The sequence below is a fragment of the Zingiber officinale genome, chromosome 7A, assembly GCF_018446385.1.
Source record: "Zingiber officinale cultivar Zhangliang chromosome 7A, Zo_v1.1, whole genome shotgun sequence".
Taxonomy (NCBI): Eukaryota; Viridiplantae; Streptophyta; class Magnoliopsida; order Zingiberales; family Zingiberaceae; genus Zingiber; species Zingiber officinale.
Window position 1 is genome coordinate 133,354,190 of NC_055998.1, and position 144,179 is coordinate 133,498,368.

Below are 144,179 nucleotides of genomic sequence, written 5' to 3' on the forward strand. Positions count from 1 at the left end.
CTTTCCAATATATTCCTTTTATTTTATGCAGCAAGCAATTTATTAGTTGTAATTCTACCTTTTAGTTGTAACTATCTCGTGTATGTTGTTTCATAGTCTAGTTTATTAACTCTAGATTTAGTTTCATCTAGTTCACATATTTAAGGAACTCTTTTGAGATAGAGAGAAGTGAAAGATACCAATGTAGCTAATAAAACTAGAGATAGAATGCTAAAGCTTCATCATTAACAAAGAATACCATCACATTTAGCATCTTATAATGCATATAAGTTGACACTATAATTTATTTTCCGTCACATACTATGAGAACAAATTATGAGGGATACCTGAGGTTTTGCTACAATATAATTATAATGCAACATAAAGGCATGGTTCAATTCCTGACAAGTGCAAATACTCTCGTGCCTCTTGTTTAGGAAGGTCTCTCGACTAAGGTTAAATAAGTCTCCATGATTTATTCCCTTCTAAAGTATATGAGTCCGTCCTGAAAAAACCGCTAAGATGATCACTTCACATAATTATAATGCAAATCATTTGAAGTTATTATGCAAATTGTGAAAAAAAAAAATTCCACAAACTACATCTGCATTGCTTATATAAATATGCCTCCAACTAATAGTTTTCTTTAACAAGTTTAGTTGACTAAAACACTACACCACGTAGCTAGAATTTGCAAACTATCACTGAGTTCCAATAGTTGACGGTTCAGTCTACTCAACCAAGTCATTAGCCTACTAAACTTCTTTTTAACATTAAGTTCTTGAGCAAAAAGATTCTAGTTTGACTCTAAACAGTCAACGTAACTTAAAAGTTCTAGTCGAGTGGATAACTATCAGTTGACACAATCTGCTTGAGAATCCCAAATTTGCTCAACTTATGCCTTGTAAGCTCACACAAAGCTTCATGATCAGCATAGACTATAAGTTAAGCATGTCATATGAAACATTAGGGTGTGTTTGGTTTGCAGATTTTTCATTTTCATTTTTTAAAAAATACGTATTTCTGAAAAATAATGTTTAGTTTGCATTTTTCATGTATGTTTTCTAAAAAAATAGATAGCATTTTTTGGAAAAATAGAGAATGACGAAAAGTCATTTTCTATTTTCTAGAAAACACGCGTTTTCTAGAAAATGAAAATGGAACATGCGTAAATCAAACACACCCTTAACTTTCTTAAAAATTTTAAAATAGAACATGGAGAAACATGTACATAAGTTAAGCATGTCATATGAAACAACATCAATCAAGTTGACTCAAACATCTCAAAAAATAGATTAACTTGTTCTTAATGTCCAAGAACACAAAGTTCTAATTTTAGCTATTCAAAATTTTATGTTTTTTTAAATATGCAATTTGGCCCTCTACTAGGAAAATATGAAACCATGAAAAATGCTAATTTTGGATGCGCTTTGATACAAAATTGAGAAGTGTTGAAATTTTTAATATATATATCAAGCATCTTCTCATCTCATAATTAATCCTTATTTTCTCCAAAATGATTCATAAGATCAAGAATAAGTTCTAAGTGATGCCATATGATTAAATTAGACCTCTTACTTACACTTAATGTTTAGAGATAGTACCATTAGGTGCCAAGAATTATATATGATGTGCTCCAATTGTATCTAATGATATATATTATCATGATATTTCACAATGTAATTAGGCATCCAAGACATAAATTAGTCATATGGGGTTTATACCTAGTGTCATGATTATGCAAGACTTATGATTTCACAATATCGTTGTGTACCGATTAATCATGATGACACAAAGCTTGATTAATTGGGTCTCTAATCTCCCTGATCTTCTAGGTGAGGAAGATCAATGACACAAAATTCAATTTTTTTTAGTTTATTTGGTCTTTAGCAGTTTGAAGGCACTATACACTCCCCTTTCACTCACTGTTCCACTGCTTGTTTGTTTGAGCTTCCTACAGTGGATTCAAAGTTCATGCTGCTGCAGCACTTTGTTTGTCAGAGTACTTTTATCAGCTGCAGATAGATAGATCCTGCTCAATTATGCTGCAGCAAGCAATGATCTACTGATCTCCTCCATGTCTAAATGTATTTATATTACCACAACTAAACAAATTTTACAGGATGGATATAAACTCAATTGATGGTTTCTGGAAACAAGGTGATCATCAGTATCAGAAAGAAGACTGTAAGGTTGACAGTAACCAGCTTAATAATTGTCATTCCTACCAAATCCAACTCTTCATGCAGGCCCAGCAGCAAACATTTCTGCTGCAAGGACAATTAAATAATGCTGACTATCTGACCCCTCAACCCTGACAAAAGCATGCATCCATTTAGCAAATGCCATGAGAACCTTAACCCAATTAAACCTTGAATGAATAGATTTCTGAAGCCTGGAAATTAAATGCAGCAGTTCTTTTCTTTTTACTATAAGGAAATTGGCACCACTGCCATTAGGACCAACAGTGGAGCCATAATACACATGCATGCATGCCATTTGCCTCCCTAAAACTCAATAAAGCTGCTGACAGAATCATTCCATTGGCCAGCACCACCTTTCTTTCTTAGAGTGAACCCTACTTTGCTGAAGTGACTGAGAAAAGGGATGCCCTAACCACCATGTGGCATGCTCGAGATAAATATTTCAGAATTAAAAACACTGAGAAGGCCAGGGAGGATACTGAAATTTGCATGATGAGTTTGGTGGAGTGGCAATGAGCTGTCAGATATGGAGATACATGAAATCGAGTGAGTGATTAAATAAAGTTTTCGATAGGGTTTTAAATGACTGATCTGATCTGATATACCACATTAATACCTGTTGATGTCAGAAATGGTGGATGGAAAGATCTGAAACTTTTTTGACTGCTTAAAAGTTGATTAAGATTCACAGGTATACTGCAAACCAGACGAAGCTCTTATGAACTCCAAGATGCACCTTAGCTTGAGTCTCACTGTTGTACTGTTCCAGTAGTTGATTTGTAATTTTTTTTAAAGGAGAAATAGTAGAAGGTATATAGAGAAATAAATGTTTGAAATACAAAAAAAATTAAAATAAAAGTCTTATGAATTGTATAAGTTTTGTTTTTTTTCCTCTAATTGTGCTTCTTACTAAATCCTACATTGTTATTTCTTTTAACAGTTAAAAATAATCAGTTTATCCAAATTAAATTAGTGCCGTTAAAATTGTGAGAGAGAGGGTATATTGGGAAATATTTTTTAAAAATTGAAATTAGTTGCTTTAGGCATAATAATGAACCCTTTTCTTTAAAATAAAATGAGAGGGAAAATTTTATTATTTTTAACAAATAAAATTTGGGTACATTTTGGCCAAACTCTTGAATGTCTTAAAATAACATATATACTAGGAATAATGATTTGATTCTGTAAAAATTTTTTATTCATCCGTTTGTCGAAATTGAGACTTGATTTTTAGATGTTTAACAAATTAAAAAGACAATATGTCACTACATCATTATCTCAGGAGCTAAAACAATCTACTTGAATAATAATAGTAGTATCATCAATAGTAGTAATGACTTCTTATGCATCTAAGGATATTGAGTCTCATCTTCGGTGAAAAAAAAAATGACAGTCCGGTGCATGAAGCTCCTATTATGTGAGGTCCCGGGGAAGAATTTATTGTACATAGTTTTACCTTTCTTTTTTACAAAAAATTGTTTATAGGATTCAAACTCATGACCTATTGGTCACAAAGCAACAACTTTATCGTTGTGTCAAGGCTCCCCTTCCTCTCATCTTTAGTAAATTAACAGATAAAATTTTCTTAATAGGTCGTTGACCAAAGAATGCTGGGCTGATGGACTATCTATTAGTGGTTGATAGAAAACTTTCGTCGAATCGAGTCAGTTACATTCAAGATTAATCGGTGTAAACTGAATATCTGATATCAATAAAAAAATAATAATAACAATGTTATCAAATCTATAGTCATTTCATAGGGTTGATCTTCCTTCCAAATGGGATGAAAAGAAGTTTAAGGCCACACAAGATCTATAACACTTGATTAACCCCTTCTTAAATATTGATTAGAACTGTAACGATAAATCTATGTGTTATATTATAATAAATCCATATTTAGAGAAATAAATTCCAACAATAAAAACATGTATAGTCTAAAATAAGGGAAAATTTACATGTAGTCCCAAACACAAACAAAATTTTACATATAGTTCTCATTGTCAAAAAAATCTTTGTTTTCATTCCCTAATCAAATATAATAGATATCATTTTACCTAATCGCCCCTTATATTTTTAGGTATAAAAATTTTAAAATGAATATAATTCTTCTTAAATTCAGCACATTAAATTAGAAACTAGTATATTTTCTATCAAATTGAGCATGACTCTTTTTCCACCTCAATTGGATAAAAAATATACTAGATTCTTTTTAAATAATGCTCAATTGGATGGAAAATATATTAGATACTCTTTAAATGATGCTGAATTTAGGAGGAATTATATTAAGTGAAAAAAAAATCATGCTCAATTTTTCTCTCCCTAGCCAACATAATATATATATATACCAATTTACCTAATTACCTCTCATATTTTTTAGGTATAAAAGGTCAAAAATAAGTATAATTTCTTTTAAATTCAGCACATTAAACTAGAATCTAGTATATTTTATATCAAATTGAGCACAACTTTTTTTCCACTTCAATTTGATGAAAATATACTAGATTCTTTTTAAATAATACTAAATTGAATGAAAAATATACTAGATTCTCTTTAAATAGTAAAGAATTTAGGAGGAATTATATTAAGAGAAAAAAAATTGTGCTCAATTTAATAGCAAATATACTCGATTCTAGTTTAAAATGTTGAATTTAAGAGGAATTATGCTCATTTTTAGACTTTTAAATTTTTTTATACTAAAAAATATGAGGAATAATTAGGTAACAATGTTTGTATAAGGAAATTGATGTAACTAAAATTTTACAAAAAATGAAAATAAAGTTTTTTTAAAGATGGAAACTACATATGAAGTTAAAGTTTTGATTTAGAGATTTTTCTTTAATTTAACCCTAAAATAATGCATTTTAGTAAAAGTATATTGTTTTCTTGAAAGTCTCAATATGTTTAAGGTTTCTTATTGACATGAAAAAAAATTATGTAAACATCTTAAAGTCTTATTTTAGTTTTATATTTTTAAGATAACAAAATCATTTTGATTTTAAATAATCAGGAACTAACATTTTAATATGTTTAAGGTTTCTTATTGACATGAAAAAAAAATTATGTAAACATCTTAAAGTCTTATTTTAGTTTTATATTTTTAAGATAACAAAATCATTTTGATTTTAAATAATCAGGAACTAACATTTTAATTAAAAAAGCATTTCAGATTTAACTAGCATGATTTAAAGGTACTTTATGTATCCAAAATAATTTATTTTTTCCTCAAAAATTTATAAATAAAATTTTTAAAAAATACCTATCTTTGAGTTTTATCCTCCTTGATGACTCAAAAAATTTAGGCCCCAAAAAATGATTAAGGAATCTCAATAATAACATTCTAGGCTAATTAAAACTCTTTCTTATGGCAGCTTTGGAGGCTTAGGACTCAAGAACTGCATACATGTGACCTATATATTGTGATTGTGTTATGTATGTTACAAATTAATTTTATTTCTTAGTAAAAGGCCCACATGTTAGAAATAATTTTATTTCTTATTAATTAAATGATTCACATTATTTTTATTAAATGTCCTACATTATTTAAATCTTTATCGTTTATTTCTCATTAAATGGCCAACCTTGTTTGACTTTATTATCATTTATTTTCTTATTCAAAAGCCATATTATTTAATTTTATTATAATTAATTACTTTATTAATATTGATTAGAGACCGTTTTAACCAAATAACACTAATCATGATGGATTGGTCCGTCCCATCAAAATTGTCTACTTATCAAGGTAAATAAATTTTGAGTGACCGATTCTACTCATCACAGTTTTTTATTAATTATCAAGATAAATAAAAAAATATTCACAATAGACAACCTAGAAATTGAACACCTCGTGATTACGTGCCCTATTTGAAAAAAATATTTACAAATATATTATAATTAGAGATCGAAACATAAATATCTAAATGATTACTTATATTCTTTACAGGGATAACAATTCTAGTATTCATATAAGGTGAAAATAAAAAATTTTAATTGAAATTAACGAGTAATGAAATATTAAAAAATTGATTTCCCTCTACCCGTTAAATAAATCTTTTTCTACATGAAAATTGTTAAATAATAATAGAAGTAAAGAGGGAGAAACATAAATTTCAAGTATATTTACATATTCATGATGATATATTTAACAATGTAATTTTGGACTTAAAATATAAGATGTTGTGATTGGCAAGGTATAAGTTTGAGTACATATGAGTTGATCATTAAAATTTCACAATGTTATTGGGCAAAAAGGTAAAACACTTCCTTCCAGCGTCCCTATCAATCGACAGATGGAATCCTCTAATGCACAATTTGTGGATCATAATTTATGGACCAGAGGATGATCCACTTATCATGATTAGTAGATTATAATGAATCTCATGTGTTTAAGTGATGGGATCCATCAAAATGGACCAATCCATAAAGTGGACCGTCCTCTAGTCCGCAAATTGCGGACCAGAGGATCCGTAGAACCTAGATCTCTTGGTCAATAAAAAAGTGGATTAAGGGATAGACCACTTATAATTACAGTCGGATCGTGACTGCGATTCGACTGCAATCGGTTGCGATCCCTCCTTAGGTTCAATGTTCCCCCAAGTTATAGTTGGGATCGGGATGAGTGACCGGAGGCTATCTGGAGGCAGCCCTTGCTCGGCGTCAGGCTGCCTGACCACTTGCCCACTATTGGTAGCTTCTGGACGGCCTCTAGCCACTTACCTTGACCCAAACTATAATCAAGGAATAGTGAATCTAGAGAGGGATCATAACCAATTACGGTCGAATCACAACCACAATCCAGCAGTAATTACAAGTGATCTATCCCCTGATCTTTTTTTTTTGGACTAGAGAACCTGTCCTTTGTTAACTGGTCTCATGATCAATACGGAGAAGATAAATCAAGAAACTATAAATAATGAATGTATGAGAGGGTCTTTTTAACCCTCAACATTTTTACCGAGGATCGACCCAGCTCTATTGTGAAACTCCCATACATTAATCACTAAGCCATGTCTAGGAAACAAAATCTCGCAATGTTAGCATGTTCCAAAGAGTGTTAATCGACCTACTTTAGTTCTAGACATCACAATGACTTACAGCATGTTATAAGTAGAGTAAGGAGACTACTAAACAATTTGAGTCGATTGGAGAAGATCAGTTGACAATCAATGGTTTATAGTCAATTGGATATAAGGTTTAGGCATTTCATGTTGGGTGTTACAGGAGACGAAGGAAAATGGAGTCCTTTCGTCTCTCTCGTTGCTGCAAACGCCAAGGAGACGAAGGGATGTCTTTTCCCCTTCATCTTCCTTAATCTTCTTATAAAGGTGCGTCCAAGCCTTTGAGAAGAGGACGAGGGTGCAGAGGTTTTGAAAGGTGATCAAAGAGGAGCGCAGCGAAGTGTGAGGTGATCAGCGAGCAAAGGTGAGCATTTAGAGGCTGGGATTTGGCTCATGAACTTTTAAGTGTTTTCCGGTTGCCCCGTGATCGTGCTTCCGACAACGACAGCCTCTTCGTCGACCGACGTCTTCAGTTGTGATTTCTTCGGAAGATCACTGTGAGTGGTTACCGCTTTCGTTTTGTTTTATTTCATGCTCTCAAAAAGATACAACAATGGTATCAGAGCATAGTTTTGAATGCATGAAAATCGACGCGGAGATCACTCTCGCGTTTTTTCTTCTTCTGTCGCGAAGAAGAAGATGAACAGTGAATAATGTTCATCAATTGAATCGATTATTCAATCGATTCAAAATCGCACAGAGTTCTTCGATCGATTCATGGATCGATTGAAGAGAAATAAAAAACGTGAACAACGCCGTTTTTTTTTGACGAAGCACAGTGCTGAATCGATTCATGAATCGATCGGAAAAGAAAAAAAAATGAAGATGCACAGCCTTAATCGATTCATGAATCAATTGAAGAAAGAAGATGCACAGTATTTTTGACGAAGCACAATAACGAAGAAAAAAAACATGTAAATAAAATGCATGCATGTTTTATTTTTTTTTTCTTCACGTGCATGAACAGTACTTAAAATTTAATTAAATATATTAATTAATTAATTAAATATAAAAGGAAATGTATTTATTAATTAATAAATAAATATTTAATTAAGTTATAGTTCAATTTACTAAAAATGGAATCATACCAACTTGTCCAATCAAACCCAAGTATGGTTTAAATTATTAATTGATTTAAGCTGACCAGTTTTATTCAATGATACCTAAAGCTGGTTCAAATTATTTGTTAGTTTAACCAGCTCGGTTTATTATTGAATTAATTAGGGTGATCTTGATTACAGAAGTTGGGTTGATCAAATATGACTCGATTAGTTCTGTTGTGTCAGATTTGATCATAAAAAATTAGATTTATTCTAATGGGTCAGACTTGGATGAATCAAACGGACCTAAGTTTGATCAATAAGTCTGAGATTGACTCAAATGAGCTTAAACAATAGCAGAACATATGTCAGAAATCTCTGTCCAATTAGATTAGTTCTAAGAAGGACAATAAACTAAGCTTAAGATTCGGACTCCTGATTGACCAGTCCAATGGGTCAGTCGACTTAAACTCTTGAAAATCAAGAAGATTTATTTTTCTTGATTTATAATGATGGTATTATGCCTGTATAAATTGAATTAAACTGGTTTTGTACTGGTTAGTCTGTTTTGTACTAACTTGTTTAAATTTAATTTTTCAGATGACACGGACTATTACCATATTGACTTGTCGCGAAGTGCGGCGAAACCAACTCTGAGAGGAGATTCAGGAGATAGAGTATAAGTCTACTTATGGAGTCGACGGACATATTAGACGGCTTGATATACTATTTTGGAAACTTTATAAGGGTGAGAAATTATATCATGACAACTAAAAACATCATAGTTGAACTCAATAAGGGTGAGAAATTATATGGGGATAACTACAAAATCTGGCACCTCAAGATACAATATGTTCTTGAGGAACAAGAAGTTCTAGAGGCTGTAAATCAAATCATGGAAGAACCGGTTGATGGTTCTACAACACATCACAAACGTGACCTTGATGCCTATAAGGCATGAAAAAGGAAGGACTCCATTGCTAAGGGTATATTGATTAGTTCAATGGTGGATGACCTGATATTTGAGTATGAGCCATTACCATCTGCTCATGTTGTCTAGGCAACCCTTAGAGAGAAGTACAGTGGAGTAAGTCTGAGTAAGCTCCGTCAGCTAACTATCAAGTTTGATAGCTGTAAAAAGAGCTCGAATGTTACCATGGCCCAACATCTCAGGGAGATGGATAACATGATTCGAGAGCTTAAGACTGCTGGTTATGCGTTGACCGATGAACAACAGGTTCAGACAGTTATCCGTTCCCTTCCTGATTATTGGGAAATGATGAAACAGAATCTGACCCATAGTGAGAGTATCAAGACTTTCACCGATGTCTCACGGCATGTTGAACTTGAGGCGGAGAGGATTGAATCCGCAAGGATTTCTGGTCAAGCTTTTGTAGTTGAAGGTTTTGGTTCCAAGAATAAGAAAAGATGGTTTAAGAAAGGAAAGGGAAAAGGAAAGGAGGCTAGTGCTGTTGCTGTTAAAAATCAAATCAAGAGGAAAGAAAAGAGATATGGACAAAGACCTATGAGCAAGTTGACTTGCTTCAACTGTGGCAAGAAGGGTCATTTTGTTCGGGAGTGTGCTGACCCTAAAAAGGTAGATCCAACTTTGTCTTCTTTCCACAAGCAATATGTTGCAAGTACAGTGTTATTAGCTGATTTGTATCCTTTGTGGATTGTAGATTCAGGAGCAATGAACCACGTAGCACGTGATCAAGCTACATATGTGGAGTACCGTCGAGTACCAGCTGGCAACAAATGGATATATGTAGGAAATAATGCAAGAATTGAAGTCAAAGGAATTGACACTTGCAAGCTCAACCTACGTGGTGGAGGCACCTTATTTCTACATGATGTCCTGTATGCTCCTGAGATTCGACGAAATCTAGTTTCTGTCATTTGTCTTCTTGATTTAGGTTATAATGTAATTTTTTATAGCCGTTGTGTGGAATTTCGAATTAACTCTGTGTTAATTGGGTATGGTTATGTAACAAATAGTTTTATGGTTCTTGATGTAGAACCAAATAATAATGATGGTTGTTTTTCAAACATTACTCTTACTAGTAATGCTGCTGTTAATGACTAAATTTGGCATGCTAGGCTAGGACATATAGGACAAGAACGAATGAATAGATCATCTAAGGAGGGCCTTTTAGGCACTCATGCTAAGATTAATTTGTCTATATGTGAGCATTATTTTGCTGGAAAGACGACTAGAAAACCATTTGGTAAGGCTATTAGAGCTGAATCACCATTGCAATTAATTCATTCGGATATTTGTGGTCTGATGAATATGAAAACTAGAAATGGGAGTTCTTATTTTATTACATTTATTGATGACTTCACGCGTTTTGGTCATGTGTATTTGATTTCTCACAAATCTGAAGCATTTGATTGCTTTATTCGTTACTTGAACGAAGTTGAGAATCAATTGGAACGTAAGGTTAAAACCTTACGTACTGACCGTGGAGGTGAATATTTGTCTGATCAGTTCAAGACAATGTGTAATGAGAAAGGGATTATTAGGCAACTAACTATCCCTGCAACTCCACAGCAAAATGGGGTTGTTGAAAGAAGAAATAGGACTCTTCTTGAAATGATTAGGTATATGATGACGCAGGCTAATTTGCTAATCTCCTATTGGGGAGATGTATTATTAGTTGTAGCCTATATACTTAACAAAGTGTCTTCAAAGTCAGTTCCATCTACCCCACATGAACGTTGGACAGGCAGAAAGCAGGATTTAAGTAATCTGAGACCTTGGGGGTCAACTACCTACGTTCATGATAAGACTCACGAATATGGAAAATTAGGATCCAGAGTTAAGAAGTGTATCTTTATAAGGTACTCTGAGACTTCTAAGGGTTATGTTCTTATTGGTGAGCGACAAGATGGAACTATCTCTGAAATAGAATCAAGAGATGCTACTTTTCTTGAAATTGAGTTCCCAACATGAGGTAAACTTGATAAAACAATTCCTCTATATGAGATAGAGGAGAAGGATAATGTTCCTTTATCAACAGATCAGGAGATGCCTGAATCTAGTCAATCGAGTGGGAGTAATTTGCCACTGAATGAGTCAGTTTCTCAACAGTCTAACCTTCAAAGAAGTAGTCGTCAGATTATTTCTCGGAGAATGTTTGATATTGAGAATGAGGCATTGATGGTTCTCCCAGTTGATGACGAGGAACCTCGAACAGTTGAGGAAGCTTTGAGAAGCTCTGTTAGAAAAGAATGGAAAATTACAATGGATGAAGAAATGGAGTCAATGAGAAAGAATCAAGTTTGAGATTTAGTCGATCTACCTCCAGGCCGAAGGGCTATTGGGAATAAGTGGATTTTCAAAGTAAAGAGGAAAGCAGATGGATCGATTAATCGATACAAAACTCGATTAATTGCAAAAGGATATACCCAAATAGAGGGTATTGACTTTAAAGAAACATTCTCTCCAATTGTGAAGTTTGTGTCAATACATGTCATCCTAGTTATAGTAGCACAATATGACATGGAATTACATCAGATGGATGTAAAAACAGCTTTCCTTAATGGTAATTTTGATGAAGAAATCTATATGGTACAACCAGAAGGTTATGTTGCTGAAGGCCAAGAGAAAAGAGTGTGTAGACTTCGGAAGTCTATATATGGGCTAAAGCAAGTATCAAGACAATAGAACATAAGATTCAATGAAGTAATATTGTCTTATGATTTTAAAATGGTCAATGAGGATCATTGTATTTACCTAAGAAAGGAGAAAGGAAAGTTTGTCATTTTATCATTATATGTTGATGATATGCTAATAGCTGGAAGCGACATAAAGTGTGTGATAGAGGTCAAAAGTTGGCTTTCATCACAATTTGACATAATAGATATGGGAGAAGCAGAGTACATCTTAGGAGTGAAGATCGTTAGAGACCAATCAAAAAGGCTTTTGAGTTTGTCTCAAGAAGCTTATATCACTAAGATGCTACAACACTTCAATATATCAGATTGCAATATTGAATAAACGCTTATAGCGAAAGGTACTATTTTGAGCAAAAGTATGTATCCCAAGACTCCTGAGGAAATAGCCGAAATGAAGAAGAAACCATATGTCAGTGCTATTGGTAGTTTGATGTACACTATGTTGTGTACTCGTCCTGATATAAGCTATGTTGTTGGCTTAGTTAGTCATTTCTAGTCAAATCCAGGATCGAGACACTGGAAAGCAGTGAAGAGGATATTCAGATATCTCAAAGGAACAATGGATTATTGCCTCTGCTTCTAAGGATCAAAAATGAGCCTAAGTGGCTACACATATGCAGATTGGGCAGGAGACCTTGATGGCAGAAAATCCACATCTGGCTATGTCTTCTTGCTGAATGGTGGCGCCATCTCATGGAACAACAAGAAGCAGGCTTGTGTAGCCTTGTCAACAATGGAAGCTGAGTATGTGGTTTGTGCAGCGGCTATGCAAGAGGCTGTCTGGCTAAGAAGGTTCTTGAAGCATCTGAAGATTGTTGAGGATAGTGGGAGTCCTGTTACAGTGTACTGTGACAGTCAAGATGCAATAGTTTTTTCCAATGAACCCAAATATCACAGCAAAGGCAATCATATAGAAATTAAGTATAATTTTGTAAGAGATATTGTTGACAAGAAAAAGATAATTCTTGAGTACAATCCTATACGGAATATGTTTTCTAATCCTTTTACTAAGCCATTGACTAAAGAGTCATTTCATAGACATGTGAAGTCTTTGGGACTTCGAAGAATGTAACTAATTGTAAAGACATTTTGATAAATAAAAGATGTCATGATCTATTCAGTGTATATGTCTTTTTTACATTTGAATAAAAGTCTCGATAAGCATGTTGGCAGATTGGGATTGGTCCACTCACATGGACAATCATCTTTATTTGTTAAGTACAAATAGAGGTAAGACCGTTGCTTATGGGATAGCTTATGTAGCTGTGAATAGAGATATACCCATAAGTTAAGGCCGCCTTGATAATTGTGTTAAGATGAGATCATTTGTGTAATGATTGGAGTAAATGCACCCACCATTTACTGAATCTGCTTAAAGGCCAGATTAGAATTCATATGTTGAATTCAGGATTAGACATTAGGTATGTCTAGATCGAAATCTGTACAATGTTAAATTTGGGAAAAACATGTGCTCTTTTTAGTAAAGAGGATAACATCGTAGCATGTGATTCATACAATATGTGTTATGGCGACAAGAAGGGTAGTAGAAGAATGGATCCCAGTTTCTTTACTGTGTGAGACCTTTGAGATTATAAGTTAATCTCAATCTTACCCTAAGTGACTATTTAGCTGTTTACTTGAAGTTTTGATCAGTGTCTGCTACTTTAGCATGTTTCCTATTGGCTATGGATGATTCGGTCTATGGAGCATAATTAGGAAAGCGACTGATCATAATGAATAGATTCTAGCTAAAAAGGAAGATTAAGATTGATTTACATCTGTAACATTTATTCACTGGTACCAGTTACATTTTTAGTTCAGTACATAAAATATAATTGTGCATAATTTGTTTGATTGGAGATGTTGAACATGCTCTTGACATATAGTCAATATGAGGGATTAGAGATGTTCATAATGATGTAAATAATTTAATCTGGGATAAAGACAAGTCATTTATGTCTATGATTCGTTCTATGGACATTTATGTCTCTGATTCGTTCTATGGAGCAGCTAAGTAAGGTGTGACAATCTTCTTAGCAGTTGAATGCTCAGTGTGCTTGCTATCGCATGACCTATTTTCCCTAATGTATGGAATGGATGTTCTTATTTGGTCTTTGTGACTAATTAATTTTGCTCTGGTCTTCGTGACATGATCACCTTGTAGTCTATGTGACTGACATGGTCTATGTGACCATATAACCTTATGGATTGACTTGGATGAGTGAGAGATGTTGGACGTTACAGGAGACGAAGGGAAACGAAGTCCTTTCGTCTCTCTCGTTGCTGCAAACTGCTGCAAACGCCAAGGAGACGAAGGGGCGTCCTTTCCCCTTCGTCTTCCTTAGTCCTCTTATAAAGGTGCGTCCAAGCCTTTGATAAGAGGGCGAGGGTGCAAAGGTTTTGAAAGGTGATCAAAGAGGAGCGCAGCGAAGTGTGAGGTGATCAGCGAGCAAAGGTGAACGTCTAGAGGTTGGGATTTGGCTCGTGAACTTTGAAGTAGTGCTTTTCGGTTGCCCCGTGATCGTGCTTCCGACAGCGACAGCCTTTTTGTCGGCCGGTGTCTTCAGTTGCAATTTCTTCAAGAGATCATTGTGAATGATTACCACTTTTGTTTCGTTTTATTTCATGCTCTCAAAAAGATACAACATTTCAATAGTTTGGTTTCAGCAATAGCCAACTAAAGAGTTTTTATTCAACTAGAGTCGAGTGACAGTTTTTTCCAACCATTAGTCTTAAATGCCCATATTTGTGTTATCCAGTCAATTAGAGTAGGGTTTCCAATTGATCAGAGGTCTAGTCATTTCAAATGTGCACGTTAACATTGGGCCATATATATATTATTAGGTTGATGGTTGTAAATAAAATTTTATATTTTGAATATATCAAAAGATGATGTACTTAACAAAAAGATATTTTCATTGATATAAAATTTTTTAATAAAATTTTAAAATAAAATCATTAGGATTTAGGTTATCTTTATGGAAATATTTAAATTATTTTTATTCTAATAATTAGCATAGAACTCGGACTACTAGAATGATTAACTGTCGACTACACATAAGAGAGACGACCAAACACCAGACAGAGAAGTCCTAGTTACAATTATAGGCAAAGAGTCCTAGTAGGTCAGTTGAGGGGTAGGAAAATTCTGGTAGGTCAAGGATTAAATGACATCAAGCGGGTAGGCTTAAGTGGACGACCTTTTGTTTGAGGAGGGATTGTTGGGTTGCAATGGTTGTAAATAAAGTCTCACGTTAAAAATATATGAAAAAGATCATGAATTTATAAGAGAAAGATATCTCTATTAGTATGAGACATTTTTAGTAGAGTCTAAAAATAAAATCACAAAAGATTAAACTTAAAGTGAATAATATCGTATAATTATCGAGATATCTATATCTATTTTGATCCTAACATATATAAGCTCTTTGTATTTGTTGTACTCAAGTTGATTGAGTGTCCAAAGTAATCTAAGATCTTTCTCTTAGTAATATCCCTTGGACAAGGTTAGAAGGCTTTTAAGGAGAGGTAAGAGTTGTTGTATTGAGAAAAATCACACTTAGGTTAAATCTTGCTAATTGTTTGTGGAAATTCCATTAGGTTAAGGTAGCTTGCGACTCGTAGAGGTTTGCCCTACTGCATCTTGTGAAGGGGTGTATTAGTGGAATCCTCGCAAGCAGTGATGCATCACATTCATCCTAGGCAAGAGAGTAAGTAGATGAGTGAATCTAAGACGAGAAGTTCAAAGCGGATAAATGGGCAAAGGTAATCTTAAAGTGTGGATTTAATTTCTAAAGGAGGAATTGAGCAAGGTTAGGGACTTCATGGATCCAATGGATCTTTGGAATAAGCCGTGAATCTTCATGACAAACCTTTGCAATAATAAGTTGAAGTTGTTAAAGTTGATGAACCCAAAGAATTACAAGTTGAGTTAGAGAAATTGAAGACCAATGCTCAATCGTGAGCTTATAGAATAATAAAAATTAGAGACCATCCTCCCCTTTGATTTATTGTACAGTGAAGACTTCTTCACGTAATTTAGGGATAGAATAATCATCTTTGCTATAATTGTACACATGAAGAAAAAAGATGCCTTCAACCTCTACAACATTAAATTGTGTAAAAAGATCTAAGAAAAATGTGACAAGTTTTGCTAGTAAGAAGAATGGACACCAAGAACAAATTCAAACCTCAAGAAGGGCAAAAAAAGAAATCAACAATGAAAAATATCGTCATGGAAAGGGAAGAATATGGAGAAATGAAGAAAATGAAAGTAAACGAATAAAGAGAAAACGAAAAGGAATCCACATAGACCACCACTAGTTATTCACCAGATGACGACTAACTATGCCTCTCCATGAGCAAGAAATACATGAAAAAATAATGAGTTTATTAGTATGAGATCATTTAAGTAGAGTTTAAAAATAAATTCATAAGAATTTATATCAAAAATGAATAATATCATATCAGTATGGAGATATACGAATTCTTTTGTCCCAATTGTGCAGGACCGGACAAAAAAATAAAATACATCCATTTATTGATGTTTATAATAAATAAAAAAAACTTGGCTCTTGTGTCATAATAGAGAAAAATAAAGATAAAATAATAATAATAATAATAATAATAATAATAATAATAATAATAATAATAATCTTACTCTACTATTTAATTAAGAATAGAGATCCTTTAAAAATTAATTTTAGTGAAGGCCAAAATTAAATAACGTTAATGTCTTTTTTTTCATACTGAAATAAATTTTAATATTTATTAGTAATTTTCCCTAATTATTTTTTATAAAAATATGTAATGTCATGATTCTTTTTAGTCTCATATCTTAGGATGGACAACATGAAAGAGAAGATTCTATAAATATCTTAGGCCGGTGACATTAGAAAGCATATATTTTTTAGTCTTTTGGTTGAGATCAAATGCAGTATATGTTATTATCAGTATAATATATTCTAAGGGAGAGTTCGTTACAATGACTTGCTATTGGAGTTCTCAAACGTCACCCTTACGTTACACTACTGCATGAGCATGATGCACCTTTACCAAGTTTAATATAACACATTGAAACGTGTGCGCACGATGACTAATAATAAAAAGAGAAGGGAGAAGTTTATTTCAATGATAAACAAATGAAATGGCATTTAGAGTATTGATAAAATTAAAGGACTACATAAGTAATATTACACTATATTTTGATAGATTGGTGGATTATGATAGACCTTATCTTATTACGGATCAGAGGATTATCCATTGATCGTAATTAGTGGACTATGATGGACCCCATCTATTTAAGTGATGGGGTAAAATGGATCAATCTATAAAGTGGATCATCCTTTGGTTCGTAAATTACAGACCAGAAGATTCGTACTCAAATTTATTGTCAAATAGATTTCTGATAGGTATAAATACTATTTTAAATTATCCTTTGTCCCCTATTTAGGAAGGTCGTTTGACTAAAGTTAAATAAGTTTCGGTAATTTATTTTCTTTCTGCGTGTTAGGAGTCGCTCTGAAAAAACGCTAAGACGACGACATCACCAGCAAGAGAACTAGGGTTGTAAATGAATCAAGCGCTTGTGAACAAGCTTGGTGTTCGGTTTGATAAGAGCTTGTTTATGTTCGTTCAATATACATAAGATTAATTAAACAAACAAGCTTGAACAGCTCGTTAAGCTAAACAAACAAGCTTGAACACATATGCGTTCAGCTTGTTAACGTTCGTGAACAACATTCGTGAACAATATTCGTGAACAACGTTCATGAACAATGTTCACGAACTATATTCATTAATAAAACTCTTTTCAATATGCTAAATAAACAATAAAATAAAATAAATAAATAAATTTAAATTATCAAGCTCAATAACCAATCAAACAACTAAAAGTTTTAAATAATCAAACAAGTTTGAATTGAGAGCTTGATAACATCTAAATGAATCAAGCTTGAACCAAGTTCAAGCTAAGCTTGAATCAAGCTTAAGCCAAACTTGAATTGAGAGTTTGATAACATCTAAATGAACAAACTTCAAACTAAGTTTCAAACAAGCTCAAGCTCATAAAAACTAAGCCAAGTTTGAACACTAATTTCAAAAGTTTGATTCATTTTAAGTTCGGCTGGGATCGATTTGATTATCTTATAAATAAGTTTGAATATCTTAAAATTCAACTCGGCTCGACTTATTTACGGTCCTAGGGAGAACAAGATGTAAGCCGTAGATTAGATAGATAAATTTAAACGTTTATATACGATCAAAAAATTAAAGTCCTTTTCTGACGGTAATATAAGAGAAAGAGATATTCATTCTTTGACGACTCTATTTAAAGTAACTTGGTTTTAATTTTCGTCTAAATATAAATGCCCCAGGTGAAAAAAAAAAGACGTTTTTTCTTCTTCTTTATGTAGCAAATCTATCTCATCCCCGTTCAGGAACAGTTCGTGGGATTAGCAGGCCACATCGCTGTCCTCTGCTGCCGAATTAACGTCTTTGAAATGCATGAGCTTTCTATTTTGGAACAGCAGAACAGGCAAAAGTATAGAGCGGACAGGAAGAGGAACTACAGGTTGCGGCAGCTCAGCTGGAGGAGCCCAGAAAGAGGAATTAGGAGAGGGCGGGAATAATGCTGCCGGTTCCGTTTTGAAAGCGTCCAGAAAAACCGTGCCATCCTTGTAAACCGCGCAGATAAAGCTGAAAAGTGTGCCCAAGGAGGCGACTTTCCTCTCCTGTTCACATGCGTAGGCAGCCTCAGGAAGAAGGTGGTAGTTTGTAGGTTTATTGATAGATTGGGTGGCTTTTCCAACCTTGGCATGCGAAAAAGATGAGAATTTTGCGAGGAAACCGGAGTGACAACGACAAACTCACGCCGATTTCGTGTCCTCTCGCATTCCGTCCATTTGGTGTGAATGATGACGGCTTTTTCAGCGGCGTCCTTGGAGTGACGCGAAGAAGTACTTGATCCGAGTTGCGCTTTCCTTTCTGTTTCTTTTTGGGGGGATGTTGCATCTTGATGTTAGTAGTCGGAAAAGATGGAACTGAGGGGGAAAAAGTGGAGTTTTATATGACCGTAAGCTTCTCTTCGACTTTGCTTTCTGGATCTTGTGATGAAATTTTCATTTGGTTTCAGTTGCCTTCTCTTGTCTTTTATTCCGATCTTTGATCGGCGCTCTTTTTTTCGTAGGCATTTCGTGTGCTGGCCAAGTGTGAATTTTTTGGGCTTTAGACTTCGGCGGAAAAAGGGAGGTGGAGTCGGAAAATTGCTGCTGCTTCATTTGATGATTGACATCTCAAGATGGACCGCCGGAGTTGGTTGTGGAGGCGCAAGTCATCAGAGAAGAGCCCCGGTGAGACAGAGAGTTCGGGATCGGTATCCTCTCAGTCCGAAAGATACTCAGATGACCAGGTTAGTACTTTACTCATTTTGGTTTTATGCCAACTCTTTTTTTTTTCTTCTTCTTGTTTTGGATTTTGGAAGCGATCGAGTTTTGCAGCACGGTACTTTCATGGTGAATCTATGGAATGTGCAAGGCTCAGTAAAAAGTTTGAAATTGTTCTTATTTATGTGGGTATTGAGTTGTTCATCTCTGGTGGCTATTGGCTGGCTATCATGTTGCATCAGGAGTTTCCTTTGTCTGAGCTGCAATTTCGATGGGCCATTTTTCATTATTTCTGATGATATCACAAGTTTGAGTAATTAGAGTTTGTAGATCTTTCGCTGAGATTAAATTAAGATTAACATTTAGAGAGTACTTCATGCGAGACATTTTTCCTACACTGCATTTCACATAATGTCTTTTCATCATGAGATCTCTGCTATGCCCCTGAAGTTTCAATAATGGTAAATTAGAAGTATCTAAAACATATTAACAAACAACCTGTGCAACTGTGATCCGATGGTCTGATGTTGGAGGAGTTGTCGTTACTTCAAGTTTGTTTATTGTTGAGTGTTTGCTCTTGATTTTCTAGTCAGAACAAGAACCAAGAGCTGATTTTTGTTCCTGGCCCTTCTCATACAGTCATTCTATTTAGTTGCATAAAAGTAATTGATTGGATCTATAACTTACTTGCATGCTCAGTGAAACAAATTGCTATAGGGCACACCAATATCTCAAGAGTGGCACTTGTTAATTGAAATCTATGATATAGATAACAAGACAGCTCTCTTGAGGGATTCAAATATTTTCCTTTCTCTAAATTCCTCATCCACTTCTGTATTCTTACTGAGGAAATACACCCTTACTTCAATGTGATCATTTTTGTTGTTTGCTCAAAAATAGGTTACAAATAAACAATATTTCTTTAGAACCTTGAAATATCAAAGTCACAAAATCAAAGTATGGGTATGGCTTCTTTTAGCTTCCATTGTTAGGAGACAAGTCTCCTTGGATTTGTTATGAGAAGAAATATCAGATCTTCTTGAGAAAGTTGTTTAAGATAAACTTGATTTTGTAGTGCTGTAAATTTATTACATTTATATAAAATTTAACAGTGATTTTTAACTAATTTAAAATTAGATCTGCAAGATTCATTAGTTGGACTACTAATAAAATAAATCCATTCAAGTGGGTTGTTTTTTTGGTCTTTTTAGCTTTCAGATGGAGTGTTGGAAGCATAGATGCTTCTTCTATCTTACTGTATTAAAGACTTATGATCTTCTTTGATTATCCGGATCACTAATATGTATGGACCTCATATGAGTCATGAGAGGAGAAATTCACTAATGGCCATTTTATCAGTGGACTTGGGGATAGATTATGGCTAGTGGGGAAATTTCAACTGCACTTCAAATCCTAATGACTGGTTGAATTCACTGACAATAGAGTGTCATCTTATTTATTTAATAGATGAATAAATTGATATGCCTTTAATTGGGCATGCCTCACTTGGAGTTGCTTTTATGAGGGTTGCCTATGTTTTGCTACAATCCATTGCATTTGTCTAAATGCAGTGGAAGTTGTTGTTTTCCATGGAAGTAGGGTTGTGGGTCTCATGGTGACTCTTCCTGATCATATTCCCTTAATCTTCAATGTTGGCAGTTTATGTACTTTTAGGCAGAAGGAGGCAAATTTGAAAGTTGTTGGATCCGTTGGTAGGATTTTTATGCCAAGCTCTGTTCTTGTTGATTAAAGTTAGGCAAGGCACTAGCTCCACGAGCTATGACACTAGCTGAAGGGATGGGTAAGTAGGGTCTGTGTCCATCAGAAGATATTTCTAAGATATGAACAGGAAAACATTTATGATTACAGAGTTTCACCTACCTATTGAAGCTATTTTGGTGGTGAGGTGTCTTCCAAGTTGATGGACTTCTACTAGTAAAGGTTAGCATCGTGCTAAGGTACATTGAATTCAAGATAAAGATGAATAACTGTAAATACTTTCAATGTGTTGCTACCGAGAGCAAGTGTGGAAGCTCTATTGTTTTTTGATGCATCCACGTTTTGTGATTCCAGGAGAGTCCAAGTTTTATAAGGTTTCTGGGATCACTTTAGGTGTCATATGGGGGGCGCTCATAAAATTTTGTATGGCTTCGTTCCATATTGTTCCCTATTAGTTTGAGCTCTCCAAATGGGTTGGTTTCACCATCTTTTGGAACTTGGGACATAGTAAAATTAACTTCTCTTGAATTTTTATTGATTCTAGGAGGATTGAGCTCATTCAAATTCCTTGAACTACTTCTACTCTCCTCTCATTCTAAAGCTAGAGAGTTCTTGTATTGTTGGTGACTTCGGTAGATTGACCCCACTGGAGGGTGAAGGATGTTTGCATGGGAAGGCAACTATGTTTGGACCACAAGGTTGCAAAAATGAGTAAGGCAAGTCAGAGAGGTGAGGAATGAGAGTGTCAACAAGCAACGAGAATACAAACAACAACGATCAACGACAGATGAGATCACCAAAATACTGACATTAATTTTCTCAAGAATTTGAACCTTTTCAAGGCTATGCTCACCCTTAATTATCATCCAAAGAGAAAAGTAATCTTTTATTTGTGTCAAAATGTTTTACCCCACGAAAATAAATTTCTAGCTACCTCATTGGTAGAGGTCTTCAGTTGTCGATTTCCCTACAAAGGAAGGAAAAAGCTAGGGAATGAAAAAGATAGAGGAAATGCTCATAGGAAAAATAGTAAAATATTGTCCATTTGACTCTTGGAGGGAAAGAAAAAGGAAGGTAAACTTAAATTTCAAATCTTTATTGATTAAAATATAAATAATTAACAAAATAACTTTTTGAAGTTTGGATTCGGTTCCATTTCACATGAAAGTGGCAAATATTTCGCCCAAATCGCAATTTAGTGGAAAACTCTCTCATTTCTGCCAAAGGAAACAAAGGGAAAGTTAATGGTTGGGCTAGTGTGTGGTTTTCACGTGGGAAGGTTTGAGATAGGGAAATTCTATCTCTTTATCCTTTTTACTAATGTTCTTCATAGAATTCTCACGAAAGGATATTATTTTGGGGTTTCATTATGGAGTGGTAACGGACTTTATACTCCGGGGAATGTCATATAGAATTTTCAATTTGCCTTGCTTTTTGAGAAGGTGAAGGCCTTCAATATGTGCAATCTTTGCATCCTCATTTTATCTTCAATTGTCTTTTTTGGTCTTTTAATTAATTTTTTGAAGTCCTTTTCATATAGTGGTGCAAATTCCTACAATTTAAATGCGGTTTTTAGATATTTTCAATTTCTTACTTGGGGTCTCAACTTGGTGTTCTCGGCCTTTGAAAGAGGATTGAGAAAAAAACTCATTTCCAGCTCCTCATGGCACTTGTTCTCCATCAGCATTGAATGGTGAAATGCGTGAAATTTGTGACTCTTTCTCCATGCCTTTTTCTCCATCAAACATTCACTCCTACGAATGGTGAAATGCGCGACTTTTTCTTCATCAGCATTGATTAGTGTAGTAGTGTCCCCATAGCTTGGTTTTATTTACTTTCTCTCCAGGCCTTTCGAGCAGTCACGGGAACATGCGTTTAACAGTTGTGCCATTGCCAAGAGAGGGTGTAGGATGAATTTAGATGCTTTAATCTACAGTGGGCTGATTCTTCCTTGCCTGCAGCTTGAAGGACTGGGTTTGAAACTTTATACAAGAATCTGACTTATATCATAGCATAAACTTGTTTTTTTTTTTTCAATATGAATTCATAATGTTGTGTTTGAAGGTTGCCGCCAAAATGCTAGGACACATGGGTATGATTGGCTGCAGTTGTTATACTGTTGACACTCTTGTTTTGCAAAGGGTGCTATCCTCTTATATGGGACTATTCTACATCTTGTACGGTTTCTTGATGTCATTGGTTGAAGTTTGGAATTGTTTGGACTTGCCTTTTTTTAGAAATCTTAGATGTCTCTTGATGTCTTGGCCTTTGGAAGGGTCACTTTTGTCGAATGTTTGATCTTGTATCATGTAAGACATGGTTAGGATAACTATTACCCACGACAAACAGATTAGTAAAATCCATGGTTTGAAATCTCTGAGGCATGGTCGAAGCTACCAAAACTCGATACTTTTCAACACAAGCAATATCTCTCCAACAGCTATGATAATCATGTCAATGAGTATCATGGCATGCTGACGCTTACCTCTTGACATAGTACAACACACATCAAGATGAATTGGGTTAATGCTATTTTTTTTATAGCTTGTGTATATAAATATAATGTGAAAATTGTGTCTTTCTAGATTGAATATAAAGTTTGAACCTAAGTATTTGTTCTCTTATCTTCTTTTTCTTCTCCATTTCCTTCCTCTTAGCATCTCAAATTTGTCACTGACACCATAGATTGTAACGCTAGCACACTATCAAAACAATATTCTTCTAGTCAAAAATCAAAACTCTGGTTTGGCATGGCTCGAGATTTTGAACCTTGGTACAATCATATTAATCTGGTGACCTCTTCCTGTAACCAAAATATAATAACTTGTGATGTGTTATTATCTTTTAGATCCTGCAGTTTCTATGGATGGTTTGTTCACATCCTGTAGTTTTTACAGCCATGTTAATCATCAATAGTTGTTATGCTCTACATGTTTGTTTTCTTCACTGTTCTACACTAATTTAATTGTCGGGTTAGTTCATTAACATTTACATATCAACTTTCTTTAACAACAAGAAGCAACAATTTTCAATAACTGAGTCCCAACTGTTTGCATAATTCCAATAGTACAGGGAAAAACTTCACCATGACATGGCGGCCTAAGGAAATAATCCTTCAAGTGTTTGATATTCCTTCACCGACATGTTGCATCACATGCTGTACCCATATGTTTGATAACATTTTACCATAGTTTGTGTTCATAACATAAAAAGGGAAATGCATATTTTCTCATGTTGAATCTTTTCTTAACAAATTTTAATATCTTGTAGAGATGTCTCGTCTTTTGATCTTCCTACTTCAAGGCAAATAACTGAAGTTATATTCTAGACTGCTACTATAATTATGGATTTCAGGCAGATGATTCATTTTCATGTATCTCCGAATTTTGAAGTGATTTTCTTGTCGCAAGGAGAATCTGTTATTTCGTAATATAAATAAAATGTGAACTAGAAGGGAAACTCAACTAATACATAAGCTGTATTCAAGAACAATGCAACTTGATACTCAATACGTGATATGAGTATCCGTTAGTGGCTAAGATGAAATGTTTTGGCTGTGCTCACCTTTACCAGCGGGCACTTGAAAAAATGCTATATCGTAAGAATGATTATGGATGTTCTTTGTAAAACAGGAAGCGACGAAGGCTTCTCCAAATGATACTTCAACTAGCCATGCACAATCACCAGAGGTTGCATCCAACACTTGTGATTCTGAAGTTGATGAAACTGTGAAGAGATTGACCCAGAAACTATCGGCTGCTCTTCTCAACATCAGTGCCAAAGAGGAACTTGTCAAGCAGCATGCTAAAGTTGCAGAAGATGCTGTCTCAGGTAATCTGCCTCGGTTATGCGAATCACTATCTTAAACATTGCCTGCAGTTTCTTTGCTACTACTCATTTATTAATTTCTCACATCGCATTTTAATCTACTCTTAAATTTGATAGGCTGGGAACAGGCTGAAGCTGAGGTTGTAACACTCAAGCAGCAGCTTGAAACTGCTGTCGAAAAGAACACTTCCCTTGAAGATAGAATTAACCAACTTGAAAGGGCTCTCGAGGAACGTGTCAGCCAACGCCATCGATTCAGGGAGGACCAAGAGGGTAAAGTTCATGATTTGGCCACCGATAAGGGATGTAAGTGGGAATCTGAGAAGCACGAATTTGAAAAACAACTTGCGGAAACCAAACCACATCTTGATACTGCAAAAATTGAATTGAAAGCACTTGATCATGGACTTCAGGCACGACTAGAAACTGTTGAGAAAGAAAACACAGCTCTGAAGAGTGAAGTCCATTCACTGTTCAAAGATCTCCATGTTTTATTACTAGAGAGGGAGCTAAGTAACAAAGCAGCTGAGACGGCTAGTAAGCAACACTTGGAGAGCATAAAGAAGATCACCAAACTTGAAGCCGAATGTCGTTGGCTACACCATATAAATTATAAGCTATCATCCACCAGTGATCCCAAAGTAATTGGAAGCTCAATCTGTGTGGAATCTTTCACAGATAGTAAATCAGATAGCGGAGATAGGTTGACTTGTGTAGATATTGAACTTGGATGCTCAGATTCATGGGCATCTGCTTTAATTGCTGAGCTTGATCAGTTTAAGGGTGAGAAACCAACTTCAAAAAATATTGATGCTTCTGACGAGATTGAGCTTATGGATGATTTTCTTGAGATGGAGAGACTCGTTGCCTTGCCTGAGACAGATACTGGGATCATTCAGCTGGAAGACAACTCCTGCCAGGTTATTAACGACAATTTGCATATCAAAAATGAAATCAAGGACCATAAATTGATTAAGTTAGAAGAGAAGGTTGAGAAGCTTGAACATGAGAAAGAAGAAATGAGGATAGCTCTGGCAGAATCACATCGCCAGCTTGAGGTCTCTTGCAATCTGCTGATGGAAGCCGAAAATAAAATAGTTGAAATGCAGACAAAGATGGACTTGGCCAATGAATTGAAAGCGAGGACAGTTGTGGATTTGGAGGGTATGTGGAAGGAGCTCGAGACTCAGCTAGAGTTATCATACTCAGAAAATAGAAAGCTTTATGAGGAGGTATCTTTATTAGAAGAAAGGCTCAAGGCTGATCGAGTCATGTCTGCTGAATATCAAGCTGAATTAGAGATTGCTGTGGTTGCTCGACTGGAATTGGATTCCCAGCTGAAGTCAGCTCATCAAGAAGTTGGTACTCTCAATGAAAAAATTGGAGTCTTGGAATGCCACTTAAAGGAGGGAAGGGCACTGTCTTCAGAATTAGAAGCAAAAGTCAATGCTTTACAGGCAACAAATAAGGCATTGGAAACTCGGCTTGATCATGCAAATTCAGAAGTTGGGAAGATAAAGGAGAAGGTTAATTTCTGGGAATTGAAAGCTGACGAGGAGACAAAATTATCTGCAGAATATGCAATTAAACTAGAAGCTGCAGAGGCAGCAATTATGAAACTGGAACTTGATCTCGAGTCAGCGAAGGAATTTGCTAATAAAATAGAGGCTACAGAGGCAGCAAAACTGTCGGTGGAAATTCAGCTTGAATTAGCACATTTAGAAGTTCAGAAGCTGAGTGATAAGGCGAGTTTTCTAGAAAGGAGAGTAGACGAGGAGAGAGCACTGTCTGCAGAATATGCAGCTCAGTGTCATAAATTTGAAGGTGAGTTCTTAAGGATTAGCCGAGAAGCTGATCTTTATAGAACTTCAAGATCCAATCGAGAATTTAAGATTAAACAGGTGAACCTTCTTACTATCAATGATCTGCCTTCGCCATCAATCTGTCAAATCTTATGTTTCAGTGGCTTACTAATATTTTCCCTTGTACCATAATAGTTCAGTGCTTCAGAATGCTGTTTCTCATCTTCTAAATTTCTCATTAATAGGCATTCTACATTAGATGGAGTTTCAGTACCATACTTAGTCAAGTTCAACATGTTTGTTTTGTTTCAGGAAAGAGAACTTGTTGTGGCTGCTGGAAAATTGGAAGAATGTCAGAAGACGATAGCCTCTCTAAATCGACAGTTGAAATCGTTGACGACTTTGGATGGTGACATCCTTGAAGCTGAGATGCTAGAACACCGTGTTAGCATTCAAGATCACGATGGTAGCAATGCATTCAATGGTTTCCTTTGCAATAATCCATTGGAGGTAGTAGGAAGTTACAAATTTTCAAACGGCAGCGAGAGAGGTTCGGTAGAGTCTTCTTCAGCGTCTTTGCTTTCTTCTGCTTCTTCCCCTAATTCATCTGCAATTACTAGAACATTATTATCTCGTAGTAGGAGCACCACTTGTTAGAAACAATAGGAAATAGAAATTCACCTAAAACCACTTTGGTGGTTGATATATTGTGAATTTACATCCAGAGATTGACTGTTGGTTGCAACTCACCCTAAAGAGAAATGATGATGCAAAATTGTTCTTGGAATGATTTGTTTCTCGACAGGTTTTGCTGATAATATTTGAGTTAAAGTTGTGTTATGACTCGAAGAAAGCATCATTTGAACCAATATGAAGAGCTTTCTAAGAATTTTTTATGCTCAGGCTAAAGTAGAGGGAAGTCAAAATATTGTTAATATGCCAAGATGATCTAGTTTGTTTAATGAAATGTGGGTGTTCTCTAGCTTTTGTCAATTTCAATTAAATTTATATCAAAACCTATTCACTAAATGACCTATTTGTTTGGATAAATAAGCCCAAGGATGAATGGAAGAGTAGTTAGATGGATTTACATATTCATTCTTTTGAGTGTTCAGTTGGAAAGATAGATCGATAAAGAAGCATCTAAATTTGGTGAACCGAGGTAAAGATGAATCATATTATTTTTTAAAACTATTTTTGTCTTTAGAATGTTTTGTAGTGTACTTAACACCATTTGATTCCTATGCTTGTGCCTTCTTTTTAGTTTAATTAAGTTTTGCATTGTGTTTTCCTTGATAAGGTTTTAAATGAGTTAAGTTGAGTCAAACTTTGTGTTGTTCAAGTTTGTTGATAAGGTAATCGAGTCAAGTTTAAAATGAATTAAGCTGTTGAAATGGTTGTTCAAGTTTGACATGATTTCTTTTTTTTGAGCTTGAACTTGGTTAAAATTTGACTTGAGCTTAGTCTGTTTAGATGTAATTAAACTCTCAATTAGAGCTTGTTTGAAACTTTTTACATTTAAAAACTTATTTGGTTGGTTTAGGAGCTTAATATTACAAACTTGTTTGTTTGTCTATTTACCTGTTTAATAAGAGCTCTATTGATGAATATAATTTACAATTTTTGTTCATGAATATTATTCATAAATAATTCATAATTTTTCTTTATGAATATTAATAAGTCAAACGTATGTGTTTAAGTTTATTCATGTAGTTTAATAAGTTCAAGCTTATTCATTTAATTGATATTTTATATATTGAACGAATATAAATAAATTTTTACCAAGTAAAATATCAAACTTACTGACCAATGTTTGATTCACTTACAACCCTACTCTTTGTGCTTGCATACCCCATGTATTTTTCTTAGAAGGTCAAATAATAATGATTAACTCGTGTCTCTTCTTCTTGATTGATTGTAGGATCGAAAGTGCTAGAAGAGGAAGGGAGGAGAAAATAGCGCTCGTGGCTTTCACTTATATTTCGAAAATACGCAGCGGAATAGAAGTAAACGAAACAATCGTTAACACCAAGAGTTTTATTTGGTTCGGAGTATGTGGTGACTCTTACTCTAAGGTCCGTACGTAAGAGTGCTTTCAATGGACAATCACTAATCAATCCGGAATAAGTACAAGTACAATGATTGATTACAAGGAAAAAAACTTTAAAGAATACCAACAACTCGGAAATATTGATCTTCAGCGCGATGGTTATCGGAGCAGCTTTTGAGCATCTAGGAGGCGTTTTCTGAGTAGCTCGAAGAAGCGAAAGTCATTCGTTGTGTTGTATTGAAGCTTCTGGCCAAGACTACTTTTATAGGTTGTTACGAGCGCCCGGAATCCCTCGGGGCGCCTGGACCACGTTGCTCGACCACTCCGTGTGCGTCACATCAGCTTGTCGATAACTTTTGGGTTCCGGGCGCCTGGACTGGCTCGGGGTGCTCGGACCAACTCGGGGCGCTCGGACCAGTTCTGAGCGCTCGGGCCAACTTTTTCTATCTCTTATTTTCTATAAAACAAAGTTAGTCCAGACAAAAATAATATATATGTAATATGAAATTACGACAGCCTCTGACTGTCTGGTTCTGACTTTGGATTTCCTTCCGGAAACCCTAGGTCGAACCGATGCCTATTGTTCCTTCACCGGGGAATGCATCCTCACCTACTCCACTCGGGAGAGTTTACCTGTTGTCAGACCGGTCCTCCAAATCGACTAGACTTTTGCTCAGCGCCCGAGGCTCCAAGACTTTTTGCTGGACGTTCGCTCAACGACCCGTCCAGTCTTCCACCCGGTTCGCGGTATCAGGACTTTTCACCTAGAGTCTCCGACTCTAGGATTTTTGCCCGAAGCTCTCGACCCGCCAAGACTTTCCGCCTAGAGTTACCACCCTCTAGGACCTAGGGTTACCACTCCTATGGTTTTTCACTTGTCTAACCGCAGCTAGGACTTTTACCTAAGTACACTTAGGACTTTCATGCAAACTCATTCAAAGATGTTAGACCATAAATAACCTTAACTTTGGACCTTTTGTTATTATTAAAACTTAAGTTCGATCGTTGGATATTTTCTGTATCAACATTGATTACGCATGCCATGTCTGAATGCCTCTTCTTACAAATAATAATAATAATAAAATGAACAAGCATCTAGAGGGGATTGTTAAAGGAAAGTGAACATCCATAAACATCAACAAGAGAGGAAATTTACCTTGAAATAGGTGTGGACCTTAATTTATTTTCCACAAAATTATATATTCAGCTTAAGATTTAAGAAAGGGCTAAAGGAATACCCTTTGATATTTAACAAAAGGAGTACCCTTATTTTGATGTTCTGGAATTTAGGAGTGTCCATCTTCAATGCTAGCCAACCTCACAAGCCCTTGCACTCACAATCACTTCGCCGTAGCTTCCTGCCCTAATGTTATTTGTGAGCATTGACCTCAGTTGGTTGGGCTAGTTAGGGAGAGCATAACCAATACTTTAGAGGAGTTGGATTGGCCTACTGGGTTGGTTGAGTTGGGCAGGAAGGGCATGCCAGCTAAGCCAAACAATATAGTTGGTGAATGTTAAGGTGAAATAGCATAAATTGACTTTGCTCTAAATTTAAGTATAAAAGCATATGTGAGTTTGCGTGATCTTCAATAGTACATTGATAGCATGACACTTGTCTCCTTGAGATGGTCTAGTGGTTAGTGCATGAGTTATTGTCAACTTAAGATTGGATTCAAATCTTGGCATAGTCGAAGTAAATGTCTCCCTCATGCGTCAGCCACTATTCCAAGAGCTAGTAGTCATCTACCTCCTCTGTGTTAGTCCTGAGATGGATTGACGGGGATACTGAGGTGAGCGTAATCATCTTTTGCCAACTTGATAGCATGACACTTGTATTATGGCTTGTGATGGTCCATCAAGTAAAATATGCAAGATCCATATAAATAGTTGGTAATATGATCCTAAAACAACAAATTATCATATATATATATATATATATATATATACAATTTAAGAGTTAGTTGTTCGATGGTGCTCGTGTGCGCGTTTGATTGTTGTGTCTAGCTGTATGCATTCTAGTATTCTAACAATACAATGCAAACACAATAATTTAGTAGGGTTCATAGCTCCTTTCTCCTAATCCACCACCAATTGACTCATATAATGCATCAACTAGACCCCGTGGGTCATCCGAGATGGCATGGGACGGAAGTTGTTGCAATGAGGCCACCGGATTGAAACTCAGTGGCAACGGGGGAATAAATCCCCTATCCCTGTATCCCACCTGGTCCGTCCCATGTTAGCTCGGGTGTTGCGATTTACCTTCCTCACAATGACCGTGGGTCCGGTTGGTGGGGGCCCTGGGGGCGAGGGTTTCACCTTTTTGCTGCAATATAATGCATCAACTAGCTCCTAAGGCGTGGCTAAGTTGGTATTCAAGTGGTAGACTTACATCAATTGGCAAGGGTTCAAATCTGACAAATAATGCTCCCACTTAAGGAATCACTCAGTACCTGATTTACCACTCTTTATTTTATTGTGGGGTTGATGATGAGAAGAGCTTGGAGTGAGCGTTATCACATTTTGCATCAATCAAATGCATCAACCTAATGGATAATGAAACGTAAAGCTTAGATGACTAGGGATAACCAAGGATTTGCGTTAAAAGCATTCAAGTTTGATTAAAAACCCTTGAAGAGTTTAAGCATCTTGATCATTTGTTCACAAGAGAATTAAAGATGTTTTTGAGCAAATTTGTTGGCTTTAAACTCCCCAAGTGTTTATATAATAATAGCTCCAACAAACACATTTTGTTCACCTTTAGTCAACTAGAATAGTTCATTAAGTTGCCAAAACTATATTGACGATCGATTAGATTTCTATTCCACTCGATTGCTAAAGCCTCCAATTGACTAAGGCTCTGTTTGATTTATGGGATATGATTAATGGTGTAGGTGGAATAGAGATTAATGGTGTGATAAATAATCTCTTGGGAGAGCCAATGATTATTTATCACACCATTAATCCCTATACTATTAATCATATCCCACCTAGAGGCGTCAATTTGGGTTGGGCCCGTCGGGTTGACCCGTCCTGTCAAAAATTTAAGCGGGTTGGGTTGAAATTTTATCAACCCAAGTCCGCCGTGGGCCGACCCGCCTAGGCCCGCGACCCGCGCGAGTCGGCCCGCTCGGGCTTGGGTTGGCCCGCAGGTTGAAAAATACATGTAAGCTAAGTTTTAGGTCAATTTATTATCTTTCTTTGTTATAATTTTGAAATAAAAATAGTACTTTTCATCCAATATAAGTACTCATTTGTGTTCATTTATATTTAAAACACATTTATGTATATATTTAATTGTAGAATTTTTTTTTGAAGTAAAATGTTGAAGATATGAAATATTTTTAATTTTTTTTTTTAAATTTTTGATAGGCCCGCGGGTTGGCCCGTCAAACCCGTAATCCGTCTTAGAATGAGTTAGGTTGAAAATTTCCTAACCCGCCAAGTTGGCGGGTTGGCCCGCCCCGCCCCGCCCCACCCCACCAAATGATTAGCCCGTCACAGGTCGACCCGTCCTACCACGGATTGACTCGTCTGACAGCTCTAAACCCACCTACCAAACACTCTCTATTACATCAATAATTTCTAACACCATTAATCCTATCCTACGAACCAAACGGAGCCTAAAAGTCATCTTTTGCTTGAACAAAATGTTCTATTTAACAATTCCTTGCATTCAGTTGACCCTGAATTTCTCCATATGATTGAATTACTATTTTACAATTGAATTTAGTTGATGATCCCTTCACTTAACTTCCACACCTATAGGCCTATCTGATGTCCCAAGATAGAGGTAAGTCACACGCTACAACTTGAAACCAATACTTGCTTGAAGACCGTAAACAAAAAATGATTAATCGTATCGTTGAACCTGAGAAGGCCGGTCCGGTCCTATAAAAATTTTCTACCAATCGTCAAGATAAATCAAGAAGTGCTCATGCCACTAGATAACCTATCTCTATCTAGCTAAATGAAATGATATTGCCCAAAGCAATAGCTCAAGATTACAAATTACTTTCATAATTTGTCAAGCTTTCATGCCTCTGATTCTTAAACCTCATCGATACTCTATGCCCTTGAGTCCAAAATGGATTGGATTCATTACTCACGTGACTTGACTAGATTTGTCGATAGACTTGGAGAAGAGGAAGACATTTTCCCCTTCATATGCTAAACAAACATATTCAAACAAAAAAAAAAACAAACATATTCAAACAAAAAAAACACGATTTATTTTAATTAAATTTATCTTTCTTAAGTAATATTTTACATAAATTAATTCTTTCAGTTCTAACAAACAAGAGAATTTAAGTATAACCTTTTTATGTCTAACAAAGAGTTTTAAGCCAAACCTTTTTTTCTTCTCATTTCCTTTCACTAAATTGAATGCCACGAGACTTGGAAGTTTCAACTCTTTCATTATCTAGCAAGTGAACTTCATACTTAAGCATTATGAAACTCTTTTATAGTTTAGCAATTCATTCAAAATTTAGAAAGTGAATTTCCTAAGTAATCCGTTATTTCCATTTCAACTCAATTTGTGAAATGGAAAGATAGTATGAATTGGATGAGTTTAAATCAAATTGAAAATCGATTATCAAAAGAATTCCTAATCTAAACTTGCATTCAATCTAAAAACCCAAAACCCGAATAATCCGCACAACCTAATTTTTTTTTTATTATTTTTCTATATTTTTCCATTTTTATCTCAATATTTTATTATTATTATACTATATTATATTATTTATGTACATAAAACATCTTAATTTTTAAAATAAAAATTAATTTAATAAAAAAACCTCCAAATTTTAAATTTAAATCAACCCGAACTTGAAATTAAACCAATTCAAAAATCCCCAACTCCAACCCGAACATGATTTTTTTTTTAATAGACTCGAATTGAATTGGTAGGTCAAGTTTATTTTTGACACCCCTAATCTAGTGATAAGCTAGGGATGTTACTCCACAAATATATAGAAAATGTAGCCACATCAAAATTTTGTTACAATTTAAAGAACATCTTCCTTTGAAATTTACAGGAAATTAATATTGAAAGCATTCGGAAATAAACCCATGCGACAAGGATGAATGAATCGAGTTGGAACATGTTTACCCAAGTGGCAAAGCATTCAGATGTATTTCCCTCAACGGTTCAACTACTGTTGTGCAAAAATACATGAATCACACACACACCTAAGACATTCCTAATAGCTCATAGAAGCAACGAAGAGAATTAAGTACAGTAGTAACATGATAGAAGAATGCTGTAGAATCAGTAGAAGAAAAATAAATACTCATGGACACGCAAATAATTAAGGTATTCATAAGTACTTAAAAAAAACAGAACAAATGCGCTATTCGTAACCATCACTTGTAATTCTTTGGTCGCCAAATGATGGAGGAACAAACAAAATTCATGTGGCTGATATAGTAATAGATGGACTAAATACCATGTGGGGACTGCGGTGAATTGCATTCCAGCAATATGCTTCGACTGCAGTAGGATCTCGAAGTGCTTGATGAAGATTGAAGACATCTAGCATCTCCACTGAAAGCAATGATCTCATTCACCGGCTGCTTCTCAATGAATACTCTTCCACCACCATAACATCCTTCATCTTGCACAGCCTTTGCGAAGCCAATATATAAGGGATCCAACTGCTCATACAGCATCCTCAGAACTTGTTTGATTGACGGCCGTTCTCTGCTTTCCTTCTGAGTACACATATTTGCTATCTGTAGAACCACATGGAGCTGCTCCAGATTGACAGAATCTGCAATTGCTGGATCCGCCAATTCAGTTAGTCCAGTGTCGGCTAGATCTTGAAACCACTGGACAAGATTATTGTTATCAAATGCCTGCTTTCCTGACACAAGTTCTAGCAGCAGTACCCCAAAGCTGTATACATCACTCTTGTTAGTCATTTTCTGGGAAACCATATACTCTGGATCCAGATACCCTACACAACAATCCATAAAATTCTCCAGTGGTATAGGATATTATAGTAAAAAAGGAATCGTAATATCTGCTTAGCTGAATAATAACTTAAACATCCATCCACCATGAGATCAAAGCCATTTAATTGTCATATCTCCCAGAAGATGCTTGCTTTAAAGCTGTAAAGAATTGTCTGATATGATACATTCATTTCCTTTATATTATTACTGTGTAGTTCTTCACAAAATTGACACAGGTGTGACTATGGATCTTTATGCTTGTTTATTCAATTTCGCTGTTACACTTTCTATCAATTACACTTAGATGGTTATAGAATCATGGTCTATGGCATTCCTATTCCATGAGTATCTATTGGCATTCTTATGTAGAAAATACATAGAGCTACTATAGTAAGACTCTATCACGACTTGGATTAGACTTAAAGCTCACAAAGACTACTAAAGTTGGGTTCAACTCAAGTTAGGCCTGCGCATAGCCTGCTACTGCAGTCCAGACGCAGACAAATAGCATGGCCTTATACAATGGAGCTGTGCATGCATCCAATCAGCAGTGCATCGTGAACCAATTTTGAATTTCAAACTGTTTGAGTCCTAATCCCTCTTTAATTCAAGGTAACATAATACTTAGAACCTATTTAACCTAGGGATACATGCATCGGGCAGTGAGCTATGATGACATATTGGTACCCAGGCAATGATTATTGAAGATCAGTGATTAGAGAGAAGAGAATTTTCTTCATGAAGAGTGCCTCTGGGATCCTAAGTGTGTGAAAGGTGAGAGTTTGTTTATTTCTTTCTTCAGTGTTCAGAAAAGATTCTAACGGGATTGATTTGCAATATGATCTCCCATTTCACACATGCTTGAACTTTCTGTGTGGTTTAATGCTCAAGTCGAACCACAATAAAACATTTGTGCTATTTATTCTTGTGTGTTTCTGTTTGTTATCTTTTGGGTTGAAGGAGTTATTCTCATTAACACACAAACATTTTAGAGCATTATTTATATTATAAGAGAAAAATATTTTAGATGTATGATTTCATCATGACTTCCTCTTCTAAGAGCTTTGGTATTGATCTACGTGCCCCCGCTATGGTGTAGCGGTGGGGTATTTAGGACCCAGGCATCCACGGTTCGATCCCCAGCTATGACACATTTCCAGGAATTTTTCCTCCAAATGGGACGCGCAACTAAAGGATGTTGGGGTTCTTGGCTGCTCACTGTGAGTGCTTACCCTCATGGCCAGTGGAAAAATTCCATGGGGCCGGGCATGTCACCCCAGTGTTAGTCAATGAGACTAATTGGATTTATTTCTTTTTTTGGTATTGATCTACGAGCCCCGGGGCTGTATTTGCAGAGATGTTTCCTCCCAATGGGATTTGCAACTATGAGATGCTGGGCTTCTAGGCCGGCCGCCGCAAGTGCTTTTGATTTATCCTGGTGGCCGGTGGAAAACTTCCATGGGGTCGGACCAATCACCCCGGCTCGACATTACCCAGCTTGGTTAATTATTTTTTTTCTGGTATTGATCTATGAGCCCCTAGGGCTATGGTACAGCGACAGGACATCCAAATTGTCACCTAGGCACCCGCGGTTCGATCCCTAGCTATGGTGTATTTGCAGGAATTTTTCCTCCAAATGGGGCACGCAATCAAGGGATGCTGGGCCGCCCGCTAAGAGCGCTTTTCGATTTATCCTGGTGGCTGGTGGAAAAATTCCATGGGGTCGGGCTGGTCACCCCAAGACTAGCTGGGTTTATCTGGTATTAATTTACGAGCCCCCGAGGGCAGGGTGTCATGGTTAGGTCCTCGAGTGATAGATTAGGGATTTAGTGTTCGAGACTCAACTGCTGCATATTATTGAGAATTTTTCTCTTAAATAGGTAGCGGATTTGGCAATGCTAGCTATCAGGATGGATCTCCATGTATACTTCCCTAATTTATCCGGGCAGCCGGTGGAAAACTTTCGTGGAGCCGAATCGGTCATTCCAAGTTCGACGTCACATGACCTGATTAATCACTTTCTGGTATCGATCTACGATGGCAATTCGAGGTAGCAGGTCAAGGCATCTAGTTTGTTATGATTGATCCTGTTGGTCGTTTATCAATAGTGTTATTCCCAACAAGTGGTGGTAAAGTGATCTTCAAACACAAAATACAAATGATACCCTTAATTTTCAGTTAAAATTCAGTTCACAAGATGACAAATTAAAAGGACTAGGGGAAGTGAACATTTTTGGGCCAGTCAATAATAACCAGAGCATGGTATCAATGGCTAAGATTATGGTAGAAATTATGGATATCAATGATTAAGATTATGGTAGAAATTATGACTGATATTTCATGGCAGAAATTATGACTGATATTTCAAAATCTAATTTACCATAATCTGTATATTAGCAATATATATTCTTACCTAAAATAGATTAGCAGTAATTAATATAATTGTTGTAAATAATTTCTTGTCTAAAATAGGTTGTACTGTAATTCTTATTTAAAGAAGATATTGTCAAAGAAAGAGGCACGAAGGCATTTTATCAAATCTTATCATGATATCAGAACCAGGTTATGAAATTCATAACTGAATCTTCAAATTTCTGTCAGTTTCTTTTTGCTTTTGTGTTAACAGAGTTTTCTGGTTTGCTGTCATTTTTTTTTGGTTGATTAATTTCTGATCAACAACTTTGGCTTTGAGATTTTATTTTGTTTGGAAGAATGTCTGCTGAGAATTTTCTTGGAAGAATGTCTACATAGACTTTGGCTATCAAATTCACAGGAAAGAATTATGCAGCTTGGGAATTTCAGTTCAGAACGTTTCTGAAAGGGAAGGAGCTTTGGAATCACATTGACGGGTGTGCTCCTGCTTCTAAAGAAGGTACATAACTTAGTCAATGGGAGGCAAAGGATGCTCGAATCATCTCTTGGATTTTAGGTTCTATTGAACCTCATATGGTGAACAATTTACGTTCCTTCAGTACGGCTAAGAAGATGTGGGATTATCTACAACGCATATATCATCAAGATAACACTGCAAGACGATTTCAACTAGAACTTGAGATTGGTAACTTTAGTCAAGGTAATCTCCCTATTGAGCAGTATTATTCTGGATTTATTAATCTATGGAACGATTATTCTGGTCTTATCTATTCAAAGGTACGTAAAGAGACTTTAACCAGCCTTCAAGCAATTCATGAAGATAGTAGATGCCATCAGTTTTTGATGAAACTGAGGCCAGAATTTGAAGTTGCACAGGCTGGATTACTGAATAGAAATCCTGTCCCTTCCGTGGATATCTCTTGGAGAATTGTTGCGTGAAGAGCAAAGAATGGCTACACAAGCTGTTCTAAGTTCATCCAAGGAGATATCTGAGGTTGTTAATGTTGCTTATGTGGGTCAAGTGAAGAACCGAGAAAAGGGACAAATGCAGTGCTATAGTTGCAAAGAGTTCAGGTATATTACTCGTAATTGTGGTAAGAAATTTTGCAATTATTGTAAACAGAATGGACACATTATCAAGCAATGTCCTACACGCCTAGAAAATCGACAAGGCCAAGCTTTTCAAGTTGTTATCTCAGATTCTACCACTATCAGTTCTACAGCCACAATTGTTGGCACAAATCAATCTTTTGCTACTCCAGAAATGGTTCAATAGATGATCATCACGGCATTTTCTACTCTTGGACTTCATGGTCAAGGTAAGATTGTTTTTTCTCCTTGGTTTGTTGATTCTGGGGCATCAAATCATGATTATATCGCCTGATTGGCTGCATAATTTTCAGAAGTATACTGGTAAACAAAATATTCAGATTGCTAATGGTAGTAATCTTCCAATTACAGCCATTGGTGATATTGGACCTTCATTTCATCATGTATTTGTCTCTCTTGGATTGTCTACTATTTTAATTTCTATTGGGTAGTTGGTGGATAATAACTGTGATGTAAATTTCTCTCGTCGTGGTTGTCTTGTGCAGGATCAGAGGTCAGGGAAGGTGATCGCAAGGGGGCCTAAAGTAGACAGATTATTTCCATTACAATTTAGTATTCTTAGAACTTTGTCTTTGACTTCTATTATTGTTGAAAATAAGACTGACGTTTGGCATAAACGATTGGGACATCCAAATAATGTGATATTGTCTCATTTGATGAAGCATGGTTTTCTTGACAACAAAAATCAGTGTTCTTTTAATAATTTCTCTCTTAATTGCTCTGTTTGTAAACTAGGAAAGAGTAAAGTGTAATCTTTTCCTACTTATGGTACTCGTGCTAATACATGTTTTGAGATTATACATAGTGATGCTTGGGGTGCTCCTCCTATCATTTCACATGCGCAGTATAAATATTTCGTGACATTCATTGATGATTATAATCGTTTCACATGGATATATTTTTTGCGTACCAAAGTTGAAGTGTTAAATGTTTTTAAAATTTTTTACGCTTATATTGAGACTCAATTTTCCACCTCCATTAAGGTTTCTGATAATGGTTGTGAGTATATGCCACATGATTTCCAAGCTTTCCAACAACAGAAAGGCATTATATCTCAATGATCATGCCCTTACACCCCTCAACAGAATGGGGTGGCTGAACGGAAAAATCGTCATTTGTTGGATATGGTTCGCACTTTACTCTTAGAGACATCAGTTTCACCTAGATTTTAAGTGGAAGCTCTGTCGACTGCAGTTTATCTGATTAATCTGTTACCATCTCAACGATTAGATTTTGATTCTCCTTACTTTCGTCTTTTTGGTATACAACCTGATTATCATATGCTTCACAATTTTGGATGTGTTTGTTTTGTTCACTTACCTCCTCATGAACGCTAGAAGCTTACAGCTCAATCAGTAAGATGTGCATTTATGGGATATAACACTACTCAAAAAAGATTTTTGTGTTATGATGCTGCCACTAATCGACTGTGTATTTCTAGAAATGTGGTTTTCTTTAAACATGAGTACTATTTTCGGCAACAAGATCTCCCTTCAAATGGCGTTCTTCTTCCTAGCTTTGATGATATATCTCCCTCCATTGAGCGTTTTAAACATGGTTTTGTCTATCGGCGACGACAAACCCCATCATTGCAAATCCTTCCTGACCCTGATCCAGTGCCCACTTCAGTGGCTCCTTAAAGATCTAATCGTATCAGTCGTCCTCCTGATTGGTATGATTTTTTTGCTATTTTAGCTGATATTACACTTTCTACCTCTTATTCTCAGGCCACTAAACATGTATGTTGGGAGAAAGCTATACAAGAGGAACTTCAAGCTCTTCAAGAGAACCATACTTGGGATATTGTTCCCTGTCCTTCTGGTATTAAACCCATTGGTTGTAAATGGGTATATTCTATTAAACTAAGATCTGATGGCTCACTTGATCGATACAAAGCAAGGTTGGTGGCACTTGGAAATCAACAAGAGTATGGAGTTGATTATGATGAGACATTTGCACCAGTAGCAAAAATGACAACAGTGTGACTTGTTCTAGCTATTGCTGCTTCTATGAGTTGGTCATTACGACATATGGATGTTAAGAATGCCTTTTTACATGGGGATCTTAAGGAAGCAATTTATATGACTTCACCACCAGGATTATTTTCTACACCCTCTTCTGATGTTTGTAAACTAAAAAAGTCACTCTATGGTTTAAAACAGACTCCACGCTAGATCCGACCCCGGGCCGGGTCTGGCCCGGACCCGGCCCGTAATCAGGTCAACGAGCCAGTTGCCCGTTGACCCGGTTCGCCAGGTCGAACCGGAACCGGCCCGACAAGTTGTCGAGCCGGTTCCGGTTCATTTGCTGTACAACGGGCGAACCGGCGGTTCAACCCACCGGTTCAGCCGTAATTTTTTTTTTTTTGTAACGGCTTGAACCGCCGGTTAACCGGCGGTTCATAGCCGTTGGGGGGGTTTGGGTATTTTTTCAACGGTTAGGATCATTTGACCGTTTTTTGATCAATGACTATGATTTAGTGTCTGTTACTATCAAAACTCTATAAATAGAGAACTCATTTCATCATTTTCACACATATCTTCTCTGCTCTTACTCTTAATCTCAATTTCGTATTCTCTACACGCTTTCGTTTCCAATTTTCAATTACAATGGAAGGAGGTCGCGGAGGTGCATCATCTCGAGCTCGGAAGGGAAAGCAAATAATGAATCCGCGAGAGGAGGACCCCAACATTCAATCCACCGATGATGAGATCGAGCATCTTCCGAATCCGACACCCGAAACACAAGGAAGTACCGATGCAATTACTACTAAGGTTCGGGAACTTCCTCCTCTAAAGTCTTCTATTTTCAGTAAACATTTTGAGAAGGTCACTCTTCCGTCGAGAGAAATGCGTGCAAAATGTAAGCACTGCAATGCTTCCTACAAATTCCAAGCCGGCGGTGGCTATGGGTCGTTGAAACGACATGTAGAAATGAAGCACCCGACAGAATATGTACTCGACCGTTCTCAAACACAATTATCAAGATTTTCTTCAACTAGCAGTAGTACCGATTCCAGTTTATTTTTATATTCGGATAATAAATTAAGCGAATCATTAGCTAAATTTGTTTCCGTAGAACATTTTTCTTTTAGTTTTGGATCTAAATGCACATTTGAAGATTTTTGTAAAGAATCTCTTAATCCATGTGCTAAACATGTTCCTAGAACTACACTTACTCGTACAATTAAAAAATTAGTAAAACAAGGAAAAAAGAATTTAATTGATGAATTTAGTAAATTAGATAATAAAGTTTCTTTATGTTCCGATATTTGGAGTGATCATTGGCAAACACATTCGTATATGGGTGTGACTTGCCATTGGATCGATAACTCTTGGAACCTCCAAAAAAGATTATTAGCTTATAGAGTTTTTGATGAATCACATAATGCTCATAACATTGCACAATTATTATGTTTAATTTTAGAAGAATATGGCTTAACTCATAAAATATTTTCAATATCATTAGATAATGCTAGTTCCAATACCGCTTGTGTATGTCATGTTTTAAATTTATGTGTTCAAGATGGTTTAAAAATTTTAAAAAGTTATATTAAACCAATTAGAATTGTAATTTTTTATTTATGGTCTCATCCATCTATAATGAAACAATGGGGTAGATTTTGTAAAATTAATGGAATGAGACCTAAAAAATTTCCACGTGATGTACCAACACGTTGGAATTCAACATACCAATTATTACAAGATTCATTTCAATATAAAGAATTATTATGTTCATTTTTTGCACAAAATACTAATACTAATATATATTTATTTTCACAACAATGGAATATTTGTACTAGTATTTGTGAAATTTTAAAAGTATTTAATGATGCAACCGAACAACTTTCCGGTGTTTATTACCCCACTGCTCAATTAGTTTTACAAATTTTTTCTAATATAGTATTAGTTTTAAAAGAACATATTAATAATGAATCTTTATCTCCTTGCTGTTGGTGCGGGTAGCACTAACGGTCTAACCTAGGTTTTGATGATTGACAAATAGGTTAAGTTAGTTTTGTTGTTGTCTGACACTTTGATCGAGTGTGCAGGAGAAGTCCAGACAAGTCGACGGGCTGACCGGATGTCTGGCACGAAGTCCAGCTATGTCGACGGGCTGACTGGATAGCTGGCGAGAAGTCCAAGCGGGTCGACGGGCTGACCGGACGCTTGGCAAGAAGTCCAGCTAGGTCGACGGGCTGACCGGATAGCTGGCGAAAGGTCCAGACGGATCGAAAGGCTGACCGGACGTCTGGCAGGTAAGTGAGGTAAGTCACTTGAGGGGAGTGACTGCGAGGACGCGTTCCCGGGAAGGGAACATTAGGCGTCGATCCGGCTTAGATCCATTTCGGAAATCTAAGTCGAGATCGTGACTAGATTCCGGTCTCGGAAATACGGAATCTAAGTCATACTTTTTCTGTTAATTCATACTTTATAAATTGTGCTAACAATCTGTGTTGCAGGGTATATTTTGCCTCGGACTAACCTTGTTTTGTAGGAGAAGGAATCTCTGGAAAAAGGTGGTCCGGGCGCCCGGAGGGGATCCGGGCGCCCGGAGGCAACTTTTATCCTCTGCGTCGCCTCACTACGTGGAGCATCCTGACTGGACTTGCCACGTCGCACCAGGGCGCCCGGAAGGGATCCAAGTGCCCGGAGCAGCATATAAAAGAAGCCCCAGGGGTGGAGCTTCAAACAGAACTGAGAACTCTTCGACTGCTTGCTCTGCTGCTCTACGCTTCTACGACGCTAACAAAGCTCCGACAAAGTGCTCCTTCTTCTTTAGTTAATTTCCTTGTCGGTATCACTTTGTTTCATTAGCATTTCTTGTACGCTTTTTGTAATCATATTCGAATTGCTAGTGATTGCCCAACGAAAGTGGTCAAGGACCACGGGCCTTCGAGTAGGAGTCGTCACAGGCTCCGAACGAAGTAAAATCAACTGTGTTCATTTACTTTTCCCGAGTTTTCGAATCGATATTCACCCCCCCCTCTATCGAACGATCACGGTCCTACAAGTGGTATCAGAGCAGGTACCGCTCTGATTTGGTGCAACCACCAATCAGACAGGGGGTGAAAAATTAATTTTTTTCGGTTTTTAGTTTTACGATTTTTTTTTCGTTGCAATTAAATCAAAATTGGTGCAACACCAATTTAGATACTTCTATATTTTTCTTCTTCCGCACTACTAATCCAAGACCAAGTCTTGGGATCTTTTTTCTTTCTTCTGTGTGCAGGACTAAAATGTCTCAGACAGAAGGATTCAGCACAGTACTACCTCCACTCTTCAACGGGGATGATTTTCCGTACTGGAAGAAGCGCAAGGAGGTTTACCTCAAAACAGACTTCGACCAGTGGATGAGCGTCACGAGACCCTATAAAATTCCAACGGACAACTCCGAGAATATACTGGATCCTGGACTCGGACATGAAGAAAAAGGCGTCAACGGAAAATAAAGCGATCAACACTCTACAGTGCGGATTAACAAGAGAAGAACTGAATCGCCACACAAAAATGCTAAAGAGTTGTGGGACAAATTGATCGAGCACGAGGAACGAGCGACGCCAAGGTAACAAAACGAGACTTGCTTAATAAAATTTTAATATAAAACGCAGGAAGGTGAAACGGCGAATCAGCCCCACGCGAGGATCAAGGACATCCTCAACGGGCTTTATGATAGGCCACCAAATGGAAAATAGAGACTTAATAAGGTACATTAAATGCTTTTCCACGTAATAGTTTGTAGGCATCAATCGTAGATGCCACAAAATTTCTAAAAATCTTTCTAAGTTAAAATTAGACGAGCTTTTCCGTGAATTAGAATTACATGAACAAACTAATCTGGAGCCGAGAAAGGTATAGCTTTATTTGTTTCTCCAAAGAAAAGAAAAGCAAGCCTGAATTTGAAGAAGATTCCGACCAAGACTCAGAAGAAGAACACTGGTGAACTTGGTAAGAAAATGTTCACCAGAGAAAAGGAGCTTCAGAAAAGAACCTTTAAAAGATCGGTTCTCCTCGAACAAAGGAACGCGACTTGCTTCACCGCAATAAAAGGGACACTACAAGAACGAATGCCCAAAACTGAAGTTCGACAAACCAAGCCAACCAAAAGAAGGCACTCAAAGCAGGGGACGACTCCTCGGACGAATCGGAGGAGGAAGAGCAGAAACATCTCGCACTGATGGCCCACGAGCTGAAACAGAAGACAAGTCGGAAGATGAAGACGGGTGAACCCGAAACAAGTCACGAGTCCGTACTCGTTTCAGGCCGAATGAGGTATATTTTAATTTAAACAAAATTTTTTTAGAATTATTTCCTGTTTAAATAGTAAATTAATTAAAATAGAAAATGAAAACAAATCACTTCTTGAGGAAAATCAAAACCTCAAGGAACAAATCAAAAATTCAAATCCAACTCAAGATCTAACACTTGAGGAGGAGAATTTATCATTAAAAAATGAGATTAACAATTTAAAAGAAATGTTAGAAAAATTCACAACAAGATCAAAAAATCTAGACTTAATCCTAAATAATCAAAAAGCATGCTATAATAAAACCGGACTAGGATATAAGTCGAATTCAAATAAAACCTTCAAATCATTAATAACCCAATACAAATCAATCAATCTAGCTTGGGTTCCGAAAGCGTGCTTAACCACGCAAATAGGACTTAATCAATATTATATACCTAAAGAAAAAATACATTATATAAAATCGAATAAACCAAACCAAAATCCAAAATACAAACCTAAATCAAATTCAAAATCTAAACACTTTAAAAATCAACAAAATTATCACCAAGTTAACCATAACTATAAAAGGAATCGACACAAACCTAAAACCAAAATTTAAATCAATGACCAATAATTCAGGGGGAGGCTCCAGAATAGCTGGCACCTCTAAAACTAACTTACCCGACAGGTAACCTAAAACAAACTAACCCGGCAGGGTAATTAGGATTAGAGACCAAGTTTAACTTGAATCATGGTACTGGTGAAGTTTTTGGATGATAGTACGTTAGGGAAACTTTAGTTCTAGAAAGATATGGTTTCGATCCGTGCATTTGGCCGAACCGACCAAGCTACCCTTAATGAATCCTAACCGTTAGACCAAGATTTAGTACTAAGCTCATGGATAGACTATTCGGAAAACCTCGAAGGTTGGTTACTTCTAATGACGCCCATGTGACTCACCAAGCTTAAGTTTATCCGAAGATCGCTTATTGAAACCAAAGCTAAAGCTGAATCTAACACAAGTTAAACCAAAACTCCATAATTAACAATCCAATTTCATCTCACAAAATCATAGGATTCCCTGATTGATAATATAGATCGGGTGAGATGAATAAGGCTTAAATTTTAATTTCAAACTTAAAAATTAATTTCAAAATTTTAATTTTAAACTTAAAAATTAATTTCAAAATTTTAATGTTAAACTTAAAAATTAATTTCAAAATTTTAAATTTTAAACTTAAAAATTAATTTCAAACTTAAAAATTAATGTCAAAACTTTAATTTTTAAAACTTAAAATTAACTTAAATAATGCCGGCTAAAAAATAAAAAGACTAACTTTAAATCCTACTTACTGTAGGAAACCAAGTGGATTTTGGACAGTGGTTGCTCCAAACATATGACTGGAGATCACACCAAGTTCACTCAACTCATTTACAAAAGCTTAGGAACAGTTGCCTTTGGAAACAACGGCAAACTCAAGGTAATTGGTATAGGTAATATTGAATTAAAAATAGACTTTATAATTACAAATGTTTTACTTGTTGAAAATTTTAAATATAATCTTCTGAGTATAAGTCAATTATGTGATACTAGGTATAAGGTCAAATTTCTATCCACAGAGTGTTTAATAAAACATCTAGATAATCCTACCATAAGCCTAAAAGGTTTTAGAAAATACAACATCTATGCCATCAACTTAACCACTTCTTCCATTAAGTGTTATTTAACACAAAAAGAAGAAACATGGTTATGACATAGAAGAATGTCTCACACCAACTTTAGAAATATAAGCAAATTAAATGGAATAGTAAGAGGCTTACCAAAATTACCTAACATAGATTCAACCATATGTAATGCTTGTCAACAAGGTAAACAAACTAAATTCACTCACAAACCAATAAATCAGCCACAAACCAACTCAATATTAGAACTTCTACACTTAGATCTTTTTGACTCCCATGGAGTCAAATCTATAAATGGAAACTTATACTGTTTAGTCATAATAGATGATTATTCTAGGTTTACTTGGGTAAAATTCTTAAAACATAAAGACAAAACTTTTGAAATCTTTACAAACTTTTGCAAACAAATTGAAAATGAAAAAGGCCTTAAAATTAAAAGAATTAGGAGTGACAATGGGGGAGAATTTAAAAATCATAATTTTAACAAATTCTGTCTTGAAAATGGCTACCATCACGAATTCTCATGTCCTAAAACCCCCCAACAAAATGGAATTGTAGAAAGAAAAAATAGAATCCATTAGAATGTTACTAAGTTATGCAGCCCATAAGGGATTCAAACTATATCAAATGGATGTTAAGTCTGCCTTTCTTAATGGACTAATTAAAGAAGAAGTTTATGTAGGTCAGCCTCCTGGGTTTGAAAGTCTAGAACACCCTGATTATGTTTTTAAGTTAAAGAAAGCATTATATGGACTTAAACAAGCACCCAGGGCATGGTATGAAAGGCTAACATCTTACTTAACATCTAAAGGATTCAACCAAGGTCAAATTGACCCAACCTTGTTTATTAAATCATTAAATACAAACATATTTATTGCACAAATATATGTAGATGATATAATATTTGGTTCAACAAATTCAGATTTTTTAGAAGAATTTATTAATCTAATGGAAAAAGAATTTGAAATGAGCTTAGTAGGAAAATTAACTTTTTAAGATTACAAATCAAACAAACAAACGAAGGAAATTACATTTATCAACACAAATACACTAAAGAATTACTTAAAAATTGGAATGGAAAATACAAAAGAAATAAAACACCTATGGCAGAAACACAATTTTAGATAATGACCCAAATGGAAAACCAATTTAAAATATTATAGAATGCAATAGTAGCTCATCGTACTTAATCGCAGTTTCACGATATTTTATTCTAGCGTTAGTATGTGTTAGATACCAAACTTGTGCTAAGGAATCCCATTTGACACAAGTTAAAAGAATTTTAGATATCTTAAGGGAACAACAAATGTAGGAAATTGGTATCCTAGGATAAATAATTTTGAACTAATAGAGTATTCTGACTCAGATTATGCTGGATGTAAATTAGACCGCAAAAGCACAAGTGGTGGATGCCAATTATTAGGTTCATCACTTGTTAGCTGGTTTAGTAGAAAGCAATATTGTGTTGCTCTATCTACAACTGAGTCAGAATACATAGCTATAGGCGAATGTGTTGCACAATTATTATGGATGATGCATACTCTAAAAGATTTCAACTTAAATATCACAAATGTAAAAGTATTAATTGACAATATAAGTTCAATTAACTTAACCAAGAACCCTGTGCATCATTCAAGAACCAAACATATTGAAATTAGGCACCACTTTATCAGGGATCATGTTACTAAAGGTGATATTGAACTCAAATACATTGAGTCCAAATCAAATTTAGCTGACATTTTCACAAAACCACTCCCTGAAAGTGAATTTAGCAACTTACGTCGAAAATTAGGGATGTGCTTAATAGACTAGGATTTTTCAAAATTGTTTTCAAAAATAATTGTTTTCAAATTATAAGTTAAGCTTGTTTGTTTTCAAAACTTTCCATTTTTAGATTTTCAAAAACAGTTTTGGCCTTAGACTAGTTTTGAATCCTTAGAAAGCATGTACCCATAGGACTAGTTTTTGAGCATCTCACCAACACCTTAGGTTTACCTTGCTTGTGTTTGACAAACATAGAAAGGGATGAGATGCATAGGCCAACTGTCTGGACTTAAGATGCTTATTTCAGTGCATCGGCATAAGTCTGGACGTTAAATACAAATCAGACATTAATCAGATTAAGTTCATCAGTCAAGTCAAACACTGACTGCTTATAATCAACTTAATCTGACTAACCAAGTGAAAGCTACTATCTTCTGATAGTTAGTTAATACCTAATTGGTTAGACAGCTGTTTAATTTTAAGTGTCAAGTTCAGGGGGGGAAATTAATTAAAATTTTGTATATTTTTGTACATCTATTTTAAAACTAACTTATTTTTGAACACTAGTTTTCAAAAAGTTAAAATTAACTGAGTGTTTGAAAAATTAGAAGTTTAAAAATCCCACCAAAATTTTAAACTTGATTTTAAAGTTGAAAATCATTACAAACTTAAACTTATTCAGTTTTGTAACATATGCTTGAAAATTAAACTTTCCAAAACTTAGCTTTTATCAAATTAGCCTTAACAAATTTATTTTGGCTAAAACTTTACTTGTTTTTGAAAAATTAAAATTTTTTTTGCTTTGTTTTGAAAAATCAAATTTAAAAACTAGATTAACTTTAAACGTATACTTTTTTAATTCAACTTAAATCCCCCAAGTCAACTTGACTATCTTTTTAACTTGGTTTTAAAATTGTACTTTTATCAGTATCTTTGAATTTTGAATCAAACTTAAATATTTTCCAAAATTAGCTGTTTCTTAACAGTAACTCTACACTATGCTTGTTTACCCTTGTCTATTTTTGCTGAATGCCAAAGGGGGAGGGTTAGGTGGTTAAGTTAGCTAAACCACATTGGCTAAACCAAATTGAAAACACTAAAACTAACTTTAAAAACCATGTACCTGTTTTATTTATTTTTTGCGTCTTTTCACTAACTTAACCAGGTTATCATTCCATCAAAAAGGGGGAGATTGTTGGTGCGGGTAACACTAACGGTCTAACCTAGGTTTTGATGAATGACAAATAGGTTAAGTTAGGTTTGTTATTGTCTGACACTTTGATCGAGTGTGCAGGAGAAGTCCAGACAGGTCGACGGGCTGACCGGATGTCTGGCACGAAGTCCAGCTAGGTCGACGGGCTGACCGGATAGCTGGCGAGAAGTCCAAGCGGGTCGACGGGCTGAAGAAGTCCACCAGGTCGACGGCCGACCGGATGGTGGCGAAAGGTCCAGACGGTCCAAGGACGTCTGGCAGGTAAGTGAGGTAAGTCACTGGAGGGGAGTGACTGCGAGGACGCGTTCCCGGGAAGGGAACATTAGGTGTCGATCCGGCTTAGATCCATTTCGGAAATCTAAGTCGAGATCGTGACTAGATTCCGGTCTCGGAAAGACGGAATCTAAGTCATACTTTTTCTGTTAATTCATACTTTATAAATTGTGCTAACAATCTGTGTTGCAGGGTATATTTTGCCTCGGACTAACCTTGTTTTGCAGGAGAAGGAATCTTTGGAAAAAGGTGGTCCGGGCGCCCGGAAGCAACTTTTATCCTCTGCGTCGCCTCACTACGTGGAGCATCCTGACTGGACTTCCCACGTCGCACCAGGGCGCCCGGAGCAGCATATAAAAGAAGCCCCAGGGGTGGAGCTTCAAATATAACTGAGAACTCTTCGACTGCTTGCCCTGCTGCTCTACGCTCCTACGACGCTAACAAAGCTCCGACAAAGTGCTCCTTCTTCTTTGGTTAATTTCCTTGTCCGTATCACTTTGTTTCATTAGCATTTCTTGTACTCTTTTTGTAATCATATTCGAATTGCTAGTGATTGCCCAACGAAAGTGGTCAAGGACCATGGGCCTTCGAGTAGGAGTCGTCACAGGCTCCGAACGAAGTAAAATCAACTGTGTTCATTTATTTTTCCGTTGCGTACTTTTACACTCGAGTTTTCGAATCGATATTCACCCCCCTCTATCGAACGATCACGGTCCTACACTTGCATCTTAGCTATGAAAACTAAATGAGAAAAATATTTTTATTTAATTCCTGAAATTGATTTAATTCCATTCGCTTTAGATCCTAGATTTAAATTAGAAGTTTTACAAGAAATGTTAACTTTATATTATGACGCTTTAATTCCAATTAAAGATTCTTCTTCCCCTGATCCAGTTAATATTATATATAATGTTAGAATTTATTTATATGATATTTATAATCAATATTATGCAAAATATGGAACACAAACTAATATTTCTGAAATACAATAAGCTACTAGTAGTAATTTAAAACTTACAAAAGCACAACTCTTATTAAAAGAACGGACAAAACGTCCACGAGGATCCTCAAGTTCCACACAGAAACTTGAGAATTATTTTACGATTTCTTTTGATTTTAATGAAGCGGATAGCGAAAATTTTGATATCTTAAAGTGGTGGTCACAGAAAACTCAAAGTTTTCCCGTCCTCTCCGTGATCGCCAAAGAAATATTAGCTTGTCCAGTGTCAACTATTGCTGTTGAGCAGACGTTCAGTGCCGGCGGCAACATATTAGATGAACGACGATCAACTTTATCTCCCGACTCATTGGAAGCCCAAGCATTACTGGACGATTGGACCAGAGTAGAGAAAAGAATCCAAGGAATGCAACTTTCAGATGACGAAGTTGAAGATTTTGATACTGAAGGAACAAATACAACAGGAGGAAATGGAAGTGAGTGAAAATGTAAAAGGATAAAAATGTAAAAGAACTACGCAGGCTTTGATTCCCCTAAAGGGATATGTAGACAACTTAAATGAGTGCAAGCCCTTTTTTCCAATAAATTTTAATTTGTAATTTGTAATTTGTAATATTTAATTTTTAATTTTTAATTTTTTAACATAATAATCTTGAACCATGGCGAACCATGATGAACCGTGAACCGAACCGTGAATCGGCGGTTCCGAACCGTAAACCGTAACCGTCTTGAGCGATTAAGGTTAAGGGTCGATCTGTCTGGAACCGTCGAACCGGTAGTTCTGAACCGTCGGTTCCGAACCATGGTCAGGTCTACTCCACGCGCTTGGTTTGATAAGTTCCGATCCACGCTTGTTCGCTTCTCTTTTGTCCAGAGTCAATATGATTCATCTTTGTTTCTTTGCAAGACTGCTAAAGGAATTGTTTTGCTCCTAGTATATGTTGATGATATTATTATTATAGGGACTGATTCTGATTTGATTTCTCAATTTCAACAGCGCCTTCAAAGCTCTTTTCATATGAAGGACCTGGGTCCTTTACGTTATCTTTTAGGCCTTGAAGTAAACTGTACATCAGCTGGTATTTTCTTAAATCAGCATAAATACATTCAGGAGATAATTACATTGGCAGGTCTTCGAGATGGTTGATCTGTTGATACTCCCTTAGAAGTGAATGTTAAATATCGTCGTGATGAGGGTGATTTTCTTCATGATCCCTCCTTATATAGACGTTTAGTGGGGAGATTGAATTATCTAACTATTACTTGGCCTGACATTTCTTTTGTTGTCCAACAAGTTAGTCAATTTATGCAGGCCCCTCGGCACCTTCACTTGGTTGTTATTCATCGTATTATTCGCTATTTGCAAGGCACTTCTACAGAGGTCTTTTCTTTCCTATGGATTCTCCTATTCACTTGGTTGCATATAGTGATGCTGACTGGGCTGGTTGTTCTAATACTCGACGTTCCATTACTGGCTGGTGCATGTTTATTGGCAACTCTCTTGTCTCTTGGAAAAGCAAGAAACAAGATCGGGTGTCAATATCAATATCGTGCTATATCCTCTGCATGTTCTGAGATTGTTTGGCTTCGAGGGATGTTGGGTGAGCTTGGGTTTCCTCAAATGAAACCTATTCCGCTTCATGCGGATAATACTAGTGCTATCCAAATTACAGCTAACCCAGTGTTTCATGATCACACCAAGCACATAGAAGTAGATTGTCACTCTATTCGTGAAGCATATGATGCTTATGCCATTTCTCTACCTCATATCACCACTGTTCAACAGACTGTTGATATATTTACTAAGGCTCTCTCACGACAACAACATCATTTTCTAGTTACCAAATTGATGCTTTCTGATCATCCAACATCAATTTGAGGTGAGATATCGATGGCTAAGATTATGGAAGAAATTATGGATATCAATGGTTAAGATTATGACAGAAATTATGGCTGATATTTCAAGATCTAATTTACCATAATCTAAGTATATATTCTTATATAAAGTAGATTAGCGGTAATTAATGCAATTGCTGCAAATAATTTCTTGTTTAAAATAGGTTGTACTGTAATTCTTATTTAAAGAAGAGATTGTCAAAGAAAGAGGCAAGAAGCCATTTTATCAAATCTTGTCACATGGCATGCTGAGTTGCATTTATAAATCACTTAACTTGATTAACTGACCAATGAGTTCATGTTTCAAAAATGAGCTAAGCTACTCAACAATGAAATTAAGTTAAAGGTGTCATGTAGTGAAATTTCTATTAGCAAGTTATAACCTCGCTCATGGAAGATTGGTCAAAACCAAGTAACAAAATGTTCTCACAATCAATTTTCATAATTAGATTGTTGTGTTTATATCAGCTAACGAAATCTGACAAGTCAAAAAGGAAAATAGCAATTTTTCCATCATTTATTTAGCTTACTCCATAATCTTATTTTCAGGATGAGAAAACATATTGAACTTAAGGAAGTATGTACTTGCAATGTGTTGATCCTTAAAAAGATTCCCAGTATACTTTGCCACTATATTACTAGGACTCGAGTATATTCCACACGGATGTGGATCAAATGTGTGACACAGGCATTTCTAAAAACTTCTAAATGTAATCAATAAGAATGTATCAGTTTAGAGTGTCAGTGTCCAACATGGGTACAATGAGGATATATGAATTGTCCAAGTATGAAAACTTTGTAACACCAATCAGTAATAATCACAAAGTATAATTATTTACAGAATAAACTGAACCAAACACATCAAATGACAATTTCCCACAGTTTCAACTAGTGATTAAAATGTCTATCAAGCCAACATGAGGAATTTCAGGATAGCAGAGCAAACAATTGTTTTCAATTTTAATCAAATTAGTCAAGTAAAATTTGTTGAGGACTTTGTCTTTGCTTTACTCAATGTGGCTATGAGCACCGAGCAAAAATGCCACAAAACCTATGTCAGAAAGTGACAATACTTTTCCTACCTATTTGCGAAATGTTAACAAAAAATCAGTATAATACTAGAACAAGTGTCAGTTTTAAAAGAAACTAACCTGAAGCTCCCAAGGCATTCTCATTATGATCTAAGAATCTTTTAGCATTTGTTGTAGAATGTTCCAAACCAAAATATGCAACCTATATAAGGTCACTAATTATCAACCCTTAGAACAAATGCAAGCATTGATAAATTCACATTTGAGCACAATAAGAACCTTTGCTAAGAAGTTCTTATCCAAAAGGACATTGCTTGGCCTTAGGTCCCCATGACAAATAGGGGTATCACAATAAAAGTGAAGGTACTCCTGCATTATCAGTATAATGAATCTTAGATCTACCCATAAATGGAATTATTAGAAACATGAAGAATTACTTTGCAACTACTGGAGCAAAGAAGGATAAAGAAAATGTAAGGCGACTTTATTTTAAATGATAAATGACATAAAATGTCCTTTGATATAACTGGATATGCAGTCAGACAACTACTGGGAAAAATCACTATAACTGAACCAAATAGTTTGGTCAAGCTAGTGATGTCAACCTATATTGACATGCAATACATCTCAGCATGGATCAGATGAACCCAAGTTGCAAACCAAATTTTGAAGTCTCACTTCTATGATTTTTTTCCAGTTGCCTTACTTACCTCAAAAATAAGAAATATATCGATCTCATATTCACTTGAATCCAAATTATGTAGAAACAACTTTAGAAAGTTATTACTAAATATGAATATTCTATATTATACGTGTGAGATTGTTCTATTGAGAGAGAATAATCACATGATCTACTCAAGATTTGGAGTGGTATAATTGTATGTCATATTAAAAGTTCAACAAAAGTGTGCACACATTCATGAACCATTGAACGTTATTCCAGCTGACCCAAGATCAAATAATGTTAATCGTGAGTAGGTGGCATTCATTTGAACAAAGACTATCTTGATAAACAATGTCTCAGTAATTAGCTTGATTGGGAACTTACAATCTTGAATTCTACCCACTTAGCTACTGGTCTTCCTTATTGGTAGCGCCTATAACATCATAGGCACATATGAAAAACCAAGATAGATGAACTCATGTTGCAACTTAATGATGTCCGGTGCAGTTGTTGCCCGATACTACACTTGCCAAGACCCAACTAAAATAACCATGTGAGAAGATATAGTAAATAATAATGAATGGGTGGAAACATATTATCTGAATTTTAAACCAATAGCAATGTTGTCTTGCCATATTTGAGAACAGTTGCATAATATCTTGGCAGCATGTTGTCAACCATGACAGTCCTTTTTTCTTTCCCAAAAGCAAGCAGAGTGCTGAACTCCTCCACAAGGCCCTAAGTTGCTTCAAAATGACCTTCGTTCATTTTGGATGTGTTAAATTGTGAGAACCACACTCATATCACACAGAAGACATCTTCTTGCTCATTGTCATTGACATATATCAGCAATGATTGTTTTAATTATTCTGAAATATTCAACGCCGAAGATACAAATAGAACTTCTAATATCAACACTCAGAGCCCACTTGAAAGCTAGAATAAAATGAACAATTATTTTGGACAGAGAATGAAACGAATCATATATTTTCAGTGAACTCATCGCATTTTTAATACCTAATGGAGTTACTTTGTTAAACAAAAAAAAAAAAGAGTTTAGTGAGATGTTCCGCAGAAGCACAAAATAAACTGATCTAGCAGTGAGCAAAGCAATATCCTTAGTTATAGGATAACTGAACCTAGATGGTAGACTTGCAGGTAAACACTTGATGTATGATTTGATCACTTACAAACAGATGGATGAACATTATCGAGAGTGATTTACCCATTTGGGATGAGATGTTAGAATTAATTAGAGAATAGCATAATTACCTTCAAAGATTTTTTTAATTTAATTAGAATAACATGATGTTTACTATCATAGGCATTCCAAGACAAAGATAACAAGTTTGATGCACTTGATACTGAATTATAATAGCAGGTCCAGTCTCAAGATTACCAGAGCATTGGCAACATCAACAGCAATTTGAACTCTAGTTTTCCATGCTAATTGAGTTCTCCCAGATGAAGCTGTAGGCAAAAAGAAGAAATTACCAAAAATTAAACACATGAGACTAAAGTAAGAATCAAAATTGAGGTATAATAGAGCTTACAATGAAGTTGATGTTTTAGGCTTCCATTTTCCATAAATTCATAAACCATGAACCTGAAAGAAAAAGAAACTGAAGTACATATGCCTACATAGCAGTTGTGTCACTTTAGTATTGCACAATGATACAACTACCTTTCCTGCCTAGAATAACAAATCCCTTTTAGTGTCAAAATATGACGGTGATGCAATCTGCCAAGGAATTCCATTTCTTGAGAAAACTCTTGCTCACTTAGTTCTGAGAGATTATTATTCAGTTTCACAGCAGCAGGGAATCCATTATCAAATTGTGCCTTGTACAGCATTCCAAATCCATCTTGTCCTATAATTGTACTAAAATTTCCAGTCGCCTTCTTTATTTCTTTGTAACTGTACCTACAGCATATGGGTGACGTGCCTGTAAAAGATTCAGGTAAAATTGTGTTATCCTCAAGGGTTTGTTAACTTTGCAACAAAAAAAAAGGGGAGCAAAGGGACGGAGAAGGAAAAGTGGAAGAAAATATACTTTCTATGTTCACTTGGAAGGAAAAGTAGAGGATGACTTTATTTTTGAAAATTTACCTCCCAAATCGGGCAGAAAAGGGAGAAGGAAAAAAAAAAACTGAAATAAGCAGATTGGTAAGTGATTGGTTGGCAAATCCTGTCAATACTTATCTTCCCACTAATTGAAGACATATTTATAAACTTTCCCTCTTCTCAGAAAACACGAGGAAGGACATTTCCCATGTGGATCATCCAAAGTAAATGTATCTAAGGAAATTATACATAATGAATTTGAGGTCACAAAAGATTCAATGACATGCACAATCAGCAATATTTGAGTTACAAACTATTTCTTTCAACTCAAAAAACCATAAGTAATCATCAAACTTAGCATTCATGAATATTCAGAAGATAAAGGTAAGAGCATCATTATCATAAGTGGTGTAACAAAAATGACAGAATTTTGAACTGATTTACAATTTCTTAATAATAGCCATTTAACCCTTTTAAAGCAAACAAGATACACTCAGATAATGTAATCTACTTCCTCAATATTTTAAGATCAGACCTTGTCAAGTGGATGCATTTCCAATGGTGACATAATATGATTGCCAAATTATGCACAGTAGGACATGAAATTAATGTACCTTTCTTGTTCTTCCAGACATGTTGGGAAGAGGAGGCATACAATGTGCTTTGGTCTGGACTGTTGTCACCTTTTAACTGTCTATTTTTCCTTTGAATGAGTATTATAACGATAACGAGCAACAAAATTGCCACTCCAATAATTATAATACCAATTCCTGGAATTAAAGTGAGCTGGTATGCACGGTGATGTTCTTTAAATGGTGTAACAAAAAGGTCATGAACAGGAATTGGGGATGAAGCCGGTGAAGATGCTGGGGCAAGATACAAAAATGAAGACTCTGAAGAATTCACTGCAGCAACATTTGAGTTCATAAATAGTCATAACTAAGGCTAGAAAAACAAAACACAGAGAAGTATAGTGAGGTGTGAAGCAACATGAACTAGATTACAACTTGTTCAGTAACAAAAAGGGAAACATAGCAGTAAAATAGAATATAGTCAAACATAACAACTGAAGGCTTTAGAAGCAAGCCTAGATGATACTTACTGCTAATAGCCAATTCATGCAAATCAAAGTGGACCCTTCCTATGTAACAAGTAACACACAGTGTAACAAACTGTTGTGTTGGAGAAGAAACATACATCACATATATCATAGAACAGAAACAATGGTTAAGCAAAACAATGGTAACAACTTTATCAGTTGTTCTATAAGCCACAAAACTTTCAAAATTATTAATACAATAGCACAAACAGCAATTTCTCAATCACAAAAGTTGAGCATGAAAGTACAATGTGAAAATCAGAACTACTGAAGGATTGTATAAACTAAATGAAACCCTTAAGCAAACAATAATTGACCAAAACGATATTGGAGCGACTTTATGATGATCAAGCTAGAAAATTGAAACCAATCATTTTATCAATTTTATTACCATTTACTTATTTCTTTGATGCATGGGTAGTATAGCAGCAAATGACTACATTTACTCAAGGCAAATAGAAAGTATACACAGTATCATTCTATGCCAAAATTTTGATCTCTGATAGGAACAATAAAATTTGAGTACCGTGCTCTGCCAACACTCAGCACACTTCAAAGGGTGTCGTGTCCATACTAGGCACACTTTAAAACATGATGAGATCAGCTCCAATGAGTTTAATTCTATAATCTTCTTCTACTTAGCCAATATGCAATGTAACTCTATATCAATTTCAAAGTGGAATAAGTAAAAAAAATACAATAAGTATCTCAACTAATGACGATGGACTAATACCAAAATGTTTGTAGTGCATCAAATGAGAACATTACTTCTATGACACTTGTTTAAATTGATTTCTCCTCAATCATGACTATATCTCGGTCCATCACTGTGTACATGGACATTGGACTTGGATTCACTAAATTGGAATTGAAATGGACACAGAGAAACACAATATGGATAAATCTTGGTTTCTAGAACTTTAACATGTCTTTGTTGCCACTAGTGCTTTGCTAGGTGCTTCTCATCTTCCGCTCCCCTCTTTTATGATGTTTCATCTCCGCTCAGACAAAATTAAAGGATAAGTCAAGGGAAAAGAACCTTTATATTTCATTTCAACCACTATCAAATGGTACTAGCCTGAATAGGCCTGTTTCAGTCACCACCAACAAAACTTTGCTTGTGTTGATACAATATTGTTGTGAGAAGCAAGGGTAGATAGGTCTTTTTTATCTTTTGTTAATAAGTTGATTCTTAGGGTTGTATGGTTATATAGCTATATAAACATATGTAATCCGACTGGAATGTATGAATCTTAAAACTCTCTTTATTACAACATGGTATCAGAGCAGCGACCCTAACCCTAGTGCCGCCGCCGCATCTTCTTTCTCTCGAAGCCTGATTTCTCCCCGCCGAACAGCACCTCCACTTCTTCTTCTGCTCCCGGCGTTCCTTCGCCCCTTCTGCTGCTCACGATTTCTTCCAGCGGCGTCTAGGGCACAGCGGCGTTCCTTCGCCCCTTCTGCTGCTCGCGATTTCTTCCAGCGGCGTCTAGGGCACAGCGGCCCAATCTCTTCATCTCGCGACGCCCAATCTCTTCATCTCACGACGCTGTGATTTCCTCATCCCCTTCACCGCTGGTTATTTCTCCTCCCTCGCCAATCTCTGCTTCCTTCCCCGATGCCGCCACGTTCTTTCTCTTCCTTTTTTCCGTCATCGCCTGTGCGGTGCCGGCGGCTGTTCCTCTTCTGATCTCCCTGTGCGGCGCAGGTGGCTATCTCTCAACGCCGTGATTTCTCTAGCATTTTTTTGTGATTGTAATGGCGGACAACGCTAGCGAAACTTCGGGGATTTCTGCGAATCCTATGGCGTCTTCAGGACAGGTACAACCATTTTTCACAATGGCAGGCACTGGAGGATCCGGTCTTCAGATAGTATCAAAAAAATTGTCCGAGACAAATTATGCATCTTGGGCAGTTGCTATTGAACTTTATGTCGAAGGCCATGATAAACTTGATATTCTTCACGGCTCTAAAGTGAAACCAGATGAAAAGGATCCTAGCTTTCGCACTTGGCGGCGTGACAATATTCAATTAATGACTTGGATACTTAACTCTGTTAGTTCTGGCATCAAACAAGTCATTCTTCATAACAAAACAGCGTATGACATGTGGAAGACATTGGAGCAGATGTATGGACGTCGACATGATATGCTGCGTACTTATCAGCTCAGCAGTCAAATTTTCAAACTTGAACAAGGTTCTATGTCAGTCACCAATTATTTTGCTACTCTGAAGGGGTTGTGGGATGAGTTTGACTACTATCGGATGGAAAATTGGAGTTCCACTGATGATCATCAGAGATATTTAAAGCTTCTGGAAAAAGACAAAATTATTAAATTTTTGGATGGACTTAATGCAGAGTTTGAAAATTTAAAAGGGCAAATCCTTGGTCTTGATCCTACTCCCTCTCTAGAACAAGTTTACTACAAAATTCTAAGTGAAGAAGGTAGAAGAAGGACAATGAACAACAAGGGGATTTCCACTGTAAGCCCTCCGATTGGGGAGACCTCTGTCTTTATTGGTTCTGCAAACAAGTTTCGACCTGGGGGAACTAAAGGACGAGGGGATAGATTTTGTCGGCACTGCAAGAGGACTAATCATGATTCAGATTTCTGTTGGGAAAAATATCCAGAAAAGAAACCTGAAAATTTTAAACACAATGCTAAGAAGACTCCTAATAGTGGTAATATTGCTATCCAAAAGTTAGAAAATGAAGAGACTATTGGTTCCTCTGTGCCTTCTACCACTGGATTGTCTTCTACTGATATTGTTAACCTCCAGCATCTTCTCTCTCGGCTTCAGGCTTCATCTTCTGTCTCTACTCCAGTTCAAGCGCACACAGGTATTCGTGGCTTGGGATTAAGTGTTACTGGTCCCAACTTTTACAACCCCTGGGTCATTGATTCAGGAGCTAGAGATCACATGACAAATGCTGCTAACTCCTTTATTTCTTACTCTTTATCCTCTGGGCAGGAGAAAGTGATCATTGCAGATGGAACCAAAGCCACTGTTGCTGGCAAAGGTTCCATAAAACTTACAGATCATTTTTTCCTATCCTCTGCACTTCACGTTCCTTCCGTTTCTATTAATTTACTTTCTGTTAGTAGCATTACTAAACAACTACACTGCTCCGTAACCTTTTTCCCTGATCATTGTGTCTTCCAGGATCTCGAGGCCAAGCAGACGATTGGGACTGGCCGTGAAGTAGGGGGTCTTTATTATTATCAGCTTGAAACAACATCTGTTATGAAATCTACAGCCAAGTGTTTGGAAAATAAGCATCAAGAAATTCTTTTATGTCATTCTCGATTGGGACATTTGTCTTTTCAGTCTTTGAAAATTTTATTTCCTAGTCTCTTCTTTTCTATTTCTCTTCAGTCATTTCAATGTGAAATCTGTCAGTTATCCAAACATTGTAGAACCCATTTTTCTGAGTCTATAAAGAAGAGTTTGTCTCCATTTGATCTTGTTCATTCGGATGTGTGGGGGCCCTCTCCTGTGACTTCTTTGGATGGCTATCGATATTTTCTTTCTTTTATTGATGACTGCACCCACTGTACATGGCTCTATTTGATGAAACCAGGGAAGAAGTTCCTCGTCTCATTCAAAATTTTTATAGAATGGTTGAAAAACCCAATTTAGCTCAAAGGTGAAGATTCTTCGTTCTGACAATGCCCGTGAGTACTTTGCACAGTCTCTAAATACTTTTCTTGAGGATTCAGGAATTCTTCATGAGTCATCCTGTCCCTACACACCACAACAAAATGGAGTGGCCGAGAGAAAGAATCGTCATATTCTTGAAACTGACCATGTCGTGCCCTATTATTTCAACGTAACTTACCCAAATATTTCTGGGCTGATGCTGTCCTTGCAGCTGCTTATCTCATCAATCGATTGTCATCTAAAGGTCTCGGGAACCGGTGTCCTCTCACTATTCTTCATCCTGGCGTAGAGTTGTTCTCCCTTACACCTCAGGTTTTTGGTTCTCTTTGTTTTATTCATGTTCTTGGTCCCAAGTCCTCTAAACTTGATCCTCGTTCTATACGAGGAGTTTTTATAGGGTATTCCACTTGCCAGAAAGGCTACAAGTGCTTTGATCCTATTACTAGGACAAGATATATCTTGAAGGATGTTACCTTTTTTGAGTCCGAGTCCTATTATTCTCCTCAGTCTCGTCCTCAGGGGGAGAATTTACCTCTTCCTTTGTACCTCAAGTAGTTCCTCATGTGGTTCCTTCTCCTATTTCACTGGATGTCATGGAAAATGGAAAAGATGCTCCATCACTGGGCTCACAGTCTTCACCAGATATTATTACTTACAAACGACGACGACACAAGCAAGGACCTACTATTGATCGGCTAGTTGAATCGGATGCTCCGGCTCCTGATCCTGTGAAGCAGTTATCCTCATCAGTTGAGCCAACCGCACCTCAAAATATGAATGAGCTGAACCTTCCGGTTGCTGTTAGGAAGGGTGTCAGGTCATGTACTCAACATCCTATCTCCAACCACGTTTCATATTCTCGTTTGTCTCCTTCATATCATGTATTTGTTTCACGGTTATCAAATCATGCTATACCTTCTTCCTATTATGAAGTTGTAAGGGATTCAAGGTGGCAGGAAGCAATGAATGAAGAAATGGAGGCTCTCAACAGAAATGGTACTTGGGAATTAGTTGATCCCCCAAAGGGGAAGAACTTGGTTGGTTCTAAATGGGTCTGTGCTATCAAGTATAACTCAGAGGGTGAAGTGATCAGATATAAAGTCAGACTTGTTGCCAAAGGATTCACCCAAACATATGGGGTGGATTACTTGGAAACTTTCGCACCAGTTGCAAAGCTGAACTCGGTCAGGTAATTCTTTCTCTTGCTGCTCAATATGATTGGCCTCTGTTTCAGTTAGATGTTAAAAATGTCTTCTTAAATGGTGACCTTTATGAAGAAGTATACATGTTACCACCTCCTGGAATTGAAACAAAAGGAAAGGTTTGCAAGCTAAGAAAAGCTTTGTATGGGCTTAAACAATCTCCCAGAGCATGGTTTGATAGGTTTTGCAAAGTCATGATATTGTTTGGCTTTAAACAAGGGAATGTTGATCATACACTCTTTATAAAAAAGAAAGAAGACAGAACTACCATTCTTTTGGTTTATGTTGATGATATGATAGTTACAGGTGATGATGAGGTAGAAATCCAGGCTCTTAAGTCCAAATTAACATCAAAATTTGAAATTAAAGATCTTGGATCATTGAGGTACTTCCTGGGCATTGAAGTCGCTCGATCAAAAAAGGAATCTATGTATGTCAGAGAAAATATGTGTTGGATTACTCAAGGAGACAGGGAAGCTGGGTTCTCGGCCAGCGTCTACTCCTATAGAAGTAAATCATGATCTTACTAGTTCTAGTGGGGAGGATCTTACAAATCTGGAAAAGGGAACATATCAAAGGTTGGTTGGAAAATTACTCTATTTATCTATGACTAGGTCTGACATCACCTATGCTGTTAGTGTAGTAAGCCAGTACATGCATGCTCCTAAAACTATCCACATGAAGGTCGTTGACAGGATTTTAAAGTACTTGAAATCATGTCCTGGAAAAGGCTTGCTGTTTAAAGGAGGTGGTGATCTGAAGGTGGAATGCTATTCTGATGCAGACTGGGCTGGTTCTCGAGATGATAGAAGATCCACTTCTGGCTATTGCACTTTTTTGGGAGGAAACTTGGTAACGTGGAGGAGTAAGAAACAAAATATTTGTGCACGGTCCAGTGCTGAAGCAGAATATCGAGCCATGGCACATGGTCTTGCAGAGATGTTGTGGTTGAGTTTTCTGTTGACAGACATGGGATTAAAGGCTGAATTACCTCTCAGGCTGTATTGTGACAACAAGGCAGCAATCAATATTGCAAATAATCCGGTACAACATGACCGGACTAAACACATTGAGATTGATCGTCACTTTATTCGGGAGAGACTTGACTCTGGAGAGCTATGTCTGCCTTATGTTAAGTCTGAGGACCAACTTGCTGATATGTTTACAAAAGCTATACCCCAAGCTGTGTTCAAGTCTTCTCTTAGCAAGTTGAACATGTTTGATATATATGTTCAACTTGAGGGGGAGTGTTGTGAGAAGCAAGGGTAGATAGGTCTTTTTTATCTTTTTATCTTTTGTTAATAAGTTGATTCTTAGGGTTGTATGGTTATATAGATATATAAACATATGTAATCCGACTGGAATGTATGAATCTTAAAACTCTCTTTATTACAACAAATATCAATATTGATCAATAGCTGGACCAATATATTTAAATGAGCTAGCCAATACCAATTGACATTTAAAACAATGTTACATGGAAATATGTTTGAATTGTTTAGCACTACAAAGAATAATACCCACCATCCACTAAGTGCTTTAGTATATCTCAAAAGATATCACACAAGTGGCAATCATTTCCTATGCACAACTATTAAGCATTAACAAGTTAACAATAGATGTTGCCCCTTTATATATTGCAGCAAGGTCTGAAAATCTAGTCTTGTCAGTATGCTGAGCTTGATACATGAGCAACTTAGACAGCGATGTAAACAAGCAAGCTTTGACAACTGATGATCTCATGTGGGAGTTTGAGGTCTTTAACATGTCACAACCATCGACAGATCAAGAGGTAGTGGAAATAGAGGAAGAATATGAAATGAGGGGAATCAACAAGTCAAGGGAGAGGCTACGCCGACAAGTACCAATGTGGCATTAAACCCACTACAATAATAACTAATAACTCTAATGCCCTTAACCATTGTATTAAAAAAGATACTCTTTCATGCAAGTAAACTCTGGAAAATTTTGATTGAAATTATTCAAATGTTAGTTTCCTCCATAAACAAAATGAGCTAAAAAGTGTTTCAACCATGTTTGATGTAGTTTGAAGCATAAACAAATCCACTACTAAAACATATCATTCCCTTCTTGTATTAAATATCAGGGGAAAAAATAGGAAGCAAATAACTAAATAAAGCGCACCTGGATAAATGCTCAGCACTTTGACACTAAAAAAACAACTTGCGAGATCAATAACTGATGAGTTGTCCCCTTGGTTTGCAATTGCTACAAAAGCTGCATCATGGCATGTATTCAAGGTAACATTATCTTGTTCTCCCACAAGGTGTCGAAGATATGATAAGCCAGAGGTTAAACACATCCTACAACTATTATCTAGTGACAGTGCAAGCTTGCAATTTTTATTAAATTCATCAAAATTTGGGGACTGCAGCATATCTGAGATAGTTCCTCTTCCTGCACATTGATAGGAGACACGAATTTTAAGCCCCAATCCACAAAGCATTATTGCATTAGAAGGCATTCCACTTGATATCAAGGTTTCATTGATAGAACTGTAACAAACATCCGATAACTCTGGTGGAACTCCCAACATTCCTGTTGAATTTGCATAATGAGCAACAGAAACTGCAATAAAGGCATTGATATAGCGGCAACATTTAGCTCGCTCATTTTGATTTGAACATACAGAATTTGCTGCAGTTAAATTCCACCAACTCATATCCAAGGGACAACCTACATGAGTATGGTTGTTATCAGAAACAAGAATACTGCTAAGGGGATAGAGTGCCAATGCAGAAAAAACTATAAAGAAGACTATCCATATCAATTCTTTTACAGGATGAAGAACACATGAAACCAAGATTTATTGAAAAACACAATTAACAGAAAATGCTGTGTTTTTCAAGTTGGCTACACCCCATTTGTCAAAAACTTTTCTCAAGCTTTCTTATCCAACTTTGTTTCGGTTTATGAATCAACCAAGAAAGTGTATGGAACCATTAAGAAAACTGGAAGAGTAAAATGATATTCACTTACACATAATAATAAACCAACTATTCAGACCATAGTTTGAGGATCTCTATATATAGTCATTTACTCATTACTTTTCATTCTTAAGTTAATCACAGATATAGAGGCTCTATGATAGACATGTTGGATTATATTCCACAATCTATCAAAAATTGTTGCCGGAATTACAAGGGAATTTGTTTAATTGAAATTACAGAAAACAACTCAGAGATGACTTGAGTTGATAATTTCAAGTTGCCAGGCAGAATAGAAAAAGATGAGCTGCTTGGGATAGTCAAGCTGTCTTGTATGGCCAAGCTGCAAAGTTGGCTAAGCTACCAAGATACAAAGCTGACTGAGCTGTTGTATCGACCAAGCTGTTGTGTTGGTTGAGTTGCAGAGTCACCAAGTTGCTGTGTCGGCCGAACTGTCAAGTCCTGTGTCAACCGAGCCGCCGTGTTGCCAAGTGACCAAGCGGGAGGTTGAGATCGAGTGGGAAGAGACACTGAGGCATGCATTTGATGTAGTTTCCTTAAAACATATTCATCCCCTCTGTCTGTGCTTTGAGGTTACGATGGACGTCTGTTTCCCAATATACAACGAAAAAATAATGTACACAACCAAGCACGGGTTGTTCGTGGTGAACTGAGTGAGTACTCCAATACTATCACGAGTAGATCTGTTAAACGAAATGCACTACAAAGAGGAAGAACGAGAGAATGAAGGTGTAAGAATTCAGCATCTCTTGCTTATCTGTCTGCTTATTTTCTACTAAGGTCATGGTCTTCTTATATAGGAGTTCCACCCCTCCGCCGCATTGAATGATTGAGTAATGACCATTCATTGTCTTCAATAGCTCAGCCATCAATAGTTGATCGTTTCAAATCGGAGATTACGAATTCTCCATTAATCGCACATTAATAAATTTGTTACACTTGAGTAGCAAGCAAAAGAATGATTTGGGTGGCCAAACGTTAATTGATTTGCTTGAGCAAATATTGCCCGATCGGCCCGACATTCAACGCACGCAGTTCGTGCTTATACACCAGTTATTATGGTTCAGTGTAATTCAGACCCTGAACGCGAGCGTGCGTGAGAGAGAACCTCTCCCTATGCATATGTTCACAACTTTAATGCTTGTGATACATTAAAACCAACTATAATGCCATAAAACTCTCAATGTGGGACTAAACTCCCACACACACCGGAATCTCCTCCCTTTATACTATTTTTCCATTCACATTTCCAACAAGTCACCACTTAATCCGCATGAATGAAAACAGGGTATGTAATAAAATTCAACAGTTGAGTCCGGTATAGGATAAGTAAGTTTTATCCTTTAAACCTTCCTTTATAAAGACTTTCTTATTAGCTGACAGTGAATTGCTCGTTTCTGTAAGCATTTACATGCTTCACCCCATGACTCTCCCTGATACATCTCATTTCTCATGGGTGTGTACGCGTTCTTGGCCATAAACACGTCTGGTTTTGTGAGAAGTTCTAAGAATTGCGCCTTTCAATTCTATTTGAAGCGACCCCACTCCTTGCTTACATAGGTGATCTCTCAAGAATATTCCATCCTACTCCAATGGTATATGGCTCTGTGCCCGACTAATTGCTGAGTGACTAGCACAATGTATGTAAATTGCCAACATAGATTTCGGTCATCTAGGTACATATTCTAAGAATTATTGTAGTCATTCAACTTCTTCACCATATTTGTCAAGAGCTACAAACTCAGATTCTATCGTGGATCTGATTAGTACGGTTTGTTTAGAAGATTTAATAGTTGTATCTCCCAAAGTGAATAAATATTCACTAGCAGACTTAGAGTTTTTCATGTCTAATATCTAATTAGCATTATTGTATCCTTCGATCACAACAGGATATCTCATATAGTACAATCCATAATCACGAGTATACCTTAAGTATCTTAGTACTCTTGTTCGTGTCAATTCAACACCAAAATTACTCATGTATCTATTTAGTTTACTCACCGTGTACAACTCATTAAGTGCATCAGACTTCTAATCACTGTAAAATACCCTATATAAAAGACTCTTCGATTTTTCGATAGATGTTAACCGGTATCTTTTGGAATTCGTGTCAATGCAATATCACCCTTGGTGAACTTCTCAAGAATCTTCCTTTTGATATTCTAAGAATTTTGATTTCTAAAAGCACATCAAGTAGGCGTATGTCTTTCATTTCAAATCTTGAATTCAACATATTTTCAGTAGATTTGATTATCTTATTATTGCTCCCAATGATAAGCATGTCATCTATATAAAGACATAAGATGTCATAATCAACCTCCGTGTTTTTAACATAGATACATTTATCACATTCATTGATCTTAAATCCACTCTCTTTTATGACATTATTAAATTCTTCATGTCACTGCTAACACTGCTTTGGAGTTTGTTTTTTGTTTCAAGTCTTATAATAACTTCATTCATCTACAAACCTTGTTTTCTTAACCTAGCACAGAAAACCCTTCAAGTTGTTCTATGTAAATTTCCTCTTCTAAATTCTCGTTTAGAAAATCCATTTTTACATTCATTTGATGTATTTTCAAATTTCATAAAGCGAGAATAACCAATAACACTTAAATGGAAATTATTCTCGATACTGAAAAATACGTATCAAAATAATCAAGGTCTTTCGTTGTCAATAACCTTTAATGATCAATTTAGTCTTGTACTTATTAAATGTATCATCTGATTTCATTTTTTTCTTGAAAATCAATTTGTAACTCAGTGATTTACTTCCCGAAGGAAGATCCACAAGTTCTCACTTGTGATTTGCAAGACAGAGTTAATTTCAGATGCAATTAACTCTTTCTATTGTGGTCCCTCAGAAGAGCTTAGAGCTTCTAGTAACTTTGGGATCACTTTCCAACAGGAAAGTGATAAAATTCATTCTCAAGGATCTTTTCACCCGAGTTCTTTTACTTCGTCTAAGCTCAACCTGTTCATTTGCTTCTTCTTCTTCTTCTTATGGTTCATATGCTCGTTTTGAGGAACCTCTTGAATCTTATATGGAACACATGTTCAAAGAACGAGATATTTCTTAATTTAATAATCGAATTCTTGTGTATCTCTAGTATTTGAGACTCATACACAAGGAGCCGGTAGGCACTGCTATTAAATGCATATCCAATAAATATGCAATAACAGTATCCTATCTTAATCTTTTTTGGATCAGATACCAAAACTTTAGAAAGACACCTTACATTCGTAAATATATGTAGGATGGTTGTCTTCATTCCACAACTCATAAGGGTTCTTATCTATTTTCTTTTGGGGTACCTTATTTAATTAGTTATTAACACAACATCCCCATATGTACTGTGGTAGTCTAGAGCTCAATAAAAGAGCATTTATCATCTCGAGTGTGATTCTTTCGCTCAACATCATCATTTTGTTGAAGAGTATAAAAAGCTGTTGTTTCGTGTTTGATCACATGTTCAACACAACTCAACAAACGATGATACATATTCATTGCCTTGGTCACTTCGAACCACCTTAATCCTTTTATTAAGTTGATTTTCAACTTCATTCTTATAGAGAGCAAATTTTTCTATAACTTCATCCTTATTTTTGAGAATGTACACATAATAATATTTTGTGCTAAATTATCTCTTAACCTCGCTATGTTAGGTTCTTTAACCATTGTTATAGCTCACCATATATATTTCATGCCTCCCTATCCATACCTAGCTATTGACTATGGTACACAATTTTGTTGTTCACCCATCACATGTGGATCGGTGGGTTACATATAGTTGGTGTTGTTGCACATGCAATAATTTTAATGGTAAGAGATTACAATCAAACTACTCAATATAATGATCTATTAGATCATGTCCTTAGACACCGCGATGCAATCATATCACATTTTAACTGGGTTTCTACAAAAGTGATGAAGTACTTATTTCCACCATGTGCCAGCATACTCTTTAAGTCGCACACGTCGGTGTGAATTAGGCCGAGTGGTTCATTATTTTTTTCAAAATGTTGGAAGAATGATGTTGTCATCTTCACTTCAATACAAGTCTCACAGTTGTGTTTTAGATGTAGGCGGAATGTATGTTAATTAATTTACACAACACATTGTAGTTAACAACCCATTAGTTACATAGCTCTTTCCTACAAACATTCCATTTTTGGACAAAACAACTTTGTCCGACTCAAAAATAATGCGGAAGCAGTGCTTGCTAAGAAGTGATCCTGATATTAGATTCTTTTGAATCTCTGGAATATACAGTATATTGTTCAGAGTTAGCTCCTTGCCCGAGGTCATCTTCAATACCACTTTTCCTTGACCGTTGTCAAGTTCCCCATGAACAACTTGTCCCCATCTTCAACTTCTTCAAAGTTGTGGAGTAATTCCTTGTTGCAGTACACGTTTGGTGACACCGGTATCGATCTACCATTGCTACAGGTTTGAGCCAACTAGTTCGTAGACTACGGCGTAGAGATCGTCCATGTCTAGTCCCTCATTTAGATTAGCCTCTTGTTCTTCAGTGGTCACAGTTGTAGCACTTCCAAAGAATTTCTTTTTCCTTATACCTCCATTGGGTCCCACTTTGGAAGATTTGAGATTCTTCTATTTCGAGCTTTGATCATGCTCAACCATGTTGACTTTAATAGTAGCTTGAGAGAATAATTTCCTTTCGTTGTCTTCCTCAATGCGAAATCTAACAACGAGTTCCTCGATATTCATCTCTTCCGCTTATGCTTTAGCTAGTTCTTGAAATCCTTTCAGTCGGGTGATAACTTCTCAATGATAGCAACCACCTAGGTCACTCAACACCAGTCCTCCGAGGAACTCCCACAATTCCTTTGTCGTTCTTTTCATACTATACACAACGTACGAGTTGACAAGGCAATTGAGGATGTAATTTCGATATAGAAACTCTGAATGGTTTCATGCCATCAGTAGCATCCTCAATTGGCTTGGGAGGTTTCTTTATAAAAAATTGAGCCAGGTTTAATGTGGTTTGGTAGAAGAGCATCTTTTTCCACTGCTTGAAGTTTAACCCATCAAACTTTTCTAGCTTTTTGGTTGATTAAAACATCTCCAATCGAGGTGGAGAGAGCCTTCGCGTATTGAGCCTCTTGCATCTCAATATTATTTTGGTCATCTCAACAGAACGAATCTGTTTTAAGGCTTTTGGATTATTCTACAATTTATTGGAGATTGTTGCGAAGTTACAAAGGAATTTGTTGAATTGAAATTACAAAAAGACTTATTTGTCGAGATGATATGAGTTAATAATCTCAAGATACCAAGTAGGGAAGGATGAGTTGCTTGGGATGACTGAGCTGCCTTGTATGGCCGAGCTACTGTGTCAGTCGAGTTGTAGAGTCGCTGAGCTACCTAGCTGCTGTGTCAGTAAAACTGGCGAGAGCTATCGTGCTGCCGAGTTACTGAGTAGGAGGTTGAGACTGAGTGGGAAGAGACACCAAGGTTTGCGTTTGACACAGTTTCCCTAAAACAATTCATCCCATCCATTTGTGCTTCGAGGTTATGTTGGATGTCTATTTCCAGGATATAACGAGAAAACTATGTCACACTAAGCATTGGTTGTTTGTGGAGAACTGAGTACCCAAATGGGTAGATCTGTCAAGCAGAATGTACGACACAAGCAACAAAGGTGGAAGAATTTGGCATCTCTTGCTTATGTGTTTGCTTATTTTCTGCTAAGGTCATGGTCTCCTTATATATGAGCTTCATCCCTCTGCTGCATTGAATAGCCAAGGAATGGTCATTCATTGCCTTCAGTTGCTCGACCATCAATAGTTGACTGTTTCAAATCGGCGGTAATGAATTCTCGATTAATCACACATTAATGCATTCATTACACTTGAGCAGCAAGCAAAAAAAATAATTCGGATGGCAAAACGTTGATTGATTCGCTTGGATAAATATTACCTCGATCGATACGACATTCGACACGTGTAGGTCGTGCTCGCACATAAATCATCTTTAATTCAATGCAATATTAGAAAACTTTACATTATATTCAAAATCTAAAATATGTCCATGTAAACATAAATTAAAAGCATAACAGATATATATGACATAGCATAATGATTTTATAACAAAAAAGTTTTATATGTGGGGAAATCACAATGTTTTCATAGCTAAACAATGTTTGTGCTTTTTTTTTTTTGCTTATTGACAAGTAGGAATAATACAGACTTCTAAAATAAAGAAGCATATTGTCAATCCAACAATTTCTTTATGAAATTAGTTACGAAGAATCCCTATAGGAATATCATAAGAGAATTATTTAAGATTACTTCGTCAACTTAAATTATTATCCTAGAATAAAACAATTATTAAAATAGATAAATTTATGTTTAGGAATCAATATTGTTGACTAGGCAATATAATATGTCTATAAATACCTTTTGGCAAATTAATTACGATAATTATTTATCTCTTTATTTTTTTCGACTTCTCTATTTTTCTTTGTTACCTTTATTCCTCATAATTTTACAGGGTATGAGAGCCATAATTTTTTTCCTCTCCACCCAACTAGGGTTATATCATATGCAACTTCTACATCATGTGACCCTTCCATCCAACAATGCCCTTCCTACAACATCATAACGAGCACTATCCTCTTGATTCTTGAACCTATTGGGAGCTCCCTACAACAACAAGAATGTTGTAGTGAGAGCCAACGACAATCTTCTCTCCCCCATTAGCAACCGCATCTTCTCAATCAACCTTCTCAAGTCCCAATCTAAGTTTTTTTCTCTTTTCTTTCCTATCCAAATCTCACTTTTTTCCCTATTCATCTTGAATACCACACCACCATAATTTATTATTTTCTTTGTTTTCTTTTTCTCTCTTCGTTGTCCCACACACACTAACTCCTCTATTTTTCTCTCCTAGTTGTTCTATTTTCCTCTATAATTAAAGTAATTAGTCCATCTATTTTTTTTCTTTTCTTTTCTGTTTTATCCATTTCTCTTTCCTTTGTCTCTTTTCTATTTACAACTTCTCTATCTTTCAAATCTCTAGTACTTGCACCATTGTTGTTTTGCTTAGCCATACTTAAGTTTACCATTCAGCTACAATTTTATTTCCTTTAGAAGCCCCTTGCCTCTGCTAAACTTTCAGCCTCTTTTATGTTTGCTTCACTTATGTTTACCTCAACCATCAATGCCATAATTCTCCTTGTGATGACAATGGTGAGCACCACATAAACCAACAAAAAAAGATGTTTACTACCTTCAATTGATTCTTTTTTTCTTTTTTTATAAGAAAAAGAGATATCATCTATTTTGACTACAATCCTGTCTTTGTCTTTATATGTGTTATCGAGGTGGTCAACGAGATCATCAGGATGATGTCAAATCTACCTCGCCATTGGATATATGTCTTCATTGTCCCAAGAAATGCGACTCAAATTTTGTAGTGGTTTACATAGTCGTAAAAGATGTCAAATTTGTCTCACTATTGGACAAATTGGTCTTCAAAGTCTCAAGAGATATGACTCAAGCTTTGTTGGTGGTCTTGCATCCTTAAGGCAACAAACCGCTCTACAAATCTACCTAGAAGCATTCTCATCCATAGCCACTCTACTCTTCCTATAAAACCACTAAAATCTTTAACTACAAGAAGATATCTTGATACTAGTTTAACTCATCATATACGCCAGAATACATCCTTGCAAAAACAATGTCCTACCATGCATTTGATAAGTTGTGAGTGAGTAATCTTGATAAGAATGTTTTTGCTGAATTTCACCCTAATCATTACCTTGAGAAACAACCATTATTTTACTCCATGGAGAGATAACAATGCTCAATACTATCTTCAATGTTCTTCCATTAAAGCCCTTACCAATTAAGGCACAAACAAACGGACTTGTCATGCTCCACATGATCATCCTTTTCTTTATATTGTTCATACAATCATTCATCGATATAGTCTATCCACTTCATTTATCTCCTCATCTTATTCATGTAGGGTCTACATGGAGGCTGAGAATCATAGTTTACCTTTTTTTCCCCATCTAATCATGTTTCAAACTCTCCACTTGAAATTATTGATTCTAATGTTTGGACTTTGGAATCTTGCACCTATCTTGTCTAATCAAGGTTTCTTTTTCTGTTATGTCACACTCGTTAACCACTTTAGCAAATTCAATTGACTTTTTCCATTAAAAAGTAATGATCTATTTGATAAATTTTGTCGCTTTTAAAACCAAATTGAATGCTAGTGTAGTTGCAATAGTCACTCTTTGTTATGATTGGGGAGGAGAATATCAAGCTCTTCATCATGTTACCTCCTCGTCTCTTACCTTCACACTCTTGAGCAAAATAACTGTGCAAAGAGAAAACATTGTCATATAATAAAAAACTACTTTAGCTCTTTCTAAACATGCATCAATCCCTTTGTAAATTTTGGGATAAAATGTCGACACCATAGTTTACCACATAAATCCATATCCAACTCCATTACACTATCAAAAAATGTTCCCTCGAAAAACATTATAACCAACCTACTATCTCCTAACTACACTTTCCTTCAAATTGTTAGTTATGAATATTGTCCTTGGTTACCCCCCATACTCTAAACATAAACTAGACTTTGTATTTTCCTTTGATTACACTAATTTGGATATATATATATAGAGCTGTCAGACGAGTTAACCCGTGGCGGGACGGGTCGGCCCGTCGCGGGCCAACCATTTGGTGGGGCAAGGCAGGCCGACCCGTCAACTTGGCGGGTTGGGAAATTTCCAACTCAACTCAATCCAAGGCGGGTTGTAGGTTTGGGGAGCCAACCCGCGGGCCCATTAATTTTTTTTTAAAAAAATTAAAAAATATTTCATATCTTTAACGTTTTACTTCGAAAATATTTCATCAATCAAATATATCCATAAACATGTATTTTAAATAAAAATGGTCACAAACGAGTACTTATGTGGGATGAAAAGTACTTTTTTATTTTGAAATTATAACAAAGAAAGATAATAAATTGGCATAAAACTTAGCTTGCATATGTTTCTCAATCCGCGGGCAAACCCAAGCCCGTCGTGGGTCGACCCACACAGGTCGCGAGCCTAGGCAGGTCGGCCCGCGGCGGACTTGGGTTGATAAAATTCCAACCCAACCGGCTTAAATTATTTGGCAGGGCGGACCCAACCCAAATTGACGGCTCTAGATATATATTCCTCAAAATATTATTTTTAGCGAGTCTTTGTCCCCTTTTGCAGCGGCTACCTTAGCTTCCTCTTCAAGGAATAATGGTGCCTTTTCTAAAACCACCTAATGTTACACCAAAATCCCCACAAGTTGTTAATTTAACAAGGCGCTCTAGGTATACAAAAAAAGATGACATTCTCAGTCCTGCTCCATTTTCAATGATCTAACCTCACTTATTGAAGATGACCCACTCTCTAGTCCTATACCTCAAATAATGTAAATTCACCATTCCATCACCCTTTCATCCTACTCACTCATCACCATCAATAAGTGTTTTTGACAATGATGCTTCACATCACATGATGTCCACCGGTGGCCATTCGATAACCTTTTTCCATATGCTCTAATGGTCTCTTTGAAATCTACTGAACCAACCTACTCTTTACAAGCATACAAGGATCCAAACTGGTGTATTACAATGATTGCAGAATTTGATACTCTCCTATGTAGTGAAACATGGAGCTTAGTTCTTCACACTTCTTCCCTGAATATTATAGGCTCCATATGGGCTTTCGCCTCAAGTATCGAATTAATAGCTCTCTTGAATGTTACAAACTTGACTTATGAATAAAGGATTCAATCCAAAGCCATATATTTACTATAATGACACATTGGTCATTAAATTACATACCTCAATTTATTGTTATCAATAGCTATGAGTTAAAATTGGTCGTTATGACAATTGGGCATTTGCCTTTCTTTTAGATTATCTTGAGGAAATCATATTTATAGGGCAGCCACCTGGGTTCATTTGCTTGCAACTTCCAACATATGTTTGCCAACTCAAGAAACCTATATATGGTCTTCAACAAGTCCCTCGTGCATGATTTTATTGTTTGTCTAATTGACTATATTCTCAGGGGATTTAACTAGTTTTTATTCTACAAATGCAATGGTAGATCAATAAGGCATCACAACTCCTTAATTAGGTATTTCCTACTCGAGATATGGGCAATCCTCAATATTGAGCTTCTTCCGCATACTAAAAGTTATTTCCTCTCCCAAAGCAAATGCATTGTTGGGCTTCTCAAACAAGTTAAAATGGTTGGTGCACATCCTATCTCTAAACTAATTGTTATAATTGAAAACTATACACCTTCATCCTCCCTTATCTCCTACCATGACTAATCCCTAGATCTACCAAATTATATGTTAACATAACACGGCCTATACACCATGTCTGTCATATTATGTATGCTTCCATTAAACAAATTAGGAAGATGTGAAAAGTAATAGTGTTGGGAATACCACATCGAACATATGTTTTGAAGTATGGTTAAGTTTAAAGTTAAATTTGTTTGTGATCTAACAAAGTTGCCAAGTTTGCAGGTCTAAGTAACTTGACAAGATGCAAAGAACCAGGTAATGACAAAGACCTAGTGGGACTGGGCAGTATAATGAAGATTAGGCGAAGTCCTAGTGGGACTAGGCAGCAATAGAAGACCTGGTCGAGAACCCAGCAATGGAAGTGCAAGAAAGTTAATTGGGAGTTGAGGTCCGACAATAGAAGTCTAGATGAGTCAGTTGGGAGTTGAACATTCAACAAAGATTAAACATCTAGTAAAGGTTAAAGTCCTAGAGGTACCAGGCAAATGTAAGTTAAGTTTCAAGCAACAAGTGTTATTCAGAAATGAGTATTTGCATTAATACTCTTTTGCACTAACTATTTATCGTAGGAAGCTACTTGATGATTCCAAGATACTAGATGGGATCCGAGCAACCGACAAGTACAAGTTTTGGCTAATAGAGTCGTGAACTTCCAGGCGACTTGAATGAGGTGCAGACAACCAGAGCAGCTTCCAAGCGATCGGCGTAGATGTGGTCAGCGATTCGGAAGAAACGGTCAAGATAGGTGTCGATCATGCTCCAAACGCTAGGAGGGAGTCTAGGCAACCCGAGTTTGCTAAACGATTATCAATATAGATAAAATTTGCAAACAATTCAGCATGCTTCAGGCGACCGGAAGGATTCCAACTACTGGAAGAGTGTCGGGTTAACGTTCGACTGAGCTCTATAAAAGAAGGCTCAAAGCACTTATTTTTACCATCAATTATTCGTTCTCTTCTAAAGTGCTCCTCTTCATCTTGTGTTGATGCTCTATGCTTGTGCTTGTGCTTAAAGTTCAACGACAACCTAGGGCTTGTAACTTTTCTTACTCTTTTAGTTGTCATATATTTTTATTATATATTTGTATGAATGCTTAATTGTTGAGATTCTTGTTAAAAGGTTTCTCCACCTCTAGAGACTTTCTGGAAAGGAGATATTTAATAAGAATCTTATTTTTATTTAACTAGGATCTTGCATGCTAATTTTTTCTAAGTGTTCTATTAGATCTTGCATGCTAATCTTGCTAAGTGTTCTATTAGATCTTGCATGTAATCTTGGTTTAGTTAATTGGTTTAGTTATTAGAAGCTCTAGTATTAGGTATGCAACATTTTATGAACAAAACCCAATTTTGTGGAATTCTGAAAAAATAACCTACTCTATCTAAACAAATTAATTTTTCATGCTCACACAAAACATATAGATTTATTTTCACTTTGTCCAAGAATATATAGCGGCTCAACAACTGTCATTTTTCTATGTATCCATTAGGGTTGCAAATGAACCAATTTGAGACCCGATTCAAGCTTTTTTGATAAGGTAATCGAGCCAAGTCAGCCCAAGTTTAAAATGAACCAAGCCATTGAAAAGAGTGTTCAAGCTTAGCTTGATTTTTGTTTTACGAGTTTAAGCTTGGTTTAAGCTTAGGTTGAGCTTGGTTTATTTAGATGTTATCAAGCTCTCAAGTCAAGCTTATTTGCTTGTATGAAACTTTTAATATTTTTAAGCTTGTTTGGTTGGTTAGTAAGCTTGATATTCCAATTTAATTTGTTCATTATGAGAGTTTTTTTCTCTATTTACATGTTTGGAGTTTTATTGATGAACATGGTTTTGTGGACATTGTTTATGAATATTATTCAGGAACAATTATATTAATAAGATGAACACATGTGTATTCAAGCTTGTTCATTTAGTTTAATAAGTTGTTCATTGATCTTGTATATTGAATGAGCATAAACAAGCTCTTGGCAAGTCTAACACCAAGCTTCCTCACTGACATTTGGTATATTTGCAGCGCTAGTATCCAAGTAGAATTATCTAGCTGACATTTTCACCAAGTCGTTATCTAGATAGTGTTTCAATAGGGTGGCAATCAAACTCTTAATGTCTGACACCTTCATTTGTTGGGTTTGTTAGTGGTAAAAGAGAATTGTTCAAGATTACTGATCACCTTAAATTAATATTCCTAAAATAAGTCAATTATTAGAATACCTAAATTTCTATTAATTAGGAATTAATATTATTGACCCGTCAAAATGATGCCTATAAATAATGTATTCTTTTGGCAAATTAATTAAGACAATTATTTCCCTTTATTTCTTTCCTCTTCTCTATTTTTCTTTGTTGCCTCTGTTCTTCTCTGCTAAATTTTACAATTAAAAGGAAACGTTGTCACATAAGTTAAATAAAAAGGTACGGAAAAACTTTGAATTCATTCAGCTGAGACCAAAAAATTGTGCATAAAAGAACAAAGGCATGGAATTGAGACAGTTTATAGGGGGTAGGCAGTGAAGAAGACAAAACATAATAATGAAGAACTATTTCTCAGAAACACTGCGACAGGCAAGAATGCAACAACAATTTTGGAAGCTAACGATCCAGTGATCATGGAAAGAGAGTAAGCAAAGATTAAAGACAAACCTTTAATTAACAGAAACGGAAAGTAGTAATTTCCTGTGATTAAATTAGTAAGGGGCCAAAATACTTAGTGCTTTCTCTAGTTCGCCACGTTATTCCTTCTGCTATATCAAAGAGGAGACAATGACTGAAGTACGAAAGCAACTCGTTCACAACCTCAACTTTGCTAATAAAATGTAAAGAAACCCACAGTAGTTTTAGCTCATAAAAAAGCCTCCATTTTGATCATCAAAAAAGAATCGAGTAAACTGATGACGAGCTAGCTCCAAAATCGAGGAACCATAAAAAAAAAAGAACCACGCGCACACAGACACACGAGAGAAGAACGAACAAGCAAAGCAGGAAAGGTAAATCCACGGGAACGGAAGCAATCGCACACGTCGACAAAAGGGAAATCACAAGAAAAATCGGCAGCGGCCCGATTCACCAAAAGGTAGCGAGGAAGAGGAGCCACCTGTGGACGCGGAGCAGAAGCTGGGCGGCGCTGCAAGCACCAATGCGGCCGCGAAGGAAAAGCGGAGGAGAGACGACCGCATTTGGGATCGCAGAGAAGGCGGCGAGCGAAGTGGACGAAGCGAGGAAGCGACAGCGAGGAGTGTCGTCGTTGTGCCCCCAACCCACTCGAGTCCAGGAGTCCAGGTAATTTGGTCCCGCAGCTCACCGGAACGCGACGCGAAGAACCAGGGCACGTGGGGCCGTGGCCACTATGATGGACGTGGTCCCCACTGAGGCCGAAAGGATATCGTGCGGCGCGAGGAGAGGTATATTGTTCGGGTAACGTCTTGGGTTATTCCTTTTAATTTTTCAAGACTCGTTAAAAGTTTTGAGTTCTTTAGGACTTCGGTTTTGTCTTAAGTAAAGCACGTGACGTTCCACTGTAGAGTCGTAAATTTGAATATAGGCTCGATTTGATAAAATTTAGGATAAATTATTTGTGTTCCTTAAATTAATTGTTTATTTTTGATCCTTTAATTTTTTTAGTAAATTAGTCATTTAATTTTTTAACTGGTCATTTGTGATCTATCCGTCAAGCTTTTCTAAAAATATTGACAGAAACTACGAAGCATGCCTCCTGCATATCTTTTAGAAGGGTAAAAACATCATACTATGGGTTTTTTTTTTATTTTTCTACCGCAATCAATCATTTTTCTTACTTAAAAAAAAACCCCTACTTTCTAATTGCTCTTGACCTGCGACTGAAAAAAAACGATAAACATTAGGTGAAAAAATTATGACACTTTAGGGATATAGTATGACATTTTTACTCCTCTAAAAGACACATAGGAAGCACGCTTCATAATTTTTGTCAATCTTTCTAAAAAAACTTGACGGAGGGGTCACAAGTGACCAATTAAAAAAGTTGAATGACTGATTTGTTCAAGAGAAAATTAGAGGGTCAAAAGTAAGTAGTTGGAAAAGTTTAAGGGTCACAGAAGTAATTTGTCCTAAAATTTATATAAAAAAAACATAAAATGAAAACATAACCCACTCTACTGTTCATAAGTATTGTTCATAATTACTGTCAACAAGTACTATTTATAATTACTACTAACAATTACTATTCACAATTAATATTCATAAACAATGTTCACAATTACTGTCAATAATTAATGTTCACAATACTACCAACAATTACGGTTCACAATAAGTATTCACATAATTACTAAAATCTGCAATTTGTATGCATAAAATAAGTTCATTAGTGGAGAAGGAACCCATTGCATAGTGTGGCTTGGTTAAAGGAGGAAAAGATTCCTTCAGGATAAGAAAAAATAGATAGAAAATAGAGAAGGACGAGCCCAGTGAGAGTAGTGCAGTGGAAGATGAGAAGGAATAGTTGTAAAGTAGAGAAGGACAATTTCCACTGAGAGTAGTGGAGTTGAGAAGGATAATAGGGTGGGTCTCTATGGTTCCATCATGTTGGGTAGTTTTGCTCACTGATAGAATCTAATGATGGAGTAGAATTTGTTTCTTGGGCGTCTTGGAAGTAGATTGGAGATCTTTGGACGGAACTTTGGGCCTCATGTCCTGTTGTAGAAGCATTTGCATATTGTTCTTGGACTGTATATTGTTGTAACCTGACTAACGATGCTCTGTATACCCTGGAGGATAGAGAAGAACTTGTCAGTCGTTTCGTGGCCCATCTGTTAGCCTTTCTTTAGTAGTGTTGGAGTACAGTTGAATGTTGTGTTGTAAAAGAGAAAGGAAAGAATATGGTGCTCATGCCTTTGGGCTAGTATACTTTCTGTGTATGTTTCTCCTACTAGGAGGTACTCATTTGGGTCTTCTAGTTTATCTCATGACCATTTAGCTCCTTGAACCGAAGCTCTCTAATATTTTAGTTGATTTGGTAAAGGTGAGAAAGCTTCCCACTCTATGTCAAAATCAGAAGTATAGTCATCAGATTCTGGTTGGCGACCATTGAGTTCGTCAATGCCTATTTTAATGAGGTGTCAAGCAGGCTCTATTTTTAACCCGACCAATTCTAGAAGTGAACTTTCGAAAGTATAGATGACAAATGTTTCTTCTTCTTCTAGAGCTAAAGAGATTATTTATCCAAGTTTCTTTGGAAAGTCTTGGAGGGAGTCTGGATCATGTACTCATAGTTTGTAGAGCAAGCCATAGACCATTAAAAGGAACGAAGTAATTTCTCTTCCTTTGATTGTTGGTGATTCATATGTGTCTATGTTTAATGTACTTTTCGGAAGGCGTATAATAGGTTGCATCAGCACCCGTATTTTCTGAAGTTTCATAAGTCTTGTTACATTTGTGGCATTTAAGCTTGGGGCCGCTTTCTTCTTCATAAATGATTGTCATCCCTTTTAGGACTTTTTATTGGTGTAAAATCTTTAAAGCTTTGCATAATTCAGCAAAGATTTGAAAAGTAGAGTCTTCTACTAGGTGTTTCATATACATAGCAATATCATCGGGAATAGTATTAGGAAGGCCAAATAAAATTGCTTTTGAATGCCTTTGGATAGATGTGGCTGCAGCATTGGTTCTTAATTGCCCTAACGTTAAATAATTGGGCCTATGTACCCACGATTCTATATTGTTTGGAGAAGTTGTAATAGCTTGTGTATATGTTTTTTGAGTTATTTCTTGGGTTTTCTCTAATTGTTCTGTTTCCATAGGTGTTTTGTCTCTTGTTTTTAGTTATGTACTAATAAAGAAATTAAGTCTAATGACTGATCTTCTAATGAGTAGAATCCTCAGAATGAAGGATTTACACAACCTTGAATAGCTATACTAACTTTTTCCCAGTCATAGTATACTCTTGCTTGAGAACCAAAGTAGACTATATAACAGGAGAACTTCTTTCCAACTGATTTTAGTATTATTGTCTGGAAATAATTAGTCATAGCATTTATTATGGCTATCTTGTATTTAGTTCCTCTAAGAATTGTTGGAATATCCCAGATGTTGTCAAGAAGATACGTCTGTATGTGATCTAATTTTTCTCTTGCTATAAAATGAAATTGTTCTTCATAACAAGTAAATTGTTAAAGTTCTTGATTTTCGAATCACGTGATTTTCATTGTAAAAGTGTTGACTTTCTTTTATTTATCCATGTCTACAAGAAGTATGTCAAAGTTTATTGTAGTAATCGAGATAATGTATTTGTCAGGGAATTGTTGCTTCCCTTAATGTGTTCTCATTGGATAGTTAACCTTTGTTAAAAAAGATATCTATAAATTTTAGTCATCTTTTTGTACTAAGGCCTTTTGTTTGTTGGATATATTTTACTATAGCTTCAAAGTCTTTTCTAACTATGATCTCTTGTTTACTGCAAATAAAAAGTTTGAAAGTATCAAGACAGTAAATTATAGCTAAAATTTTATACTCTAAAGAAGTTAGCTGACATTCTTTATATTAGCCTGAAGCATACCTACATAGTGCTTCTATATGTTTAGGATCATATTTATTGGATTTTCTGTAGAGGACTTCTCCTCATCCTATTTCACAACCATATATTTCTATAATCAGATAATTTGAATCAAGTGGTAGTGTTAATTCAGGTAGTTCTCTTATCATATCTTTTATTTGTCTGACTAGATCTAAATCTTATTGGTTAAAATATTTTTATTCTCTTTGTGATGTTTTATTATACAAAGGTCCACTAATTTTTCCTATATCCTTTAGATATTATCTAGCATAATTTAAAAGACATAGAAAAGATCTATCTTCCATCTTATTAGGAAAATTTTGGATTTTGGTAGTAGTATATGGTTGTAGAGATATTTTCCCTTGTCCAATTTCTGCTCCTAGGAATTCTATATGTTTGACAGCCAGTTTCATTTTACTTTGGGAGATAATTAAACCATGAGTTTCAAATAAGTTAAAGATAAGATGTAAATATGCATAATGCTCTTCTTTTGTCTTGGAAAATACTAATACATCATCTCTGTATACACATGTATAGTTGGCTATATTTCTAAATATATTATCTATTTTTCTTTGCAAGATTTATAGTGCTACTTTTAAACCAAATGACATTATCATGTCCTTCTAGACAGGAGAAAGCAGTCCATTCCATAGAGTTTAGATGCATTTTGACTTGCCAGAATCCAGATTTTATGTCAAACTTTGAATACCACTTTGAATCTTGTATTTATTCAATAACTAATCCTAATTTGTCTGAAATTTTATATCCATCTTCTTGGAAATTGCCATTAAATCTTTTATAATTGAATATCATTCGGGATTGTCCTCTTTTTTGTTCAGCTCCTTTGTTTACTATGAAAGCTGGACTCTTATGTCTAGAGGTAGATTGTTGGATAACTCCAAGTTTTAGGAGTTGTTGAATGTGAGTTTTACATTCTTTCGTCTCCTAGTTTGTATATTGCAAGCCTTATGCTTTTATGGTTAAGTCTGAATTTATTATTGATAAGTGATAGTATAAATTTTTTCTATCCCAATATTTGGTGGGGTTGTCTCTTATAATTTCTAACTTTTCTAGTTTAGAAATTATATCATTTGAATCAACTTTCGTTGAGATAAGCTGGAGTAACGTTGTTGGTGCTAAAAAAATCCTTTGGCAGTTCTAGAGAATTAAAAAGATCTTTGTTATGCAATTCTTCTGTTAAGTCATCAAAAAGGTTATTTTCCTGAAGTTCTTGAAGAGCTAAGTTATTGGAAATGGGTTGTTTGTATATTTGGCAAGAGCCTCTATAAGTAATTTGGTCTTTATAGTTGTAGTTGCTTCTTGGGCTAGAGGGGTACTATGTACCATGGGTTGTACTCTTTAGATGGAGGTAGTGTTAATGGAGCCAAAATATTTTAAGGGGCAACTCCATGCTTTTGTACCGACGCCTAATAGTCAGAGACGATAGGGGATACAATAGGAGTAGAGAGAAAAAGAACATAATCCTTGGTGAGAAGAAGGGCACGGTCCGGTTGGATACGAAAGTTGAGTCTAAGAATTAAGTGGATATCGGAGTGTAGTAAAGGTTTTATCCAGAGTTTAGATAGTGACAGGGGTGGACTGAAAGTGTTATAGTTATTGTAAAAATGAAAGTGTATGTTTGTAACAAACATTGTACTGGTTAGAGTTTGACCATTAAATTGGGTACTCACCATAGGATGAGTAGCAGTTTTGATGAATGTAGGAGGTAAGATTGCTAAAGGGGTCTTCTCAGCTATTGTGGAGTTAGTAGCTCCATTATCCAAAAATGCATGTAGAGTGAATTCATGGCCATGGATATTGGCCAGGCAATGGACACGAATGTCCATGGCGCGACCAGTATTACAAACACTAGGTGTTTTAATAAAGACCATGTCCAAGTCCTATTGAGGCTCAGGGATGACTATCTGTTTTCCTTTATTAGCTTGATGAGGCTTAGGTACCTGAGCTATTGGTTTGAGTAGTTTTATTTCATCCTCTAGGTTGTTAAGTCTAGTTTCTAAAATTGCAATTCTTATTTCGAGAAGTAGGTTTCTTGGGGGTCTTGAAGTGATAGGCATTGGTATGGAAATGCCAAAACTTTGTTCTAGGCAAAGTGTGCAACATTGTTGTCTGCACAAGCTACACCTTCCTCGTTTGTTTATAGAAGCATAGTAACCACAGATAAAATAAGGAACATTAGTAGTTCCTGATTTTAAGATCCATCGGTGTGGACATTCGGAGTATGTATCCAGGGTATCCCATTGTTTCTCTAATTCATTTATATCATCTTGTAATATATCTGTAGGAAAATCATATTTGTTAATTTATCTTGGTGGTTGTAGAAAAGAATTGATTAATGTATAGTCTGAGGAAGAAGGGACCTTTTCTAGGTCGTCAATGGATACTATTGAGTATATTGAGGATGTGTCTGAGACATCTAGTTAGATTTCAACTAAATCCATATTTGTACTGTTTATTAGCTGGGCTTCTATTATGTAATGGTTTTTCTTTGAAGGACAAGCCGAAGAAAGATGTCTTGGCTCATGACAAGTGAAACATGTAATAGTGTTTGCATATGTTTTCTAAGGTTTATACTTCCTTACATGTTTATCTTTATTTAAGTAAGGCTTCATTTCCTTATTTTTTTTGGACAAAATATGTTTTCTTTGGTTTTCTCTTGTGTCATGGTTGTATAATAGGTCTAGGAGGATGTCGTCCTCTTCTTTTGTATTGTTTATGTTGATTGACTTTATATTGTTGTGGAGTATAAATCTGACTACAAAAATCACAGTGTTAGTTTAAAAGTTATTTTCGTATTTGTATATATGTATATTTTTCTTTTAGTACTACTATAATGTGTTGTATTCTTATCTCTATGTTATCATATTGTGGGGGTACTTTCATGTTTGCCATACTTTATGGATTTCTTTGCCTAAATCGTCAAGTAATTTACTAAACTGTCTTTCCCCTAATTCAGTGTTGTAATAATTTTTAGAGATTGCTGTTAGACTAAAAAGTCATTACAAAATAGTTCAATCCAATTCCAGCTAAGGAGCTATAATTGCTCTAAGTCTCTCATTGCCTCTTACTGTCTTAGGTTTAAGTCTGGTTAGCATCTTTGGCTGTTAATATGCGGTGTATAGTATAACAAAAATTTAGAATATTATTTCCTTGAGCTGCTATTCTAGCAATGTCTTATGGAAACTTTTGTTTATATGCTTCCCATGTTGTTCTAGCTACATCTCCTAAGTAATTTTCTCTTATACGCATCATAGCTTCTCTAGATTCAATATAAATTAAGTTCATGTTTGGTTTGGTAGTCCCTTTGGACTAAAATAATTTATTATTCTAAATATGTGGCATACATTTGGGGATCATCACATTCTGCTATATTTCATAGTACTGAGTTTTATTTTCCAAAATAAGTAATTTCTAGTGACCTTCGTTTTTCTATTATTTTAAGTAAAGGATTGTTATTGGTGTACGGAGCAATTCCTGTTCTAGGAGGATGTCCTTGGTCATAGTCTCTTGTTCCCATGGAACTTTTAGGATAACGTGTGGTTATTGGAGGTACATTTAAGGGTACTATTCTGAATAATCTAGATGTTCCTGTTGATTTTGCTAGATTCATAAGATTTACTTGTGGGAGTTGTTTCCTAGCAATGATGTTTTGATCATCATCAAAATAGAATTCCTAGTCCTGTTTTAGTCTGTGTAATTATTTTTCATTTTGTTTGAATTCCAACAGTTCTTCTATATTTGTATAGAATGTTATTTCTACTAGGCTATATATATATTCGTCTAAGTCATCATAAAACCCCTGGAATTCTTGGTCCTAGTTTTCTTCTGGTAGGCTTTCAATATTCATTAAGTTAAAATTTTCTTTCTCTTCATCATTTTCATTCTAAGAAGTAGAGGGTTGATAGTCATTAAATCTGACTATCGTTTTCCCATGTCTATTTTTGTACATAATAGATTATTTTGATCTTAATGTTTGTTGTTGTGTGTTGAGGTCTAGATTTAAACTCCAATCTAGTCCTGGTTTCAAAAGAAAAATCCTTTGGTTCCAAAAAGGATATACCTTTTGATGTTAAGACTTTAATGATAGAGTTTATTTAAACTTTATAACTATTATTAATTTATGTCATTATTTTTTCCAAAAAGACTATATCAATCTGGATGTTATCATTTAGAAAATTTCTATAACCTTTGGCTTGGACATTTATTTTAATATGTTTAATAAAATATTCAATAGTCATATTAAAATTTGGACAAAAGTATGATAATTCCAAGATTATTTTTCATGTCTACTTCTAGAAGTCCAATGATTGCCTGCTCTGTTTCTAAGAAACAAGAATCGTAGAGGGCTAGGAACACTTTAGCTCCTTATTTTTTCTTGTTAGTCCTCTAAGTCCTATTACCAGTAGTCCTAGGTGAATATAGTTATGCCATCTTTGTGAGAGTGCTCTTGCATATTCGACTGTCATGAGAGCTAAGTGTTCTTCTCTTCCATCTGGTAAGTATAGTGGTTGTATCCTATGATGCCTATAAAGTACTGTTGAAAAGTTTAGTAATCCTTGATTATAAATTTGTCTTAGATTTAATATTGTTAATTGTCTATATGAGAAAGTAACCATATTACTTTCAACATCTATTAAGTCTTCTAATTGATATATATTTGTTGAGGTACTATTTCTTCCTTGTGTTATGATAGTATCTAATCAGAAAGTAGTATTTGTTTCAGTTTGTTCTCTTATTATTTGTGGGAGACCTAAAAAATGTTCAGTTTTGGTTCGTGTGACTCATTATATGTTAAAAATTCATATTTTCTTGGTTGCTTTTTAGGGATTATAACTTCTGTAAAGAGTTTACTTAAATCTTTTGTTATAGTGTTGATACTTTCATATAAATATGTGGTCTTAGAGAATTATTTTTTATTTGAGCTTCTAGTTGTAGTAATTTGTTATCTATTATTGTGAGTCAATGATGGAGAGATGTGAGTAAGGCTAATATGTTGTTATTTTGTTGGATAAGGACTTGATCTCCTATTCCTACAACTTAAAGTTTACAATAGCCTGATTCTGTTGTTGTAGCAAATTGTTTGGAAAAGTCTAAAGTTTCTTCATAGTAATTATTTTCAAAGTGCAATTTATTTATTTATATTTAACAACCTCAAGTGTTTGTGGTAAATTATCTAGTATATTTGTGAGTTGAGCTTTGTTGGCTATGAGTAACTCTTTAAGTTGTATTAGTGTGTCTCTTGGTTAACAACTTTTTAGTTCAGTGTTCCTTAAATGTCTTTTAAGTAAGCAGTCTTGAGATTCTTTTAAAAAATCTAAGTTTTGTCTAATACTATTTATCTATTGATTTTGTTGTTTTACTTGTCCTAGCTGCTCTTGAAGTTTTAAGAGTAAATTTTTAATGATGTCTAATTTTGGACAAGAATTGTCTATTAGAGGATATTTTTGTATGAGTTGGTTTCAGTTAGGCATAAAAAGTCTTTACAAATCTTTTAGGCTCTGATATCAATTTTAGATTTTAAATTTATTATTTTATGCATAAAATTTTTAGATTTCAGTAATTGTATGAACAATAACTGTGAACAATAATTATGAATAGTAAAAGTGAACTGTACTTATGAACAGTAATTGTGAACAGTAAGTTATGTGCGTGTATATATATGCTGCAACAAATGTTGGGTGCCTATGTGCGCCTAGTGATCTAGGCGTCGGGATTCCATTTTTTTTTTAAATCAACATTTTAAAAAAATAACATTATAACCCGTGAGATCTATTTTTTTTTTATCTTGAACACTATAACCCAAGAGGGAAGTTTGAACTCTAGAGGGAAAATCTTATTAACTTAACTCATAACCCAACCTCTAAATCCTAAAATCTTAAACCCTAAATACATATAATATACTCCGTAAGTATCTAAAATTTTTAATCTTGAACACTATAATCCAAAAGGAAAGCTTGAACCCTAGAGGAAAAATCGTATTGGATCAAACTAATTATAACTCAGCTTCTAAATCCTAAAATTTTGAACCCTAAATACATATAATATACTCCAAAAAATAATAAAAAAACCTTGTGATTAAATCTCGGCACTTGGATTCAACCCAGGATGTCTGGATTCAATTCAGATGTCCTAGGTTCGTACAATCGTACGAGGTATGAAAGTTTAAATGCTAATGAATTCGATACATTAATGTTTATAAATTAAAGTTTAAACATAAATTTATCTTTTAGTTTTTTTTTATTTAAATACATGCAAAAAAAAAATATAGTGATTTATAATTTTTTAATAAATTTATATTATTTATAATTTATTAAAAATAAGAAAATAATATAAGTTAATTTATTATATAAATATTTAATCTAATTTACATGAGTAAGAATTTTGCTAATTGAGACCAGAGTTTTAATCTAATTTACTCGTGATCGTCGCGAGCGGTCGCGAGCTGTCATGCGTGGAAGCTCACAAGCAGTCCATCCTTTGCGCTCTTGGTCGTTGTGGATGTTCACCACCACCGCTCACGAGACACCCACTGCTAGACCATGAAGGGATGTCCGTCGCTTGCGAGCGGCCGTGCGTGGATACCAGCTGCTTGCGATCGTTGCGAGCTGCCATGAGTGGAAGCTTGCGAGTGGTCGTGGGTGAATGCTTGCGAGTGACCGTGCGTGGACTCTCGTTGCTCGGATCGTCATGAGTGGTCATGCGTGGGCGCTAGTGAGCAGTCGTACAGGGATGTTAGCCACTTGCAAGTGAACGTGTGTGGACACTTACCGCTTGCAACAAGTGTGAATGACTATGTTGGACCGGTAGTGTAGAGCCATCGGAGCCACCAGAAACTCGAGTAGTTGAGAACAAAGATACACATGACAGAAAGGAAAAATGTTCCATCTGATTTTAGGTGAATAAAAAATAGTTAATAAATGAATCCACGGATTTATGAATTCATCCATATATATATATATATATATATATATATATATATATATATATATATATATTCATTGTTCCTTAAAAAATAAACAACTAACAGTTTCTGCTTTGCTCAGTTTTTACTAAATTCTCTTTGACATCAGCTTCTTCTCTCTTTAATTTCTCCTAACGCATTGTATATAGTCAACATTTAAAAATCGCAATCTCTTCTCATCCTGCAAATCTAGCATTGTTTAATAAAATTCAGTTTTAATTAAAAAATAGAATCTAAAAGTTTAATTTATATCAAAAATTCAGTTTAATCAAACTAAAATTTAAAATTCAATCAATTTATTCGATTTAATAAATTTTTTTACACATTCCTACGAACAAACATTGTTACATGTAAAATTACATGTTCCAAACACTTTGTTTTAAAGTAATGGTCTCCTGATCAACTGAAGATGTTCAATAAATTGATCTACCAAATTATTTTTATATATGAACATAAGCAACATTATTCAATTTATATACTAATGGACATATAGTAATATTCAAATTAATATTTGGTAAACTCATCAACATTATCGAGGCAAATTACTTTAATTGCATAATCCCAAAATTGTGTTTGTAGTTGAATTATTTGAGCAAGCAATGCAAGTTTGCATCAATAATAAACTTATATGTGATCCTTTGGTGGATGCATCGATTAAACTTATAAAATATCCAAAGGTCCACAGGATCAGTTAATTGATCCACATGTTTCACCATAAACTCATTAATCAATCCAAAGGACAATGATGATTATCGGAGAATATGCGGCACATGTAAGCTCATTTGATTGAGAATATAATCAATTTAACTTAATAAAATATATCCTCTTCCAAAGCCTTTATTTATCCTATATAATATTAATTTTTTTGTCTTTTCCCATATTTCTTAATTATCGCATTATCCATATGCAACAATATCCTTATATTATATTTTTAATCTTGAAACCAAGTATGTAAATAACTATCTCTAAGTAATTATAAGATCAATTTTTTATTAATTTAAAAACTAAATAAGGAAAATAAGTACCAATGATAATTAAAAATTAGAAAAAGTAAATATTTACAAAGAGTTATCATATACTTACAGAATACAACAATACCAACCAGCTGCAGGACTATATAATTATAAAATGATTATAAATATTTTATTTTTATTATAAATAAAGTCTAACAAAATTGAATAGATAAGTATTATTAGAGCCATTAAAGGGATCCATCCGTGGTAAGTCGGTCATTTGGCTCGATCTGTTATCTTGACGGATTAATTTTTTTTTAACTCAACTCAATCTAAGATAATTGTGAATTAGATGGGTCAACTCATGAGCCCACCACAAGATAAAAATATATATATAAAATTAAAATTTTTAAAATTGAACTACGGATTAAACTCATAAGTTCATTGATTGTTTTTTATTTTAATTTTAAGTTTTGAAAAAAAATTCTCAATTCACGGATCAATCCAAGTCCATCGTGAACCGATCCATGAGGATTACAACCTAGACGGGATCGATCCGCTTGAATTTATTTTTAAATGAATTAATAAAATTTGGCTCATTCATCGTGACAATAGACGCATATTATGAAAGAAGTTGTCTCCTTAGGGCGATGCGGTGATTAGGACATAAAGTATTATCATATGAGGTCTTGGAATCGAAATTCAATACGTCTGAGTATATCTTTTTTTATGTTTTAGTCACCTATACTAATGGTTAATAGTCACTTATGATTTATCTCCTCCGTATCAACCTAGGTATGAATTGATGGGAACGCTGAAAGTGAACGAATCAACTTTTGTCACATATTATATTACGAAAAAAGTTGGTAATTTTTGGGGGGCCAAATTGGAAAATTTATCTATCAAATTCAAATGTTCTGCCACTGACTTCAATTATCACTTCAATTGCAAGGCAGTTGGCAAGGGCAATCTGAGCGAGGACATTCTCTTTACTCCCCTATTTAATTCCTGACCACTTTTCAATTTAATTCGCAAAATTTATACCTAAATTATTTTAAAATTTTCTTAGAATCTCATCTTAAATTACTTCGTGGACTTCAACGTATCAAAATTAATCGAAACCATAATTAAAATTAATATTGTTTGGACTCTTTTATATATATATTGTTAGCAAGAAAGCAACTTCTTAAAAAAGCTTAAACTAGACCACAATTAAAAATATACTAAATATTATGATAATAAAAATAAGGAACGCTATTTTATTTTATTTTTTCCTTTTGGAAAATATACTAAATATTTTATTGTTTGTAATTTAAAAGGGTGTGTTTATTGGTGTGTACAAGGCATTTTGAACAAGTGTTCTTCATCCTCTGTCTTCACGACGAAGCTCGAAGTATGCGACTCCCTTGGCTGCTCTTCCTGCACCTATCACTTCTTCCATCGGCTTCTGCCGCCGGAGTCCGTCCCCTGCCACTCTTCTCGAACTTCTTATTGATCTAATCTTTACTTCTAACTCTGTTCCTCTGTTTACCGCAGCTCGGCGGCACCTGTTTGTCGAATGGAAACTGCGGCGCCGGCTTACACTGCGAGACTTGCCTGGCGAGCCGAGACGTCCGGCTGAGGTGCACCCGGGTCAAGCCCTCCGATCCCAAATCCAAGGTCCTCCTCCTCTCACCCACCCTCCTTTCTCACCCGGTTGCTGCAGCGACTGAATTAATGGTGCGATGAATGGAACAGGGGACCGGGCTGCCCTTCAACAGCTACTCGTGGCTGACGACTCACAACTCGTTCGCAAGACTCGGCCAGAAATCGCTCACCGGAACGCCCATACTCACCCCTGAGAACCAGCAGGACTCCATCACCGACCAGCTCAACGTAAGCTACTACCACCGCCCACTCCCTTTTCCATTTCATTTCTCTTCTATTTTTTTCCCCTCCAAGTAAACGCAGCATCGAATATGTAGCAATAATGGAACTCGTCGTACTTTATTGATATCAATTATTGCAGGCATGCCTAGCAGAATAGTCATTCTTGCTTCTCTGCAACTTCCTTGTAGGATTATTTTAGATGTCCACTTCTGTGTGTGAAAGAAAGAAAGAAAGACAAACTTAAAGGATTTGTATTGATAGATTAGGTTGTCTTGAAGGAAAAACAAGTCTTTTTTAATGGATAAAAGCTAAGCTTGAAGTGTCATGTATGTCCACTAGATAATTCAAAATTGAAAAACAAACCTTGAACTTTTCTGTGCCTTTACTGAAACCTTTTCATACAAGTAAGAGTTCATTCCTAGAATAAGATGTGGCAGTTAAAGAAGGAAAAAGATTGGCACCAGAAATCTCTTCTTTAGTTCTGTAAAGTATCCAAGAAATTCCATTTATATAGTTCTAGAGACTAGATGGGGAATCACATGGCCTTATTCAAGAAGGATAAGTAGCAATGCGAACAAAGCCAACTCATGATTGCTAGGATTTCTGAACGTTTAATACATGTTGATATTATCCGGAATCTGTGTTAGACGGAGGTCGGATGAGTTGTTGCTAGTGTTGACGGAGAGGCGACTGAGATACCCTTCTAGTATGAGTCCACCAAAACGGACCCCCACGTGGCGCTGACGAACGACGATGACTGAGCCGGCGGTACCTGATCTCTACACACACTCGGACAAGCACACGGGACGTTAGAGGTCAAAAACTAGGGAAAAAGTCCTTGGAGCAGACCCTCCGACGCTCAAGTTAGGTACTTTTTCCCCAGAAGAACAGTGTACGAAGGAGAAAGAAAAGTAGAAGACAAGTGCGAATGTGCGAGAGAGTGTACTTGTGCAGGGGAGAGGACCTTCCTTTTATATGACAATGCGTACCTCTGGAGATTGATCGATGTCAGAGAATGTCGGGTGTCAGGGATGGAGGACACGTGACATCCTCCTGTAGACTGAAGGAAGGTTTCATTCGCAGATGACCGCAGATCGTTGGAATATTTTCTGACATTCAGCAGTTATTCCCTGACAGACGGTTATGATTCCCTATCCTTATTGTCGTGTAACACCTTCTGTCCCGACCGTGTATGAATAGGGTAGTTCGGACTGAACTGTCGGGTATAACTCCTAGAATAAACCTTGAAGGGCCAAGAGCTGTGGCGAGATCGTTCAAGAGCCGACCAAGAGTTGGATGACCAGGAACTAGCTTACCGAGAGAACCAGGCCTAGATGTAACCGAGCCGTGAGAATTCGACTAGTCAGATCCCGGCCAGGTATTCCCCTGACTATCCCCCAGGTCCTATACTAGGGCGCATCAGATATGGGGTCCTGGTCTGTGAGAACTCGATCGGGAATTATGTTGTTGACATCATCACATGGTCTTACTTCCTCTCTGACCGCCACGTCCTCTTGACTTCTGACTGTCACATCCCCTTGACTTCTGACTGTCACGATTTTATCGGACCCTACCATTATGCACTGTATCACATGCATTTAGATTTATCTGCGTGACATGTTAATAAGCTTCATTTTCATCATTGTTTAGTTTGCTGATTGCAAAATTCACTTGTGTAGAAAGCTATATTTAGATGACATAGATTACTTTTCTCACTAGGAGCTAAAGGTAACTATTTCATATTGCCAAACCACCGAGTCAATATCAGTTGGTAATTAACAACAGAGAAAATCTTCATATTCAAATGGATTGATCTTTCGAAGAGACCTTCAGATGAACAGGTGAAGCAAAGTGAATCTATTACATTAAATCATTATGAATAGATGAACTTGAAGTAAGCTGCATGTGATAACCTACTGCGGTTAAATCATTATGAAGCGATGAACTTGATGTGAGGCGCGATAATCACACACTTTACTGGATAACAACACTATTTTATAAAGGCTTTTATCTTCTTTTCTTGGACTTTGATGATCTTATTTCTGTCAAATGACTTGTTACATGCATTCGATCTTCTCACATTGTGTAGTTGGTGACATGAGTACAGAATGGTGTTAGGGGACTGATGCTGGATATGTATGACTATGAGAACGATATTTGGTTGTGTCATTCATTTGGTGGAAACTGTTACAACTTCACTGCCTTTGTAAGCTCCAATTGTTACTCGATGCAATAAGTTCTTTGTTTTATAGAGGCCATTTTGCATCCTATTTATTCATACTAAAACATTGCCTGTGCAGCAACCTGCCATTAATGTACTTAAGGAAATTCAAATGTTTCTGCAAGTAAACCCTTCAGAGGTCATAACAATATTTATCGAAGACTATGTAACATCTCCTAAGGGCCTCACGCGAGTTTTCAATTCTTCTGGACTGATGAAGTATTGGTTCCCAGTTTCAAGGATGCCTAAGAATGGTGGGAATTGGCCATTGCTAAGCGACATGATCACAAGAAATCAGCGACTGCTTGTGTTCACATCAAAATCAAGCAAAGAGGCATCTGAGGAAATCGCATATGAGTGGAGATATGTTGTCGAAAATCAATGTGAGAAGGAATTGCTATTCAACCTACTTTTTTTCATTTCTTGCATTGCCATAATATGCTCTCAATTATGCTTCAAGTTTTGCAGATGGAGATGAAGGAATGAAATTGGGTTATTGTCCGAGCCGTGCTGAGTCTTTGTCTATGAACTCATCATCAAGATCACTTGTTCTAATGAACTACTTCCCCTCGCTTCCTAATGTAGCAACCGCCTGCAAGCACAACTCAGCACCACTTGTGAGCATGATGAACACATGCCACAACTTGTCGGCCAACCGCTGGCCTAACTTCATTGCGGTCGACTTCTACAAGGTTAGTGGCTCTTGTCAATTTCTCATTTTTACAGTAGATTACTGGCACATTCTGAGTTGTGTTCCAGAGAAGTAATGGAGGTGGAGCCCCGGAAGCTACTGACATAGCAAATGGTCACCTTCTTTGTGGATGCAATGATATAGCCTTCTGCAAAGTAAGTAACATATTTACTGAAAGATACTAGAGATGAAAAGGTGTTTATAACAATTGTTGATTGCAATATACTAAAAATGATCTTCTCTAACAGGTTAATGCTTCATACGGTCAGTGCGATGTTCCACCAAAAGCTGGTGCTGCAGAAACATCATCTGCCAAAGCATCAAATGCACAAATTCTTTCAAGCCAGTTCCAACATCATTGTATGCTAAGAATCATGTTGGTTTATTATGGCTTATGGTTCGTTCTGTAAGTAGTCATCTGCTCTTTTGTTACCTCAGCAAACACAATGTTTTTGGCTTTCAGAAACAAAACCAATTCCTTCTCTCGGTCACTGTTGTAGTCTCTTATTTATAAAGTTTTTTATCCACTCAAAGCCCAGCCTCTTATACAAGCTTAGGAACCGGCCAAGTCAAGCTTGAAGTCCAAGTTTAGTGGTCGACCAAGCCAAGCTTGGAGGCCAAGACTAGGGCCGGCCAAGCCATGCTTGATGACCAAGCATGGGGTCGACCATGATAAGAAGAGAAAAGGAGATTTTATTTAAAATAAAATTTTGATAAAATCTTTCCTTTTATAGTCATTCATGAAGGGATTTAAAAAAGAAATTTTATTTTTAAAATTTCCTTTTATAGACATCCATATGGTTTTAAAAGAGAGTTTTAAATTTTAAAATCTTTCCTTTTATAGCTATCTATAAAGGATTAAAGAGATATTTTAATTTTGTTGAAATCTTTCCTTATTTGTAGTTATCTATAATGTTTAAAAGAGATATTTTAATTTTTAATAAAACTTTTCTTTTTTGTAACCATGTTTTTAAAAAGAGAAGTTTTAATTAATCTTTCATTTTTTGTAGAGATTAATTTTAAAACTTTCCTTTATTGCCATATACAGTAGAAAATTTAAAAAGAGAGAGATTTTAATTGTTTTAAATCTTTTCTTTTTTGCTTTTGTGTGGCCGGCCATGTATTGTTTAAGAGGAAGTTTTAATTTTTTTTGTTTTAAAACTTTCCTTTTTAGCCATTAGCAAGGATTAAAAGGAAATTTTAATTTTGTTTTAAAACTTTCCTTTTTTGCCTTGAGCAAAGATTATAAAAGAGAGGGAGAGAAGCTAGTCTCCTCTCTTGATCCTTGGGTGGTCGGCCCTTGCTTCTTCCCTTGCTCCTAGTTTTCTTTCTTTCAAGGCTAGCGACACATCAAGAAGTTCCTTTTCCTTGGTGGTCGGCTACTTGGAAGAGAAGAAGAAGAGAAAGGAAGTTTCCTATTTTGGCATCTCTTGGTGGCTCAAGAGTCTTGGAGGAGAAGAAAGCTTGGGTGGATTTCATCTTGGTAGATCATCACTCACACGACGTCCAAGAGAAGGAGAGGAATACAACAAAAGATCAAGAGGTCTATATGCTACAAAGAAAGGTATAACTAGTTATTTGTTTCCGCTTCATAACTAGTTCATGTTATTTGTATAAATCTTGAAAAACCAAACACAAGAGGCTATCGATTTTAGGCTATCATTTTTGTTATCATTTTTGTATTTCGATTTCATGTTTTGATATTGTGCTTCTATTGAGATCTCTGTAGTTAAATCTAGTTTATTGTAAGAAGTTAAATATCTGATTTTTTTGAAAGGATTTGTCTAGGAAGTGGTGGATGATCTCATACCCAAAAGGCCTAGTGTCTCGCCATGTTTAACCTGGAAGCCGATTTTTGAAATAGATATTTAATTAACTTCTGTAATATGGTTTAACTTAGGAAGATTACATTAGTTAAACTTGGAGTAAAAATGTTAAGTATCGTTTCCAATCCAAGTTTAACTTCTGAAGAGCAATTTGAATTAATAATGTCAAGCATCGTTTGCAATCTAAGTTGAACTTCAGTAGAACACATGGGTAGCTAGGAAAAGTTCTATACTTGTACAAAATTTTTGTACAAGGGAATAGAACAGAACTCCGGGTATAACAACCAACACGTCTATCGGAGCTTTGATCCACGATCTTCTCGGGGGCGTCTCCTTCACCGGAACTTCTTTTAGATCTGCTTTGGTTTTCTCAGATCTGTAGCTACTCACCTATCGAAGCCCCAATCCATGGTTTTCTAGAGGACATTTTACTTCATCGGAGTTTCTTCCATTCGCCTTCCCCAAAGTCATCGTTTACCATCGCCCAACACTTCATCCCGCAGCTTTCAGACAAGATCATATATATATATATATATATATATATACTATTGATAGTATAAAATTATTCAATCTACCAACTTATTAGAGAAAAATCTCCAATCACAACTTTATCTTTGCATGCAGTCCCCAATCAAAAAAAATTTTGTTTCCACTCCTTGCATGCAAAGTTTTATTTGTTTCAACTTCCTCATGTAAATTTTGTTACCTAATTGCCCTCATATTTTTTAGGTACAGAAGATCTAAAAATGAGTATAATTCCTCTTAAAGTTAGCACTTTACACTAGAATTAAGTATATTTTCTATTAAATTGAGTACGACTTTTTTTCCTACTTTAATATAATTTCTCCTAAATTCATCACCATTTAAATAAAATCTAGTATATTTGTTATCCAATTGAGTATCATTTAAAGAAAATATAGTATATTTTTCCTTCAATTGAGGTGGAAAAAGAATTATGCTCAATTTGATAGAAAATATTAATATAATTTCTCCTAAATTCATCACCATTTAAATAAAATCTAGTATATTTGTTATCCAATTGAGTATCATTTAAAGAAAATATAGTATATTTTTCCTCCAATTGAGGTGGAAAAAGAATTATGCTCAATTTTATAGAAAATATACTAAAATGAGTATAATTCCTCTTAAAGTCAACCCTTTATACTAAAATCAAGTATATTTTATATTAAAATTGTTCATCGTATTTTTTAGGTACAAATAGTTTAAAAATGAGTATAATTCCTATTAAATTCAGGACTTTATATTAGAATCGAGTATATTTTCTATTAAATTGAGCATGACATTTTTCCTGATTAATATAATTACTTCTAAATTCAACATCATTTAAGGAAAATTTAGTATATTTTCCATCTAATTGAGTACAATTTAAAGAAAATTTAGTATATTTTCCATCCAATTGAGGTGGAAAAAGAATTGTGTTCAATTTGATAGAAAATATACTAGATTCTAGTTTAATGTACTAAATTTAAGAAGAATTATACTCATTTTTAGACTTTTTATACTTAAAAATATCAGGGGCAATTAGGTAAACATATTTGAGTATGGAGTGAAAACAAAGATTTTTATCACTGGGGATTACATGCAAAATTTTATTTATAAAATTAATAGACCTTAATAGACAATTTATTATGAGAAAAAAAATATTGGGTTTAATTCAGATCTTTAAAAAATCAACGCAATATGTACTGGGAGAGTATTAATTTAAAGGAAACAAATATTAGGTTATTTGATAAATTAAATACGCATTTCAAGTAGTTTTTTTAAAAGTTGAATTAAGTGATTTGATAAATTTATTTCTCAAATAACATGCGATGTTATGTACCAAGGCCTTCTTAATAGGGTTTAACAATTAAGAATTTACTCGATCACCCCTCAATCCTCATTAATTTGTTTTATATTTTCAGACGAAATCGTTCATTTATTATCTTCTTTGTCTACATGAAATAAATGAACACTTGTTGCCATCTTTGAGTGAGTTAATGAACCAACTATTGCGCCTGGAAGTTGAGATGACAGCAGAGGAAAACATCACAGGGCTCGAATATCACTATTTGAAAGAGAAATGAGTGTAATTTTTGAAGCTTTGTTTTCAAAAACGGAGAAGCCTTCCCGGAGGGTGTATCGGTGGCTCTAGTCGCTTTTGTTGGTTCTGGTGGTGAGGTAATTTGAGCGTAGACAGAATGACAATATAAAATCGTTTTGGTAAAGTCAGCTAGAGTTAGTTTTTGTCTTTAAGATGAATTTAGCTCTCACACAGTGCTGACGGATTACGATAATCATCTCCTAAAATATAATGACTTTATCTTGTAATAAAAATAATGCAAATCGCAAGATCTTTGAACCAAAAAAGGTTCTTGCTTTTCTTTAAATTCGAATGTAATGAGTGAATCAAATGAGAATGTAAGATATCTTATTTATACTAAATGAAGGGATATAAGATCTTCTTAGTTCTATTAGATCTCATCCATTTAAATTGAATTGGATGATGTAGATCACATCTCTTTCTAAGAGATACAATGCCTCTTTATTTAGATGCATCCTTTTTGAAATCAATGGTTTAGATTGAACCAACGAAGAAACTTTTATCCTATTCAAGTTGGATGAATCAGATTTGTCCATCTTAATATGATGATCCAGATTAAGTCATATTACAAATTCATATGATTTCTTATTCACACATTAATTGGTTCAAAATCAAATTTTCAACCGTTTTTCCGACCAACTCACAAAAAAATATATTACATGTTGGAAATGTGAATGGAATAAAGAGGTGGAGACGAAAAGACTCTATTGTGTATGAGTTTAGTCCCACGTTAGAAGTGTCTTGACTTTATTGTTAGTTTAAATTATGACACATGCATTGATGTTGTAAACATATGCATGGGGAGAGACTCTCTCACGCGTGAGTGCGCAGGGGTGGGTGCAAATCCAGGGTCCGGATTGTACCGAACCAAGGTTAACTCGTGAGCACGACTTGCGCATGTCGAATGCCGGACTGGTTGAAGTAAAATTTACCCAAAAGAATGAACCAACATATTGCTACTTGAATCTTGCTCAAGGGTGTAATGGAAGCATTAATGTGAAATTGATGTTGATTCTCTCGACATTAATGGTAACATTAAACTCATTAATGGTGATTTCGTAATGTCTCAGTATTAATGGCGACATTAATCTCATTAATAATGAAGACATTAAACCCATTAATGACGAAATTAAACTCAGCATTAAATGATCATAATTTGTTCATTTATTGCAGGGTAAGATGAGAGCTCCTTATAGCTGGATCTTGAGCAAAGCGAAAGTGAAACAAAAGCAAGAGAATTCCTCCACCTTCGTTCCCCGATTCTTTTCTCTCAGTCGTGCATCCGCTTGGCTAAACTACTTGTGATAACACTCAGGTGCATTCTCAGTTCGCCACGAACAACTAGTGCTTGGTTGCGTTCATGGTTTTGCCGTTATATCCTGGGAAACAGACGATCTGAGAAAACCTCGAAGCAAAGCCGGAGGTGGGACGAATCTGTTTCAAGGAAACTGCGTCGATGTCAGGCCTCGGTCCGCTGCTCTGTTTGTCCGCTCGGTTGGACTCTTCATCTGCTGGGTCGACCACTCGCCCTTCTGATCTGCCCGATCGGTCTCTCGCTCTGTTTGTCTATCTTTCAGTCTGCTCGGACGCTTTGATTGCTCAGACTCTGAGGTCAGAAAACCAGCCCTGCTGGCAGCCTGAGATTATCTGCTTATGTCATCTTAACTGTGAGTTGAATTTAATTCGAATATTTAGATTCAGCTAATTTCCTGTAAATCTCCGGCTACAGATTGTTTGGTTTGCAACACTACATAGGCAACTGATAGTGTCGACAATTTGGAGAACTCGAGTTGGCAAAAGATGACTGTGCTTACTCCTGTATCCCCGCTAACTCGTCGTAAGGCTAACACAGACAACTTAGAGAACTCGAGACGACTAAATAGATGACTTTGATGGATTCCACTACAAGACATGAAAAAAGGTCTCATTGTCACCCTTCGATGGATATTATTATGAGTTCTTACATATTTTAAATTTGCTAATTTATTATCTATGTTTTAAATTTTGCCCACTAATTTGAGTCAATCAAGAATTTCATCCCATCAAAATCTATTATTCATTTTGATATTTAGGTAAATATTTAAATTAGGAGCACATATGCAAAGACGCGCGGAGCCTGCACGGTGATCTACCCTACTTGGGCTTATCCCTTGTAGTGGGCTATTAGCATCGATGTCGCCGCCCTTGGCTGCATTCTCTTTTTTTTTTTTTTTCTTTTTCCATGATAAACTTGAGCTTATCCCTTTCTAAACTCCCTCGGGCCCTCAGGCTACGGCACGAGTAGACATGAATGTAGCTCCACCATTGCACATACGCATCTGATATATTTATAGAGTCATGCTAGAACTTAGTTAGGGTTGAGTAATTTTATTTTTTAATAAAATATTGTTTTTTTAATATTTATTCGATTCAATTTTCGAAAGGGAGTTTTGGAGTAATGATAAAATTGTTGCTTTATGATTTTGGAGATCATGAGTTTGAGTCCAAGAAATAATCTCTTGCAAAAGCAGAATAAAACTGTGTACAATAGATCTTTCCCCGAGATCCCGCCTTGGCAGAAATTTCATGTACCGAATTATCCTTTTATTCAATTCAATTTTAGTTTTAAAATTGACAAATAGATTAAATCAAAATTTCATCAATCTTATATTATAAGTAATCTAGTGATGTACTTGAATTAGGATAAAATTGTATACAATAGGTCCTTTCTTAGAATTTCATCTTGACAGGAGCTTCGTGCATCGGATTATCCTTTTATTTAATTCAATTTTAGTTTTAAAATTGACAAATTGATTAAATTAAAATTTCATCAATCTTATATTATAAGCAATCCAGTGATGTACTTGAATCAGGCAATAACTACGCAGCTCTATTAATGATTTAACTGAATGATGTCATCAATTGGCTGATCAATGATTGGTTAATTTGGTAACCAACCTAATTAATCAATATTATATCGTTTCGATTTTAACAGCAAAGTTCGATTGGTCGATTTATCTAAAAAAAACTTCAATTGAATCGGTTTAGATTTATTCAATTTAATTTTGAACATATTGTTCATCCTTAAACTTAGTTGGAATACAAGCCACCACTAAAAGAGTATCATGCTTCATGCATGGGGTAATCTTTTTGCTAACAACAATATCCCTATATTATAACCATAGAATAATATCATAAAGAATCTTATCTTCCACATTGTACCATATATAACTAGCTTCCTTACATAGTTTGTTAGTTAGTTTTTGATTACTCTTGTTGCAGGGAAGCTTCCTAATTAAGAAGAGATTGTTTAATTCTAAGAAGCTTCCTTACTAGCTTCTTGGTGAAAAGATAACAACTTCCTGATCGATTTAAGTTGACCAATTGCTTGTGTTTAATTAATTAGATTGTCCAAGATTGCATTTTGCCTTCTAGGAACACACATCTAAAGAAGAGATTGTATTACTTGGAAGAACCTAACTATTAAAGATCGATCATCGTCCAACAAGATCTAATAGTTAAGAAAATAGCTATAAATCTATATATATAGAGCATAAATTAAATGGGCGGCGAAGATGGAAAGGAGATAGATTTAGTGGATCTTATAAAGTCGTCAAACGTGTTGTCTTCCTCAACTTGCAAAGCATTTGAGGACTTTGGAAATTATTAATCACGAGGAAGAGTTAGTAATGCTGATATATGTATGATTTAGATATTTAAAAGAACAACTTGAGATTTAAATATTAATCCATTAAATTAAATTCTAATTTAATTTTATCATATATATTACTCCCGGCCCTGATCATAAAGTTAAACAAATTAATTAAATGAAATAATTAGCCTCAGTAGTGAAACAAGTAGGGTGCTAATAAGGAATTCATAATTACCATAACTTGCCTTCATAGATCAAACCAGACAAAGAGGAATTAATTAACCAACTAATTAAGTTGATTGGTGATTGAGTGAGAATAAATTGAATCATCTCTTATTATAGTCCACCAGCTCCTCTTTATGAATCAATTAACAATATAATGAAACTACTTTTCTTTGCCCAAAAAAAAAGTTTCATATAAATTATTTTTTTAAATTCTCTTTGCAAACAAACAAATTAAACCATTGGATAAATATATATATGCAACGTAACATTATTCAAAGTAGCAGTTGAGAGTTCTGTTTCAACCACAAGCAAACAAAATGGAGAGTCTTCTCTGCCCGATATTAATTACTCCTTAAAAGAAATCTCCCTCCCTGCTTAACTCTTATTCATATTGCTAATTGGCAAGTTAAAGCTTCTCCTCATCCATGGCGTTCATCAAACTAAATCTCAACGTAGACGTCAACAGTTGCCTGAGCGGGCTGTGGGCATCACTGCAACTAGCCATAGGCAGGCCAAAGACTGCAATCAAGAAATTGGAAAAGGAAATGGCGAGATTGAGAGGCAAAAGGAACGACATCAAGAACCAAATCGGCGAAGCGGAGCGCGAAGGGAAGATTCCTACCAACGAAGTGAACCAGTGGCTACAGGAGGTGGAGGAATTGGAAGGCCAAGTGGCCGATATCAACCAGGATTTCCAAAGTATGATCAGTGAGTATTCTCCCCCACCTTTTTGTATTTTGATGCATACAATATCATCTACAACTGGTTTTTTACCTATAATTAAGAGAAAGAAAAAAGTTGTTTAATTTCCGTGTCTACTACAACTGGGCGCTTTGTTTCGTCAGGTTGCTTCAGTTGCAATTGTTTCAGTCTAACACAAGAAGCAGGAGATCAGGTGCCTATCAGAGAGCCATCAAACTGCTGCTCCATCATCCGAAGAGTGGTGAAGAAGCTCGGCGAGGCTAATGAATTGATGAGTCGAGCTAGTATAGTACTGGATCCGATTGCCACAGTTGGGCCTCCGGAACCCACCGTGATGCTTCCCATCGTACACCGACCGCCTGTAGGGATCGAGTCATATGTGGAGGATATTGTGGGCTACATCGATGGTGGAGAAGGCAACATCACAGGCATCTACGGAATGGGTGGTGTCGGTAAGACCACCGTGTTAAAGAGCATCCAGCGACACTATTACAATCATAGAATAATATTTGATCATGTCATTTGGGTTGTAGCCTCCAAAGATTGCCAATTGAAAAGGCTCCAGATGGAGATTGCTCGAACTCTAGGACTGAACACACTGCAGGAGAGTGATGATGAAGCAACTTGCGGTGATAAATTGTTTAGCTACTTGAAAAACAAGAATTGCTTGCTGCTTCTCGATGACAGTTGTGAATACCTGAATCTTCAACTGTTGGGGATGGCACACTCGGCTACCGAACAAGGCCAGCAACAACACGAGCTGCGCCGCAAAGTCGTGGTGTTCACAACCCGCAGTGAGATAGTGTGTGCACGATTGGAAGCAGAAAAAAAGATCAAAGTCAAATGCCTAGATCAAGATCAAGCATGGCAACTCTTTAAGGAGAATGTCGACGGGGATGTTCTCAGCTCAGATAGAGGAATCAACTCCTGTGCTCAAGAAATTGCTAAAGAATGTGCAGGTCTTCCGCTAGCTCTCATCACTGTCGCCCGGGCCATGTTAGGGAAAAAATCATGGGAGCTTTGGAAGGACGCTCTCCATCAAATAAGGGATAAACATGAGTGGACAAGTACCATTGATCTTTCAGAAGAAGATTCAGTTGTAATGTATAAAGCCTTCAAGTTAAGCTATGACAGTTTAGAAAATGACTCGATAAGAGAATGCCTTTTGTGTTGCGCTTTGTGGCCTGAAGATTATGAGATCCATAAATTTAAGGAGTTGATACCGTGTTGGATAGGTTGTGGCATAATCCGTGAATTTAATGTAATCAATGAAGCTTTCACCAAAGGATGCTCCCATTTGGAAGCTCTCATGGCTGCATCCTTGCTAGAGCACTCCTCTAGACGGCCGAATTATTACGAGGCTGAACATGTAAAGATGCATGACGTCATCCGAGACATGGCACTATTGATGTTCTCTGAGTTAAAGGGGAATAGAAGGAAATCGATTGTAAAAGCTGGATTTGGTTTGCATAATTTGCCTAGACAGGAGGAATGGCAGGAGGCAGAGCGAGCATTGTTCATTGAGAACCAGATTATATCTTTACCAGAGTATGAAGCTTCTAGTTTTCCCAAACTTTCTATGTTGATTCTCTTTTTTAACTATCCTCCTCTGAATATTCCTCGGAGTTTATTCACTAGCATGCCTCGTTTAACATACTTGGATCTCTCTAAATGTTTTATAATAGAGCTTCCGATGGAGATTGGTAGCTTAACTGAGCTTCAATATTTAAACTTGTCCTACAACACAATCACAAATTTGCCGCTCGAGTTAGGTTGCCTTGACAAATTAGAGTACTTACTTCTAAGGGATAATTGTCTCAAGACTGTACCCAACGGGATAATATCCAATTTACTAATGCTCAAGTGGTTGGATATATCACAACAGATTCCTGTATGTAAGCAATGGTGGGATGAGTTGGTCCATTTCAGAGGATGCCACCAATTAAGTTTGGAAATTTCCATTTATGCAACTGACCTCAAAAGACTCAACATGTTACCAAATGTCTCGGTAAGGAACCTCGCTATGAGCGGATTAAGTTCAAAATTTCAGATGTTGCAATGGAGTCTTAGAGTAACTGACAACCTCGAGTGTTTAACTATTTCAAATGTCTGGAAGGGAGATCAATTAATGGTGAATGCAGGCGTCGACTGCGAATCAAGTTTCAAATGTTTGAAGACTCTCAATTTGAAATTTCTATACCAATTGAAAATCAATTGGATGGATGGAGTTGGGTTCAACAACCTTCGCGACCTATACATTTCTAATTGCTACAAGTTGAAGGATGTTTCTTGGGTTCTACAACTGCCATGCCTTAATCTTCTAAGCATACTAAATTGTCAGGAAATGGAGGAAATAATAAGTAATGTTGGCAGTTCCAATTCTAGCTTTGGCATCAAGATGTTGGCTTTGTCTAAAATGGATAACCTGCAGCGCATTGCACACCAACCACTCCATTTTCCCTACTTGGAATATATATCTGTGAGCTATTGCCCCAGGCTCAAAAAACTACCATTTGGAGCAGAAACAGTGAAGAACAGATTAAAAGAGATTCAAGGCGGTCCAAATTGGTGGGACGACTTGGATTGGGATGATTATAGCATCAAGGATTCCCTCGCCCCTTATTTTAGGTAACACATTCGAATCCTGGAAATAGTCTATTGCAAAAAGTAAGGTAAGACTGCGTACAATAAATCATTTCCTGGGACATTAATTTTTTTTTTTGTTTAGGGATGGATCCAATTTGCTTAGACAGGAGAAATGGCAGCCAACATTGATCGTTGAGGACCATATTATATGGTTACCAGCGTACGAAGCTTCTACTTGTTCCAAACTTTCTAAGTTGGTAGTTGATGTAAAAACGTTGCCTGACTTGATTAATTTTTGTTTGTATTAGTGGTTTGGATGATCCAGAAGACGATGGGAGCGATGATGAAGAAGATGGAGAAAATGAACCAGAGGCCAATGGTGAAGGAGGAAGTGAACAGGAAGATGATGAGGATGATGATAATGACGATGATGAAGAAGAGGAAGATGATGAATACGAAGAAGAGGAAAACGTTGAAAAAGACGACGAACTGCAGCACCACCAACAAAGAAGAGGAAGTGAGGTGTATTGCTGCATTCTTTTGGGGTATCTGGTCCTCGTAGAATTTTTTATTTTTTTTCTTTTCATTTTTACTAGTGCTTGACATGGAAAAAGATTAGTGTTTGGGTGGGAGTAATGCCCTTGCATATTAGGTAGATAGGGCTGACCTCCTGTGTATTTTCTTGTCTTTGATTCTTGACATTTGGTTTGAGTTTTTTTAAAGAACTCATTGTTGCAAATGTGACTTTATAAATATTAGTAACAATCTTATGTCATCACACAATGTCATTGCAAATTATTACCCTCGCGACAATGACATACAATGTTCTTTGGCGGTTGCAAGGTCTTTTATGATAAATGCAAAAATGATGAACTTTGCAATAATATTTTAACCTTGTAGATAGATTTCTACCATGATAGTACGAGTATCTACAATACATTTATTGTCACAAATGCATTGAATTTTATAGAAGATATATTCACCAAGGGTTTCAATATCTTGAAATAATACTTATGAGTTATTTTGTCATTTATAGTAAGGTAGTCGAAATTGTTAGAGCATCCACATCAGTTACCTTATTCAAAAATTTTACCTTAAATTTTGGATAGAGTAGCTGATGTGCATAGATCTTATGATCATTTATACATGTTTTGACGCACATTCACTTACTTTATTCACGTATATTCTATGCATGTTCACCTCTCTTAGCATATATTCTGCATAAATACTCTTTTATTCGGAGATATACTCTTTGTATGTTTTCTTGTTGACAGGACGTGATTTGGAGCAAAAATGAAGCTTAAGTGGAGTCTAGATCTTCCAAGGTGTCTGAGCCGTGTGGGATTTCCAACACTGCAGACTAAAAGTTAAATAACCATAACTTTCTGCTTATTTGGATTTATGAGTCATTTCAAATATCAAAATGTAGATAATTTCACGATATACAACTTTTATGAAGACTTCAACCAGAGAAAACCAAATCTTGAAGTTCTAAAGTTCGTTTCTATGAGATGCGGCCTTGGCACACGACCGTGTCAAATCCTGCACTACACACCAAGAGTAAAACAAGCATAATTTTGTGGTCCGTTGGAGTTTTGGGCTGTTCTTTATACCAAATTGTAGCTACCTTCAAGATCTACAACTTTTATGAAGACCCCAACTCAGAATTACCACGTTAAGAGGCACTACAATGGCTTACAAGTAGAGGCACGACCTTGATACATTACCGTGTCAATTCTGCACGGCTGTGCCACTTAACCAGTGCAAAAGATAGGCATGGTCGTGTCAACTCGCACGGCCGTGCCACTTAACCAGTGCAGAAGATAGGCATGGCCGTGTCAACTTGCACGGTCGTGCCACTTAACCAGTGCAGAAGATAGGCATGACCATATCAACTTGCACGACTGTGCCACTTAACCAGTGCAGAAGATAGGCATGGTCGTGCGGATCTCACACGGTTGTGACACGGGCTGTGCGGCACCCGTACCTTACCTTATAAAAGGGTCAAGAACCCTATTCATTAGGGGATCTTTGGTTCGGGACTTCGTCCCTCTCATCGGGAAAGGGTTCTCCCTTTCGGGAGAAACCCTAGAGCTTCATCCACCGCCGTCCCTTGATGTTCTGTCCATCTCTAGAGCAAGGAGGCATCCTCAAGACATTAGAAACCTCGGCAAGCATCTCTTCTTCCCCTTCTTCTCATAGCAAGGGTTATAAGTATGCTTTACTTTATGTTTTGGGATTGTTCTGTTGGAATGTATACTGAAAGCCTAAGCTTTGTAAACATTTATTATGAATAAAGAATCACATTTGGTCTAATTGTCTACATTTGTTTGTAGTTGTTCATTTAATTTATATTGTAGATAACATAGTATGTGGTGTCACATACAGAAGATGATGTTATCAGTACCTTATAAATTATAAAGAGTAGCTCACGACCAAAATGGAAAAGGAACAAACCATTAGAAGGTCGTAGTGTAATTAGATATTAGTTTATCTTGACTATATAATTACACTAGTACACTCAGAGTGTATTGAGTAGGACCATTTGAGGTCGTTTCTTTTATACTGACTTTATAAAGGAACAAAGACCTCAGTTATTATGGAAGTGTGTGCTCTTAATCCTAATATAATAACAAGCACATATATTTGATATTTATTTCTTTAATTTATCAATGGGTGAGATTTAGTTCGTTGAATCAATAAACCCGATAAGTTGGGAAATGGTATTACTTATAGTGTGTGTTGTTGATTATAGAAGGAAACTGTCCTAGAGATACTAGGTTGATAATGTCCTCAAGAGGAGCTCATAAAGATTGTCATGTTAAACCCTGCAGGTGGACTTAGTCCGACATGATAATAAGGTTGAGTGGTACTACTCTTGGACTAAGATATTAATTAAATGAGTTGTCAGTAACTCACTTAATTAGTGGACATTCGATATCTTAAACACAGGGAGACTAACACACTCATAATAAGAAGGAGCCCAAAAATGTAATTTGGGATTGGTGCGGTAGTTCAATGATAGTTCTCTAGTGGAATGAATTATCATTGATAAAATTAAGTTGTGTGTTCGGGGCGAACACGGGATGCTTAATTTTATCGGGAGACCAAAACCAATTCCTCCTCTCGGTCCCTATCGTAGCCTCTTATTTATAGAGTTCTATACCCACATATACCCACCTTCTATACCCACCCAATAGGGGCCGGCCAAGCTAGCTTGGGAACCAAGCTATGGCCGGCCTAGGTATATTATTGGGTGGTCGGCCCTAGCTTGAACCCAAGCTAGTAGGGCCGGCCAAATAAAATTAAAAAGAAATTTAATTTTAATTTTTATTATTATGTGGAAGATATATTTTAAAGAGAATTAAAATTAAAATATCTCTCTTGTAAAAGATCTACAAAAGATTAAAGAAAGAGATTAGATCTCTTTCCTTATTTGTAGATTGGAGAGATGTTTTATTTTTTCTTTAAAAATTATTCACATGTTGATAAAATTAAAATTATAGAAATTTCCTTTTATCAACCATGAAGAGATTTTAAAGAGAAATTTTATTTTTTAAAATTTCCGAAAACAAATTAGGAAGTTTTAATTGTTGATTAAAACTTGTCCTCTTTTGTTTTCCAATGATGTGGCCGGCCATCTCAAGTTAATTGGGAAATTTTGTTTTATTTTTCTCAATTAATTTATGTCAAGAAAAATTAAGGAAATTTTATTGTAATTAAATTTCCTAATTTGCCTAGGCCAAGGAATATAAAAGAAGGGGTAGGGGTGCCTTTATGAGACACAACCTCTATTATTTTCTCTCCCTCTTTTGTTCCTTGGTGTGGCCGGCCATCCTCTCCCTCTCTTCCTCTTGTGGTGGCCGAACCTCTCTCCCTTCCTTGAAGCTCTTGTGGTGGCCGGATACTACTTGGAGAAGAAGAAGAAGAAGGAGAGAAAGCTAGCATCTCTTGGAGCTTGGTTAGTATTTTGGTTTTCTTCTTTGGTGAAGTTCTTCCTTTGTGGCCGAACCTTGCTTGGAGGAGAAGAAGGTGGTTGGTGGTTTCTCATCTCGGTAGATCGTTGCCCACACAACGTCCGAGGTTAGAAGAGGAATACGGTAGAAGATCAAGAGGTTTTTCTACAAGGTATAACTAGTAATTTTTATTTCTGCATCATGCTAGTTATTTATGGAAATAATACCAAATACAATAGGCTTACGTTCTAGTATTTCGAATATGTTTTTCGATGTTGTGTTCTTTTGTTTTCTTTCTTTTCCTTGTGATTTGATTGTTCTCTTTGGTTAACCTAAAGTTATTTTAGGAAATTAAATATTAGCTTTCTATTAAAGGTTTTGTCTAGTCGGTGGTGGTTGCTCCCATATCCAAGAAGGCCATGTGCCTCGCCACGTCAGTACTGGGAACCTTTTATGGAAATTAATATTTAATGGAATTAATAACTTAAGGAGACTTGGGTCGAACGTGTTAAGTTCCGCAGGAGATCCAAGTCAAAACCTAAAAGAACAAATAGATTAAGTTTTGGATCAAACGTGTTAAGTTCTGCAGGCGATCCAAAATTTAATTTAAAAGAACACATGGTAGCTAGGAAAAGGTTCAGATCTTTGTACAAAATTTTTGTACAGTGGAACCTCTAGGTTTTCCGAGTAGCAACCAACAATTGGTATCAGAGCTAGGGTTTTGCCTCTGTGTATTTGGTATTTAGTTTAATTATGCACATGTCATACATAATTTAGGCAGGATAATAGTTGGATGTGCTAACTTTGTGGATGCAGGATCCAACTATTATGGCTTTTAGTTATTATGTGTGTGATTGGACCCTTGGACATGTCAAGGGCATTTAATGTGTGTGCATGATTGTATTAAAATACAGCAGGAGCTGTATTTAGTTTTTATTAGGATTTTATTTTTTGATCTAGATACATGTACATTCCTTTTATGGAATATAGGATCAAAATGTAAAATTCTATTTATGTCGCGGATCGAATCTTGCAAAGCGTGGAACCTTCTAAGGACCAGAGGCGCAGTGGAACTAGGAGCAAGATGGATGTGACACTAGACCCGGTGGCGGTGGCCAAATATGGCAGCTTGGGATGACAACACACGGAGGACAATTAGAGATAAAAGCCATAATAGTTGAAAATTAAATTTTCTATTTATTGCTTTTATATTGTGCTGTGTGTGCATGTTAGTTTACAAGTTTAAGTAGGCTAGCATAGTTAAAATTCCTCATTTATAAATAACTAAGTGGGAGAGGGATTTTAAATAAATCCATGGTCTCCATTATTGGTTTGTAAGTGATGCAAACAAGCCGTTGGCTCTGAGTGCATTCCTCCATAACGGATAAGCTTGTTTGCGGATCACTAGAACAGACTTCTATTTTTGGATGACTATAGGAAGTTAATTAAGAGCGTGTGATCTTCCCCAACGGAAGGGGCATAATCTTATTAATGGACTTAGTGTCAAGTAATGGTATACACTTAGACACATCTAATAGTATCCTCCCCAACGGAGTCACTGCTATTATTTGTGTGACCAAATGATACCAACTATTATTTTTATTTGTCAAAAAGTTAGGTTGACAAGATAATAAAATTAATGGGTTAAAACCCTCCTTTTACAAATGTTGAATTTGTATACGTCCACACTAACGTGGCATACAAAATTCACGGTGTTATGAGGTGTTGGTTAATTTAAAATAGTATTGTTTGAGGAATCAATATTATTCTAAATTTAGAGTTCTGACCAAAAGTTATTTGGATGTCTTTCAACCCACTGTCCATCATACTTCAACAGAATAGACTTACTGGACCAAACTACATAGATTGGAAAAGAAACCTGGACATTGTTCTTACTGCTGAAAGCTATAAATATGTACTGACTGAGCAGTGCCCTGATGCACCTACTGGTGAATCTACCCAAGAGGAGATTGAATATCATAGGAAATGGGTAAAAGCAGATGAGATGGCGCGGTGTTACATTTTGGCTTCAATGTCAAATGTATTGCAACATCAGCATCAAGATTTACCAACAGCCTATGATATTATGAACAATCTCAAGGAACTCTTTGGTCATCAGGATAGGGCTTCTAGGCAAGAAGCCATGAGAAAGATAATGACAACCACCATGCAAGAGGGTACTCTGTAAGGGATCATATCCTAAAGATGATGGCTTATCCGAACGAGATACAGATCCTTGGAGGAGAAATTGATGGGAAACCCGGATCGATATGATCCTCCAACGCTACCTAGAAGTTTTGAGCGGTTTTTGAACTATAATATGAATAAGAGGGTTTATTCATTAGCGGAACTACTAACTTCAAGCAGCAGAAGGATTATTTCGTCACAATGCTCAAATTCACTATGCTGAAAATGGTTCTACTTCTAAATCGAAAGGAAAGAAGAAGAAGAAACAAGCTGGTTCAGCAAAGAAAGTGAATAAATCTCATAGTACGGGATTTAAAGCTGGAATGAAGAAGCCGAAGGGCAAGTGCTTCATCTGTAAGCAGGCAGGACATTGGAAGGCGGACTGTCCTCGTAGGAACCAAAACAAAGGTATATCTCATACTCTAGTTGTTGAAACATGTTTAGCGGTGTTATCTACCAGCACCTGGTGTGTAGATACGGGAGCCACTGATCATGTCTGCAATTCCTTGCAGGGGTTCCAGGAAACCCGACGACTATCTGAAGGAGAAATTACCGTCTACATGGGCAATGCTACTAAGGTGGCAGCTGTCGCAGTGGGAGACGTCTACTTATCTTTTAGTAGAAATAGGAATTTGGTTTTAAGAAATTGTCTTTATGTACCCAGTTTTAGAAAGAATTTAATTTCAGTTTCTAAACTGTTTTTAGATGGATATTCAGTTTCCTTTAGTAACGATGTAGTTATTAAAAGAAATAAAGTGATTATCTGTTCTGGTGCATTAGTTGGCAATTTGTATACTTTAAATCCAATTTCTTCCACAAAGCAAAACATGGAAATTTATAACTCATCTTCTAATTCTAATAAGAGAAAAGAACCTTTAGAAATGAACCAAGCATATCTTTGGCATCTAAGACTTGGTCATATTAATTTAAGTAAGATTCAGAGGCTTATAGCCGATGGACTTTTGAGTTCATTAGAGTTGGAAAATTTTCCAACTTGTGAATCTTGCTTAGAAGGTAAAATGACCAAGAGGCCGTTCAAGGCCAAGGGGTATAGAACCAAAGAAGTGTTAGAGTTGGTTGTGTGGTCCTATGTCTGTCCAGGCAAGAGGAGGTTTTGAATATTTTGTCTCTTTCATAGACGATTATTCAAGATATGGATACATTTACCTAATGCGCCGCAAGTCCGAGTGCTTTGACAAGTTCAAAGAATACAAGGCTGATGTGGAGAAACGATTAGGTAAAAGTATCAAGACACTACGATCTGATCGTGGTGGCGAATACCTCTTAGGAGAGTTTAGGAATTACTTATCAGAGGTCGATTCAATCCCAACTGGAACACCCCAACGGAATGGTGTAGCAGAACGAAGGAATAGGACTCTTATAGAAATGGTTAGATCGATGATGAGTTATTCGAATTACCAAATTCGTTTTGGGGATATGCTCGGAAAAGCAGTATACGTTCTGAACTTAGTACCTTCTAAATCAGTTTCTTCTACTCCCATAGAATTGTGGAATGGCGAAAACCCAGTCTAAGACATATTCGGATTTGGGGTAGTCCAGCACATGTGCTGAAACGAGATCTTGATAAGTTAGAATCTCGTATAGAAGTTCGTGTTTGTAGGATATCCCAAAGGAACGAAGGTGGTTTATTTTATAGTCCTAAAGACCGAAGGTCATTGTTAGCACCAATGCCCGCTTTTAGAAGAAGACTATATAATGGATCACAAGCCCAGAGTAAAGTTGTTTTAGAAGAACTTAGAGAGGACATGTCTACTTCAGTACCAACATTACAAGATGAAGTACCACAAGAGACCGCAACACGTGTCACACATGATACACAACCACGAATGCCTCGTCGTAGTGGGAGGGTTGTGAGGCGACTGAAGATTCATGTTTTGGGAGAGTCTTGGACTTGATCCGGGTAAACATGAACTGATCCCGGTCATATAATGAAGCACTCCAAGATATAGATGCACATCTTGGCAAAAGGCAATGAATTCAAATAGAGTCCATGTACTCTAATAAGGTTTGGGAGCTTGTAGAACCACCGATGGTGTAAAAGCCGTTGGATGCAAGTGGATCTACAAAAGGAAAAGAGGGACAGACGGAAGGTAGAAACCTTCAAAGCTAGGCTTGTTGCAAAGGGTACACTCAAAAGAGGGAATCGATTATGAGGAGACCTTTTCACCAGTAGTCATGCTTAAGTCTATCCGGATACTCTTATCCATTGCTCATATGGATTATGAGATTTGGCAAATGGATGTCAAGACAGCTTTCCTTAATGGAAGTCTTGAAGAGAACATCCATATGAAGCAACTGGTTCATTGAAAAAGGCAAAGAGCATCTAGTGTGCAAGCTCAATCGGTCCATTTATGGACTGAAGCAAGCTTCAGTCTTGGAACATCCGGTTTAATGAAGTAATCCATCATATGGATTTATTCAAAGTCCGGATGAGTCTTGTGTATATAAGAAGTGTAACGGAAACGTGGTGGTATTTCTTGTACTATACGTAGATGATATTTTGTTAATTGGCAACAATGTCAAGGTATTGTCGGGCGTAAGGGTATGGTTGTCCAAACAATTTGATATGAAGGACTTAGGAGAATGTGCACACATTCTTGGGATCAAAGTTATAAGGGATCGTAAGAAAAGAATGTTGTGTCTATCCCAAGCTTCATATATAGATACAATCCTTGCTCGTTTTAGCATGCAGGATTCCAAGAAAGGTTTCTTACCTTTTAGACATGGAGTAGCTCTATCTAAAGAGATGTCTCCAAAGACATCAAAAGAGATAGAGGACATGAAAGCGGTTCTGCTTGGTGTAGGAAGCCTAATGTATGCAATGTTATGTACGAGACCGATATCCGTTTTGCCGTGGGTCATCAGATATCGAGTAACCTGGACAAGGACATTGGACTGCGGTAAAGCATATATTGAAGTACCGAGAAGGACTAGAGATTATATGCTAGTTTACCAAGCGAACGATTCGCTTCCTGTGGGTTACAGTGGATTTGAAATCAGATAGGGATAACAGTAAGTCTACATCGGGCTATGTGTTTACTTTAGGAGGTGGAGCCATTTCATGGAGGAGTGTTAAGCGAAATGCGTCTTGGAAGCTAAATATGTAGCAGCCTCTGAGGCGGCTAAAGAAGCAGTATGGCTCAGAGCTTTCTAATGGACTTAGATGTGATTCTGGTTTGCCCAAAATCATCACAATTTATTGTGATAATAGTGGTGATTGCAAACTCGAAGGAACCACGAGCTCATAAGGCAAGTAAACATATAGGCGCAAGTACCACCGATACGAGATATTGTGAGCGAGGAGAAGTTGTCATCGCCAAGATTGCATCACCGGATAACCTGGCGATCCTTTCACTAAGGCCCTTCCACAAAGCTTTCGATCGGCATGTGGAGGAATGGGAATCGGATGTATGGTAGAAGATATGGCAGCTTAGTCATTAGTATAAGTGGAGATTGTTGGAATGTATCGAAAGCCTAAGCTTTGTAAACATTTATTATGAATAAAGAATCACATTTGGTCAAATTGTCTACATTTAGTTGTAGTTGTTCAATTAATTTATATTGTAGATAACATAGTATGTGGTGTCACATGCAGAAGATAATGTTATCAGTACATTATAAATTATAAAGAGTAGCTCACGACCAAAATGGAAATGAAAAAACCATTAGAAGGTCGTAGTGTAATTAGATATTAGTTTATCTTGACTATATAATTACACTAGTACACTCAGAGTGTATTGAGTAGGACCATTTGAGGTCGTTTCTTTTATACTGACTTTATAAAGGAACAAAGACCTCAGTTATTATGGAAGTGTATGCTCTTAATCCTAATATAATAACAAGCACATATATTTGATATTTATTTCTTTAATTTATCAATGGGTGAGATTTAGTTCGTTGAATCAATAAACCCGATAAGTTGGGAAATGGTATTACTTATAGTGTGTGTTGTTGATTATAGAAGGAAACTGTGTCCTAGAGATACTAGGTTGATAATGTCCTCAAGAGGAGCTCATAAAGATTGTCATGTTAAACCCTGCAGGTGGACTTAGTCCGACATGATAATAAGGTTGAGTGGTACTACTCTTGGACTTAGATATTAATTAAATGAGTTGTCAGTAACTCACTTAATTAGTGGACATTCGATATCTTAAACACAGGGAGACTAACACACTCATAATAAGAAGGAGCCCAAAAATGTAATTTGGGATTGGTGCGGTAGTTCAATGATAGTTCTCTAGTGGAATGAATTATCATTGATAAAATTAAGTTGTGTGTTCGGGGCGAACACGGGATGCTTAATTTTATCGGGAGACCAAAACCAATTCCTCCTCTCGGTTCCTATCGTAGCCTCTTATTTATAGAGTTCTATACTCACCTATACCCACCTTCTATACCCACCAATAAGGGGCCGGCCTAGGTATATTATTGGGTGGCCGGCCCTAGCTTGAACCCAAGCTAGTAGGGCCGGCAAAATAAAATTAAAAAGAAATTTAATTTTAATTTTTATTATTATGTGGAAGATATATTTTAAAGAGAATTAAAATTAAAATATCTCTCTTGTAAAAGATCTACAAAAGATTAAAGAAAGAGATTAGATCTCTTTCCTTATTTGTAGATTGGAGAGATGTTTTATTTTTTCTTTAAAAATTATTCACATGTTGATAAAATTAAAATTATAGAAATTTCCTTTTATCAACCATGAAGAGATTTTAAAGAGAAATTTTATTTTTTAAAATTTCCGGAAACAAATTAGGAAGTTTTAATTGTTGATTAAAACTTGTCCTCTTTTGTTTCCAATGATGTGGCCGGCCATCTCAAGTTAATTGGGAAATTTTGTTTTATTTTTCTCAATTAATTCATGTCAAGAAAAATTAAGGAAATTTTATTGTAATTAAATTTCCTAATTTGCCTAGGCCAAGGAATATAAAAGAAGGGGTAGGGGTGCCTTTATGAGACACAACCTCTATTATTTTCTCTCCCTCTTTTGTTCCTTGGTGTGGCCATCCTCTCCCTCTCTTCCTCTTGTGGTGGCCGAACCTCTCTCCCTCCCTTGGAGCTCTTGTGGTGGCGGATACTACTTGGAGAAGAAGAAGAAGAAGGAGAGAAAGCTAGCATCTCTTGGAGCTTGGTTAGTATTTTGGTTTTCTTCTTTGGTGAAGTTCTTCCTTTGTGGCCGAACCTTGCTTGGAGGAGAAGAAGGTGGTTGGTGGTTTCTCATCTCGGTAGATTGTTGCCCACACAACGTCCGAGGTTAGAAGAGGAATACGGTAGAAGATCAAGAGGTTTTTCTACAAGGTATAACTAGTAATTTTTATTTCTGCATCATGCTAGTTATTTATGGAAATAATACCAAATACAAGAGGCTTACGTTCTAGTATTTCGAATATGTTTTTCGATGTTGTGTTCTTTTGTTTTCTTTCTTTTCCTTGTGATTTGATTGTTCTCTTTGGTTAACCTAAAGTTATTTTAGGAAATTAAATATTAGCTTTCTATTAAAGATTTTGTCTAGTCGGTGGTGGTTGCTCTCATATCCAAGAAGGCCATGTGCCTCGCCACGTCAGTACTGGGAACCTTTTATGGAAATTAATATTTAATGGAATTAATAACTTAAGGAGACTTGGGTCGAACGTGTTAAGTTCCGCAGGAGATCCAAGTCAAAACCTAAAAGAACAAATAGATTAAGTTTTGGATCAAACGTGTTAAGTTCCGCAGGCGATCCAAAATTTAATTTAAAAGAACACATGGTAGCTAGGAAAAGGTTCAGACCTTTGTACAAAATTTTTGTACAGTGGAACCTCTAGGTTTTTCGAGTAGCAACCAACATGTTCTTCCCTCACAATGGAGTAGATCTCCTTTTCTATGGATGTAGGGAGTAGTTTTGGATAGGGTTTGATGTAAGATTCATGTTTGTGCCTTTACTCGTTGAACGATTTCTCTTGCTTCATTTCTATTTGATATGCGTGAGACTTGTTGCCTTGTGATGTTAATTGATTGTGTAGGAATTGCTAATTTCGTAAAGAGAGGATCTTAGATCATATACCCGAGGGGCCCTAGTGACAGGGATAACCCGTTCACGAACGTCTAGGATATTTCCTTGAAAGGAGAGGCAACTTCTCCACAAGGAAGTAAGAGACCAAACCAAACCCCTATCTCTATCCTTAATGATACCGATTAGATTTGTATTCTTGTGATCTACCGAGGCGCTCTAGTGATAGGGGTTAACCGTAATAGGATTTCACAGGGATCTTCTCTGATTAGTACTTAAGAATAGTAGCTTTAACTTTCGGCGAAGGTATGTTGATTGACAATGAGTAGAAGATAGAACATGATACATCAGGTTCCACCACAACGAAACCGAAATCCTAGAATCCATTCCCCAAAGCTCAATTCCCTCCAAGATCGATTCTCTCATCCTTCTCTTTCTCTCTTCAATCACTCTCGTTAGTTTGCAAGCGCCAAAGCCAACTTTCGACCGTCTAGATAACTTACTTTGCGACATCTCTAGTGCTTAATCAACAGTCCCTATGATTCAACAATCTTATATATTACCTATAATTGGAAGCTCGATCTGAATTGTCTTCGACCTCCTGAAAGAATTTCCAAAAAGACGAAGATGGAGAGAGTGATTCTTCACTTTTTGATGAAAACTCCCTCCATAATAAGAACCCTTGGTAAGAGGGTGATGAAATATATTACCCCTCCAAGAGCGAGATTTCAATAAATCTAATAAGGTGGTCGAGCTAATGACCTTAAACAAGTGCTTCTTGGGAGACAACCCAAGTTCTTTCTTATTTTATTTATGTCTTTAGTTATTTCTTGTTTTCTTTTCTTTCTTCATAATAAACATGTGCCCTCTACTTAATTTTTTTTTCTTGTTTATCTTCTTATATAAGATTCAAAGATTAGGAAGACCATGACTGCCTGATGGAGAAGTTAATGACTTGGGTGTTTGCACACATCATTTAGTAATTTCTTTTATTTCAAACCTCTTCCTTATTTCATTTTCGATTTTCATTGGGACAATGAAAGATTTAAGTCTGGGGGATGTTTGGTAGTTCTGTTTCTTTTAAATATCTGCTTAGTTACATCAATCCTTACATTACTGCTGACTTGTCCAATAGCAAAATGACTAGCACATGTATTTTCTCAGTTCATGTGTTGTAGAGATAGTGTTAGTATGTTTGGTGTACCTCCTTTCTCTATCTTTAATAGCATGAAATAAACTAAGTATTGTATGGAGTTTGGTATAAGTTTTGGCCTAACCTTAAGGATCTTATTTTCACTACATTTAAGTACTTAAGCTTGAATAGTAGAAATATTTTGAAATAGTTATGATTCATCCAATTTATTTAGTACTTGTGTTCCCATGGGGATTCCTTAGTTACATTTTAGTTACTAGATAACCTCAGATCATGGAAGCTCATTCGGAAAAATCTAAATCCCAACATTTGCATCTTGCATTTGTGATTAGTGCTACTCTTCTATGACACCAAAAAAAAAGGAAAAAGGAAAAAAAAAAGAGTTGAATAAGGGATAAAAAAAAATAGTTGTCATGAATGGAAACTAACAATTCACCCCTTTGAAACCGAGTTAGGTTACTGGGGAAATGAATATTATGTTTCTCTTGATTCTGAGTAGTATCCTTTGAGACCTTGTGTAATTTAAGGAAAATGAGCCAAGTGTGTAATAGGTAAGTGTTTGTCACCGGGAACATTAGGAACTCAATTGTATGACGACTTGACTAGGACAGAAAATTGAAACTTGAAGAACTTGAGACACTTATTACACTGAGCACAAGAAACTTACGTTTAGGTCATACTTAGGTTACTCCACAATTATGCTTATCAATGAAACTAGTTGATAGAGTTAGACGAGTGTACTAGGGATTATGAAACACTATAGAAACTCATGAACATAGTTTGCAGCATTTTGCTTGAGGACAAGCAAAGGTTCAAGTTTGGGGGTGTGATGTGCGTAGATCTTATAATCATTTATATATGTTTTGACGCACATTCACTTACTTTTTTCACGTATATTCTATGCATGTTCACCTCTCTTAGCATATATTCTGCATAAATACTCTTTTGTTCAGAGATCTTCTCTTTGTATGCTTTCTTGTTGACAGGACGTGATTTGGAGCAAAAATGAAGCTTAAGTGGAGTCTAGAGCTTCCAAGGTGTCTGGGCCGTGTGGGATTTCCAGCACTGCAGACCAAAAGTTAAATGATCATAACTTTCTGCTAAGTTAGAGTTATGAGTCATTCCAGATATAAAAATGTAGATAGCTTCAAGATCTACAACTCTTATGAAGACTTCAACCAGAAAAAACCAAGTCTTGAAGGTCTAAAGTTCGTTTCTATGAGACACGGCCTTGGCACACGGCCGTGTCAAATCCTGCACTGCACACTAAGAGAAACAGGCATAACTTTCTTGTCCGTTAGAGTTTTGGGCTGTTCTTTATACCAAATTGTAGAGAACTTCAAGATCTACAACTTTTATGAAGACCCAAACTCAAGATTACCACGTTAAGAGGCACTAAAACAGCTTACAAGTAGAGGCACGACCTTGATACACTGCCGTGTCAATTCTGCACAGCCGTGCCACTTAACCAGTGCAGAAGATAGGCATGGTCATGTCAACTCGCACGGTCGTGCCACTTAACCAATGCAGAAGATAGGCATGGCCGTGTCAACTCGCACGGTCGTGCCACTTAACCAGTGCAGAAGATAGGCATAGTCGTGCGGATCTCACACGATCGTGATATGGGTCGTGCGGAACCCGTACCTTACCCTATAAAAGGGTCAAGAACTCTATTCATTGGGGGATCTTGGGTTCGGGACTTCGTCCCTCTCATCGGGAAAGGGTTCTCCCTTTTGGGAGAAACCCTAGAGCTTTATCCACTGCCGTCCCTTGATGTTCCGTCCATCTCCAGAGCAAGGAGGCATTCCCAAGACATCAGAAACCTCGGCAAGCATCTCGATCTGATCCCCTCACCGGAGAAACCTTACCGCTTCCCACCTTCTCAATTATCAGAATAAGAATCAAGAAAAATAGTGACACTCCTTGCAGGCTTCTTGGAATCTTGGACAAGAGTCCGTTGCAATTAAAACGGCAATCTTGTTCGTCATCCAAATCTGCATATAAATCTCTCCCCAACCCCCAACCCTCCACCCTCCACCCTCCAATGTCCCGTGCCCCCCGGCGCCATAGCAGCTATACCCAAACCCAGACGCAAACCCCTACTTCACAGACACAGACGACGACGGCCTCCGAACCTTCCACGCCAACGCGGACTACTCAGACGACGCCGACGCCTATTACTTCGCAGACACAGACGACGACGACCTCTGAACCCTCCATGCCGACGCAGACTTCTCAGACACAAACCACGCAGACAACGACGCAGCCGACGGTTGAACCTTCGACGTCGACGACTCAGATTCCGATGACACAGACTCAGAGTCAGAGTCCGATGACGCTGACTCTGACACAGACTCGGACTCCGATGACCTAGACACAATGGACGACGATGCAATCACAGACACAATCGACGACAAGGACACAGAAGACGACGGCGACGACGACTCAAAATCAGACTCAGTCACAGACTACTCAGATGCAAACCCGGAGACTTAGGCGATGACGCAAACGCCTCCCTCAGCCTCCGAACCAGACTTGCTGGTACATATCAACAGCTAGGTACAGAATGGTCTTTGCGGGGAAGATGATAGGTTCTTAATGTTTTTTGTATTCCGATAAAAAAGAATCCTCTGTGAAATGACTTCTTGAATGTTTTCTGTAGTCCGGTAAAAAAGATTTCTTGAATGTGTCCGATAAATGTTACATATGTCCTCAAATATTTTTTTTACCTAATATATTTTTCTCAGTAATTTTTCAAACATCAATGTGTCCGATAAATCTAATTCGGGTTTAAAAATTCACAAATCAAAATATATTGCCTCTAATTTTTTTTAATTCATGGATATAATCATGAAAACTTTATGAATGCATACAATCTGATTTCGACTCGTTCTGAGCACTCGAACATTATTTTGTAAATCTTACAAGTTCAACTAGATCAATTAGATTTAAAATTCTAACACTTTATAAATTCAACAAACATTAAAATTCATCTAATTGACCTAGATGTGAAAAAAATAATCCTATGTCAAAAAAATATATTTGACCTCATTTATAGAATCAGGAGTCCAAGAGGAGCACATAGAAACTTGTTTCATCCGATTCTGAGATCTCTAGGTCCATCAACCATGAATTTAGGAAATTATATACTTTCCAACGAATCTCGAATTCGTTGGAAATTCCCAACGAATCAGAAAATTCGTTGGAAATATTTCCAACGAATTTGCATATTCGTTGGAAATTTCCAACGAATTTTCTTATTCGTTGGGAATTTCCAACGAATTAGAGATTCGTTGGAAAGTTTCAAATTTCCTAAAATTAACGGTTGATGGACTTAGAGATCTCAGAATCAGATGAAACAAGTTTCTATGTGCTCCTCTATTTATCCTAATTTTATATATGTCCTCAAATATTTTTTTTACCTAATATATTTTTCTTAGTAATTTTTCAAACATCAATGTGTCCGATAAATGTAATCGGGTTTAAAAATTCACAAATCAAAATACATTGCCTCTAAATTTTTTTTTAACTCATGGATATAATCATGAAAACTTTACGAACGCATACAATCTAATTTTGTCTCGTTCTGAGCACTTGAACATTATTTTGTAAATCTTACAAGTTCAACTAGATCAATTAGATTTAAAATTCTAACACTTTATAAATTCAATGAACATTAAAATTCATCTAATTGACCTAGATGTGAAAAAAATCATCCTATGTCAAAAAAAAATATTTGACCTCATTTATAGAATCAGGAGTCCAAGAGGAGCACATAGAAACTTGTTTCATCTGATTCCAAGATCTCTAGGTCCATCAATCGTAAATTTAGGAAATTGTATACTTTCCAACGAATTTCAAATTCGTTGGAAATTCCCAACGAATCAGAAAATTCATTGGAAATATTTCCAACGAATTTGCAGATTCGTTGGAAAGTTTCAAATTTACTAAAATTAACGATTGATGGAACTAGAGATCTCGGAATCGGATGAAACAAGGTTCTATGTGCTCCTATATTTATCCTAATTTTATATATATCCTCAAATATTTTTTTTACCTAATATATTTTTCTCAGTAATTTTTCAAACATCAATGTGTCCGATAAATGTAATTCGGGTTTAAAAATTCACAAATCAAAATACATTGCCTCTAAATTTTTTTTAATTCATGGATGTAATCATGAAAACTTTACGAATGCATACAATCTAATTTCGTCTCGTTCTGAGCACTCAAACATTATTTTGTAAATCTTACAAGTTCAACTAGATCAATTAGATTTAAAATTTAACACTTTATAAATTCAACGAACATTAAAATTCATCTAATTGACCTAGATGTGAAAAAAATCATCCTATGTCAATAAAAAATATTTGACCTCATTTATAGAATCAAGAGTCCAAGAGGAGCACATAGAAACTTGTTTCATCCGATTCCGAGATCTCTAGGTCCATCAACCGTGAATTTAGGAAATTGTATATTTTCCAACGAATCTCAAATTCGTTGGAAATTCCCAACGAATCAGAAAATTCGTTGGAAATATTTCCAACAAATTTGCAGATTCGTTGGAAATTTCCAACGAATTTTCTGATTAGTTGGGAATTTCCAACGAATTAGAGATTCGTTGGAAAGTTTCAAATTTCCTAAAATTAACGATTGATGGAATTAGAGATCTCGGAATCGGATGAAACAAGTTTCTATGTGCTCCTCTATTTATCCTAATTTTATATATGTTCTCAAATATTTCTTTTACCTAATATATTTTTCTCAGTAATTTTTCAAACATCAATGTGTCCGATAAATGTAATTCGGGTTTAAAAATTCACAAATCAAAATACATTGCCTCTAAAATTTTTTTAATTCATGGATATAATCATGAAAACTTTACGAACGCATACAATTTAATTTCGTCTCATTCTGAGCACTCGAACATTATTTTGTAAATCTTACAAGTTCAACTAGATCAATTAGATTTAAAATTCTAACACTTTATAAATTCAACGAACATTAAAATTCATCTAATTGACCTAGATGTGAAAAAAATCATCCTATGTCAAAAAAAAATATTTGACCTCATTTATAGAATCGGGAGACCATGAGGAGCACATAGAAACTTGTTTCATCCGATTCTGAGATCTCTAGGTCCATCAACCGTGAATTTAGGAAATTGTATAGTTTCCAACGAATCTCGAATTCGTTGGAAATTCCCAACGAATCAGAAAATTCATTGGAAATATTTCCAACGAATAATATTTTCGTTGCAATATTTGCAATGAAAATATTTTTCATTGCAAAATTTGCGACGCAATTATTATTCGTTGCAAATTTTGCAACAAATTTTATTTCTTGTCCCAAACTTTCCAACAAAATTTGCGACAAAATATGTTTCGTTGCTAATTTGCAACAAATTATTTTTGTTGCTAATTTGCAACAAATTATTATTTTGTCGTAAATTTTGTTGGAAAGTTTGGGACGAAAAATAAATTCGTCGCAAACATTCCTCCCTAAAAGACTATTTTTTTGTAGTGTTTGATCCCCTCACCGGAGAAACCTTACCGCTTCCCACCTTCTCAATTATCAGAATAAGAATCAAGAAAAATAGTGACACTCCTTGCAGGCTTCTTGGAATCTTGACAAGAGTCCGTTACAATTAAAACGACAGTCTTGTTCGTCATCCAAATCTGCATATAAATCTCTCCCAACTCCCAACCCCCAACCCTCCACCCTCCAATGGCCCGTGCCCCCCGGCGCCATAGCAGCTATACCCAAACCCCAAACGCAAACCCCTACTTTACAGACACAGACGACGACGACCTCCGAACCTTCCACGCCGATGCGGACTACTCAGACGACGCCGACGCCTACGACTTCGCAGACACAGACGACGACGACCTCTGAACCCTCCATGCCGACGCAGACTTCTCAGACACAAACCACGCAGACAACGACGCAGCCGGCGGTTGAACCTTCGATGCCGACGACTCAAATTTCGATGACACAAACTCAGAGTCAGAGTCCGATGATGCTGACTCTAACACAGACTCGGACTCCGATGACCCAGATACAACGGACGACGACGCAATCACAGACACAATCGACGACGACGACACAGAAGACGACTGCGACGACGACGCAAAAGCAGACTCAATCGCAGACTACTCAGATGCAAACTCGGAGACTCAGACGATGATGCAAACGCCTCCCTCAGCCTCCGAACCGGACTTGCTGGTACATATCAACAGCTAGGTACAAAACGGTCTTTGCGGGGAAGATGATAGGTTCTTAATGTTTTTTGTATTCCGATAAAAAAGAATCCTCTGTGAAATAACTTCTTGAATGTTTTCTGTAGTCCGGTAAAAAAGATTTCTTGAATGTGTCCGATAAATGTTATATATGTCCTCAAATATTTTTTTTACCTAATATATTTTTCTCAGTAATTTTTCAAACATCAATGTGTCCGATAAATGTAATTCGGTTTTAAAAATTCACAAATCAAAATACATTGCTTCTAATTTTTTTTAATTAATTCATGGATATAATCATGAAAACTTTATGAACGCAAACAATCTGATTTCGTCTCGTTTTGAGCACTCGAACATTATTTTGTAAATCTTACAAGTTCAACTAGATCAATTAGATTTAAAATTCTAACACTTTATAAATTCAACGAACATTAAAATTCATCTAATTGACCTAGATGTGAAAAAAATCATCCTATGTCAAAAAAATATATTTGACCTCATTTATAGAATCAGGAGTCCAAGAGGAGTACATAGAAACTTGTTTCATCCGATTCCGAGATCTCTAGGTCCATCAACCGTGAATTTAGGAAATTGTATACTTTCCAACGAATCTCGAATTCGTTGGAAATTCCCAACGAATCAGAAAATTCGTTGCAAATATTTCCAACGAATTTGCAGATTCGTTGGAAATTTCCAACGAATTAGAGATTCGTTGGAAAGTTTCAAATTTCCTAAAATTATCGGTTGATAGACTTAGAGATCTCGGAATCAGATGAAACAAGGTTCTATGTGCTCCTCTATTTATCCTAATTTTATATATGTCCTTAAATATTTATTTTACCTAATATGTTTTTCTTAGTAATTTTTCAAACATCAATGTGTCCGATAAATGTAATTCGGGTTTAAAAATTCACAAATCAAAATACATTGCCTCTAAATTTTTTTTTAATTCATGGATATAATCATGAAAACTTTACGAACGCATACAATCTAATTTCGTCTCGTTCTGAACTCTCGAACATTATTTTGTAAATCTTACAAGTTCAACTAGATCAATTAGATTTAAAATTCTAACACTTTATAAATTCAACGACCATTAAAATTTATCTAATTGACCTAGATGTGAAAAAAAAAATCATCCTATGTCACATAGAAAATTGTTTCATCCGATTCCGAGATCTCTAGGTCCATCAACCATGAATTTAGGAAATTGTATACTTTCCAACGAATCTCAAATTCGTTGGAAATTCCCAACGAATCAGAAAATTCATTGGAAATATTTCCAACGAATTAGAGATTCGTTGGAAAGTTTCAAATTTTTCCTAACATTAACGGTTGATAGACCTAGAGATCTCGGAATCGGATGAAATAAGTTTCTATGTACTCCGATATTTATCCTAATTTTATAAATGTCCTCAAATATTTTTTTTACCTAATATATTTTTCTCAGTAATTTTTCAAACATCAATGTGTCCGATAACTGTAATTCGGGTTTAAAAATTCACAAATCAAAATACATTGCCTCTAATTTTTTTTTAATTCATGGATATAATCATGAAAACTTTAAGAATGCATACAATCTAATTTCGTCTCGTTCTGAGCACTCGAACATTATTTTGTAAATCTTACAAGTTCAACTAGATCAATTAGATTTAAAATTCTAACACTTTATAAATTCAACGAACATTAAAATTCATCTAATTGACCTAGATGTGAAAAAAATCATCCTATGTCAAAAAAAAATATTCGACCTCATTTATAGAATCAGGAGTCCAAGAGGAGCACATAGAAACTTATTTCATCCGATTCCGAGATCTCTAGGTCCATCAACCGTGAATTTAGGAAATTCTATACTTTCCAACGAATCTCGAATTCATTGGAAATTCCCAACGAATCAGAAAATTTGTTGGAAATATTTCCAACAAATTTTCAGATTGGTTAGAAATTTCCAACGAATTTTCTGATTTGTTGGGAATTTCCAACGAATTAGAGATTCGTTGGAAAGTTTCAAATTTTTCCTAAAATTAACGGTTGATGGATTTAGAGATCTCGGAATCGGATGAAATAAGTTTCTATGTGCTCCTCTATTTATCCTAATTTTATATATGTCCTCAAATATTTTTTTTACCTAATATATTTTTCTTAGTAATTTTTCAAACATCAATGTGCGATAAATGTAATTCGGGTTTAAAAATTTACAAATCAAAATACATTGCCTCTAAATTTTTTTTTAATTCATGGATATAATCATGAAAACTTTACGAATGCATACAATCTAATTTTGTCTCGTTCTGAGCACTCGAACATTATTTTGTAAATCTTACAAGTTCAACTAGATCAATTAGATTTAAAATTCTAACACTTTATAAATTCAACGAACATTAAAATTCATCTAATTGACCTAGATGTGAAAAAAATCATCCTATGTCAAAAAAAAATATTCGACCTCATTTATAGAATCAGGAGTCCAAGAGGAGCACATAGAAACTTATTTCATCCGATTCCGAGATCTCTAGGTCCATCAACCATGAATTTAGGAAATTGTATACTTTCCAACGAATCTCGAATTCATTGGAAATTCCCAACGAATCAGAAAATTTGTTGGAAATATTTCCAACAAATTTGCAGATCGGTTGGAAATTTCCAACGAATTTTCTGATTTGTTGGGAATTTCCAACGAATTAGAGATTCGTTGGAAAGTTTCAAATTTCCTAAAATTAACGGTTGATGGATTTAGAGATCTCGGAATCGGATGAAATAAGTTTCTATGTGCTCCTCTATTTATCCTAATTTTATATATGTCCTCAAATATTTTTTTTACCTAATATATTTTTCTTAGTAATTTTTCAAACATCAATGTGCGATAAATGTAATTCGGGTTTAAAAATTCACAAATCAAAATACATTGCCTCTAAATTTTTTTTTAATTCATGGATATAATCATGAAAACTTTACGAATGCATACAATCTAATTTTGTCTCGTTCTGAGCACTCGAACATTATTTTGTAAATCTTACAAGTTCAACCAGATCAATTAGATTTAAAATTCTAACACTTTATAAATTCAACGAACATTAAAATTCATCTAATTGACCTAGATCTGAAAAAAAATCATCCTATGTCAAAAAAATATTTGACCTCATTTATAGAATCAAGAGTCCAAGAGGAGCACATAGAAACTTTTTTCATCCGATTCCGAGATCTCTAGGTCCATCAACCGTGAATTTAGGAAATTGTATACTTTCCAACGAATCTCGAATTCGTTGGAAATATTTCCAACGAATAATATTTTCGTTGCAATATTTGTGATGAAAATATTTTTCGTTGCAAAATTTGCGACGTAATTATTATTCGTTGCAAATTTTGCAACAAATTTTATTTCTTGTCCCAAACTTTCCAACAAAATTTGTGACAAAATATGTTTCGTTGCTAATTTGCAACAAATTATTTTCGTTGCTAAATTCGTTGCTAATTTGCAACAAATTATTATTTTGTCGTAAATTTTTTTGGAAAGTTTGGGACGAAAAATAAATTCGTCGCAAACATTCGTCCCTAAAAGATTATTTTTTTGTAGTGCTTCTTCCCCTTTTTCTCACATCAAGGGTTGTAAGTATGCTTTACTTTATGTTTTGGGGTTATTCTTCCCTCACAATAGAGTATATCTCTTTTTCTATGGATGTAGGGAGTAGTTTTGGATAGGGTTTGATGTAAGACTCATGTTTGTGTCTTTACTCGTTGGACGATTTCTCTTGCTTCATTTCTATTTGATATGCATGAGACTTGTTGCCTTGTGATGTTAATTGATTATTTAAGAATTACTAATTTCGTAAAGAGAAGATCTTAGATCGTATACCCGAGGGACCCTAGTGTTAGGGGTAACCTGTTCACGGATGTCTAGGATATTCCCTTGAAAGGAAAGGTAACTTCTCCACAAAGAAGTAAGAGATCAAACCAAACTCCTATCTCTATCCCTAATGATATCGATTAGATTTGTATTCTTGTGATCTACCGAGGCACCCTAGTGACAGGGGTTAACTGTAATAGGATTTCACAGGGATCTTCTCTGATTAGTACTTAAGGTAGTAGCTTTAACTTCCGACGAAGGTATGTTGATTGACAATGCATAAAAGATAGAACATGATACATCAAGTTCCACCACAACGAAACTGAAATCCTAGAATCCATTCCCCAAAGCTCAATTCCCTCCAAGATCGATTCTCTCATCCTTCTCTTTCTCTCTTCAATCACTCTCGTTAGTTTGCAAGCGCTAAAGCCAACTTTCGACCGTCTAGATAACTTACTTTGTGACATCTCTAGTGTTTAATCAACAGTCCCTGTGGTTCGACAATCTTATATATTACTAACGATGAATCCATGCACTTGCGAAATCGTAACAGTAACTAAAACGTTTTGTATCAGCTACCATATCTAAATTTAGATATGATAAATAGTGATTCTCTAAATTTAGAGAATCAAATCTCTACCTTAAATGTATAATAATATTTCTTTTCAATATCTCTCCTTCCACTAGTTCTCTTTTCTTCCACTCATTCTCTAAATATAATAATAAAATAGAAAAAGAGAAGAAAATAATAAAAAAATTAAAGATAATGAAAATTTTAGGGTAGTTTAGTGAAAAATGGTTATCTAAATTTAATAAAATGAGTTATTTACCCTAAATTTTAGATATAGTGATAGAGAAACTAATGTGGATCCTCTTAGGACCAAAAGAATTTAGATATCTCCATAATAGTATGATATTATCCACTTTGGGTCTAAATTTTCATGGTTTATTTTTGATTCTATCCAAAAAGCCTAAGGCTTCATACCAATAAAGATATTTTTCCCTTATAAGTCCATGATCCTTTTCATGTATTTTCAATGTAAGACTTTGTTTGCAACCATTACAATCCAACAATCCCCCCTTAAATGAAGGACCACCCCCTCAAGCCTATCCGCTTGATGTCATATGATCAATGACCCATCAAGACTTTCCTGTCCCTCGGACTTCCTTACCTAGCCGCAATTAGGATTTCTCTGCTTGGTGTCTGGTCATCCTGATCCAGACATGAGAGCCCCTACTTCCTTCGTTCGATGTTAATATTCCACTCACATGGCTCAATTGGACCATGACTTTTATGCACAATCGGCGGTTTCTGACAAAAAAAATTTAGATATCTCTATAATAGTATGATATTATCAACTTTGACTCTCAGCCCTCATAATTTTATTTTGGGGCTCTATCCGAAATGTCTCATACCAATGGAGATATCTTTCCCTTATAAGTTCATTATCCTTTCCATATGTTTTTAATGTGGGGCTTTATTTGTAATCATTGTAACCCAACAGAAATAACCTACTAACATCTCACTAATATTAATGAACTAGATTATTAGATCTATATATTGAATCCACATTCGATAATTATTAGATCACTTAATTAGGGTTTAATTTCCTTATTGACAAAATTATTATGTTGTTATTAATCTTGTATTAGCCCCACTAATAGAGACTCAATCCTTTAATCTCCCACTTGAGCTATACATGATATTGTATACAGCACACAACACTTTAGTTGAGTTCAACATGTCAAAATTTTACGGGTTAAATACCCTTTTAAATAATCTAGTCCATTAATTCAATTAGTACATGACTAAATAAGTCAGAGTTACTATAACTGTAACAAGACTCAATATTAATCATAATACTAATTTTGTTAACGATATAAATCAAATGTAGATGTGTAGTATGAGAATGACATGAAATGTAATTTGTACATGCCCATTCTTAAGAGTCCTTATGATCCGACCGAGTCTGAATCTTATTTACTAAAATCTTATGCAAAACCATAGTAGTAAACCATGATTCAATCTTATGACTCAAAATTAAGTCATACATCAAATTTACAAATACTGTATGAAAAATCGTATAGTAAATCATGATGTCTTTATGTCAAAGAGTCAAAACTTTATACACATGTAAAAACTTTAGTACGTACAATAAGTCAAAAATACGTGTTAATTAATATAGACCATTACACCGAAATATAGATTCCTACCAAATGAGTACTTTACCAAAAGAAAGAACCTTCATATTCAACACATGTTGATGAAACACCTTGGGTGACAAGCCCTTGGAGAGTGAATCCACTAACATAGAATCTATCCTTATATGCTCTATTATAATTTGACTACTCTGAATCATTTCTTTAACCTCCAGAAACTTTATGTCAATGTGTTTAGACTTCGATAAACTGTGGTTATTCTTGGAATATGATTCTACAGCTTTATTATCACAGTTGATTCTCAATGGTATGTCAATGTCCCCAAAGATCTGTAATCCTATAATAAGGTTCCGCATCAATTTTCTGTAATTGAAAGCATCATAGCAGGCTATAAACTTTGCCTCCATAGTAGAAGTGATTAGCATCTGTTTAATGTTTTTCGATTATATAGACCCTCATGTCTGCATGAAAATATAATCTAAGGTGTACCTCTTGCTATCTAAGCATTCAGTAAAATCAGATTGTGGCTCCTTATGATGGGACCCAGCAATTGTGCAGGCTTGGAAAAAGAGGGGGGGTTGGATGATCAGCTTCCCACGTGTGAATGTTGGGGGTAGACGAGACCTTAAGGTGGAGAAGGAGAAGGATGGCGATCCGATCGGGGGGAGCAATGCCTTTTCCTGGTGATGCGTAGAGGAATCCCCCAATCCTCTGAAGGAATGGGGGCTAGTGGTAAGCCGACGGGCATCACCCCAACTGGAGTAGATCGTTGCGCTGAAGACTCTCTCGCCTTGGATGCAGACATTGAATGACCAGCTCCGGGATGGACGATAGTTGGCTCGGGAGTAGTTATGGATGAGAGTGTTGTTCCAGTCAAGTCAATAATCTCAGTGCCACGAGCCTCTAACTCGGCATCCGATAGCCCCATGGCCTTGCCCATAAAAGCCTTCAACATTATGGAAGCTACAAAAATAGAAGATATTTCCAATTAGAAGACCACGTCTGTAGAAGAGAGGAGAAAATACCATAGGAAAGCCGAGGGGGTACTAGGAGGGGGCTCAGTCTAAATATATAAAGTATCCCCTTCTCTAGCAGCGAAGTGCTATTAAACTTCAGGTCTTGGTGCTCCTCAGTAGCATGAAAATATTCTCGCACCAAATGATTATTCTTTACGGATGGGGGTGAAGGCATATCACGTTGCCAACGATGGGGCCATGGTATAGGAGTTGGGGTCCGGAGGAAGAAAAATTGAGGTTTTCACCCCTTATGGGATGAGGGGAAACCTTTGAGCTAACCTTGCCTCACTCGAGAGGAAAAAAAGAATATGTCGTCCTCCATCTTCTTAGGATAAAAGAAACAATGAAACAGTTGAGCAGACAGCCCGGTCAATATGAGAAAGGAATTGGGCCCTAACTGAGATAAAGGAATATAGAAATATTATGATACTTTGATAAAGAAAGGGCGAATAGGGAAACACAACCCACTTATCAGATGGCTGCGGAAGAAATTCACACTGGAGGAGGACAATCAGGGCGATCATCCCCGTTCAGAAGTATAAGGGTATGGTTTGACGGAATGCTGTAAGTATCACTTAGGTTGGTTAAGGAAGCCTCATTCAAACTTGACTCCACTTATTGATACCAAGGAGTAGATGACGAGGACCCCACTGTTAGGATGTATACTAAAAACCTAATTTTTGTATAAACATTTATAAGAATCACATTGGTCAAATGTCTACATTTATGCTAAGTGTAATTATCCATTTAATTTATATTGTAGATAACATAGTGTGAGGTGACACATAGAAGATCATGTTATCAGTTCCTTATAAAATTATAAATAGTAGCTCACAACCAAGATGGAATGGGGCAAACCATTGGAGTGGTTGTAATGTAATTTGGTAGAAGTTTATCTTAACTATAAAATTACACTAGTACACTATGAGTGTATTGAGCAGGAACATTTGAGGTAGTTTCCTTTTATACTGACTACATAAAAGAATAAAACCTCTGTTATTATGGAAGTGTGTACTCTTAATCATGATATAATAACAAGTACGTATACTTAATATTTATTTCTTTAATTTATCAAAGGGTGCAATTTAGTTTGTTAAATCAATAAGCTCGATAAGTTGGGAAATGATATTATTTATATGGTGTGTTATTGATTATAGAATGAAATTATGTCCTAGTAATCTAGGTTGATGATGTCCCCTTGAGGAGCTCATAAGGATTGTCATGTAAACCTTGCAGATGAACTTAGTCTGACATGACAATAAGGTTGAGTGGTACTACTCTTGGAGCTAGATATTAATTAAGTGAGTTGTCAGTAACTCATTTAATTAGTGGGCATTCAATATCTTAAATACAGGGAGACTAACGCACTCATGATAAGAAGGAGTCCATATTGTAATATGGGATTGGTGCGGTAGTGCAATAATAACTATTTAATGGTATGAGTTATTATTGATGAACTTGAGTTGGGTGTTTGGGGCGAACACGGGAAGTTCAAGCTCATCGGAGACCAAAAATCAATTCCTCCTCTCGGTCCCTGTTGCAGCCTCTATAAATCCTTATATCCATAAAGTCCACTTCTTACCCAAGTAATGGGTCAGCCACATCCTTGCTTGGTGCAAGGGGGTCGGCCAAGCATGGGCTTGGAAGCCAAGAGGTGGTTGGCCAAGCTTGGTGTCCAAGGTAGGGGTCGGCCACTAGAAAAAGGAAAAGGAAGTTTTGTAAACAAAATTTTGTTAAATCTTTCCTTATTTGTAGTAATTTACGATGGTTAAAAGAGAGATTTTATTTTGTTAAAATCTTTCCTTTTTTGTAGTTATCTACAATGGTTAAAAGAAAGATTTTAATTTTGTTAAAAACTTTTCTTTTATAGCCATCCTCATGGTTTTAAAAGAGAATTTTAAAATTTTAAAATCTTTCCTTTTATAGCTATCTTCAAAGGATTAAAGAGAGATTTTAATTTTGTTAAAATTTTTTTTATTTGTAGTTATCTATAATGTTTAAAAGAGAGATTTTAATTTTTGATAAAATTTTCCTTTTTGTAACCATGATTTAAAAAGAGAAGTTTTAATTAATCTTTCTTTTTTGTAGTTGTCTACATGTTTTAAAAGAGAGGGATTAATTTTAAAACTTTCCTTTATTGTTATGTACAATAGGAAATTTAGAAAAAAAAGATTTTAATTGTTGTTAAAATTTTCTTTTTTAAAGGGAGGTCACAAATAAAGAAATTTTAATTATGTTTAAAACTTTCCTTTTTTACTTTGACCAAGAATTATAAAAGAGAAAGAGAGGGTGCCTCATGACACACACAACCCTATTCTCTCCTCTCTTTTCCTTGGTGTGGCCGGCCCCTTCCTCCCTCTCTCATTTCTCTTCCTTAGGCCGGCGGCACACCATCCTTTCTTCTCTTCCTTTCTTCTTTCTAAGGTCAGCACTCATCTCTTCTTGGTGGCCAAAACTTGAAAGAATTGGAGAAGACTCTATCTTGGTGGTCAGTTACTTGGAGAGGAAGAAGAAGAGAGAAAGTTTCCTATTTTGGCATCCCTTAGTGGCTCGAGAGTCTTGGAGGAAAAGAAGTGGTTCGGGTGGATTCCATCTTGGTAGATCGTCATCCACACGACGTCCAAGAGGAGGAGAGGAATACGACAGAAGATCAAGAGGTCTTTAACTACAAAGAAAGGTATAACTAGTTATTTGTTTCCGCATCATAACTAGTTCATGTTCTTTGTATAGATCTTAAAAAACCAAATACAAGAGGCTATCGATTTTATGCTATTGTTTTTGTTATCGATTTTGTGTTTCAATTTCATGTTTCGATATTGTGCTTCTATTGAGGTCTCTGTAGTTAAACCTAGTTTATTGTAAGAAGTTAAATATCCTATTTCTTTCAAAGGTTTTGTCTAAGAAGTGGTGGATGATCTCATACTCAAGAAGGCCTAGTACCTTGCCATGTTTAACCTGGAAGCCGATCTTTGAAATAGATATTTAATTAACTTCTGTAATATGGTTTAACTTAGGAAGATTACATCGGTTAAACTTGGAGTAAAAATGTTAAGTATGGTTTCCAATCCAAGTTTAACTTCTGAAGACCAACTTGGATTAATAATGTTAAGTATCATTTGCAATCTAAGTTGTACTTCAGTAGTGCACATGGGTAGCTAGGTTAAGTTCTATACTTGTACAAATTTTTGTATAGGGGAACAGAACGGAATCCAGTTGTAGCAACCAACACCCACAGCCATTACTAGATAGGTACCCCAAGCACTAGCGACCACACATCAACACGAGATAGAAGGTTGGAGGATAAAGAAACTTCCCAACAATGAAGAGACGAAGGACTTACTTGAAATAGGAAAGCAAGAAATTTGAAGCGCTAGAGAAGGAGATAAGGGTACACACAAATAAGGGTTTCACGGGACGATAACCCTTGCAACCCTACTTATAGAATTAGGGGTTTAACATGAACCCTTGGGTTTGGGTCAATGGCAAATTAACAAGGATTGCCCACCTCCTGAGCAAAACAGATCGCAACAGTATAATAATCATCACATCCAAATCGCCAATCAATCTTCCTTGGCAAAGGGCCACCTCACCTTAATGAGATATAACCTTGGAGGCGTTCATATCTCTCGATCCTGAAAAATGAGCCTAACAAAGCATGTCATGCATTTAATAGGCATGGCGGTAATTAAAGACGAAGATTTTGTTAAAAGACGTGTTGTCTTTTGACCACGTGGAGAGAGGAGATTCAAAGTGAAGAACTTGGTCATAATTAGCACTGTCTAGTCAGTTGGATTTACACGTCTTTCGACTAGACTTGAGGGGAAGATTAGTGATGTGGAGGTCAACCAGCGACTGCCATATGGCCAAAAGGATCTCACCATAAGAGCAGTCCATACTAGCCCTCAACTCGACTTCCTGACTTGACTTCTCGACTTCCAACTCCCGACTTCGATTGGAGCTCCTGACAGTGAATCAAGTTCTTGACTCCCAACATTGACTTGAGTTTCTAATTTTCAACTCTACCCTTAAAGGAACCGTTACTCACAGGAGAGCGTGGCCCATGTCACCATTACTACAAAAATGGCGGATAACGTAAGTGATTTATTCCGAAATAAAGTGAAATAAAGGTCATTTATGGTAGAGAATGTGATAACGTCAGCGGAAAATAAGGAGAACGTGGCAAACAACCTTCGCTCTATAAAAGGTGATCAATTCTACTTAGGGATGGCAACAAGTCTGGATTGAGGCACGTTTGGCCAAATCCAGGACCCACCCCGCCTCCCTTTGGACCCGCTCTGCCACGAACCCGGCGGGGCGGGTCGGGGTTAGATCCGCTAGACTCGTCATATTTATTTTTTTAAAAAAATTTAAATACAAAATAAAATTTTAAAAAAATTGATTAAACATTAAATTTATTTTAAACATTTATATTAATAATATTTTGTAACAAAAAAAATATTAGCACAAATTAAAATATATTAATTTTGATTCAATTAAAAATTAATTATCAATTTTTATTCAATTAATAAAAAATATTATACGGGACGGGTTCGGGGTGTGTCCGATTAAACCCGGGACCTGCCCCAGACCCAACTGAGACCTGTTTAGGTGTTTAAACCCGTCCCACTGGGATGAGTTTATTACGGGGTCGGGTTTCAACCTGCCCCATTGCTTTCTCTAATTCTACTAGCCCAGGTATGTAAAAAAAGGGAAAAATAACCCTAATTCCTGTAATTCAATTTCCCTCACTATTGACTCAAGTGTGAATCCAATATGTCAAAAGCAGGAGAAAAGGAATGGAAGAGACAGAGGCTGATTCATAAAGAAAGAATTGTGGTGGGCATCACATGAGCAAAAGGATTGACCCATTGGTGTCATCATCACATGGTTGGACTAGGCCACTGTAACAACCCAAATTTCCTCATTTTGAGTCCTAAAAGTAATTTAAAAATATTTAAAAATGCCTTAGAAATATTCTAGAGATTTTTAGAAATTTTTAGAGTATTTTTATGCAATTTATAAAGGTCGTTTGGTATTTTTACTAAACGAAAGAAGTTTCGACAAAAATAATGTCCAAGCCGAGATTCGAACCGGAGACCTCCGGCCGAACCAAGCCTTAAGCGAATCCGGCTGACCAAGTGCCCAAGCAGGCGGTGCTGATAAGAAGGGAAGCGAAAAATATTTATATGGTAGTAGATAACAGAAATACCTAAGTTATAAAGAGAGGAACTTAGGGTTTGATTTCTCCCGTGACCTAATTTCTTACCTCTCCTCTTTCTCTCGCGCGGCATCGGCCTCAGCTCGGGCGGAGGCGCAGAGAAGCTAGGGTTTTGCTTTCCGGCGGCCGGCCAAGGTCCAATCCGAGAAGTTTCTTCCGTCTTCACGGTTCCCTTGTCGAGGAGAGCACGGAGACGCAAGGAGTCGTCGGAGATTTCAAGTTATCCGAACCCTAGAAGTATTCTCTTCGATTGTGAGTCCAAGAAACCATTGTAAGTTGCTACTTACCTGTGGTAAGAGTAATTCCGAATTTGATTTGGTGTTCCCTTGTGTTTTTTTTGAGTATGCTGTGAAGATTTTGGTTTAGGGCTTGTTGCCGTGAGATTCAAAGGAAGAACATGGAAGGGTTAAGTATGTGGAGTATTCTGTTCATGTTCTTTTGGTTTCCTGCCGTGCCACTGAACAAGGGAAATTGTTCTTTTAGGCTTTCGGTTTTTGTTTCTTCTTTAATTCCGAAGCTTGTTGTAAGGATGTTGTTTGAAGCTTACTGTCGAGAACCTTAAGGGAAAGAATTAAATTGTATGAACTAGGCATGTAGATCAGCCCCTTCAGTCTTATAGTTTGAGTTTCATGTTTGGAGTTCTATCTGCTGTTACCTTAAAGGTCAGTTCGGTTTGTGCAATGAAAAGGATAAGTATGTATAGATGAGTCAAGAATTGGTATGCATGTGTATAGAATTGAGCATGAGGAATTGATTTGCAGTTTATCTCTTTTAGCAGTGCAGAATTTTAGTTTCCTTTTTGCATCTAGTTCTTTTGCGGTTTAGATCATGTTGTAACATGCTTGAAGATCTCTATTGCTCTTTAAAGGTACAAGTTTTTCATAGGTTTTACATAGATTTTATAAAGCTATTATTATTGAACCTCTAAAAGCAAGTTTTATAGAAGTTAAAGTTTCTACAAGTTTAGTTCTTTTGGTGCAATGAGGTGACACGCACAGCCCTTAACCTAAGTACATAGTGTTAGTTTTCCTTGCTATTTAATAACATGATCAAGTCTGTATAATACCATTGCAAACTTAGTTTCTTTGTTATTCTATAAGCCTGAGCAGCTTATTATGAATTCCAAATTTTTGGTTAAGTAGGTATGCAGATTTTATTAAGTTTATAATGCAAAAATTTATTAATAGTATGCAGGAACTTATTAGTAGTATGCAGATTTTTGTTAGTCATAGTATGCAGATTTATTTGTTTGTTTGAACTGAAATTTTTAGAACTTCCCAAGCATAGCAGTTTTAGTTTGTTTAAGTATCAAATTTCAGTTTGTTTAAGCATTCACCCTTAGTATGTTTAAGTGTGCAATTTCAGTTTATCTAAGCATTTCAATGTTAGAATTTGTTTAAACATTTCAGTTTTAAAGAATCATTCTTTTATTAGAGGTATTAACAAGTATAAGAAAGATAAAGAAAAGAAAGAAAAAGGCCAAGACCTTAAGTAGATCCCAAGTCAAGATTTTAGAGATTTTGGCACACAAGGTGCTTGTTAAAATGTCAAGACATTTAAAGAAGAAGTAAATAAGATATTTTACTTTGAAGAGGCTAGTACCCGACTTCCGAGGTTGTCGTTAAATAAATCCAGGTGACCAATTCCGAGGTCTTGGCCCTGGTAAGACCGAGGTCTTTACCCTCGTAGGACTGGTGGCTCGCTACCTCAGTTTCTTTTAGGGAGCGCGCTTTGGTGCTAAGCCTGGGCCTTAGAGAAGTTGATTATTATTTTAAAGTATTAAAGTATAAGTTTTTCAAACAAGTGAAATAAAAGAATAAGTTTAGAACAAATGAAATAAGTTTCACTTTGTTTTAAAATCAACAAGTTTTAGTTTTCTTTTATGCTAGCATGTTATTTAGATTAGCTTACTGTTATTTGCTAGTAGATGAGCATGAGCAGCTTTACATGTTTAGCATTTCAGCCTGTTTGATTCCTTACTATTAGATGAGCATGAGTAGTTTTCAGTAAGCATTCAGTTAGTTTATGTTATAGATAATATGTACATGTGTATCGAGATTTTGTGAGTTAGATAGCGCTTACTAAGCAATTTTGCTTATAGATTGCATTTCCTCTTACTGCAGATAAAGGAAAGGAAAAGCTATAGCAAAGGAAGGCGACGAGGAGGTGCGGATGGTGTGTGATGCCAGGACTATGGGAGAGACTTGAGATGTTATTGAGTTTTCATGTTTTAGTGGATAAGAAACATTTGAGATGCATTTTATATTCCATGTCATTTGAGATTGTATTTTATACTCCATGTCATTTGAGTTCATTCGTGTGTTAGATTGCATGCTGAGATGAGTTCTGTTTAATAAGTAGATATTTTGGCGTTTGCATTGAGGTATACTTCCATATGTTTCTGTTATTATGTGTTATATGTGCATAACAGTATTGTATTGCATTTTAGTCCTGTTGTATTGCATACACTTTGCCGAAATTTTAAGTTTTCTGGAAAAAAAAGAGTTAAGTACAGTTTGTCATACTAGTTAAGTAAGAATTTATAGTAGTTAAGTAACGGTCACCCTTAGAGAGTAGTAGTAAGAAGGGTGGTCGTTACAACCACTGATTAATGCATTAAATTAGTTTTGCTCAAATGGCTGTCCATACCCAAGAAAGCTTAGTGTCTCACCATGTTTAACCTGGAAGTCAATCTTTGAAATAGATATTTAATTAACTTCTGTAATATGATTTAACTTAGGAAGATCATATCGGTTAAACTTGGAGTAAAAATGTTAAGTATCGTTTCCAATCCAAGTTTAACTTCTGAAGAGCAACTTGGATTAATAATGTTAAGAATCGTTTGCAATCCAAGTTGTACTTCAATAGAGCACATGGGTAGCTAGGTTAAGTTCTGTACTTGTACAAATTTTTGTACAGAGGAACAGAACGGAATCTAGTTGTATTAGCACAAATTAAAATCTATTAATTTTGATTGAATTAAAAATTAATTATCAATTTTTATTCAATTAATAATTAATAAAAAAATATTATACGGGATGGGTTAGGGGTGGGTCCGGTTAAACTCGGGACCTGCCCCGGACCCGCGTGAGACCTGTTTAGGTGTTTAAACCCGCCCCACTGGGATGGGTTTGTTATGGGGTCGGGTTTTCAACCTGCCCCATTGCTATCCCTAATTCTACTAGCCCAAGTATGTGAAAAAGGAGAAAAATAACTCAAATCTAGGGCCCGAATTGCACTGAACCAAGTTGACTCGTGTGTAAGCGCGACCTGCGCACACGAATGCCGGACCGATCGAGGTAAAATTTGCCCAAGTGGAACAACCAATATTTTGCCACGTAGCTCTTTTGCTGCTGTGAAACGAATGCATTAAATTCAAAATCATAGCAGAATCAAAACGGCCGAGTAATAATGAGATAAACAGAGGACGTTTCACTGCTCGGTGAGTAATGGTCATTAATCAACCATTAACGTTGTCACTGATATGAGCTCCTATATAAAGAGGTTCCGATCATGGCCAGAAGAACACACAGCAAAGAAAAGGCTCTCCATTTTCCCCCTCCTCCTCTGTCGTGCAACTCCTGCTCGGCGGAGTGCCCGTTGTAGATATCGGGTGCCACTCAGTTCGCCGTGACCACCAATGCTTGGTGGAGTCCACGATCAACCGTTGTATCCTGAGAAACAGACGACCCTTGTAAGCCTCTAAGCACAGCCAGAGGTGGGCGAATCTGTTTCAAGGAAACTACGACTCACAGGCTTCGGTTAGCTCGCCCGATCGGTCTCTTCATCTGACCGTCAGACTTCTCTGCCCGCTCGGGATCTTCGCCCGGTTTGTCAGCTAGCCCGATCGGCCAATCTCTCTGACAGCCCGACCTATCTGCTCGACCCGGCCAACCTCTCTAACAGCCCGACCTGTCTGCTCGACCCGGTCAACCTGTCTGCTTCGACCAGCCTGTCTGCACTGCTCGGTCAGTCTGCCTCATCTGATCGGCCTCTCCTGCTTGGCCTGTCTGTCTCGTCCGACCGGCCACTCCTGCTCAGCCTGTTTGCCTCGTCCGACCGGCCACTCCTGCTTGGCCTGTCTGCCTCGTCCGACCGGCCTCATTACTCGGACGCTCTGCTCACTCAGTCACTCTGAAGTTGGAAGTTGGATAAAAATCAGCCCCTGCTGGCAGCCTGAGATCATCTGCTCAGGTCAACTCAACTGTAAGTTGAATTTAAATTCTGTGTAATTTTAAATTTAGCTAAGTGCCTAAAATCTCCAGCAACAGATTGTTTGTGTCCAACACAATCTTATGTCATCACACAATATCGTTGCAAATTATTACCGTCATGACAATGACATCTATTGCAACCCTATGACAATGTTCTTTAGCGGTTGCAAGGTCTTTTATGTTAAATGCAAAAGTGATAAACTTTGCAATTGTCCTTTCGGGACAGACAGTTGGCTAGCACATTGTGGTGTTACTATCATTAGGTCTGGGGTCAAATCTCAACTAATAGTCAAGTGTTTACCCTCGCTTATGTGTTATTCAACTGCCCAAGGCTAGTAGTCATCCGTGATTTACTCCTTTTGTGTTGACCTAGGGACGGACTGTCAAAAGCGCTAAGGGTGAATGAATTGCCTTTTACCACCATGAGTATCTACAATGCAATGAATTTTATAGAAGATATATTCACGGAGATTTCAATATCTCGAAATAATACTTGGGAGTTAGTTGGTCATTTATAGGAAGGCCAACCTTGGGAGTGACCCTAAACTGAAAAGAAAAAAAAAAAAGAGCTTACCCATCTCTAATAGTTACGAGTTAATCACAATTAAATGATGAAACATATGGATCATTTCCATAGGAATGCCATTAGGGTGTAACATATAGAAAAATGGTTAAGACAGATTCTTGAACAATTTTTGTTTATTTAGCATGACCCAATTTGTTTTGATTACTAAAACCAATAAACAAAATTTGTTGATAGATTTTCTTAAAAAGTGAGTTTTAGTGGTACCTAGATAGTGGGTGTTCAAGACATATGATTAGCAAGCATCTTAACTATACTAAAAATATAAAATACAAAAAATAAACCGTGCAATACAAATCTTGTATATGATAAGAGAACAATGTTGATTTTCTTGTAACAAGGTGTCCTATTAAACATCTTAATTTTAACTAAGGTTGAGTTCGTTCTTCAGTTCATCAGTTCTTGTTCTTTTTCTTTGCTTTTGAGTTCTTATTAAGTTCTTGTGCTTGTACCCTCAGAGTTTGTGTTATCTCCCTCTCGGGTCATTCTTTTCAAATATTTTGATGATGTTCAACTTGATTTGTAAAATTGAATTCTCCATCTTGATTTGGAGATAAGAGACAACCAAAATCAGAATATGGTGATCTCATATTCTCCACTTCCTTTTACTATTCTACTCACCATTTTCCATTTTTTTTCTTCTTTGAACTGTGTTGCTTTCTTCATTAGATTTAGACAAAGTGTTCTTGAGCTTTCAATCGGAGATTTTGGGTCGAACTCCTAACTTAGAAGCCTCATAGCATTTGAAAAAGCCTACTTCTACCTCTTTTGATTTGGCATAAACTTGTGACTTCCATTAATTTGAAAGGACCTTAAGAAGAGATTAGATCAACTTGAGCAGACTATAGCTATCTTTTTATAATTACTTTAAGACATTGTAGTACATTCAGTATTAAATGTATTGGGCTACAAAACATTCCATCATGTCTGACCATAAAGGAAAACTAGCACAAGCAATAGGTGACATTGACTCAAAGATCAATTGAACTGTTTCTTCACAACAACATGCTTTACATACTCCGAAAAAAGGATTTCCCTTATTCATTGACAATTTCAGTAAGTGGCATCTCAAATTTCTGTTGAAAAATTGAGTCGTCCTTTGTCTTTAGGACCACAGACAAATTGAAACATGACCTGGAATGAAATGGCTTGCCTGTGTGACCCACTGGGACCATGAAAGAAATGCATATTTTGACCTGCACATTAGGTTATCACCTTTGTTTAGCAGGATAGATGGACAAAGACAAAGCTCCCTTCAGTTCATGTGGCAGCCATTTGAGCAAAACTAATTTAATGCATTAATCAGTGGCCTAGTCCAACCATGTGATGATGACACCAATGGGTCAATCCTTTTGCTCATGTGATGCCCACCACAATTCTTTCTTTATGAATAAGCCTCTGTCTCTTCCATTCCTTTTCTCCTGCTTTTGACATGTTGGATTCACGCCGGGGACAAATTTCCATTCAAGGACCACGAGGTAAAGGTGAGAAGGAAAGACAAGGCAAGGAAGCATCCACTGTTGGTCTGTTCCACTTGAGAATTTCATTCCACGCACCATTGAACTCTAGTCCATCCTTTCCAAAAGCTTGTCTTTGCTCAGCATCAGCAGGCAAGTTGCAGGAGGAATAAGGACCCTTCTGGCACTGCCAAATTCCTTGTGTTCCAAGATAGAAGCAGCAAGCTAATCTTGATTACTCAGAAGTTGACATGCATGAAAACGAGTCCAATCCTAAGAAATGTATGGCATCATCACCAGCAGAGCTCAGAACTTGAAGGTAAGTAGCTTCACTGATGTAGTGGACAGCTTTTACAATTTTCTGAGATAGTGACTTGAAATCCTGCAAAAAAAGGCAAAGAGAAAAGAATAGTTAAACATATTTTATACAAAAGTTCCTGAAATCCAGCAGAGTTCATTCACCTTCATCCTAACTTAAAGGCACAACATCAGGGTTTCATTTCAGTTTACCAAACATTATCATGACCTGTTAGATGCTCAACCAGTCATAGTCAAAAAAGGTTATGCACTCAATGATGAGCTCCTACCTCCCATGAATA

The 144,179-nt window shown here is 36.1% G+C and overlaps 4 protein-coding genes and 1 pseudogene across 5 annotated transcripts; 4 read left to right on the forward strand and 1 right to left on the reverse strand.

Annotated features, from left to right (window-relative positions):
* The first annotated feature begins 16,858 nt into the window (after positions 1-16,858).
* LOC122003345 lies at positions 16,859-17,012 on the forward strand (annotated as a pseudogene).
* Positions 17,013-18,383: 1,371 nt separating this feature from the next.
* Positions 18,384-28,739, forward strand: LOC122002667 (filament-like plant protein 3). Of its 2 annotated transcripts, XM_042557935.1 has the most exons (6): positions 18,384-19,030; positions 19,145-19,366; positions 24,692-24,890; positions 25,005-26,788; positions 27,002-27,239; positions 28,611-28,739. In XM_042557935.1, the coding sequence occupies exons 2-6, from the start codon at positions 19,256-19,258 to the stop codon at positions 28,646-28,648; spliced, it is 2,370 nt and encodes a 789-aa protein (XP_042413869.1). In that variant the 5' UTR covers positions 18,384-19,030; positions 19,145-19,255; the 3' UTR covers positions 28,649-28,739. The 2 variants fall into 2 exon arrangements, with proteins under 2 accessions (XP_042413869.1, XP_042413868.1); XM_042557934.1 differs by lacking the exon at positions 28,611-28,739 and having other exon boundaries at positions 27,002-27,553.
* A 5,229-nt stretch (positions 28,740-33,968) lies between these two features.
* LOC122002668 (probable receptor-like protein kinase At1g49730) lies at positions 33,969-78,562 on the reverse strand. The gene is made up of 9 exons (XM_042557936.1): positions 78,322-78,562; positions 64,065-64,616; positions 56,570-56,860; positions 55,575-55,836; positions 55,444-55,496; positions 55,290-55,360; positions 53,506-53,595; positions 53,347-53,428; positions 33,969-34,699 (listed from the first exon to the last, which is right to left on the reverse strand). The coding sequence occupies exons 1-9, from the start codon at positions 78,401-78,403 to the stop codon at positions 34,182-34,184; spliced, it is 2,001 nt and encodes a 666-aa protein (XP_042413870.1). The 5' UTR covers positions 78,404-78,562; the 3' UTR covers positions 33,969-34,181.
* Positions 78,563-90,997: 12,435 nt separating this feature from the next.
* Positions 90,998-94,951, forward strand: LOC122002669 (PI-PLC X domain-containing protein At5g67130-like). Its single transcript, XM_042557937.1, has 8 exons — positions 90,998-91,146; positions 91,225-91,347; positions 91,426-91,563; positions 93,665-93,763; positions 93,858-94,161; positions 94,247-94,470; positions 94,538-94,624; positions 94,718-94,951. The coding sequence occupies exons 1-8, from the start codon at positions 91,084-91,086 to the stop codon at positions 94,877-94,879; spliced, it is 1,200 nt and encodes a 399-aa protein (XP_042413871.1). The 5' UTR covers positions 90,998-91,083; the 3' UTR covers positions 94,880-94,951.
* A 7,679-nt stretch (positions 94,952-102,630) lies between these two features.
* On the forward strand, positions 102,631-106,280 carry LOC122002670 (probable disease resistance protein At1g61300). Its single transcript, XM_042557938.1, has 4 exons — positions 102,631-102,963; positions 103,101-105,585; positions 105,686-105,763; positions 105,852-106,280. The coding sequence occupies exons 1-4, from the start codon at positions 102,681-102,683 to the stop codon at positions 106,144-106,146; spliced, it is 3,141 nt and encodes a 1,046-aa protein (XP_042413872.1). The 5' UTR covers positions 102,631-102,680; the 3' UTR covers positions 106,147-106,280.
* Positions 106,281-144,179: the final 37,899 nt, after the last annotated feature.

Coding starts and splice junctions, on each gene's coding strand:
- LOC122002670 (XM_042557938.1), top strand. CDS start 102,681: ATGGCGTTCATCAAACTAAATCTCAACGTAGACGTCAACAGTTGCCTG. Junction 102,964..103,100: donor GGATTTCCAAAGTATGATCA/GTGAGTATTCTC, acceptor TTGTTTCGTCAG/GTTGCTTCAGTTGCAATTGT. Junction 105,586..105,685: donor TCCCTCGCCCCTTATTTTAG/GTAACACATTCG, acceptor TTTTTTGTTTAG/GGATGGATCCAATTTGCTTA.
- LOC122002669 (XM_042557937.1), top strand. CDS start 91,084: ATGCGACTCCCTTGGCTGCTCTTCCTGCACCTATCACTTCTTCCATCG. Junction 91,147..91,224: donor CATCGGCTTCTGCCGCCGGA/GTCCGTCCCCTG, acceptor TGTTTACCGCAG/CTCGGCGGCACCTGTTTGTC. Junction 93,764..93,857: donor GTTACAACTTCACTGCCTTT/GTAAGCTCCAAT, acceptor TTGCCTGTGCAG/CAACCTGCCATTAATGTACT.
- LOC122002667 (XM_042557934.1), top strand. CDS start 19,256: ATGGACCGCCGGAGTTGGTTGTGGAGGCGCAAGTCATCAGAGAAGAGC. Junction 24,891..25,004: donor TGCAGAAGATGCTGTCTCAG/GTAATCTGCCTC, acceptor TAAATTTGATAG/GCTGGGAACAGGCTGAAGCT. Junction 26,789..27,001: donor GAGAATTTAAGATTAAACAG/GTGAACCTTCTT, acceptor GTTTTGTTTCAG/GAAAGAGAACTTGTTGTGGC.
- LOC122002668 (XM_042557936.1), bottom strand. CDS start 78,403: ATGCGGTCGTCTCTCCTCCGCTTTTCCTTCGCGGCCGCATTGGTGCTT. Junction 55,837..56,569: donor TGTCTGGAAGAACAAGAAAG/GTACATTAATTT, acceptor AATCTTTTACAG/GCACGTCACCCATATGCTGT. Junction 53,596..55,289: donor TTGATGTTGCCAATGCTCTG/GTAATCTTGAGA, acceptor CTGATAATGCAG/GAGTACCTTCACTTTTATTG.